The following is a 144,179-nucleotide window of genomic DNA, read 5'->3' on the forward strand; positions in this document are numbered from 1 at the left end:
TATATAGTATATATAATATACAAAAGAACGTGATATATACCGTCCTATCTAAGTTGTAAAGTTTTACACAGAAATGATTATTTATTATTCAAATAGGCTTGTTTAGTGTAACTGTTCAGCATATATGTAAAGTGAGGGTCATAAGTTGTTAATCATTATGTAAGTTCATGGAGATTGGATGCGATATGAATTAGTCTAATTTTATTTGAGGTTTTATGACGCATATCTTCTGTCCTGTCTAGCAACGACAGTATATAGTCGACTACTAGTGTTATCCGTCCAGCATATTTAAGATATTCATTTAAAATATATTTTATGATGATAACAGATTGAATATGGGCCCTTACTGAACCTAAATATTTCATATATGCAAAAGAACATCCCTGTTGTAAGCATGCAAATTATCACATATTGGACTGTATAATTATTGTTTGTTTATTTATTTTTAACTTTTCAATAGATTGCTAGTTAGTTTTCGGTCTGGAACCCATCTAGATATTATCTATATAGAACATTCATGTGGGGGTTGGGGCTTGTACGAAGTTGATAACGTTTGAAATGTGACAAAGATGGAGGTCAGTGAGTTTTCCTGACCATGGTTGTACATGGTTTTAAAATATCTTGCTTTTTTAATATTTATTTTTATTGAAATGCAATGTCAAGGACTGGCAGGGTTGCCAGCGTCAAGGAATTTTTTTTTCACGATCAGGGAAATTGCAAATGTCATCAAAGTCAGGGGGGGGGGGGGGGGGGGGTGAGTAATTTTGTGTCGAGTATCATCTATGAGGCTATGGCCATCTTTGAAGTTTTACTATATATTATAAGGAAATCAGAAGGCTGAAAGGGATTTGCAAATTATGTACTTTGATTATGGAAATAGTAAACTGGAAGGAAAAGACGGTATGGGAGGAAGGAGGCCGTCAGTGAAAAATGTAATTTTGTCGGGGGAAAAGTCGGGGAAGTTTATTTAACAAAAATGCTGGCAATCCTGACTGAATGTTTGGATCTTGTACATAATGCGGATGAAATGGCCCATCACCATTTCTAGTATGAACATTCCTGCATGCAAGGTTTTAACACATTAGATTTTATGATTGTAGTTTATTTATTTTACTTCTTTAAAATAAGTTGCTATTTAGTTTTCCGTCAGGGGCTCGTGTACAGTTAGTTGATCATAGCATTGCGATGCATTGTAGCTATTTTTCAGAACGCGTCGTAACTAAAACGAACTCGTTGATTCAGATAAAAATATGTATTTTTCAAAGCTTCTTCGTATTAAAAATAGAGCATATTTATTCATATTATCAATCAAATGTAATGGTATTCTTCTGTATTTATTAAATTGTTAAAGATATTTATTATTTTCCTTTCCAAGGGTGAACTTACGAATATGTGGTGTATTTCAGCCTTGCAAAATAGATCTGCCGGTTTCAATGGATGCAGAACAGTAAGGTCTCATAAGATTAAATTGGTGTATCTAAATACATCCATCGGGCTTTCTAATTAATTTATTGTGCCAAAAAATAATCGCGATTATTTAATTATGTAATTTAAGATAATAAAGAAAATAATTATATATTATATATTAATATCTGGCATTTACGGTTGATTTTCGTTCTGCTTGGTTCGTAGGTCCATTCTGCAATCTTAATGTGACAAGGGAAGCAATTCCTATTTAATTATACTGACCGCTGACGTTTGCAATCTGACTAAAGCTATCTTTAATCTCGCCGAGCTCGTAAAAGGATCTGAAGGTGTTGCATACAAGTGCATGTTCGGGACGTTAGGCACTTTCATCACTGAATAAATCAATGCATAACATAGTCAGTTATCAAAATATTAATAAAGAACTGTCGAATCTTCGATTATGTATGTATTAGTTTCGAAAAATCTGTTTTGAGAGAAATCGACAATAGGGGTAGTCAGTGTTAACAGTCGCTCCTCACGTCGTAGGCTTACAAAAATTATAATTTGTGTATGTATTTTATCGAATCCTTGATGGATTAGTTTTACGAGCTCGGCGAGATTAAAGGAGATGGCTTTAGTTAGATTGCTGACGTTTGCAACGTGAAACTGCAAAAATTGAAGATTAATGAAAGATAGTCTTTAGTTCTTATGTTTATTTATTTATATATTATTATTATTATTTGTTTCAAAACTTATCTGCATGTCCCTTGTCAAAACTGAATGACCGACTTAGGCGATTCGTTGCAGTTTGCTACAGATCGTCGTGTTGCAAGCGTTACGCTAAACCCATTATACGCACGGCAATCCATTTCGGGGGGGGGGTCCAGTTAATATGTGTTGGCGCCGCTTGCTTCGATCAGTGGACATAGCCCCTAAATAGCTTCATGACAACAAATAGTATTTGACATATCTTGAGGTTTTTTTTTAGCTAGGTGTTGCTATTGTAAATTCATAAGAGACAGTTATTCAATTTCTACCGAGTTTGTTGCAGAAACCTATCCAATAAGGGAGATCCGAGCTCTCTAGGTTTCCAGTTACGTTTAGCGTTATATTGTGACGTCAATCACAGAAATGTTAGGCAACGTCACATTGTCGGTAAAAACGTAAAAAAGCTGATCGCGGAAAGCTGATGTAGTTGTTTCAATAATCCACAGAGCTTTTTACTGACGTGTCAGATCGCCGACAATGTGACGTTGCCTAACATTTCTGAGATTGACGTCACAATATAGCGCTAAACGTAACTGGAAACCTAGAGAGCTCGGATCTCCCGTATTACCGATACCTAGATTACACTCAGTATAGTTACGACTAGTTTTTTATGTGTGTTTTTTTTTATAGTTGTAACACTTTGTCTATGAAGTAAGATTGCACCAGTTTGCTTGATCGTGTTTGTCTTACTTTTAATTGGTGGTATGACTGTAGTGATCATTGTGATAATAGACGTAATGCCAAATGATATATTCAAGAAAAACTGGGAACTCTGTGTTGTTATATAATAAATACGTTAATTTGTTGAATTCTTTTACTTTCTTTTTTCTCAAATAACCATTGTCCTTTTTGGTGGAGAAATGATCTTTCATCCGAATATTAAAATTGAACAATCAGTGTATGAACTTATTAAATACCTTTGATGTTATTCCACAATAAAAACAAATTCAGAAAGACCTGCCCTGTCGGACTACACATCTGCGGATGAGCTAAAAATATATACGCACGTAAGATAGCTTTGTAATATGGCCCGTATCCAACTAGTTCTCTTCATCAAAGTATTGACAATTCTACTTGGTACACATAACCGGTATTTGACAACTGCGGATTGGTATTTCAAAGAATTCATATCAAAGTGAAGAACTAACGAGCAATTTATTTGATATTAAGAATAATTAGAAACCACGTACCCTTTTAGGAAACGTGCACTCTTTCACATTGCGTATACTAGTAGCTCTTACATGAAAGATGGACCAGCTTTAACGGGTTCAACCATGAAAATCATTGCAGCATGGTCGATACGGCTTTGATTCTCCGAATATTACTTCACTGGCATTAACTTTTGTTTTTTAATAACAAAAAAATAATTTGCTAGCGGTAGACAAGCTTCATGGAAGAGCTAATACTTGTTATGTTTAAAAGGTCGCGCTGAAGATCAACCGGTGTTAACATGCCTCACCCGTTAACTTATAAATTGCCACTAATTTGGTTATTTGTATATATAGTATTCTAAGCAAAAACGACAATAACAGATTGATCACAGGCAAAATTCAAAACCTAACTACCGTTAATGTAATGTGATATTAATGTAATTGCCTGGTAAAAATAGATTGTATTGTGGCAAGGGGCCAGCACTTGGATTTACAAAATGACAAGATAAGGTATCAAAGGTGTTCCAGTTTGAAACCAGAGGGTGACCTTCACCAATTTTAGAAATGAAACCTGACATTTTATGGGATTTTCACGTCTTTATCGGCAGAAAAATCGAGTCGCTTTTTATGTAGTCTACAGAAATATGGATATAATTGGTGTACAATTAACGTTTACAGCAGGATAAATTACAAAAATGTACAGCATACTACATACAATTCAAAATACGGTTTCTCCGATTTCTAAAATAAAAATGCCGGCGTAGCCGATAAATGATTTGTGTTGCTTTCAATGCAAAATCACTACACGTCAACGAAATGTCGGCGTATTCTTTAAAAAAAAACCTTCAGTTTTAATAAAACCGAGTAGTCTTTAAAGTATGCAGTGATATCCTTTACAAGTAAAACATTGTGCATTGGAAAATATAAAGTAGAAAATGATTGAAACAACATAAAAAGATAAGCCAAAAAAAAGACTGAAATCAGCATAAAAAGCTAAGCAATTGGCATGGAAAGAGATTTAATTGCCACAATTTTATATTGAGGGGAAACTCATTGAAAATAATGTTGTCGTGAGAATATTTATCTGTGAATCCTATCCCTACATTACCACCCGCGAAACTTGCTTAAGCATGCTATAATAGCCCGGTCTGTATATAGTCATTTGACGTTAGCTGCAGGACGGTCCTGTATATAGCCATTTCAGATATCTTATCCACAGGACCGTCCTGTATATAGCCATTTCAGAGAGCTGTGTACAGGACGGTACTGTATATAGCCATTTGGCGTTGTGTACAGGACCGTCCTGTATATAGCCTCGGCCTGTAAATATAATAAGCCTCTGTCTAAAATGGACAACATTGTTAGGAGATTTAAACTATACAGCGGTTCTGCACTGCGGTCACTCCGCCGCCTCTCGAGTTTGTTTTTCAAATCAGCTGCTCTTCATTCCTGCTATATTTGACGAGTGATACAAATATGTTTTACCACAAGTTCTGACACTGTTGGACTCGGTTCTAGTTTGACATCTACCAGAAATAAAATGAAGTATACTTTTGCTGTGTAGGCTACTTGGTGAGTAATGTCAAAAGTCCCCTCCATAGGCTACATAATGCATGTTTTTCTGCTATCTTTGATGAATGATAAAAATATAATTTTACCATTAGTTCTTAATGAAATTGATACTGTTTGACTTTGTATTAGTTAGCCTACTACTTACAATACATTGATTTGAAGTACTTTTACTGTGTATTTTTTGAGAAATCCTCTGTCAAAGTCCCCTGCTGAGAACAAAATCAAGCCACTTCTGCTAAGTTTGATGAGGGAATTCTTTTTTATTGCCATTAGTTCTTCGTGAGATTGATCCTATTGGACTCAATAAGCTAGTAGTGAAACTATCCCCACAAGTATATGAAGTAGGCTACTTGTACTTTTCCAGTACTCCTCTGTCAATGTCCCCTCCTGAGAACAAGAATGCATGTTTCTCTGCTATTTTGAATAAACGTTAAAAAAAAAAACCTTTCTTCATGAGACTGAAATGGTTGGACAGAGTATTTTAAGAGGATATGGTGGACATGATATCAGCAATACTTCCAGTCAGTACTCCGGCAGCAGCATTGTCACCCCTTGGAAAGTCTATAGAAACTTGCCTGGATAGCTGACACACTCTGTCACTCTTGTTGCCTTCTTATGAAGCTGCTGTCTTTTAATATATGATTATTCCTCTGCTCCTGGTTCATTCCTCGCAAATTCTTCCATCAGTCCCAGTCATTGCATGTCAGTCAATAGAGCTTTGAAAAATGTATCCAATTCAACAAAATGTTTTTTTGTGAGTGAAGGCCATGCTAAATTATAGATTGTTTGATTGTGTAATTACAAGGTGAGAGAAAAATAAATCCACATCCTCCTATGAAACGTATTTTATTTCCTTTTCCATGTTATACAATACTTACTTGCATTAGAACATTTGCATGTTGAACTACATGATATCTTCCCCAGCCTCAAGGAAATACAATAAAAATAAATGGATTCATAATTATTATTAATAATAATTAATAATGTTGTGTGCAAACATTTCAAATTTAAATATAAAATGAAAAATAAGTTTACTTTTGAAATTATTTCTCACAAAAACCTTTCTAAATTATAGTAAACTATTAAAAAAGGTTTAGTGAATATACGTTTTTCTGCCTAAAATAGTTGAAATTGAACTATATCAAACACCACATGCATGGCAGTTAACCCATTTTTGCCCGCTATTTAAATTGACTGTGATTGAAGTTAATACAAAATATTGATGTTTGTTTAAATAACTACTGACATTTTAATAAATATTACAAAAAAGGGCTCCAAAAAAGGCATATATAACCTGGTGTTATAACCTGGCTTAACCAGTGTGTAATTCTTCAAGCACCACAAGATTCAGAGTTTATAAAGTACAATTCTGGGCCATTGATTGTGTCATTTCTCCAAACATATACAGTAAACATGCCTGTTTTGAAGCCTTCAAATGGTGCAGGAAAAGGACTTTACATTGTATTATACTTAAAGACAGGGCTATTCAGTTAAGAGAAGAGAAAAAGGAAAGCAAATTGTTATAATGGGTGATGTAACATTAATGACATACATAATATGAGGTCCTTGGCACTGTGTGATCATGGGGCATCGCCCTTACAGCATCAGGACAATATCATATGGAGTCAGACACTGGAAGTGTGCTGGAGGCTGATGCGTTGACTGGGACTGATGGAAGAATGAGGCTGATGAGACTGAAGAATCTGTGACGAACTAGCGGCTGAGAAATAATCATATATTAAAAGACAGCAGCATCATAAGAGGCCAACAAGAGTGACAGAGTGTGTCATTGTGCAGTCTACCATCCTCTTAAAATACTCTGTCCAACAATATCAGTCTCATGAAGAAAGGTTTTTTAACGCTGATTCAAAATAGCAGAGAAACATGCATTCTTGTTCTCAGGAGGGGACATTGACAGAGGATTGTTGGAAAAGTACACAGTAAGTACTTCATAGTACTTGTGGGGGTAGTTTCACTAGTACTGAGTCCAACAGGATCAATCTCACAAAGAACTAATGGCAATAAAAAAGAATTCCCTCATCAAACTTAGCAGAAGTGGCTTGATTTTGTTCTCAGCAGGGGACTTTGACAGAGTATTTCTCAAACAATACACAGTAAAAGTACTTCAATGTATTGTAAGTAGTAGGCTAATACAAAGTCAAACCGTATCAATTTCATTAAGAACTAATGGTAAAATTATATTTGTATCACTCAGAAAAACATGCATTATGTAAGGTGACTCTGACAGAGGATTACTCACAAAGTGCACAGCAAAAGTAGCCTACTTCATTTTATTTCTGGTAGAAGTCAAACTAGAATGGAGTCCAACAGTGTCCATTTCCTTAAGAACTTGTGGTAAAACATATTTGTATCACTCGTCAAATATAGCAGGAATAATGAAGAGCAGCTGATTTGAAAAAACAAACTCGAGAGGCGGCTGAGTTGACCGCAGTGCAGAACCGCTGTATAGTTTAAATCTCCTAACAATGTTGTCCATTTTAGACAGAGGCTTATTATATTTACAGCCTTAATAACATCAATTGTCTGGGCTCAATATGTGCCTTGGCCGTTTTCGTTGTGATCGCTAAATTCACCTCGTTTATAATAATCACCGGTCCTTCAGCAGGGGCCTGTACTACGAAGCTGGTTCAACCTAACCTGGATATGTTTGAGTTAGCCGGTTGGCCTAATCCAAAACATACGCACTCTCGCTAAACGGTACTACGACGCGGGTTATCAAGTGGATCGCTCAAGCCAGCCGTGTCCTATCTAGTTAGGTGCGTGATCACATGAAAGGGGTGGTATTTGGAGCATTCGACCAATCACAAACATGGAGAAGCATACTGACAGCGCAGCGTCATACTTCCTGAATGAAAAGTCAACTATAATATTAGACATATGAAGAAGTTAAACTTTAAACATCCATGACTTAAACACTTGATCCAGGATCAAAGCCACATAGCTGCACCTGCAAGGTGAATACAGCTGGTAAAAGAAAAAGTGTTTGAATGCGTACATTAACAGGTTTATGATATCACTGCCCCGTCTGTTGTGGAAATAATTATCATCATCAATTATCATGCCAATTTGTAACATACAGGACAAACCTCGATGTCTGTTTACCTTCTTTAAGGACACAGGCGGCTTAGCCAATAATGTTATTGTTCCCATTCTGTGACCGGTCAATACTGGGATACAGATGGTCTGTGTTGTGGGTACACTGGGACACTTCCTTCTCTGTATTTGTGGACTCCAAGGTAAAATCTTCGAGGTCATAAGTGTCCGAGGCAAGTAGCTCTGTGTTCCCACACTGTTTAGGCTATCTCCTCAAATATGTTGTTTACTCTCTGCGAAACCAGTTAGATGGGCTGGCAAGAGAGAGGCTCTCCAGAATTGACGTGGCAACTCTACCGTGAAGTCAGAACCTCTGACTCTTGGACTTGTGATGTGAATCCTCCGGCCGTTTAACTCCAAATAAACCATCATGTGTTTGACATCAAAGCTACTGCTCTTCCCGTGTCTCCTTCCTGAGTCGGTGACTCCCACTGCATAGCTACACAGAAGTTTCCATTACACCGTCTAAAACACGAGTGGATCTGACTTTAATTACATTTGTCTCGAGTGTTTCGTCAACTTAATGTGTTGCTTAAAATAATATTCTGCATACAGTATGTGACACTGTGAGTGTTGCACGGCCAGATACGGCTCAGCTGACTCAGATAAGGAAATATATGATATAGCCTATTATGATGTGATATGCCGGGGCGCGGACTGTACTTAATGTTACTTTGATCCGGTTACTTATGTTGTGGCAGATATTTAAGTAAGCTTTCTTAACGCTAATGTTATAATAGTCAGATTGCTCTGAAGATGGAGGTGATATTCTATTCATGTTCACGTTCACACAGTCGGTGATTTTTGCCGGCCGTCTTTCCTGCAACGGCAGCTTTTCTGTATTTCCTTTCTCCTGTAATATGACTTGATCGCTTTAAACTCCGCACACTGAGCTCTGATTGGTCAGCAGGCAGTGCTTTCACTGAGTTGAGCTCTTAGCCTGCAACCTAACCTGCTCCCGACCAGGTTAACCGCTAAGCATAAGTTACCATGGAGATCTAGCCTGCTAAAAAGAGAACCAGCTTCGTAGGACTGGAAAGCCGGAGTTTTCCCTGAATTTAGCCGGCTAAGCGAAAATCCTGCTTCGTAGTATACCCCCCTGGATACTGTAGTGTAGTGATTTAAAGTGTGATTTTAGCAAACGAGTGCTTTTGTTTTGAAATCACTTCCGTGAGTTTCGCCCCGCCCCTCGCTCCAAGGACCATTTAGTAAAATGGTCTAATGGTCCTTGGAGCGAGGGGCGGGGCGAAACTCACGGAAGTGATTTCAAAACAAAAGCGGTGATAATATTATAAACAAAGGGAAACAAGGTGAATTTAGCGATCACAACGAAAACGGCCAAGACACATATTGAGCCCAGAAAATTGATGTTATTAAGGGCTGTAGCCTACATATAATAAGCTTCTGTCTAAAATGGACAACATTGTTAGGAGATTTAAACTATACAGCGATTCTGCTGTCACTCCGCTGCCTCTCGCGTTTGTTTTTTCAAATCAGCTGCTCTTCATTCCTGGGGCCTATACTACGAAGCTGGTTCAACCTAACCTGGATATGTTTGAGTTAGCCGGTTGGCCTAATCCAAAACATACGCGCTCTCGCTAAACTGTACTACGACGCTGGTTATCAAGTGGATCGCCCAAGCCAGCCGTGTCCTATCTAGTTAGGTGCGCGTTCACATGAAAGGGGTGGTATTTGGAGCATTCGACCAATCACAAACATGGAGAAGCGCACTGACAGCGCAGCGTCATACTTCTTGAATGAAAAGTGAACTTTAATACTAGTCAAAAATGAAGAAGTTAAACTTTAAACATCCATGACTTAAACACTTTATCCAGGATACAAGCCACATAGTCTGCACCTGCAAGGTGAATACAGCTGGCAAAAGAAAAAGTGTTTGAATGCGTACATTAACAGGTTTATGATATCACTGCCCCGTCTAAAACACGATCTGACTTTAATTACATTTGTCTCGAGTGTTTCGTCAACTTAATGTGTTGCTTAAAATAATACTTATGCATACAGTATGTGACACTGTGAGTGTTGCACGGCCAGATACGGCTCAGCTGACTCAGATAAGAAAATATATGATACATTATGAAGTGATATGCCGCGGACTGTACTTAATGTTACTCTGATCCGGTTACTTATGTTGTGGCAGATATTTAAGTAAGCTTTCTTAACGCTAATGTTATAATAGTCAGATTGCTCTGAAGATGGGAGGTGATATTCTATTAATGTTCACGTTCACACAGTCGGTGATTTTTGCCGGCCGTCTTTCCTGCGACGGCAGCTTTTCTGTATTTCCTTTCTCCTGTAATATGACTTGATCGCTTTAAACTCCGCACACTGAGCGTTGAGCTCTTAGCCTGCAACCTAACCTGGTACGACCAGGTTAGCCGCTAAGCATAAGTTACCATGGAGATCTAGTATGCTAAAAAGAGAACCAGCTTCGTAGGACCGGAAAGCCGGAGTTTTCCCTGAATTTAGCCGGCTAAGCGAAAATCCTGCTTCGTAGTATACCCCCCTGCTATATTTGACGAGTGATACAAATATGTTTTACCACAAGTTCTTAAGACAACTGACCAGGGGCGTCGCCTGGACCTGGAAACATTCGGGGCTTAGCCCACAGTGGCGGCGCTACAGTCGAATTGTCTACATTTCTACAATTTCACATACACAATTGCGCCATCTGGTGTCACAAACGTGTGCCTGCATTAGCTTTGTTACGGCAATGCATTGTGGGAGATTCTCATAGCACCTGAGGATCACTTGAGGGTAAGGTGCCTGTATTATCTCGGTGGACAAAATGTATGTTTTTATTTTATAAGGACAATAACGTACTGTTGTGTTTGTTTAGTTTAATGTTAATTGTGTAATGCTCACAGTCACAGCAACATGTTTTTTGTGTGATTGGCTATTTGTTTTATATGATTTATCAACGTGATCATCAATAGCTAATCTGAGCTAATAAGCTCATGTGAGCAGCATGGTGCTATTTCTCCAACAGAACCCAGCTCACGTGTCCTTTTATGCTGTCCATTGAAATGCAGGTATGTGAGTTTTGTACACCAGTTTATTTATGTTTAATGTTTCACATTGCTCCACATGATGCCTCGACTACAAAGTCTTCCATGTTTCTACGCTTCTTCCTCTGTGTCACAGTTTCGGGAATATCAAGATCATTGCACAGGGCCTTGGTCTTGTCATAGACCTCATGTGCTTTCTCGTTACTTTGGTAACTTTTCAGTGTGTTCTCAACTGCTGTTTTGTAATCTACTGCCTGCACCAAGTCAATTGTTTCTTTCTGCAGGTATTTGTGCAGGCAGTGGTTGAGAGCAGTGTCTGGAACATGACAGCATGTAGATGGTACTGAATTTTCAAAGCTTGCTTTCCAGTCCCTTTGCTAGAGGGGCTAAAGGCTCCCTAAAGTCTTGATCAAAGCAGGGAGGTTTTTGACATGCCCAGCGAACAAGTTTAATGTTTCACATTGCTTGTGAAAAATATACTACCACTATACGATCACTGATGTTTTGTTGTTGACTGGACACTTATTTTGTAAAAGAGATAGCATGAGAGGATCTCTTAAGCAATGCAGCTCACGTGTCCTTTTTATATGCTGTCCATTGAAATGCAGGAAAGTAATCAGCTCTGAGTGATCTGTTGCCGAGGGGACACTACACCGGAGTTACCTAAGCAGAGATAAAGTGCTATTTTGGCGGGAACTCACCTCCTCTGGGGGGGCCCCCAGGAAGATTTTTTTTAAATATTGAAGTTAAAAGCATCAATCTTGTGCACTTTGAGAGCAACATTAAGAGATATGGATACATCTCTCAACACCCATATGTCAAAAATAAATCAAAGAATCAGAAACGGGTTTATTATTTAAAAACACTTCATTTTCCAATTAAATCATAAACTATGTCAAATTATTAGAAGTTGTTAGTAATCAGATTAAACAGAACAAAAGGATGGAAGGAGGAAATAATAATCCCTCATCTCTTGCTGTTTGCGGTTGAAATGATCTCTTTTGCTGGCCAAATGGAAAGCAGTGATGTCTCACTTGCCTTGACTTGTATCTGCAGTCCCTAAATCAGTTCCCCAGTTACCCATTGCCTCTCGTCTGTTCTGGTGTTCCTGTTCATTGTTGTCTCCATTGTTGTTCTTGTCTGTTGTATCTCCTTCTTGTGTGTCCCTTTCTCCTGTTCTCCTTTCTTCATCCTCTACTCTGTTTGGCTCATCTGTGATGACTGTGTAGGTAAACACAAACAAGTATGTAAGTCAATCAGTTTCCAGCTCTGTCAAATAAATGAATTTCAAGATACACACATTTGTCTTCATTAAAATGAGTGTCACCACACTCTCACACAATGTAATACTAACCAATTGAAAATAGTTACATTTACATTGGAAACCTCTTGTTAGATATCAGTGTTAAGAGTAGTTATCTGCCAATAGGACAGAATCATTCCTATACAAATGCAGTTTGAGTAATTCACTTAATATATTCACTTAACACTTTAATATAGTCATTTTCACTTAATACTCTAATATAGTCATCTTTCTGCATTCAACACTAAGGAAAGCTGTACAATTTGACATGATAATGAGGAAAAAAGGCCTCCGACAATGCAGATATTTTTGGATCATATCAATTTTAAGATGGGGGTCAAGGCTTAATATTTGGGAGCATAGTGTCCCTTCCCCCTTTCAGGAGCCCCACTGGATTGGCTTTGATCTGAAATATTTGTATAAAAAGCTTGTTAGCTGGCTGTCCATCTCATAATGTTCACATAGAAACTAGCTGTCAATAGGAAATATCAATCAGAAGAATTATAATTTCTTGCAAAAATCTGTCACAAAAGAGGTTGCACATTTAAATGCAGGTGTTGTTATGGCAACGTCAGTGGCCAAACAGCCACATTTACGGCTGCAAATACGTTCAAACATGCTGTCGACGTAAAGCAGTGGCAACTATGCCACCATTTCAGCTGACTTTTTCTCAGAAATACTGTCACATAATATCCATATATTTCAGTGCTAAGTTGATGCTTAGCTAAGCTAACTATGAAACACTTTAACTGACAGGACTCAGGATCAACTGTGTAATGTAAGGTAGCTTCTAGCTTCATGTCGAACACTGACAGTAAGTCAACATTTCCCAGAGAGCTTTCTTTGAAATCACCAGGTAACGCTAAAAAACACAACATTTAGATTGTATGACAAAGTGTTTATGTAATATATCTGGCTAGCTATAGCTACTTGCTAACGGTTTAGCTTACCCGCGCGATTCAAAGTAACGTCAACGTGGCTATAATGTATGCTTTGCTTACATGTTGACATAACTTGTAAGTTTACTGACATGTACATACCTTGTTCACCTGGCTCAGGTGGTGGCTCTGGGGTTGTTGTGTGAGCCACCATTTGAGAATTGCCGTCTTTTTTATTAAAAAAATGTCTAATGTCCATCTTCAGAAACTCCGCGTCCGCGGCTGAAAGTTTAAACACTGTCACAGAGGAGAGGTACGTACCTGTCACTGTCAGCCAATAAAACAAGTTTATTTCCATGCAACTCTCTGATTGGTCTGGTGGTGTCTTGCCTCTGTTGTATTCACTGAACACGGGAAATTACAATCCTGCCGTCCTCTAGGTAAAGTACGGTTAATGTATTATATTATTGAGGGAGAATTTGTCCGGGGCTAAAGAAAAAACATCCGGGGCTACGGATGCCTACCCCAGGCGACGCCCATGCAACTGACACTGTTGGACTCGGTTCTAGTTTGACTTCTACCAGAAATAAAATGAAGTACTTTTGCTACTTGGTGAGTAATCCCCTGTCAGAGTCCCCTCCTTAGTACATAATGCATGTTTTTCTGCTATATTTGATGAATGATAAAAATATAATTTTACCATTAGTTCTTAATGAAATTGATACTGTTTGACTTTGTATTAGTTAGCCTACTACTTACAATACATTGAAGTACTTTTACTGTGTATTTTTTGAGAAATACTCTGGCTTCAGCTGATATGTAAATGCATGTATCTTAACTATCCCCCTTATTTAAAGCAGTATTTTGTACCCTACTCGCCAAATCATCAAGTTAGGCATTCTGTTCAGATTTATTTCTCTGTCCCCTCTGCAAAAAAATTGATTGGCACAAGAGCGTTCATTTTCAAAGCCCCAACAGACTGGAATACTTGACCTGCTGCTATTAGATCTCTTGCATCATTGGGTATGTTTAAACATGCATTATCTACGGTGGCCCTGAAGTGCAAGACACCACAGCATTTCACAAAACACAACAGCATTTCATTAAACGCCACAGCATTTCACATTGGACGGAAAGGGTATTCCTTAGGGAGAACACTTCTTGTTTGTGATTGGACAGAGCCAGCCATAGAAGCACTGCTGTGATTGGTTGTTTTTGCTGCCAGTCAAGAAATTACGCTTCGTGATTGGCCCAACACATCAGCCGTCAGCTGTTAGCACACACTCGGAGATCACAGCTCCTCATATCTGTTCAGAAACTGGACAACATTTAAAGATATACAAAACACAGACTGTCTATGTCATGGCGAATACAGTCGCTGCTTTATTTATGTCTGTATGACGTTGTTGTGAGTGTGGACGGAGCAGCTACAGGTAGTTTAGCCTGATCGATCCGATTCCGATAGGATTTACATGGAGATACGGCCCGCCCCCTCTCCAGCGTCTTGTTTGAATGACAGGAGTAAACACAGAATTAATGCTTTATTCATTCATGGTTTTTAAGGGGCTTATCTCCATGTAAATACTATGGTAGACTACTCAATATTCGCATCGCTCTAATCGCTCGAGTTTCACCGCGGCTGTCAGCTGTGTTTGCTCCTGTCATTCAAACAAGAGGCGCTGAGAGGGGGCGGGGCGTATCTCCATGTAAATCCTATGGGAGATACCAACTACAACAAAATGAACATATTTGACCGTAATTTAATTGTAATACACGTTTCAAAGTGATGCCGAAGCAACTACATACTGATAACGGTTAGTAAAACCCATGAATTAACGCTTTAACAAGTCTGCAAACAAGACGGCAGACGAAAAGCTTTTAAAATGCGTGTTTTCTGAATGGAATCGGATCCATCAGGCTAAACTAACCTGTTGCTGCTCCGTCCACACTCACAACAACGCCATACAGACATAAATAAAGCAGCGACTGTATTCGCCATGACATAGACAGTCTGTGGTTTGTACATGTTTAACTTTTGTCCAGTTTCTGAACAGCTGTGAGCTCTGAGTGTGTGCTAACGGCTGATGTGTTGGGACATATTTCGCTGTCGGGTGTTGACCAATCACGAAGCGTCATTTCTTGACTGGCAGCAAAAACAACCAATCACAGCAGTGCTTCTCTGGCTGGCTCTGTCCAATCACAAACAAGAAGTGTTCTCCCTAAACGAATACCCTTTCCGTCCAATGTGAAATGCTGTGGTGTTTTGTGAAATGCTGTGGTGTTTTCTGAAATGCTGTCGTGTTTTCTGAAATGCTGTGGCGTTTTATGAAATGCTGTAGTGTTTTCTGAAATGCTGTGGTGTCTTGCACTTCAGGGCCACCATAATTATCCTCTCACTTTCAACTGGTCTGTACTTGTTATTAATTAAACTGACCATGTAGACCACTTAGTAAGGTAAAAAGCAAAAAGCAAAAACGCCTCTTAGACGCTCTTCCGTTTACGTGTTTAATAAAGAAAAACAATTGGACGGTATACACGGATTAATAAGACATTATAAATTATAATGTCTTATTCAGCTTTCCAGAAAGTAGCTTGGGTAACAATATGGGTACCCACCAAACAGAATAATTATAATTTATAATTATTCTGTTTGGTGGGTACCCATATTGTATTACATTTTGGAAAGACTTTCATGATAAGATTTTGTGCAAAACAACACAGAGAATCAACAATTATTTATCACTTATTTGGAATGTGATGATAACAGCTTTAGCTATCATTATCCTATAATGGACAATTCATAAAGACACATTTAGTTAAACTTTTTTTTAAAAGAATGACATGTTTATGTCATAGCCTGCCTGGTATTCAATTACATCAATATCTGTCAAAGCTTTAATTAGAACGTTGATATTTTATATAAATCTCATGTTGCCAAAACATAACAGGCCTAGGATTCTCTCTCTCCACACGGGTTATCTTCAGAATAAAATCAGTTGGACAGCGGGTTAAAGCAAAACATGTGTAATTGGATTAGCAGTGATAATCCAATCCACGGCTCTAATCTGACTCTGACCAGTAGCCTCACTGTGAAGTCTCGGCCGTGTTTTAGAGCTCTACTTGACATGATTTGGATGATTAGGATCCATCAGTCATTCATCCTGATGTAATATGTGCAGCTATACTAATCATTGGCAGACTCTAAACCTGGCATCGGACCAATCATTTGGAAGCAGCTATGATGCTCATTTTTACCTTGCTCTTTTTTCCATATGCCCCACTAAACATATCTTATTGTACATATTTGTTACAGTAGTTGTTATATTAGGCCACATATCTTTTTTATATTATTGTTGTAATTATTCCATTCTATTTTTATGTTGCAATGTATAGCCTGTATTATTTGTATTTCCTCCTATTATGTTCACTGTTTCCTTGTAAGGGAACATCTTCTTGGCATTAAACCCTGTTATGATTATAGAAGAAGAAGAAGAAGAAGAAGAAGAAGAAGAAGAAGAAAAAGACACTTTATTTATCCCTTACAGGGACATTTCTTTCCCCACTCTGTTGTGCTTACACACATTACACACACGACACAGGGGAGGATATACATGCACACACACCACATGCCGATAGGAGAGGTGGCAGAGCAGATAGGCTGCCAGGTACCCGGCACCAAGGGAGCAGTTTCAAGGTTAGGTACCTTGCTCAAGGGCACCTCGGCAGTGGCCTTGGTGGTGAACTGGCACCTCTCCAGCTACCAGCTTACTCCATCTATTTTTTTTGGTCCGGTCATGACGTGAACCGGCGACCCTTCGGTTCCAAGACCAAGTCCCCTACAGACTGAGCCACTGCCGCCTCAGTTATGTAAGATAAAGAGGCAGAGGATATGTCTGTGTGGTGTAAAGTTTCCAGAATTGAAACCTGACACCCAATATGTCGGGTATCAAAATAAAACAAGAATCTTAAACCTGGCTTGTCCAGATTTTTATTAAGATGTTTTTTATAAAGATATGTATTATTATATAATGCCTCCGTTGCACATATAAACACAGCAGAAAACTTGTAATACAAATAAATATAGTTTCATGGTGGTCTATAGTTAAATGTATAAATGTACTGTGTTGTTGCAGGCATTTTTAAACTGACCTTTACATGTACTCTCAGGTACCACAGGACGGACATATTTTACATTTAAAAGGTGTTTTTTTTTTTTAAAGGTGGAGGTGTTGCTAAAATGGCTAAAACTGAGTTCACGTTTCCATGCATCAACATATCCAGAGGCCACATCTTTTTTGAGTTTCAAGTTGTGCAGGCTGCAAGGGAGTCAGGGCAATAACAACTCTGCTGCACAAACTGTCCTTTACACATGAAAGTGTCAACATTGAGTCATTAAGTGTTTGCATTAGAGCTGGTATGGCACGATTGTGTTAGGGTGAAGTTTATGTCAACAAACTGGGGTCCTTGGTGTTTAAAAAGTCATGGATTAGTTGGCCTAATGCATTTACTATAAGAGAGGCTGGTAAAACAGTACAAAGAACTTGACTTTTGACGTTTTGTGAAAAGTCTCATATTTGTGTGTTTTCAAATTTAAATCATGTGCCCCTGATAACTCTTCATTCACAATCCTTAAATATCTTTCATATTCCTGATTGAAAATAAGATATTGAACACACAGTATATGATGTTCTGCCTTTAGGGGTCTCTATAAAATCAATAAAAGACCAAGAAGCGTGGGATCATGGGAGTTCTTCTCTTAACCACCAATCAAGATCGTTCAGGAGGTTTGTACCTGGAGCGGAGCCTGATGACAACTACTACAAATATATATGTGTAGTTGTTTTGACACAGTTTTAAGCTGAAAAGCAAAAGGCTTTTTATACTTGTACGTTTCCTATTCTGCTTCCCTATCTAGGAAACACTTATGCAGGTACACAACACACCCATTTGTTATGATAAGTCTCATGTACTGTTTACTAGTAACAAGTGTCCCGTCAAGATCTAATGCAAAAAGGATGAACCTTGACATTTAGAGTTATGCCAAACAATGCTGGAGATCTATTGAGTGTGTTTGTGTTGTGTTGATATGTGTGGATGTTGGGTTAGCCTACACTGTAAAAAAAAAAGAAGTTTTTTCACAGAAATGTACTGTATTATTTTACAGACCTTTCTTGTTTTTCTATATTACGTGTAAATATCATAAAAATACAGTAAATTACTTTTATTTAAAAATAAATAAAGGTTTTACTCTGTAAATTGGTTTGATGAGAAATTATCGTTTTTTTACAGGATAATTCCATTGTTTAATTGTCTTGAATGTTAAATTACATTGAATTCTATGTAAAAACACATAAAATACACATAATTTTACTGCATGTAAAATGAAGGCAACTTTCTTTTTTTTGTTGCAGTAAAACCTTAAATTTAATGTAACAAAATGTAAAAAAATAAAAAATAACTGTATTCTGTACTGTTGTAGAATAAAAAGAAATCTTATTATAAAACATCTCTAAAATGTTAAATAAATGTATACATCTTCACAAAAAATGTAATATATTGCAGAAATACCCAAAAATGATTTTGTGTAAATAAAGTAGTTTTCATAGTATACTAAAATAGTTAACTGTAAAAAAAAAGCGTCAAATAAAAAAAACGTAAAATGTATGTAAAAAGCTACGGCACTTGAAATGGAATCCAGCCATACAACGGCAGACAAGACAAGCAGGATTGGAATGAGTCCATAACACTCCTGATTGGTTGATATAAACGTAATCGAAAAAACCTGCCAATGAGCACTGTCCGTGCCTTTCAATCCAATTTGAAACTTCCACGTCAGTTTGAGCGGCTCTCCTGTGGAGCTACAGAGCTGTCTGTATGTCTGCTCACGAGTTTATGGACTAATATCGGGATAGTTTTACATCTACACGTTAAATATGAGCATCGGGACGTCAACAGAGAACAGAAGACTTGAGATCTGGTGAGTCCTGCAACTGTAATGTGGAGTTAAACATGTATTTAGATAATCCTTAGTTTGTGAATGTTTAATTGTGTATTTAAGGTTACGTTTCTTCTTCTAGTTCAGTGAGTTTTGAGTGATGAGACATATATTTTAAGGGAATCTGTGGAATCTCAGCTTTCATATGATACGTTTGTGCAGATAGCATGAAGTAAAAAAGATCGCTTTTGCCAGTTATGTGCTAAAGTAGCGTTAGCCCCGTTAGCTGTTAGGCTTGTGTTTCGTTTAGTTAAAAATGGTTAATATCGTCAGTTAGCTGAGTTTCTTCCCGTTAAGTGGGTAAGCATCATTAATAGGTTGTTCGTACATTTTAAGAAGTCCTGAGATGCTGTTTCTTGCAAGATGTCCCACCGGCGGGACAATCGGGCTATACAGGTTAACAAGGTGGCTGCTAACGTTAGCTTACAGCTTATTGCAGTGCTGCCACCATCCTCTCGTCTCCAAAGCGGGACGATTACACATAAACGTGCAGCAGGGTGTCACAGTGTTGTCGCCAATCTTATTGTAAAGTTTCACAGCTTTTTTTACTGCGGAATCCAGTTTGTTAATGTTCAGTAGCCAACAGCTATCATAGCATAAACTGCTAACCACTAACGTTTGGCTAACTTGCTAGTGAGCTCTTCTCTATATATTACAAGCTAACATGACTAGCTAATGTCACACTGTGTGAACTAAAAGAGTTGTTGTATTACTACATCATACATGCTTGGTCCAAATCTCTGCTAAAATTATTATTTTTAACAAAATTATCATTAAAGTATCTTTATTTTTTTGCATTTGTATCACACTTGGCATAAACTATTTTAGTTAATCAATTAGAACTGGAGAATTAAAATAATGATTTGTGGTACATCTTACTTCTTCCTTCTCTCTGTCTATATAATGTCTTTCATTTTTTGTAAAGCACTTTGAATTGCCTTGTGTTGAAAAGTGCTATATAAATAAACTTGCCTTGCCTTGCCTTATACCTGTGTACTCTCATGTTCCGATTAACCCAGCTTCCCCAAATGTCTTTCTTTTTGGTGTCTATATACAACGGGATCCGGAGTCATGGATGATTCTGCGCTCCTCTGTCCTGGATCGCGAGCCCTGGATCTTGAGTCGTGGCTGTGGTCCTGGATCATAGGTCCTGGATGGATATCCTCGTGGATTCATCTTCCTATTATACACACATGCATTTCCAAACATTTGGACTACCTATGTTGCAAATGTATTATCTTTTCAATTTACACACGGCATCTATTGCACGTCTGTCCGTCCTGGGAGAGGGATCCCTCCTCTGTTGCTCTCCCTGAGGTTTCTCCCATTTTTCCCTTTAAACTGTGGGTTTTCTTCGGAAGTTTTTCCTTGTACGATGTGAGGGTCTAAGGACAGAGGGTGTCGTATTGTCATACTGATATTTTGTACAAACTGTAAAGTCCACTGAGACAAATGTAACATTTGTGATATTGGGCTATATAAATAAACATTGATTGATTGATTGGCTAGAGCTTCTACTGTCAGATTTGCATAAACGGGTTTGATTGGCTGACGCTTCCAGCTCAGCTTCAAAAGTTGAACATTGCTCAGGAGTTTACGGAGCAGATGAAAAGACACAGAATGACAGAAGCACAATAAGTAGGCCTATAGGTGTTTTTTTGTAAATAACCGACGGTGTCAAGAGGAAGTAAATAATAGAACATAAATAATAAAAACGTAGGCCAACCTGGTTTAAAACACTTTTGTGGTCATGTGGAATGAGTTCACACTGAAACGAGTTATTCATTAAAAATGTCGCGGGCAATTACATAGGCTAAGAAGAAGAAGAAGTAAAATAAGTAGTAGAAGAAGAATGAAGCTGGTGTGTTTCCTGCAGCGAGACACTACAATACTAATTGTGGGCTTATCATGTTGATTCGACCACAACAGAAAGAGAAAAAAAACCTCTTGCTCTCTCCAGAGGGGCACGTCAGCCAAAAAGGTAAAACGGGCCGTTGCCCGGGCAACAATAGCCCGTACCTGTCCACGGCACTGTGAGTGCAGACGTCGATGTGTCCCATTATCATTCATATCACATCATTAATGTATCATTATATATTTCCTTATCTGAGTCAGCTGAGCCGTATCTGGCCGTGCAACACTCACAGTGTCACATAAGCCTACTGTATGCATAAGTATTATTTTAAGCAACACATTAAGTTGACGAAACACTCGAGTCAAATGTAATTAAAGTCAGATCCACTCGTGTCTTGGACGGGGCAGTGATATCATAAACCTGTTAATGTAGGCTACGCATTCAAACACTTTTTCTTTTACCAGCTGTATTCACCTTGCAGGTGCAGCTATGTGGCTTTTATCCTGGATAAATTGTTTAAGTCATGGATGTTTAAAGTTGAACTTCTTCATATTTGACTAATATTATAGTTGACTTTTCATTCAGGAAGTATGACGCTGCGCTGTCAGTGCGCTTCTCCATGTTTGTGATTGGTCGAATGCTCCAGATACCACCCCTTTTATGTGAACGTGCACCTAACTAGATAGGACACGGCTGGCTTGAGCGAACAAGTTGATAGCCAGCGTTGTAGGACAGTTTAGCGAGAGCGGCTTTGTTTTGCATTAAGTCAACTGGATAACTCAAAACATATCCAGGACATGTTAAACTAGATTCGTAGTATACCCCCCAGGTTAGGTTGCAGGCTAAGAGATCAACTCAGTGAAAGCACCACCTGCTGACCAATCAGAGCTCAGTGTGCAGAGTTTAAAGCGATCAAGTCATATTACAGGAGAAAGGAAATACAGAAAAACTGCCGTTGCAGGCAAAAATCACCGACTGTGTGAACGTGAAAATGAATAGAATATCACCTCCCATCTTCAGAGCAATCTGACTATTAGGCCTAACATTAGCGTTAAGAAAGCTTACTTAAATATCTGCCACAACATAAGTAACCGGATCAGAGTAACATTAAGTAGGCCTACAGTCCACGGCATATCACATCATAATGTATCATATATTTCCTTATCTGAGTCAGCTGAGCCGTATCTGGCCGTGCAACACTCACAGTGTCACATAGGCCTACTGTATGCAGAAGTATTATTTTAAGCAACACATTAAGTTGACGAAACACTCGAGACAAATGTAATTAAAGTCAGATCGTGTCTTAGACGGGGTGTTGCAGTATAACTTGAGTCATGACAACTGGCGACATTCTATTATTTTCGTCATAGGAATCCGGGGCGTGTACATTGAGGACCCATTGTTGACTTACCATGTCGATCGCCTTGTTTGTCGTTTACGTTAATCTTTTGCTATATCTGCCTTCCTAAGATGACTTTGATGCAGATTCAGTACTCGTATGTGAGGTTGTGGGTGAGAGGTGGATATCGTGACGCTTACAGGGAGGTATCGAACATTACAAAGTAGGTGACTGTGTGGATGCCTGTTCAAAATATTGCAAACTTGAATAAATCATTTAAATTATATATTTGTGTCCGACTTTCATTTGTACATCGTTCTTAATGTGATGTATAGTAGCTTTGATAGCTGTCCATACCTTCAGACAGCCTAAAAGTAAAACACAAGTCGTTTATTCACAGCCCGACCGCTCATCGAGAGACCTGGGGGGTATACTACGAAGCAGGATTTTCGCTTAGCCGGCTAAATTCAGGGAAAACTCCGGCTTTCCAGTCCTACGAAGCTGGTTCTCTTTTTAGCAGGCTAGATCTCCATGGTAACTTATGCTTAGCGGTTAACCTGGTCGGGAGCAGGTTAGGTTGCAGGCTAAGAGCTCAACTCAGTGAAAGCACTGCCTGCTGACCAATCAGAGCTCAGTGTGCGGAGTTTAAAGCGATCAAGTCATATTACATGAGAAAGGAAATACAGAAAAGCTGCCGTCGCAGGAAAGACGGCCGGCAAAAATCACCGACTGTGTGAACGTGAACATGAATAGAATATCACCTCCCATCTTCAGAGCAATCTGACTTTATAACATTAGCGTTAAGAAAGCTTACTTAAATATCTGCCACAACATAAGTAACCGGATCAGAGTAACATTAAGTACAGTCCGCCGCATATCACTTCATAATGTATCATATTTTCTTATCTGAGTCAGCTGAGCCGTATCTGGCCGTGCAACACTCACAGTGTCACATAGGCCTACTGTATGCAGAAGTATTATTTTAAGCAACACATTAAGTTGACGAAACACTCGAGACAAATGTAATTAAAGTCAAATCGTGTTTTAGACGGGGCAGTGATATCATAAACCTGTTAATGTACGCATTCAAACACTTTTTCTTTTGCCAGCTGTATTCACCTTGCAGGTGCAGCTATGTGGCTTTTATCCTCGACAAAGTGTTTAAGTCATGGATGTTTAAAGTTTAACTTCTTCATTTTTGACTAGTATTAAAGTTCACTTTTCATTCAGGAAGTATGACGCTGCGCTGTCAGTGCGCTTCTCCATGTTTGTGATTGGTCGAATGCTCCAAATACCACCCCTTTCACCCGCAACATAGAAAACACAGCAAACACGCAGCATTTAACGGTGTTCATTTATTGATACATCCGTACTTATATGGCCAACCGGCAAATAACAATCCACTGGAGGACAGGAAACAAACAAAAGGACAAAGGGGGCCTGGGCAAGCCACACCACGGGCCGTAGGACCCAGAGCTTCCCTCCGCTACCCAGAAACCTAACAAATCCCTGCGGGAGAAAACAAAGCCGCGAAAACCTAGACTACCTGTTCCTCCAGAGTACATAAAACACAAAACACTCGGAATCTACAGATCCTGAAGCAGAAGAAGGAGGAAGACCACGGACAACCTCCTCCGGCGTTAAGATTGGGGAAGAGAACTCTTCTCCTCCAGCTTCTGCTTTTCAAGTCCCCAGCTGAACGTAATTAGGACACCTGGGGGAGGCGGAGCCAGGGGCGGACCAGGTGTGTCTGTGCAGCAGGGAGACAGAGAGACAAACAGGAGAGGAGCACGTAACATCCCCACCATAAGTTAGTGATTTTTTAAAAATATTTATACAAAACAATCACAACAATCAACTAGTTAACAAACGTGCTCACGAATAAGTTTGTCTTTAGGGACCACTCAGTTCACATCCTGAACAGGCAGACCCCAGTCAAACACACAATAAACATCACACACACCGAACAGGCTACATATCATTCAATACACACACAAAAAAACACACTCTGTTTTAAGGTGGTTTAAAGCCAGAACCCTAGCCAGTGCTTCCCTTTCGATGGTGGAACACACCCGCTGGTGGCGATCAAGAGCGCTCCACCTTACGATCAGCTCCAGAACATCTGCACGCTGCGCGTCTGGCAAGTGTGCCAAATGAGACTCAACATTCACCAGAGTCTCCGCAGCGATCGGGGCCTCCGAGGTCACAGACGTGTCGTTTTCAGTGCCGGACAGTGCCACCACACAGAGCGCAACAGGTTTATTGAGAACAGCAATAAAGTCCTGTATGAAATGCAGTACAAATGTTCCCTAATAATACTGGATGGTAGTTTTAACCGTTTTAACCACATTTGTTTATGAAAGGTGGGTAGGTAATTTTGGAGAAACCAGCTCGAGTGCGCAAGAATTTGAAAATACACAACTGAAAAAAATCTGCCACTTCCTTACAGAGCCCCTCCTCCAACACACACGAACGCGCACATGACCAATGAGGGCACGAGATAAGTTTGTGCACAGATGGAACGCTGACAGGCAGGTAGGCCATCCCATAGATATATATATAAACACTAGATGACACCCGCGCTGCTGGCCAATGGAGACCGACGTTGCCACATGGCCGCCATCTTGCTACAGGTAGTGCTCTCATTCATAACATTATGGTTTACTATTTAAATAACCATAGCTTGCTCAATTTTCAAACGGTTTGGTTTTTTATAAACATCAAAGATGTAGTTATGATACTGTATACTTATAGTCATGGACTTTCTTATGAAAATAACATTAAGCAGATAAAGCAATAGCTATACACACACACAAGGTATTTATATTAAATATTTGCCGGTGTATATATTTCCATTTATTTTTATTATATTGTTAATATTTAAAATAAATTATAAAATAAAAATATATTTATATTTTATATATAAAAATCGCTCTCATGTTACCACTCTGTAAGCCAAGAGTTGTTAATTTAGCAATGCCTTAGCTTAAAGAATAGGGACACAACTAATGACAATAGCATATGGTGGTATATTATTTAGATATTCACACCTTTATCAGAAGAACCAAACCAACATAAAATGAGCTCACAGACAGGCCAGTTCCGTCTCATTTATCACAATTATACGAATATATAAATAATAGTAATATGGAAATTAATAAGTTACTTTTTTAACAATTCAATGTTCACTTATCAATACTGTGAGCCTGATTTTTTTTACATTCTCCAACAGAAAACACAACTCAGCGTACTTTTAAGAAATTGATCTTAATAGGCTTTTCCCCTTATAAGGCAAACATGTGTTTTGAGGCTCTGGACAAAAATGGCTATTTTGATTGTAAAGGTTGCCAATCCCTGGGTGTAGTCTCAATGTTTGCACATGTTTATTCAAGTGTATGAGTGACATAGAGCAAGTGAGATGGCCAGTGGTTCTCAAATCTTTTACACAGAGTACCACCTCAAATTATATTGGGCTCTCCTAGTAACACCATCATAGACCTTCCTGGGTACCACCGAGATAAAGGATTTAATATGACAAGCCATATGATGCTCTCATTTGTTAGTGACATTCCACATGCAAATAAAACAAGATAAGATGGTACTTTATTGATCCCAATTTGGGAAAACATTTTTAGTTACAGCAGCATAAGGGACAAAGCATTTTACAATGAATTAGAAATAAGCAAGAAAAATAAAGAAAATAAAGAAAGAGGAAAATATACATGTTGAGTTTGGCAGGATATTATATACATAAATATAAGGCATATGGAATATTAATGTTACATATTAAATAGATTATATATGTGTAAAATGTACAACGTGGTTATATTCAAGAGAAACTATGGAGCAGAGAGTTATCTTCCAGCCAGAGGTGATTTGTTGAGTTATGGCACTGCGGAGCTGCAGCAGTCTGTTGGAGAAGGAGCTCCGTTGACTGTCCAGCTGCAGGTGGAGAGGATGGGTGGGGTTATCCATGATGGACAACAGCCTGGTCAGTGTCCTCCTCTCCACCACAGCTTCAAAGGTGTCCAGCTTGATGCTGATGACAGACCCAGCTTTCCTAATCAGTTTATTGATCCTGCTGGTGTCACCGGCTCTGATGCTGCCCCCCCAGCAGACCGGAGCAAAGAAGAGTGCACTGGCCACAAGAGACCGGTAGAAGATCTCCAGCATCTTGCTGCACACGTGGAAGTATCTCAGCTTCCTCAGAAAATAGAGTCTGCTCATCCCCTTCTTGTGCACAGCATCAGTGTTGATCCTCCAGTTCAGTCCGTTGTCTAAGTGCACTCCCAGGTATTTGTAGTCCTCCACAACAGCCACATCCAGAATGCTCAGGGGTAGAAGAGACATCCTCACCCTCCTGAAATCAATGACCATCTCTCTGGTCTTGGCCACATTCAGAATACTCACAACATTAGGCTGAGGTTCATCTTCCGCTCTTCTTGAAGTGGTTGTGCTTCTTGTTGCTTCCGGCTAAAATAAACATAATTAAAGACATTTTGAGTGTTTAAAATGTGCTGTAATACACAACACATTATGTATTCCTAAACTTGCAGAAAGAAAAACTAAAGTGTGACATTTAATCACATATTTATCAATCAATCTTATACACCTTGAATTCTTGTTGGCCAATGATACACATACCCTTTGAAGATGAGCTGGGAAATTGAATACTGTTGGCACAACACCATCTTTAAGCCGGACAGTCTGCCCCGTCCTGTCAAAGTCCTCACTCCTGAAGTACTCACTGCAGAGCAGCGTCCTGCCAGAGGAAACAAAACCGTCCCTTCTTCAGGCAACTTCCCACTTCCTCCTCCTCTCTCCGGTTTTGGGAAACCTTAAAAACATGAGAAAGGTAGCCAGATATATAAATTATTGTCAACATTGTCCGCCCTTTTTTCCTTTAACATTAAGGGTAAGGACAAAAATACACACCGAAATTATCATATTTTTGGGGTAATTGTATGTATGTATATATGTATGTAATGTATGTATACTTTAAGAATAAGACAACCACACTAAGAGTAATAAAAAAGGTGTCTAAAAGAAACATTACATAATTGTGTAAAGAAATGGTAGCAACATATTCTAAAGAGGCTGGGTCAACATCAATCTTGCAATACTATTATCTCACATAGCCCCACTGATCCTGTGTAGCAGGACTTGTAATGTACATACATCCACTAAGTAATTAACGATTATCCTAATTATAATCATAATATTGTCATATCTTACACGTAAAAGGTGATTCCACGGGTTCTTGTTTGCAGACTGCGGCGATTAGAGCAGCCGTAGGCTGCACAAAAGTCAGGCATAGTCAGGTACTTCTGTAAACACAAAGTCAGCAATTTCCTGTATCTAAAATGTAAGATGTTTTTAACAAGCCCAACCACTTGGAAGAAATCATGTGTAACTTAAATTATGTTGAAAAGAAAGAGCAGTTCTGCCTCTCCCACTGGTGTAAAGTTGCTGGGTCAACTTTGTAATACTAGGTCTCACTCACAGCCTCTTGTTATTAGCCAGCTAATAAATACAACCACGTCATACACAAAGAAAAGCTGCAATTTCAACATGTCCAAGCATCCTGTATCATAGCCATGCTAATAACGTTTATAATAAACAAAACCGTTTGTAAATCAGTCAAGATTTCAGCGATTTAAGAGTATTTTTGTGCAGATCACTCACCTTACAACAGCTACCATAACGCGTACCAGAGTAGCTGTTGACTGTAGCAAGATGGCGGCCGGTGAGCTACGCTGGAAAATCTCCCATGAGCCATCTAGTGTTTATATTAGGGCCGGGACTCGATTAAAAAAATTAATCTAATTAATTAGAGGCTTTGTAATTAATTAATCGAAATTAATCGCATTTTTAATCACATATAAATATTTGACCTAAGAACAGTGAGAAGCAATTTTTTTCACATGGATTTTAGTATACCATTAGGCGCATTCACACCGCAGTACTTTTCCCACAAAGGTTCATGAGAATTTAGTTCATGAGAACTCTTTGAACCTGGGGGAGGATTAGGCAAATGAAGCCGCTGACGTCACTTCTTCTTCTTCTGCTTTGGGTTTACTGGCAGGCCGCAAACCACTTCACGGCGTATACTGCCGCCCAAAGTCCCCGGCCGGAAGTCCCCGGAGTTGGGGACTGGCTTCAGTAGAAGCTGCTGGGACTCCCAGCCAGGGCCGCCCCTCCCTACAGGCCAATCACGCAGGCTGCATGGGGCCCCGCCTTGCGCAGGGGGGCCCCGCCCAGAGGGCCTCAGCTGCTGTGCGCAGTTCTCCGCTCAGTTCTCCGGGCACCCCCCGCGAGAGTCAGAGTGCGGCACACGCCGCTGTGTGGACGAGCCGTGAGAGGTGACAGGAGGAGCACGTTTGTAACCCGACACCGTTGCAATGAATCGACATCTGACCAATCACGGCTTTGATACGGCCACTAGTGCAGGTGAAGAGATGTCGGTGAAAAGACAGTTTCAGTCCGGCGCAAAAAACAAAACATGAAGAAACTAGCGCATCACTCGAAGGTGGGTTATTGTATGAGTCAAATGTACAACTTACGAATGTTGTATAAGTCAAATTGCCAATTGCCATCTTAAAACATCAGCTGCAATTCACGACACGAAGAAGGCAGTCTCTGCATAGCATATAGGCTAATGGAGATGCAGTTATTTCCAGCATTCTTTATTTACCATTAATTCATTATGTTATGCCTTTTATCTGCTAATGTACAGGAGGAAGAGTGATACACTGTCTGTCTAGTTGGCTTACATAACAGTTAAAGTTTACAGCCTAAAAAACATGGAGCATTTTTTCCCCTTTTATTCATTTTTATGTCAATTTGCACATTTCATGGTGATGCTCAGCCTCTCCCCTTAACTCCTAACAGTCATCATCATGTCAACCACAACACAGAGAAATACTGATAGAAATGTGTGTGTAGTTGTTGATACATTGCTGACAGAGGGAACTAGAATACAGATTTAAGAAATATCAGTTTTTGAGCATGTCATAAGCATGTTTTGTCTTGACTATACAACTATATTATAATAAAACAATATAGTATTTTTATTATTGAATTGATTATGATTATCATTATTAGTAGAAGTAGTTTATTTGCATTAATTATGTTTTTATCTTTTTGAGGCTAGTATTTGGCAGGAAATGCAAAATTCACCTGTAAACCCATACTGAACGACATACATGCACATTTACCATTTACCTCACTGTATAAAAAAGTAACCGTTGATAATAATAATAAACAGGAATTATATTTGCAAAGTAGCCTACTTTGTTTCCAAAAAAAAAAGTTCACTCCTGTCGGTTGGGGGGGGGGGGGGGCCTCATCTCACAATGTCGCTTGGGGCCCCAAGTTGGCCAGGGGCGGCCCTGCTCTCAGCAGCTTCTACTGAAGCCTTCCGAGTAAATCGCCAGAACGCCGACACCTCCTCATCTCCACCGCTCCCATGTTTTATTTTGTGTTGCCATAAGTTAGTCTCTCTGCGTTTCTGCGCTGGGCTAATGCTAATAATGCTAATGCGAGGATAATAAAATGGCGGCTTCACAAAACTTTTTGGGAGTTTTACGGGGCGTGGTTTGCAATCCGCCCAGCCAATCAGAAATATAGCTATTTTCTCACAAGAGAGCCGCACGAAAGTCCCTGCTCTCTAGCAGCTCTCTGCTCTCTAGCAGGGACTTTCGTGGTGGTAAAAAGGTTCTCATGAACTAATTTTAGTACCGGCTCTTTATGGTGTGAACGCGATAAAAGAGGCTAACGTCCACGCTAGCTGCTATATGTTTTGCATTGAGGTGATACTTGAGGCTTGATGTGCTGCGGTGATATGCGAATTCCTTTTTGCATAATTTGCACACAACCGTGCTCTTATCGACGCTTCCATCCGTCCGTTTTTTAAAACAACATTTCCCACTGTTGTTCACTGGTTTGTTGTTGTCTGAAGTCATGAACGTTAGTTGGTGCTCCAGTATAATCGGTACGCCCAGGGGCGGACTGGGACTAAAATTCAGCCCTGGAATCTGACCCAGACCGGCCACATTCGGGGGGTGGGGGGCGGTGGCATCAGAACAAGAAATTACAATAGCCTACTATTTATGCAGTTCAAGGGATAATTCTCACCTAAAGAGGGCAGACACTCCTCAGATGTCTTAAACACATGGGACATCGTAAACACACAAACATACAGTACTATTTGTAATTAGCCTAGTTATTAGAAATCAGCTGTTTATTAGGATGCATTAATGCAGTTCAAGGGATACTTCTCACCCACCTCTTGCTCTTGCCCATGCTCTTGTATGTGCCAGTTGAGCTGGTTCTTCCACCAGCTCAACTCTCTGTCCCTCATCATGAACGCAGGAGGCTGGCTGTTCTGAACTTGCGCCCTCATCATCATTCTCTTCATCATCTTGCACTTGTTCTAAGCTGCTGATGATAGTGCTCGTAGCAGCGCTGCTGCCAAAAAGATCTGTCAATTTGCGACATTTATATGCTTCACCTGCGAGTGACTTCACCATTTTTCCTCTTGCCTTCTCGCCCATGGATGTATAATAAGAACCCCACCGTTTTCTTTGATTTGTATCCATGTTTTTTCAATCTCCCTGTCTGCCGCATGGGTCTGCCGCGGCGTCTAATCCCTTCTCTTCGTGTGGCCGGTCTTTTTTCTTCTTCGTGTGTGATTATTTGACAGATAATAACCACACAACTGCATTAGCGGTCGCTTTCGCCCTCTGTCGGCCGTCAGCGCAACTTAAAAGATGACGTTAAACACGTTTTTTTAAAGGGCCGGCCGGCCGTCAACAGCCCTTGACGACCGGCCGTTCTGTGGTTCTCCAGATTCTACAGATGGCCAGTCCGCCCCTGGGTACGCCTGAAACTCATCCAGTGAGAAACGTTCCGCGGTGCTAAAAATAAGTGCGATTAAAATGCGTGAATTTTTTTAACGCGTTAATTTTTGTGTAATTAATTAATCTTAATTAACGCGTTAAAGTCCCGGCCCTAGTTTATATATATATCTATGGGCCATCCAGTTATTTTAGCCGGGCCGGCTCAGCTGATTGGTCGTGGTACAGTACAACGGCTTCCACAGGTGACATTTTTTTAACGTATTTATTGTCAAAGCGCTTAAGATATTCATTGCTATCGGGATGTTAAGAGCATTCCATGGAATATAACAAAAAGTGTTTCTGAAATAAATTACATACCCCACCTTTAATGCTCACAGATGAACTCAGCAGCAGACATTTTCACTATGATCACAGTAGGGAAACCACAGGTGTACGTAATGAAAGTGTCTCAGTAAATAATGCATCTATCCTGAATCCAGCACACCTGAAAAGAATGACAAGTTGACAACATAAAGTTATTTATTGTATTGTGTTAGACATATAAAACAGTTTTCTGTCAGAAGAGTGATTGACATTTCAGATGCACCAGTCACACCACTAATTTATGAACAGTCTGGGCATTATATTCTGAACATGTTTTTGTTTTAAAAGCCTTCATTGACAGACCTCCCTTAATTTCTCTCAGCTGAACTCACTGCCCCTCTGTCTCTGCATGTTGTGAACATCCAACCACTAGATGGCAGCGCTGTTGTAACAATATGACCAAAGCATTGACAATGAAATGCACCTCATTTCATAAGTTCTAATTAAATCACAAATTCATTATTATAATAAAGCACAAGACTTATATCTACTGTACTTACTTACTTATTAATCACAATGATCGTAATTGCCATGATATGTGCCATTATGTATATCTTGCTTGGATTCCCACAAAAATAAGTATTTTTTTCAACAGTTTTTGACTCCCCTTAATAATTAATACAATTATTTGATGCCTTTGCTTTTGTCTGATATAGGTATCCACCTATTTATTTACCCATTTATTGTATTTCTCTGAATGTCACCTTTGTCAACAGTTGGTTTGAAATGTACTGTATGAAGTAAATTGTATTTGACTATTGAACACAAACATAATTTATGAAGGTCAACGTCTCTTTTTCAAAAAAAGACAATAACCAAAAGGGTACAAAAACACAAGTTACTTCAATAAATACCAACAACATAAACAAACGAAGACAACGGTCACCCACTCAAAATAGTGTGCACAATGTTTAGAGTGTAGACAAACTACACTTTTTTTTATTGTCAAAGTCACTGAGTCCCGTGATATACTTAATTAATTGTCAAGAAATAAATACTATTAATAGTAACAAGATGGTGAAGCTTTCAGTAGCCAGGGAAATTAAAGGAGGGGGAAATACAATGACCATTTGCAGAATGGGAAGAATTATGTTGGTATGGATGCCTCAACTTGATTCACAACCAGTTTTGTAGGTAGATGTATCTGATAGCTTCTCATATTAGGTTAGTATTATGATAGTAACATCTGGTTCTGTCTGCAGACAAATGTCACCAGTTAAGGCCTTAAGTTTAGACATGAGCAAAAGGTCTATTTTAGCTTTCCTTTTATCTCTTGTCTTTAGTACATGCACATTTCTAAACTCTGCATCAACATCCTGTGTGCACACTTCAGTAGAAGCTGAGGCTGCTGCGGGTGCCATGATCATGCATGGCCAGTCCACTTATATCAGAGACAGAGAGACAATGACAGAAGAGAAAGTAGTTGTATTAAACTCAGTGGGGGAATTCAATGAAACATCTGCCGAGGGTGGTGACCTTTTTGACCCTCCACCACCCCCCATGCTCCCTCAGCAATGCATTCAACCCACATTTCAACAGCTCCTCGGTTCAAACGCACCAGGAAAAGCTAGTGAGCAGCGACTTTAGTAAAAATTGGACATCCCTGCAGAGACACCCCCCCCCACATACACCACCACCTCGCTCTCTTTTTTTCCTCTTGGCCGTGCGCGCGCAGGAGCAGCTGTCATTGGGTCGAAGCGGGTGCCCGCTCTCTGCATATAGCGAGACTATCCTGTTCGAAGATTATGCTGCAGCTCTTGGCCATCTTGTATCAGACAGGATGAGACTTTGATTGAGACAATAACGCGCACAGGAGCACCTTTTGTTTTTTTCCAACTGAATACGGTCGCCAACAGCGAAAAAAAGCCACGAACATCACCGCGGTGTGCTGAAAACACCTCCGACGAGTTGTGGATTATTCCGAGGACACCGTACTGAAACCATGAGCTGGGGGGCAGAGCTATGGGTGAGTCTCTTCTGAACCGTTTGTGGTTCTTTTATACAGGCGTGTGGACCTAACGGTCTCTTAGATAACATAATATGAGGCTGACACAAGCCGCAGTGGCTCCATGTTTTTGTTTTAGCCGCTAAAACCATGTCTGCACGCGGCGCTTTGTGAGGGTTCTAGTCCTGTGTCGATAGCTAATTTGTAGCGCTAATCATTGGTGTTTGTTTGGGTTCAACCAGTGCAACATAAAGGCAAGCAGGGTATGCGTTTTATTTATTCCGAACCATCCATTTTAGTTTACATTTGGGAATTCAAACCACGCTCTGCACACACCCCCTCACAATTTAACATGTTGTTGTTGAGTCTGTATGTTCATGTTTCAGACACTTGTTTTTTTTTACACCGGTTTCATAACCTTTGTATGTAAATGTGATGCATACTTATGCTGTAGTATGCTATGATCACTGTCAGTAGAGGAAGTAGATTGATCTATCTGCTGCACACAATGGGGACTGGAGCACTGCTGGTTAATTCATTGGTAACATGTGAAACGCAACTGGTTAAATCCAGAGCTTGATGATAACTTAATACAAAAAAGCAATACCACACTTAAAGTCAGGCAATCAAAAATATACAAGTAAAACGTGTTGGCAAAATCAAAATACTCATTATGCAGAATGGCCAGTTTCAGAATAATGTGAATGCCTGTTATATAACTGGATTATAATTAGTGCAGGCTAATGTTGCAGCTGGTTAAGGTGGGACTCATCTACTTTATATACTATTGGTTGGCCTAATTTATAATTAATGTGTTCATATGTTGTATAAATAATCAGAATTTGTAAAGACGATAGTGACTGGTGAGGTTAGATACATGTACTGGAGGAATATTTGCTTCTAAAATGGGATGCAGTAAAGGAATACGAAGAATGAAACAGTGATAAGTATCTGGAAATGGTACTGTATGTATTCTTCATCTATAGTTACTTTCCACCACTGATTAACTCACTTCCAATTGATCTCATTTCACCATGACTGGAACTATAGCTTGCTGTTTTTATTCATGTATTTTCATACATATAACCAGGACGAGACACATCTGACAGTTGTATGGCAAACATCATGTAATATATAAACATAACATCTGTGGTTTGTAAACTATTTATAAAGCTACAAAGGGAAATGTCAGATAGGTTGGTCTTGGATTGAACACCACTTGCATTTCAATTCAATGAGTAACCTAAACCTGCACACAAAATCAAAGGGACCAGGAATGACCTGATATCTTATGAATGTTTTATTTGGTTGATCAGGCATTCTGTGAGCCCCGATAGAAACAAAGTAGAAGCCTGGTGACCTTACTACAACAAATTCCTGTGCAATCTAGACACTGTCAGTGGTATTTCACTTTATTCAGACACAAAGATACTCAGACGTTTACGGCATTGCATTGTAAACTACACCATGGGAATAATGAAGATTATAGGACTGTGTCGGACTCTTTTTACGGCTTGATAATAAGCAGCTGTCCGAGAGGAGTTCCTGTTGTTAGGGTTTGTTTCAGTAGCTCATTGTTGTTATTTGGTTGTGGCAATGATCCACTGTATAATAAAAGCTGTCATTCTGCAGGGGAGCTGGCATGTTGTTGCAGGATCATTGCACCTTGAGTTTGAATGATGGTGTGTTTAACGTGTTTGTGTGTCAGTGCAAACATGCATGTGTTTGCCTGCAGGTTACTACATGGAGTTTGCATTTGACCCAGCAGGAAGGGTCACATTTTATTGTCTTAAAGTCTCGATCTGTAGGTAAACAACAATGCTACATTTGATCTCCCTTCTGCAGTTTGCAGTGCGTTTTTCCCTTTCTACAAAACAGCAAAGGGGCCTGGAGATAGGTAAATCATGGGATGTGTTTTCCTTTCTAAGAAAAAAGGGAGGGGAATGCCCTCCCCTGAATTCTCCAGTAATTTACCTGGTCTAAAGTTCACAGCGAAAACAGCTAGTACTCCCACATTCTTGCGTTTTCCCACTCATGTCAGTGTATTTCTGTAATGCTTGACCGAAGAACACTGCGACCCAGGTACTGATGCAAAGCGACTGTAGCCTGGAGACATTCTGCAGGCTTTCATGTGTACCTTAAGTCTGGAAAACATTTGAACCTTTTTTAAATAGAGAGACTGAGCTTTTGCTGAGTAGTGTATCACAACCAGATGCTGGCTCTTTTCCTGTAGCGGGGCTGAATGAAATCCAGACACTTGTTCCTTTAATCTCAGGCCCTGCCACAAATGGGCAGTTGACAGAGCGGAGCAACACTCTACAGGTGGATTATGCAACTGGAGAATGCACACAGCTTGATTTCTTTTTACCCCGACCCAGATATTTCTGCAGAGCAAGGGCAGGATGTTGTGAGTTATACTACAAATACTTAGTAGATACATGTAGGACTTATAACGACAACTAATTGGCAGATAAATTGATTTGAAATGTTAAAACATTTTGAAATGTGTTGGACGATGTCTTCACATTGTTTGTTTTGTCATACTATGAGTCAAAACCCCCAAATAAATAGGTTACATTGGTATGAGAGAACATCCTCACATTTTTGGAGCTGAAATCAGCAAATGTTTGGTATTTGTGATAACAAATAAATAAATCCACTGTAATGATTCTGAGACCAATTTCTGGGTTAATTTTCTGCCGATCAACTAATTGATTTACTCCCTTGCACTGCAGAATCAGAAATCCTTTATTCGTCCCACTACGGGGATATTCATATTATTATAACAGCAGATACAATTAGGATTTTTTTTTTTTAAATGGCTAATGCACACGTTATTAATAACAAAATAAGTAAAAGCAAAATAGCAGATAATACACCATGGTAATAAGTGTGAAATTGCAGGAGGTTATATTGCATTTGCGTATGGCACAACATTTTATATAATCAGACTGTGTTATTTCACATCAGGGGTATTCCAGTCTATGTGGGGGTGGTCTACAAGGGGCCGTGGTGGTCTTATGGTGCGGTCACACCGGACGCGATGCGAATGTTCGCTTCGCTCTAATCGCATCGCTCTAAACGCTCGAGTTTCACCGCGGCTGTCAGCTGTGTTTACTGGCATCATTCAAACAAGACGCGCTGGCTAGGGGGCTACAACTACAACAAAATGAACATATTTGACCGTGATTTAATTGTAATACACGTTTCTAAATGATGCCGAAGTAACAACATACCGATACCGGTTAGTAAAAACCATGAATTAATGCTTTGACAAGTCTGCAGACAGACGGCAGGCGAAAAACCTTTTAAATTATATATTTATATTTTACATTCGCATCAACGCGTGCCGTCGGAGCTAATTCGCGTCTGTCCGCGTCTCTGCATTGACTTTAAAGGTCCCATGTCATGGCCATTTCCACTGATCATAATTCCATTGTTGAGTTCTACTAGAATAGATTTATACTGTGCAATTTTCCAAACTCACATTGGTTTCGCATACAGCATCTCTGTAAACTACGTGTATTCACTCTCTCCACTAAACGGCTCGTTGCAGCTCTTGCCCCCCCCCCCCCCCTCCCTGTGAGCCCAGTGTGCTCCGATTGGTCGGGACCAGTCGGGACGTTGTGAATCGCGCTGAGCTCCGTGGAGGTGTGATTTCCTTGTTTAGCGATACACAGCAAAACACAGCCAAACTCACCCTGAGCACACACAAAGTCACAGCCGAAGTAAAAACAATAAGTGTGGCTTGATATTGAGTAAGAAAAAGGTTGATAAACGCTGTGAGAATGGGTCTGCAGAGAGAATGGGTCTGCAGAGAGAATGGGTCTGCAGTGAGAATGGGTCTGCAGAGAGAACGGGTCTGCAGAGAGAATGGGTCTGCGGTGAGAATGGGTCTGCAGAGAGAACGGGTCTGCAGAGAGAACGGGTCTGCAGAGAGAACGGGTCTGCAGAGAGAACGGGTCTGTAGAGAGAATGGGTCTGCAGAGAGAATGGGTCTGCGGTGAGAATGGGTCTGCAGAGAGAACGGGTCTGCAGAGAGAATGGGTCTGCAGTGAGAATGGGTCTGCAGAGAGAATGGGTCTGCAGAGAGAATGGGTCTGCAGAGAGAACGGGTCTGCAGAGAGAACGGGTCTGCAGAGAGAATGGGTCTGCAGAGAGAACGGGTCTGCAGAGAGAATGGGTCTGCAGAGAGAATGGGTCTGCAGAGAGAATTTCGCCGCGATCCCAACTGTCTGTTATCAGCCTGCAGCCAGGGAGGAGAGATCAGCAGAGCTGCCTGCACTGAGTGTGTGAGGAAGTCCGTGGATTGGTCAATTTGGACCAATCAGCGGGGGCTTAACGTAACGGCTCCGCGGACGTAACGTAACGGCTCCACGGATTGGTCCATTTCGTTCCGGAGACGACATGACATCATGATGTCCCCGGAAGAATCAAATGGACAGTGACGTATCTCCAACGAGGCGTTTTGGGGAGGTATTTTCTGTGTTAGAGTTTTACTCCCTACATGGTGTACTTTGAGGGCTTTGACTCTGCACACCATTTACATTCATAAAAACCTTCATAACACACAAGGGGACGGGTAATAACCGGAAAAGCATGACATGTCACCTTTAAATGTAATTGCGCCTCCCCCAAAAAATCGCATGGCGTCCGGTGTGAACGCACCATTACAGCCTGACTGCTGCAGGAAGGAAGGACCCGTGATATCTTTCTGTGAGACACCGCTGAATATAATAATATAACAGAAAGTTCCTCTCCTAAATCATTCAGATGCAAAATTCTACTCAACATTAGCTATTCTGAACTCAGGCGTTTAAAGGGAAACTCGACAATCTCAACTTGCTTTTGTATTTTATATTTTAGTTTAGTTTTCTGATAAAGAAGAGATGAAGCGCCATGACAGATGTACGATTTGGCCCCTCACATTTTATCTTGCTCAATGTGGTTCCTCGCTGTTAACAGGAAACCAAATGATATGTCAGGAAGTAAAGTCACACTCGTTTCTCAACCTCTTACACACTCATCTTTTGCTCTGGTGAAGCAGTGCAAACCGGCCTTGCTGTGATATAGTACTGGTTTATGAAGTTAGAAGCATGGGATTTAAAGTTCATTTCAATAGAGACCTGTTATGGGAAGTCATGGCTGGAAGGGCTTTGTTTATGCTGTGTGTGTCAGCATGAGTAAAGCACCAGTCAGCTGATAGACTCCAAAATGCTGAATGCCTTCTGGGCAACATCACAGTAATGATTACAGTCTTCACCATCTACTTAAAGACAGACTGTGGGAATGTTAGCCGCCATTAAATGATGACCAACACTGAGCTGTCTATCTAACATTACAATCAAGGTGTCTTTTAGAAGTGTTGCAAAAGCATTGTTGGCTTAAAGAAACTCCAACTCTGAGCTGACCTTGAAAGAATGTTAAAGATCACGTGTATGCACAGTAAGGACCCCAAGCCCCTTAAAAAAAAACATGTAGAAATGCAACTAAGAAACAAGGAAGTAAAATGTGGTGAGACATGTGATTGTTTCTCAGCGGAACAGGGGTCCAAAAAAAACAACACAAAAAGGACTATTTTACAACTAACGACAGCGACATCACACCTAAAATAACCACTCTACATGTAGATCGAATTAGCTGAGCTTGTTTTAGACATTTAGAAGAAAGGGAGACCGCAACATGACGGAAGTATTTCCTCTTGAGGGCTCAGGTGTCAGGTCTAGCTGGCACTGTACGCAGCAGAGGGCCAACGTTATTTTGTGGCAGTGGCACACACATAGACTAAATATCAACCATCTATAGTAGCTTAGAATACAAAAAAGGAAGTTAAACCTTGGTTTTCAGGTTTTACGTCAAACAAAGGAACTCCTATACCTTTCCATTATGACACACCTCGAATGTTTCACTTCTCTTGTGTGGCTGATTTGGGAACTGGATGTGAGCTACTTTTCTGGCAGTTGCACACAGGAGCCCACTAAATGTTCTGTCTATAGGATGTAAAAGCATCTTGTCCTATCATACGACTTATTGATAAGGAAACATGGTTGAAACTGTTCTCAAAGAGCAGCAGCTTAAGGTAAGTTGAGATGCATCGGGGTCTTCGGCAGTAGCTTTAGGAAAGTAGGCAAATAGGTCGACATGTTGCCCTTAACTGAACCTTGCAGTGTTCCATTAGTGTGTTACGGTGTTTGTTCCGCTCTACAGTCACAATGATCAGTAGATCCATCTCAGCAAGTTGCTAGACAGAAAAGTATCACCGACAATCTTTTATAATCGGTTCACCGTTTAATTATTTTTTCATTCAAAAATGCCAGTGATCTTTGATTTTATTTCACATTAGACTGTCACAACTTTTAAAGACAACCTCTTTGACTTTATAAACCGGGCTGAACATTTCCCACCATTTTCTGACATGTTATAGATCAAACAATTAATTGAATAGCCTGAAGAATGAAAGGCAGATTAATTGGTATTGGAAATAATTGTTAATTGTAGTATTCAACACATTTTGAGTCGCCAATATCTGCCTTGCCTTTGGGGACAGCTTGAGAGATTTTCAATTGTAGGCACACTCTTCTCTGTTAACCATCGCTCTTTTGAGGAGGGAAAGTGCCATTGTCTGCAGAGGCTTTTTAAATGCCACTTGTTTCTCTCATGTCATTAACTGGGGCTCCAGACTTTGCCAGAGGGGAGCAGACAGAAGTCTAAACCTCATGGTGTTGTTGTGTGGGGATGCATTCACAGCAGATATCAGGGAGGGTCTCCTGGTGGTGTTCTTATGAAACAGCCAGTGTTGCACGGAGATTTCCTCTGTGTTGTACCTCGACCCCCCCCGGGGTCAGCCTCCCCCCTGCTGATCACTTGACATTCAGGCCACTTCCAGCACTGAAACCTGAGCTAGTTTGTTTCCCTCTGTCAGTGTGATGAAGTCAGGGGGGGGGGGTTCAGAGTCTGAAACCTTTAGCAGACTACAACAGACATCCCTTCACCCCCCATTACATCTTATACTCATCACCACCCACCTACTGGCTCAGTGAGCCCTTAGAGAGGCCTTTTTCTCCTCAGTCTTTGAACCTCCATCATGGTAAAGACTGCACCCCGGGGAGAGGAGCAGAAAGAGAGGAGGGGTATTTCAATTGACACATGTAATACATGCAGATACATGAAATAAAAAAAAGGGATTCTCTCTTGTCTAATAAGGCTATCCTTGTTTGTCGAGAAAATCCTCCTATTGAACAAGGTTAGGGTTCTCAAAATACAGTTTGAAAGTAGTGTTGTTTTTGTATGTTTTGTAAAATACTTTAGTAACAACATTTATATTTTGAAAGTCCTTTAAATGATAAGATAAGGAAAGACCTGTCGGTACCACTTTACAATAAGATTGCCCTTATAAAGGGTTAACGAATAGTTTGTAATTCATTTATTAATTAGGTTGTAAACACTATAAATCATGAATAAGCTTTTATAAGACATGAGATAAACAGGGCAACTGGGACCGGTTGCTTGCCAAATAGTGAGCCCACATGTATCTGTACTGCTAAGCCTTATATTGGCTACCTAGCATACTTCGTCTCCTTCATCAGCCAGCATCCTTGGTATCTGTTGCTCACTGAGTTGATTCTCGCTGAGTAGCCAATATAAGGCTTAGTCATCTTGCCAAATAGTGAGCCTGTGTTGATGTATGAAAACTATGTTAGAACTGGTTTATAAATGGTTCTTAATGATTAATAAAGTGTTTACAACCTAAACCCTTTATGAATCCTTTATAAGGGTAGTCTTATTGTAAAGTGGTACCGACCTTTCTTACCTAAGCTAATTGACTATCCTCTGATATTTATGGAGGTAGAAACTACAACATCAATCTGCCACTATATCTTAAAATGTAAGCAATATACAATTCTCATTGTCTCTTTAGTTGGCTGCCTCTGTTTTCTGGAACAAAACAAGATATTAAAGACATCTATTTTGACTGCAGGAAATATGACAGATTTGTGTTGCTTCTAAAATGTGATGGATTTTTGTAGATTCTTTGTACACCAGTTTGTATCTTACCATAATAGTGCTCTTGCATCCCGATAGCAGGGCTCTGGGCCATTTAGTTATTATATCCATGAAAAGGTGACTCAATCCTTTCAACCACATACCTACTGGTACAGGTACACTGTGGGTGTTTCTCAATGTCGAGTGCGCTTGCTTGGTAGCACATGTCTTCCGAGTCACTTGCTTCAGAAGCGAGGCAATAATGCTTCCTGGCATTCGGAAAACGAAGAGTGGAACAGGCGAGCAAGTGTGCAGGTGTGCGTCATATGAGAGGCCCTGTCTTACATTTTCCACCACAGATTTGGGGAAATTGGTCCGTGCGCAAAGCATTGTGGGGATTTTAAGGCCGCGGAGTCTACACATGTGCAGCCTTGAAATGTCTCCAAACGAAGTACGCCGGGCTCGGTAGAATTCCAAGTATGCTGGACATTGGAACGGTCCTTCGGCGGCACTCTATGGCGTAGTATGCTTGAAATAGTGGCTCTGGAGCAGCTTTACTCGACATTGAGAAACACCCTGTGTAGCCTTTCATCTGGAGTCATCATTGCCTCTTCTGGTATTTGTAAAGTCGCCCTCTAATCATTGCTGTGACATTGGATATTATACAGCTGCTGATCTCACACTCACTCTGACATTTTGTCCCCTGAGCCCCCTCCCCTTCCATGTTCTCCTAATGACTGTTATATTGTACTACATACTGTAGGTGTCATTTGTTCCTGAGGCTGTGTCAGCATTGAGTTCCCCTCCACAGAGTAATGGAGGAACATCAGCCCAGTGATTGTCTGCTCTGTTTTACGACTGTTCAAGGTGAAGGATGAACACAGGGCTACATCCTTTTTTCTCTGCAACATCTCCATTTCACCTGCTGATGCTTTCAGGCCTCAGTGCGCCTCATTGTGGAGGTCATTGTGTAGTAGTAGTGAAGTGATTGTGTTTGCATAGAATAAGAGAAGTAAGCAGTGAAAAAAGCCATAGAATTGGCACAATATAATATTTGTTCATGTATTTTTTGTTGAAGCAATTGTCCTTAGAGCTCAGGAATGCATGAAATATTGGCGCCCCATCAGTATCATCTGTATCGCTTTCTAGCAATAAGCATTTCCAGCAATATGACATAGCTACTGAGAACAATTTAAAAAAAACTAATTTGGAGGTTTTATTCATTGGTTAATCATGATAAAAATAGATAATAATATGTTTATTTCATTACAAAGGAGTCTTGATCTTCTCTGCAATTAGGTAGGTGCACCCAAAAAAGTCAATTCATGAAATAAGTATGAAAATATGGGCCGGAATTACATTTTGTGCATCTCTAGAAACAAGCTCATATCTTCCTGTACACAACAACTAATAAACATTTAGTGTGTGAAGTAAATGTTACATGTTTGGACTGAATGCAAAGATCGTTTTATTTGAATACCGATTTGACATCTGGAGTACTTGGTCAGTGTGTGTTTATTATCCCTAAAGAGCACATAGTGATAGCCCAGATGTACGCGTGGTGAAGAACTAAAGATACTGTTGCACATTTTATTAGCTCTGGTATCTCAATCCTCCATCTGTCCTCTATGGTGATCATCAAGCCAGGGAATGTTTGAGGCCAGACCGTGGGTTTGCTGCTTGTGGGACAGTGCTGGTCTGTTTTTCTTCTTCCTAAAATCTCAGGGAGGAGAAGATGTCATACCAGATGTGGTCAGTGGACATTGTGGGCACCATGTGAAGCATTTTATATGTAGCAGTTACTCTACGGAGCTGCTTGATGTGAAATGATTCAAAGCCATAAAGAAAACAGGCCCGTGCAGCCATGCAGTTACACACTTGTCTCCCACTGCTTAAGAATATTTGAACTGCTGGAGAAATTACCAGCTTTCACTGCAGCAGCCCACTCTTGCCTTCTTTCACATTTCCTCATTTGCTCCGTTTTTTTTTTCTCAATACAGCTTTCATCACTCTGACTCATTCCCCTCTCCTGTAATTGCCTCTGTGAAACCGATGGATACCGAGCTTGTCCTCAGTTAACTTTCTTCTTCTAGATTTCTCAGCTTTGTTCTCTCACAGTGGGAGAATCACATTGTTGTGATTATTGAGAGGCTGTGTGGGCTTGAGGAGGCTTCTTGGCATCATACTACATCATTGTGGTCTGTTAATGCTCTCCAATCTGCAGGACGTCAAAACCTATTTGCTTCAGCAGGATTATCCATCTTCATTTAGATGTTTTTTATGATACAGACTGTGGATATTTATCAATGTACATGATGGCTTGAGTTTTTGATTGTATTAGTGAATTATTTAGGCAGTTAAAGGCATTTGGTGTAATATCTATCACTTCCTTCCTCTAGTGGGGTTCTGGCTGTGTTCCCTCTCCCACACACACAGTAGAGACACTACAAATATTAACCTGAAAATGAGCATAATATGTCCTCTTTAACGGCCCGTCCACACAGCGGCGTGCGTTGACGCTTCACCATTCACTTTGAATGGGGTGACGTCACTTTTCGCCAAACTGCATTGCGGGAAGCGACGCGGAGCGTTGCTGGCGTGGCTCGCTGAAAAAGTTGAGCAATGTTCAACTTTTGACGCCTCGGCAGAAGCGTCAGCCAATCGAATCATATGCCAGTACAAGCTCTAGCCAATCAAACCGCTGCTTGTGTATCAGGGGTAGGGGTGGGCGATATGACGATATTAGGTCTCCACGATATGCCTTTTCAGAGATATCATATCTATCGTGATAGTGCACCAGGGTAGGATTTTCACGGCGGCCATGACGGCCGGTCTGGCCGTGAAGCCCCGAAAATAATTGTAGTCCTACGGCCACCGTGGCCTGCGTGCCTCTGATACCCTGATACTGATCGAAGTTGCTTTAAAAGCGTCAGAACAGTGGTTTCTGAACTGCGTTATGCTGCGTCAGTGCGTTCACAACGGACGCAATGCGAATATTCTCACCCTAACGGCCCGTCCACACAGCAGCTTTTGGCGATTTGTCCACCGCTTCCAGCGCGTCTCCGCCCATTGACTTTGAATGGGGATGACGTCACTTTCCCTCGCTTGTCGCCGAACTGCATTGTGGGGGGGCGAGGCGAAGATTTCCAGGATTTCCAGGATGTTCAGGATTCCAAAGTTGAACAATGTTCAACTTTTGAGGCTGAGCTGGAAGCGACAGCCAATCAGATCCGTTTATGCAAATCTGACAGTTCAAGTGCTAGCCAATCAAACCGCGTGCAAGCTGGGAGAACGAGACCCGCAGTTCATTTCTATATTCCACAAAAATGGAGGAGAACTTAGTTATTGCGGTAGCAAATCACCCGGTTCTTTATGACCAGTCCCTATTTACTTACCGGGATACAAACCGGAGGAACCAGGCATGGAGGGAGGTGGCAGAGGCAGTGGGTGAAACTGGTAGGTTTTCGCTTGTTTGGGGATTTTATATCCAGTTTACTTCGTTGCTAGTTTACTTCGTTGCTAGCAAGCATAGACAGTATCATTAGCCAGCATGGAATGTAGCATAAAATAGCACCATAAACATTAATCTCATAAATGTTCAAAATGTTAAAAAAATAAATGTTTATCATAGCCCTTCCTATTTGACAATAGTGTAGAAGAACCGGATTTTTTTGCTTTGTATGTCGGGGGCGGGATATTCATGTGATATTCATGTGATTGGTTGTTGGTCGCGAAATCCCCAAGCTGTCAGACACGCCCAGCTCCAGGATTTTCAAGATTTGGTCAAAGCTGCTGTGTGGACACACCGTAACCGCTGGAGTTTCACCGCGGCTGTCAGTGTTTACTCCTGTCATTCAAACAGGACGCGCTGGAGAGGGGGCGGGGCTTGTATCCATGTAAATACTGTGGTGGAAACCAACTACGACAAAATGAACCTATTTTACCGTGATTTAATTGTAATACACGTTTCAAAATGATGCCGAAGTAACTAAATACTGATAACGGTTAGTAAAACCCAAGCTGTCTAGTCAGGATTCAGACAGTATTGCACTTCATTTATTGTCTTGGTTGATTCTGTTGGCTTATATTTTATTTTATCAATAAGGTATTTATATTGTTTTTCCCTTTGGAAACAGATGTTCAGTTATGTTAAAGTCTTTGATTGCACTTCAAGTCTAAAGTTTACATTTTAATTGTTTGGCACTGACTTTTCCTCATTGATGTTTTATGTTTTACTTAGTTATGTTTTACTCTCCTTTTCATGTGTATTGATGTTACATCACTGCTAGTGCTGCCTAAAACAGAAAGTGCATTTTTATACTGAGAAACTGTGCCTTGAATATTTAATTTTATTTAGCAAGAGAGTGCACTTTACTTGGTGAATAAACCAGTGTTAACGTTTGTTGTAGGGTGTAGGCCTACCTACTTGAACACTGAGGAAGCCATATCAACATTCCTGATTCACTGCAGAATCAAAACCAGCTTGAAATGGTATTTTGGTCTGTTACTCCTTTTTATTTTAGTTTGTGTTACCTTGTAGGTGGTTGTACTGTTAAGTAACTTGAAAAATAACCATAATAACCGACATGAACAAATATCGTGATAAATATCGTCTATCGTGATACTGCTTGAAAAATATCGTGATATTATATTTTTCAATATCGCCCACCCCTAGTCAGGGGCGGGAGATTCATGTGATTGGTTGTTGGTCGAGCTTCAGACACGTCCGCCGGCAAGCTTCAACGCACGCCGCTGTGTGGACGGGCCGTAATACGTTTCCATGGTTTAAGAGTATGCTGTACATTGAAATAGAAAACACTGGGTGACACATGAAAATGCAAATCTGAGTTTCTCTAAGATGAGGTTCCTGCTTGAATCCTCTAAACTTACTCATATCATGAGATGAGACATGTCAGGGTGGAGTTAAAGCGCTGCCACCCAATTCAGAGAATTTGATAAACTGTTAGTGCTTCCAGGAAAACCCCACAGATATGTCAGCTTGTGGTGCAACAACTAATCGACTTAATCGATTAAAATCGATGACTGAATTAGTTGCCAACTAATTCAGTCGTCGATTCGTTGTTGACGTCATCACGTGTGTTTTACGCGCCGTTAAACTCCAACGTTATCGGTATTTTTATCGGTACTGGAGACATTTAAAAAATATGTCATGTGTTATTGCTACATAAACATTATATCGCAGTCTTAGTGTCGCCAACTTGTTTATAATATGCAAAAAGACAAACAAATGTGTCTATGGTGTATTTTCGATCTTTCCAATCGAGACGAGATCTCTCTCTCCCCCGTATGTGTGCGAGGGGGCGGGGCAGTTTACACACACGCGGCTGCTACATGCAGCAACACACACACGGCTGCTACATGCAGCAACACACACACGGCTGCTACATGCAGCAACACACACACGGCTGCTACATGCAGCAACACACACACGGCTGCTACATGCATGCAACATACGGAGGAGATGGCGGAGAGAAGCGCTCCAAGGTGGGGTTAAATGTTACCCGTCTTGAGGTGGACAATGCTCGTTGCCAATAGTGCAATAAGAGTTTGGCATGTAAGGGCGGTAACACGAGCAATTTCTCTAAACATTTAGCAAAAGTGCTCCACATTCAGACGGAGAAATGCACCGGGTTCGACTGTCTTGCTCTGTAGCCCCGTCCACGAGTAACTTTTCCACTATTCTGTTTACAATTATGTTATCACATTATTTAATACGATTTGTACGATTGTTGTTTCTTTTTATGTGAAATATTATTTATTTAATTTAAATACTAAGCAATGTTAGTTGTGTTCACAATTTGTTTAGTTAATTTAATAATATATGTATTTTTGAATCAAGTATTCATCTTTATTGTCTTCATTGTTAGTTTCCACATGCCTAAAACAATCTCAAGCTAAATCTAAAAGTTGATGGCTAAATAAGAGCGTTTGAGAAATTGTGCAAGGCATACAGTAATAGTCCGAATAGTCGATTAATCGTTTCATTAATCGATAGATTAATCGATTATCAAATTAGTCGTTTGTTGCAGCCCTAATGTCAGCTCATTTTGATGATTCGGTGAACAGACTTGCTTACCAAGTCATTTGAGATGTTTCCCCCCCAAAAAGGATCGTATATATTTATAGCATCAGCATAAAACTCTTTTGTTGTTAGCAAGAGAGAATAGCTACAGACTCAAAGTGCTTGTGGGCTTTTAGAAGGTCCATCTCTTGGCTTCTCTGACGGTAGAACAAAAGAAGCCAATAATCTAAAATAGCAGTGAGAGAAGATGAAGAAGATGATCAGACATTATGTCGTCCATCCCTAAAGCTTAACTCCATATATGTAAGTGTCTCATGGGCGTAGGAAGCATCCTGAATGTGGGGGGGACATTTTTAACGGGGGGTGTGGGGGTCGCCCCCCATGAAAAAAAATAGATTTCCTGTATTCTGGTGCATTTTAAGGTGGTTTGATACTTTTATGTGGCTATACTAGCATGAGGAAAATGATGGGTACACAGTAGTAAAGAAAGAAAACATATTTGATTATTAATTTAGAGCCTTCTTTGAATTAATAAAAAGCAGTTGAAATGCCAATTTTTTGTACATTTATATATAACAATAACAATATTGTGCATTGAGAGATATTGTTGTGGAGAGTCATTTATATATACATCGCAAAATACATTTGTGAATCCTTCTGTGAGCATTTATTAATATTGAGACTGATCTGACTCCATACAGATGTTAAGCTCACCTAGGAATGGTATCATTGACTTAAATGTTGCTCTTCTGTCTATATTGGTCACATGATGCCCCTTGACTGAAATGCTTCCTGTTCAATATCCCCACTGATTTCCTTAACATTCTAGGATGAGAGTCCACATCACAATTTACTCTAAACTGTCATTTTCCTTTCATCACTCACCTCAGCAACGAACCTCTCTCCACTGTCCCTGTGTTCTGCCTCTGACTCACTCTCAAGCGCCTAGATGTCAAGAGAGGTGGTGAAGTGATCATTATGTATTGAGCAGTATACTCTTTCACATTGAATCATAACAAGTCATACTGAATGTAAATACAACTGACTCTAAAGTAAGTCCCAGTCTGTGACATTGGACATTTTGAAGACTCAAAGTCCCAAGCAGTAGAATATTAGCTAGTCTATGTAATGTGCACAGAAAATAAATAGTTAACTGAATACTGGGATGGAAATTGCCTATAAGCACTCAGTAAAACATGAACACACACAAAAAGCTTCAGAATGATAAGAAGTATAATTAAAACATAATGCACATTACCATTTTGAGAGAGAGTACCTAAGTTAAAGAACTCAGAAAATAATCTCTTATCGAACTGAGGCAGTAAAACACACTGACTGCGTCTACATGGACATCATGGTGTTTACATGAGCACAGAGAGATCGGGTTATTCATGTTCCCTGTTTACATGATAAATACTAGTAACCTGGCATTTCGATGCCTTTTCTCATCTAAACTATTCAGTATTTGCATCTCTCTATCATGACATAAAGACGAAACTCCTCTCCAGAAGTGAGACGCCGCCGCCGCCATCACTGTTAACTGATTCTGCTACCAGCTGATGACTTACTTTCCTCTTCTTTGAAAAAAATGTCTTATGTCCATGTTGTCTGGGGGAGAAAACATATCAAACCAAGAGATCGTCAGCTTTGATTTTCGCTGTATCGCTTCATACAACAGGTCTGAGCTGTCCAACTATGGCAACACTCCTTGAACATGCGCGCTACGGGAGAATCTGCCTTGGTACAAAGCAGCAGTGAAAACATGGTACGGAGTTTCATTGATTTGGGCATTCTCTCAATAAGCAAGTGGAATGGATTTGAAAGTGAAGCACTGACACAGCGCTCTACAAAGTGCGGCGAGTGGATAGACCAATTCACGGACTTTCCACGTGGTAAAAGTGGGCGGGTCTAAACTAATCATTTGAAAAGGTGGGGGGGACTTGTCCCACCCTGATATAATGGCTGCGACGCCCATGAAGTGTCTTATTCCATAACAGGCGAAGGCAACCTTAGGCGTCATGCCAGCATTGTGGTAGCTAAATCAAGGGTAGTTAGTGTTCAAAAGAGCTTTTTGAGGAAAGTTTAAGTACACTCTCTTTCACATGCTAAATGAACTCTTTCACAGCCATTTCAGTTCCACAACCTGTCATTTAAGCTAGCTTGATTCATTCAAAAGAAGTGCATTTCCTATGAAAGAGATTGGTGGAAAATTGGGTTTATGATTTCAACTCTGATGTGGAAATGTCATAAAGATGGCAGCCTTCTTGTAAAGTGCTCTTATAATTAAAATGTCCTGATAATTGGCCAATTTTGATAAAAGGAATACAATTACAGATCTTTTAGATATTTAATTTGATGTTGTGTCAAAATGAAACCAAATTGTACCTTAATAGATATCACACTGACTCGCAAGAAAAAAATGGCACTTGATATGAAAAGGTTGCCTACCCCTGTTATTTAAGGCCATTTAGTTTAAAGTCAAATATTCCTCACCTAATTTGAGATGGGGAGAGTTCTCTTCATCATAGATTTAGCCATGCTAGTGGCCATGCGAGTTAACATCAGCAGAACTTTCCAGCGAAATACAATGCTCTGGTTAAAAATAGCAAACCCCACTCATTGGCTGCACTTGGCGGCATGGCTTTAATCTTATTTTATGACGCCTTTCTGCAGTATCTAAATTGAATAAGAAGTGTACGAGAAGGGGTAACACTGCACCAGGAACCCAGAAAAGTAGTACTACACTCCTGTATTCCTAGAGAGGAAAAAAGAGAAGAGAAATGCAATACATTGTTGGCACAAAGCCAGATGAGCTAATCCTCAAGGGAGAGATTTGACTCTGGTCATCTGAAGCGGAGTTATTAAACTGTGGAGGCAGAGAGTAGAGAGCCAAGGCAAGAAGAGAAGCCTTGCATCAGGCGGACAGAAACAGGCAGCGCCGCGTCACTCAGATCTATTTATGAACTGAAACCATGAGCAACACACACAGTTGAGTCTGAGTGCAAAACACATTTTAATCTCTCATTTACCACCATCATGTTGGCCTGCAGGCTTAATTATATGCTAGTGCTGTTTGTTTGTATGTTTTTTCCCATCAAGTTCAGCTCTGTGATTAAAAGACTGACAGCTATTAACAAGGAAGTATAGTAATCACAAAGGTAGTATTTTGAGAGAACCTGCAGTTATTACGTTATTCAGCGGAAAAAGGTCTGCCGGAGACATGTCATGGCAGCACATAGCTTGAGTGCCATGGCAATAGACTCACCTGAACCATGAGGGGACAGATGAGCAGGGAAACACTGAACACAGTGTTGACTCGCCCCTCAAGCGTTCATTCCTTCCCAGAATGACCACTTGTATTCAATAATTCACCCTGTGTTTTTTACATATTGAAATAAATGTTGTGAACCAAGAATCCAAACAAGGAGAATATTCTTGATGGATTCAAGTAAAAAGAGTCTGCGTTTAACCAGATTTTTTTTTGTTGAAAACATCCATTTACAAATCACACAACACTTCAGTCTAGTTGTGTGCTCAGGAATTCCCAAACACAAGATTTTTTCCCAAACCTTCAAGACTTAGGAATGTTTTGATATATTTTCGATATCATGTGTGTCCCATTGACTTCAATTCACCAAGAAAGATTTTGGGTTCTTTGTTCACCATAAATGCACATTAAAACAATTCTTTGCAAATTCAAGGTAACACGCGGACAATAACTCATTGATATAGAAAGGATCTTTTAGGGGTAAAGTGATCTTTAAAGGTCCCATGTCATGGCCATTTCTACTGATCATAATTCCATTGTTGAGGTCGACTAACAATAAAATAGATTTATATGGGGCAATGTTCCAAACTCACATTGGTTTCTCATACAGCATCTCTGTATAGTATGTGTATTCACTCTCTGTCCTACACGGCTTGTTGGAGCTCCTGCCCCCCCCCCCAGGGAGGAGAAATCTGCGGAGCTGCAGCTGAGAAAAGTTTGAGTGTGTGTGTGTGTGAGGAAGGTAAACGTAACGGCTCCGCGGACGTAGCATAACGGCTCCACGGATTGGTCCATCTTGACCAATCCACGGAGGGGTCGTCGTTACGTCACTTGGTTCCCGGAAGAAAATATTGAAAAAGAAAATGTCCAACGAGGCGTTCTGGGGCAGCACAGACAGGTCTTCTCTGTGTTAGAGTTTTACTCGCTACAGGGTGTACTTTGAGGGTTTGTGACTCTGCAGACCGTTTACATGCAGAAAAACCTTCATAACACAAGGGGACGGGTAATAACTGGAAAAGCATGACATGGGACCTTTAACATGTTTTATGCCATAACTTAATATTTACCCGCTTGATATTGGAGTCTGATACTGCTGTCTAGGAGTTGGGAAAATCGGATATCAATATTTTAGCTTCCAATATTTTTTGATTACGTTATCACATAACAGACAAGTTAGCAGGTTGAAATATGAAGTCCACTGAAGTCTGGTAACTTTGATTTATTTAGCCAAAGCTTTGATTCAGCCAGACAGTGTTGTTGTACTGATACAGATTAACTTCTCCATAAATAACCCCCTTTTTTAACCCCTTCATAAACCTTCAAAGTGTTATCAAGCTTATGGGCTATCTCAGTCAAATCTGGATTACTTTATCTATCACTGAATGAACTACCCAATATCTTGCCAAGTTGTAGCAGTTTACTTTATAAAGACTCATTGCGGTTCTCTCATATTAAGTTCAATACCTTTAGTTTAATTCCAGAGAATGTGTTGTATAAGATTTAAAGAGCTTTATCCCCCCCAAAAGGACAAAAACAGCTCAACAAGAACAATGGCTAAAGTGTGTTTTCTGGCCTGGCAGGATTAATCCACAGAGCCACGGCGTCCTATTGGGTGGCTCAAGTAGTAAGGAGGGAGGTGTAGTAATCAGATTAATGGTCATTTTATCAAGCTCTACTGGAACTCGCAACATTTGTGGTGGTCGCTCTCATTGTACCTTTAGTTCTGTGCTCTATTGGTGAATTTGTTCTTCAAATACCAGGACATTTGAAATATTTGTCTCCAATATTTGCATTACTATGTCCAGGATCTTAAATCTTTGAACACTGCTTTGCTAAATCAAGACTTCTTCTCTCGTGTTGTACTCCTCGAGATGGATTAACTTGGTCCGGAGCTCGTTTTTTCCACTTTGTTGTTGCGTGAAAACGGTCACAATGTTGCGCAGAAAAAGCGAGTTTTTCATTTTCCTGGACAATGTTCGTTCTGGGAAATCTGAAACGGAGGAGCAAAAGGAAGAGCAGCAGCTGAGTCCTTATGAAGAATATCTGCAGGTGCTACTGCAAATGAAGATGACTAGTGATGTAAGTGAGCAGAGACATTGTTGATTTTTGAAAATGTACTCCTGTAATTTAAATTAGCATTATTAGTCAGGCAATAAAGGCTGTGGTAGTCGTTGTACCAAATTACAAGAAGCACTTGTTAGATGGCAGCTTTTTAAACTTGTACAAGGGTGGAGAAGAATGCTGCAGTAAAAGTTTCTTTTTGAGACCATGAATGAGTTGACCACCCTTCCCGTTACTATGACTCACAACTGAGAGGCGGCAATTTCCTGTTGTTTAGAAGGGCTGGTCTTTCTAATCGAGTGAAGCAATTACTCATACATGAAGCTGCTCTGGACCAATATGCTTAGAGGTAGTGGGATTAAATGGTACAGGGGTCTTGCACAGGGAAGACATGTTTTATGGACAGGGAAGCGTGATACACGTGTGCATACGCCAACACACACTCTTAGATTTCAGACTGGCAGAGGAGTTGTTTCTATAAATATCTGCATGGCATGCAAACAAGCGCTCTTACACATAAGGTCACCCACTGCCCAAAACAGCTGCTCATATCTTGCAGAGCGTTGGTGTGTGTACATACATGTGTGCGTTTCACAGTGGGCATGTGTTTGTTTTGTACATTCAGAGGAGTATTTTTGCATGAATATCATTACCTAACATCAGGCAGTTGGTAACTGATCCTTGTCAGTGGGAGTGTCTATGAAAATGTAAGCCTACTTGTTAGTGATGGGTCAGTATTGAGGTAAAATACAGTAATCCAGCCTCAAATGAGTGTATGGTGCACCAAAGATACTAAAACCAAACATGTAATAAACTGACCCTGCAGTTTGATATTTGTATGGTCCCATCCCATTGGCTTATTTTCATGGTGATAATTGCCTGCTGATTTTTTTTTTCGAAGTCAAAGATGATGTCACTGATGTCTTGTTTTGCCATTGAAAACCCAAAAGTATTCATTTGGAAATCCATATTCAAGAAGCTGAAAATAGAATTTCCTGCCATTTTTGCACGGAAAATCACATGATCATCAAGATAGTTGTCGTTATTATTTCCATCAATTGTCTACTTGATTGGCCCTCTTATAATTCTAGCTCTTGTTGCCTCTTTTGCTTTCATGTGTGAAATTGCCACTCACGGTGGCTGAGAAACACTTCTTGCCCTTTAATAGGCCAAAGAGAAATATAGCTTAGGGCAGCATTAAGCAGCCATGCCTGTGTGTGAGGCTACTGTCCTATTTCCTGGTACTCCTCTCTGACACATGGGTTAATACACCAGGCTGTGGAGCCATTGTTCCGCCCCGCTGTCTTATACAAAGCGCAGTGTGTGTTCCAGAGAGGGTTTGGCATCTCCCCCAAATATTTGTTCTCCCTGCAGGACGCCCACCGTCCTGAGCCACAGTGGAGCGTGCATTGACCCACTCATGGAGGACAGTAGATGTCAGAGTCATCTCTCTGGTGTCTGCCATGGTCTGCAAGAATCATGGATCATTAATTAGAACAACTCCATAGCATTAGACATTTATTTTCTGCCGCCATGCTTTAATCACAGACTGGGCTAGTTTTGAGAACAATTGGGCTACTTGTTTATGATTTTATTTTGCAGGACACTCACAGCCTAATGACCACGTTTGGATGAATGCTCTCTCCTCCTCACCCCCCTCATCTCACTGCAGTTTGGGCTTTGTTAGCTAACAAGTATCCTGCAATAACTCCTTCATGTTTACCGTAATAGTTCCAATAGACAAGCGCATCAAAACTTTGCAGTGTAGTAAGTCACTGAATTCAAATGACATGGCCATTTTTGTAATTCGAAACGTTATCAAGTGGTAAAAACAAAGTTATCTTATCTGAATACTTTAGGAATTGTAAACCTCAGGGAAGTACTTAAACAACATTTTCAATGGAATTAGAAATAACATATTAAGCAACCAATTTTTTGTAATGTCTTTACATAATCCTGATACTATGTGATCTCTTACGACACAAATCTGATACAAAAAACACTTACAACTTCTATTATAACTCTTTAAACTAAGTAGGTATAGGTTTCACATTCATTCCTTCCACTATAGTTTCTGTCACACCATTTTTCTTTCTTAAATCTTAATCAACAAATGAGTATGGACTCCAGGTCATTATGCTCGCCTTGGAACAGTAAAGTTTCAGTCTGTCCTACCTACTTTCCTACTCCACACACTTAACCATTCAACACAGACAAAGGGATCTGAAGGCCTCTTGTCCTATTGTCCTGCCTCCAGAACATCTGTCCCCTCAGCCTCTGTCTCATTTCCTTTGTCTCCTCAGGTTTCCTGTCAGACGTCATATAGATACCCCTGACACAACCTGAAAGCTTGAAGTGAAGTTAGGGGAGTTTGACATTTAGTTGTGAGAGCTTGAAGACCACTTTTGGGAAGTTAAATATTTGTAGTTTTTAGTCTGTGAAGCAATGACTGCAACAGAGCAACACTGAGGAAAGGCTGAAACACATACGTTTCCTAATGTCCTCAGCAGTATGCATTATTTAATGTATGTGGAAGAATGAATAATTGTCTTAATTTACATATTTGTACCTTATTAGTCAGTGGTGTCCTGTTCATCCCCCCCACCCCACCAATGAAACGGCTCACTTTCTCCTCTTCTCTTGTGTTTTAATGGCACATTGATGTTGTGATCGTCAGAGCAGCGCACTGACCTCTGCATAGGTGGCAGAGCTGCAATAAAGAAAGCAGTGGGCCCCGGAGCGATTTTGAAGAGGTTTTAAAAGCATTGTTATTGAAAGTGTTCAGTTCACACTGCTCCTTACTTTCTTTCTGTTGATGTGTCTTTATCCACGTTTACAATATCTTGCCTTTAATCCACACTAAAAGAACAAGGACCGTTAATAGCTCTTGAAGGCAATGACAAGTAGAATAAGACTTGGTCAGATCATGCCTGAAAATGTTCTTGCATAGCAGCTTTTTTTGCAACAGCAACAAAGACAACACATTGAAAGGTGCAGTATTATGTAAGACCCAGCGGTCCTCGGGACATTTGTGGTCAGGTCAGAGAACACTTCTTCTACATGCTCCATTTATTTCAGACTGTCTTTAAAACCCGCTGAGGATTTAAAAAAAGCATCAGCAGTGGAGTTAGTATTAGTAGTGCTATTACTCTCTACTGCCTTCTCTGGTGGATGGCAGGAGGAACAGGAAGACATTAGAGCTGAACGATTCATCCATTTTAAATCGAAATCGCGATTTTAAATGATGGGATTATCAAAGTCTTGTGTGTCAGTCATCCACACCAATCAGAAGTGCTGTGCTCCACATGTACCAGCCATTGTTAACCAATCAGAAGTGGCCCATGATAGAAGGTGATAGACAGATTGATCCAATCACCTGCCAAGTGTTTTTGAAAGTGCCTGCCCTTTCCAAATGGCTTCCAATGGAGCTTTCCTCGATGGTTTGGTGAAACGTCTGGGTCAGGTTAGTAATGCTCCATCACATGTTTCTATTACAGGGTGAATCTTAAACTGAAGCTTGACTTTAAAGCAACCCAACGGAAGTTTCATGTAAGTTTAGTTCTTTCACTCGTAGCTCGGGCTTCGGTGTGCTAGAGACGGGAACACGTTGATGCGACCTTCCTAGCCGGAGATATGGCCGCATTTTACAATAAACTTCCGTTGGGTCGCTTAAAAACAAATATCGCAAATCAAATCGCAATATCTGTCAGAAAAATCGCAATTAGATTATTTCCCCAAATCGTGCAGCCCTAGAAGACATACAAATAACCTAGCTGCTGTTATGGTTACATCACTGCCTTCTGGACAATAAAGAACACACAGACAGGTACAGATGCTGGTGTCGTGTTTAAGGAAGAGGAGTTATCAGTTCAGATCAAAGTCAAATGTTACAGTACAATACATTTCGTAGTTAGATTACAACATTCTACTCAGCAGTAGTTACATTTCAATATCAGATATCCAGTTGCTGTAAGGTTTACACTTTTTACAGTTGCAGTCCTAAATGGTACACAAACAAATACATAAAAGCATTTAAGGGACATGCAAAGTTGGTAGAAGAGTCAGAAGGTAGGACAAAATATATAATAATACAAAAAAGAGATGAAGAGCTTCATGGCAAAAACAAATTAAAAAAAACAGTATAAGATTAAATCATTTAATTAAGATCCAGTCAGAATAAAATGGAGCAGCAGTAGCATGAATAAACTAGTGAAACAATGTGGTAAAAGTGTGTTTGTTGCTATATTCTGCTACATGAGAACAGAGGACTCCTCTATGTTGTAGGGATGAAGGTCAAAGGGCCGTCAGTGTGGATGGAAAGAAGAGATTTGATCTGGATTGGTAAATAACGTGCATTAGTTCAGATTAACTTGCAGTCTAATACATTAAACTGCAGCATAATCGGCATCAGCAGTTGGGAAAGGTGGGGGTCTTTTCCTACTGAACATATGGACAGACGACATATATTTAGTAACTCCTAAGTGTCTGCTTTGTTCTCCGTTTGAACCTGTTCCCAATTTCCTGGATAATAAAAAATATTTAGCTGCACGGTTCTATTTATTTTCCTCCATGTACTACCACAACACTACATGCATCAGAGTGAGTGGGATCGTCCTGAAATAACAAGCAGAGAGGGGCGGGTTGGTTTCCTGCAGGACCCCCAGCCCCCTCCTGCAGGAGCGAGGTCAGGTGTCAGAGGCCGCACATGACAGAAGGGAAGTTTGAAGCTGGAGTTATTAGTCTTCAGTACGGGGGGCCATAGGAGGGGGTTTACAGGATTCCTTTGCATGTTTGACTATGACGGCCCGTCCACACAGCGGCGTGCGTTGAAGCTTCCAACGCTTCTGCCCATTCACTTTGAATGGGGTGACGTCACTTTTAGCCGAACTGCATTTTGGGAAGCGACGTGGAGCGTTGCTGGCGTTGCTCGCTGCAAAGGTTGAGCAATGTTCAACTTTTGACGCCTCGACAGAAGCGCCAGCCAATCGAATCATATGCCAGTACAAGCTCTAGCCAATCAAACCGCATGCTTGTGTGTCAGGGGCGGGAGATTCATGTGATTGGTTGTTGGTCGAGTGTCAGACACGCGCGCCGGCAAGCGTCAACGCACGCCGCTGTGTGGCCGGGCCGTGAGTGTACTGTGGCAGAACACCTGACACTATCATTTGCATGCAGTGCAGACTGAAGTTACTGAATTCATTCGACATGTTTTGGAAATTCATATATTCCTACTGACATTATTTTCCTATTGCTTTACAGAGGAGGGGGGCGGGGGGAGTCATTTAGTCTTTACCTCTGTCTTTAGTTTTGAAATATTTGTATTCATAGTAAAGATCATAGCCTGAAATATAGCTCAATTGGAATGGATTTATATCAAATGTGTGGTTTTCTTCAGGGTATGGTTACTTATTGTTTCCAATGGGAGAAAGTTGTCTTGCGTCAATACCAAACATCACAATATAACAGAGTAAATAGGAAAACACATGCAAACATTAGCCTTAGATAAAACTATCAAACTGTCCCAGGTAATGAAAGAAACTCACATCATCACTTCAGCATCATTCTAAAGGCCCGGACACACCGGTAAGGAGAGTTGTTGCCACTCACGCATGCGCAGTTCGTACGTGCTACTTGGCCGTCGGCTGAAGTGTTTGCGGTGTGTTCCAGTGCGACACATGGCCGAGACGCAGAGAAGCGAGGCGACGCAACAGTCGGGGGTCCGGCCGTGTCAGTTCTTTGGTGTCAGCTTGGTGTGTCCGGGCCTTTACTCAACATTTCAATTCATTCTCATCTCTCATTCTCAATGAACTATTATTGTCTGTTCAATAAAACGTAAACAAATAAACTGAACATTTCAATTGACTAGTTTGTATTGATTGACCAAAAATGGAAAACCCAACAATATGTACAAAAAAGTAAAAAAGTACTCGCATATGTGAATTTCTGCTCGGGGCGTGATTAAACAATGACCAAAATAGTATGGATTGACTGTTCCTCCCCCACTTCACATGCTTTTCTGCTTTTCTTTGCTCACAGATTTCTCTCATTGGATCTGTTTTCCGTTGCTAGGGCCAAATCACTTGCAGAATGCACAATAATCTGTACAGAGCTAGTCATTGTTGAAGGCAGGAGGTTAATGTAATACAGCAGGCAGACTATGTATGCTCTCATCTGACACACTTTCACATAATGTGTTGTTGTCTTTGATACTCGCCCCACTCAGACTCATCATTTATTAATCAGCTCTTTCCCTTGGAGGTGGAGAAAAGCTTTGTTGATGACTTTTCCATTTTTTCCTCGAGCAACTTCTATCCCATCTGATGTTAGCGATGATGAGCTTGGAATGACTCGTCGTGTCTCGGTTCATAAAGTGTATTTCATATAGGCTATACTTTATATGAAATATGGTAAAGTGAAGGGTTTATGAGACCCCAGCAGCAGTATGACACCCCCCCTTCCATTATATGTAATCCCCTCCCATATAATCCCACCTCTTCTGTCATTTCTGCTCCTCTCAACACCCCTCCCTCTGCTTTTCCCCTCTCTCTCTCCCCATCCCACTTCCTCCACCTTACGCCTGATGGAGCATTCAGCCTGAATGCTGTGTGCAGCCGTGGCCTCATATCAGTGTGTTATGTGTGTGTGAGGGATCCAGAGCTACATCGCTTCCTCTCCTGCTTTCTGGAATTGTTCTCCTCAAAGACAATCTGGAATGACTTGCTACCACTGTGCAGTTTCTTTGTTAGCGCGTGGGGTCAGCGGACATTGTTCCACACTCTAATCTCCCTTTCTAATCTGAAGCTGTGGATGTAGCCTAACCTCAGCCGATTGTGCTGCTTTGGAGTTGCTGTTGGATGGACGTTTTTTGGATTAAGATATTTTAAAGGGGTATACATTCCACACTGGATAAAATGGTGCCCCAAAAAAAGGTAATGTGATTTTGTGAAAGAGGAGGGTTTCATGTGCATGGTGTAGCAGCAGTGATGTTTGTTGATTTCCAAGAAGGGTTGTTACCTATGTGATAATGAAGCAAATGCTGTTTTAATTGGCACACAGATCTGAGAGTGAGCATGCTTTTGGGAATTAAAGGGAAGGGAAGGGGAGCTATTTTGCAGAATCAACAAATAGGAGTCTTGGGGGTAGAGAAACTGAGAAAATAAAAACATGTGACTAGACTGAGAAGTTATCAAAATAAAGGTTCTTATTGTTAGGTTTCATCTTGTCATTCTTATAATGAATAGTTGGTTGATTGACTAACAATAGGAAGTCCCTCTCATTGGAAGTTCTCCATTGTTGTCTTTGTGTGCTTCAATTGGGAGACGTTTAGTCTGACTGCAGCTTTAAAGGTGTTTGAACGATGTCATCACACTTAGGACATGTGACTCAATACAAATAGAATAGTATATTAACATGTTGTATATTCAGCATGCCTTAATTCTAATAAAAAGTCAGTTAAAGAAGTGCTGCACAGAGGCCTAAACGTAACGCTCACACTTTTCATCACCACAACCGCTTCCTGTGTCTTTGATATGAAAATGCTCTTTGTGCAGAGAGGCTCCGAGCAGTCGTAGAGTTCATTCTCAGAGAATCAGACAAACCTTTTTAGAGCTGGTGCTTCACTTGCTTAGTGTGCAGTGCTAGAGGGACTGTTAGCTGGAAGACTTCAGACATGGTGGAGGAGAGGATGGGGGACTGTTGGAGCTACACCAAGGTTGTTTTTTATGTTTATCTTCAAAACCAACGCTATGGTCATTTGGAAGAAGCCGTATGGTTGTCAGTGGAGATTAGCTGTAGCATGTGTGTGTGTTGATTAAATGCTTTTTTCTGAACTGATGGATTTCTAGACGTGACCTCGGCCAACTAGAGGCTCATTTTTTTCCTCACAAGTCAGGAAGAAATCGTGATTAATGAGTTCAGCTGCCCCAACAGCTGTATTTGGTTATCAACTACACTCAGTCCTCCAACTCCACTTTGAGATGGGATTAGGGGAACCAATGGAAACTCACTTCTACGACTTCCAATGCTGGGCCGCTGTAGGCCAGGGAATGCCCCCTTGAAGGGGTTGGATGTTTGAACTGTTGCCATGAGGGCAGGTCAGCTGCACGTTGACAACACATTGACTGACACACATAGCATGGTTGCTTTGGCTGAAAGAAAGCCAATGGAGAATATTTACACAACATGAGGATAGCTTCAATCTTTAGAAGATTGGTAACGATGTGTCATTAGGGTCTTATGTCTTAAATGACATGATGAATTGGAAATGGGGGACCCTGATGTAAACAAGACGAAAGCCTTTCTCTGGTCTGCATCCCCTTAACAATTGTATGTTTTGAGCTGTACTGTACTGTACCCAATATACAAGCTGTTCATAAACTTTTCAATCAATCAATCAATCAATCAGGGTCAGGCAATATATCAATATTGTATTGTTATACAGTATGACACTTGACTTGACACAGTCTTAGATTTGAATATCGTTAGATGGCATAATTGTTGTCTTTACCTGGTGTTATAGACTGAGATACAGCAAAGTGATGTCATTTTCTATTTTTTATTATTGGGTTTAACCCAATTATACATTGTATTTTAATTACTGATCATTATACTCCATTTGGCCAAGCCCTATGTGTAAAGGCTATTTCGAAAATGCTAATGCTAATACTCTGGGATATTGGAACTTGATTCAGAGCGGTGTGGTACTTGACTTCAGCTTTAGTTTCCAAAGTATAGACAATAGAAAGTCGTCATCAGGTTGATTATGCTTTATTCTTCTTTTGTTTTCTGTCTGCTTGTGATGATAGATTGACGTCTCTTGTATTTCAGTGATTTAATCATCACGTCTTCTTCTTTTCTGCAGGATCAGTTTGACAACTTGGAGAAGCATACGCAGTGGGGGATCGAATTTGTGGAGAAGTACACCAAATTCGTCAAGGAGAGGTCGGAGATTGAAACCAGCTATGCAAAACAAATTAGGTGAGCTGACTTTTGAACTACATTCAGGGTTGAATGTTCTCCATCCAGGTGGCTTTGATAGAGACCCCCCCTCCTTTAAAGCAGGATTTGACCTACTGAAGTGTCCTTGAAACTGGAGACTGCATCTTCCCCAGCTCATTATGTAGCTGACCGTGATCTCTGACCTCCCTCTGGGGGGGGAAACTGAAACGTGAATTCCCTTATGGGAAGCAGTACATTATCGCTGATATATTTTTAAGTATTATTTATTTCCACAACTGTAGATCAAAGTAAACCGCTGTGCAGAGGATGTCTGCTCCCTCCATCTTCCTCTCTTTTTCTGTGTCTCTGTCTGCCTCGCTGTCTGTTGTTGCCTCTGCTTCAGGCGAGAGGAAGTCAGGTTGCGGAGGGATTGGGCGAAGCTTGTGTTTCCATAGAGACTGCTAGGTATCAGCATTATCCAGCCCAGGTCTGACCCAGATTTTTTTGTTCTTTTTCCTCCAACCACGCGTATTGGCCCCGCCCCCTCACAGTGCAGTCACTGATCCTCAGAGGCAGGGATGGTAGCATGAGCAGCCCCCCTCTTAAGTCCTCATGTATTCCAACACAGTGGGAGATAGCCCCACAAATCCACAATCCTCATCTTTAAAGAGGCCTGGCAATATGGCTAATGCTCCAAGTATCAACCCCAAACCCCCCCCCCTCCCCCGCTTCAGATTGACAAGCCAATTCCAATCCAGCATTCAGATAGTAACCCTGTGTAACAGATCCTCCACAGCTTACTACTCAACATAAGTCTGCTTGAGATAATAGGACTAGCTGTCTGTGTTTACCTGCATGCAGTAAAGCAGAGCCCTACACCCATTAATTGTTAACACTTGAAGAAAGATCAAACTGAATATATATGTATATATATATAACAGAATTGGTGTTTTTTTTTTTACTGTTTGGTTATCTCTCGTACTTTTGTTTCATTCTTTTCTTTCTATGCATTTACTGAATTAAAAGAAACACTGTCAAACGTATGCAAAGCAAATGATTATTGACAGAAAGTATAATTATCCAATGTCTCAATATCTGAGAGGCTAAACAATATTTGGTTAGATAGAGTAGTTGGATTTCTTTGTCCCGTTGACTTAATCAGAATCAGGATATCTTTATTGTCATCATACTCGGGTAAAACACAATTTTTTAGGTTTCTCTTAATAGTAAAAGACATAGGAAGAATGAATAACAGTGATAAAATAAGTAGTAACAGCAAATAGAAGGCACTAGTTAGATTAAATTAAATGTACAAATTGTACAAAGCAAATGTACATATATAAATAACTAGATGGAACGATTAGTGAAATTACTAATCAAATGAATGATTGATTCAAAATCAAATCCTTGCTGCTCTAACAGAAAATATTCAGGTGCATTCATATCTTGTTTACAGTGGCGGTTGAATTACCTTCTGATAGTGTGTACAACTTCTGGAAAGTGTCCAAAGTAAATCAGTTTAGAGCACTGTGATGTAACCCCCAAACATACGCACAGACAGATTTGCCCTTGCATTTGAACTCAAACAGATATCCCATAATTCAATTAGTCAGCATCTGTGCACAGTGTGTTGGACAAAGGGTCGGGGGCTGGACTCCTCTCCTTGGCAGGTCGGCTGTTATTAAACTTCAGGCTCCACAGATGGTGCGGATGTTTTCAGTCGCTGTGCTTACACAGACGACCTGCTGTCAAGCTGGGTCTGTTATCAAGCACACACACAAACACACACTTGCACGTGCACATTTGCACACTTGTCAGTAAAAGGCTAAAATTAGGAAATTAGGATGTACTGACAGGAGAGCTTGAGTCATAGGGTTTCCTGTGTTTTCAACACACTGAGCCTCTTTGTTGTGGAGCCACTTGGCCTTACCTCAGGACTAATTATCCCTCTTAATGAAATTAGGCTTAATCTAACGGGCGCTCAAACAAACAGAAATGCAAGGCTGTTAGATCTAATGCAGTAATGGAAATAGCTGCTTGATCTTCTCTTCTTTTGTCTAAGCGCTGTTGTTGGGGGGGATTTCTTTCCTTCTGCGCTACCCTTAGCATGCGCTTGAGGCCCCATTTACACGGGAACGCAAACGAAAATGAACCAAATTCGATATCAAAATATTCCGTTCACACGCAATCGGCTCAATAAACGTGTCCGTTCACACGAGACCGCTCGACCCACTAAAGACACTGTAGTACATATGCCGGGCCTGTAAGTGGCGCTGTACTTCCGCCACAAAATACACCAAAAGCAGCAAAGAAGACCCCCGAGCATGGTTGCCATGTTTGCCATGGTTGCCTGGTTGCCCTTCTGTTTATTCTCCGCGTGGATTTAGCAACATGTAGTTGATGTAGTTCTCCATGTCCACTTGTTGCTGATGGTTGTGGTAGAGGAGCTGTAGATTGTGCACTAACATCTGTAGCATGGTCAGTAGCAGTAGCGGTAGCTACTGACCACGCTACCCCCAGAGTGTTCCGTCCGCAGATCTATCCACCTTGGGACCCGTTATCGTTTGAGGGGTCCGTTTCCGCGGTTCCGTTACAACCTCGTGTCAACGAACGGGCTATACAAAAGAGAAAAGTAGCGGATAAAACCCGAACCGTATTCATGTAAACGGGGCCTGAGAATCCCCCAAAAATAGTGAAAAAGGCCCCAAAAAAGAAGAAAAATCTTTATATTTGAGAGGCATTTTTGAAGGAAAAGTGACTCAAAAATAGTTGAGTGTTTCTTTTCTGTCAATCTACTAATGGACTAGAAATCCTCTGATTGCAGCTTCTTAAATGTCGTATTCGGCTTTGAGAAAACGTGATCGTCATTTGTCATTATGTTATGACATTCACAGTCCAAAAACTAATAAATAAAGCAAAATGAAAATAATTGTACTTTGTCTCCAATTGAACGCCATCAATGCCTACCACACTACTTTGTACCATTTCTATCACCCCAGCAACCACACACTGCAGTAAGCCATGAATAATCCTCTTCCAAGGCAATGGTGTAAACATGCACAATGCTTCAGTCTAGTTAATGCAGGGCAATGCATTCATGCCTCCTCCCCCTCCTCTAAATTCCTGTCTGGCATAATCCATATCACAGTGGGAATAAAGTCCTGCTCACAAAGAGACTGGGTGAGGTTAAATAAAAGAGTCCGTCTTGGCTGGGTTTATATTGAAAACCAGTGTATAGCAGCCATGATGTATCACCTTTCAGACAAATACACTCAGAGATAATAAGGCAATACACAAACATGTATTTGTGCAACAGTGCTTGTTAAATCCTAATTATGAGCTAACTGCTGGACTCATTTTGACATGTTTGTTATATGTTGTTGAGGTGAGCAGGTACACAATCTGACACATGACATCTGGCTGTGAATGAGAGAGTGAGTGAGAAGCAGCTCTAATTAGAGATGGGGTTAGAAGGACATGGAGAGAGAGATAGACGGATAGATCTGCCTAGCAACAGTGCAAACACCACCAGGGAGGAGAGGCGTGGGGGGTGTGAGCCGAGCGAGACAGCATTACATGTCGGTTTTTTTCTTTAGAACATGCATTATTTATTTAAGCAGGAATTTTGAATGACCTTTTTACAACATGTTCATGCTGAGGCATTCAGATTCCAGCAGTGCTATAATCTCACAACAAGGGCAACTACCACTGCTGTTAACAGCTCTATAAAAGCACATTATCTTTTTGATTCTCATATGAGAAGTGGATAGACTTTTTGAGCTTCTGACCTTGTACTAATAATTGTGATCTGTTTATACATTTTATAACTTTTTTGCAAACATTTATCTCTTTTTATACATTTGTACAACATGGATGCAATATGAAATCCACAGAACAGACACATACAAGTATAAACGTCTCAACAATAGAATCAAACCAAGAGAACAGCAGCTCAGAATCATACGTGGAGCACAAAGGGTTAAACTGACAACGCAAATAAGAGAATAATCAAGAAATTCCCTGCAGCATTAAAGCAGATACGCCACACTCTTTGATATAACAGTTTTTTTATGTTTAACACATGTAATGTGATATAATGGCACTTCATCAAACAGCTTTTTCTGCCAGCCTTTAATTGTTCGTACTTTTCCATTAAACTCAACAATATCATGTATTCTGTTGCGGCATACAAAGAAAAACATTCAATATCTTCCTGTTCTCTTATCTGCTAATGAAGCCCTGTCCGTCTCCAGTTACTGAACCGGCATTTTTTCCTTTTCAATTATCACATTAGACGAATATCTGCTGAGGCGGGAAATAAATCAATCTTAATTGAATAGTATCCGATCTAAACGAATCTGTGCAGCCATTCAACAAAACATCCTAATAAGCTGTGGCTTGACTTGTAGGACGTAACATATGGTTGGATAATGTGTCTCCCTCATTTGTATTTGTTATATTCAGATTTGCTTTGTCTGAGTGAAAATGAATGGCTGTGGTTGTTTGTGTACATGCTTCACTTGTTGGCTCATCTTTTCAAATAGAGAACAGTGCTCTTTAATTATGATTGAACAAAGCATCCTGAAGGCCTGAGCACACAATGACCCAAATCCATCAGAGCATGGTGCACGTTATTATGTTTTGTTGACAGGGCAGCCATCAAACAGAGCATTGGGTGTTGCAGTGTGTTGCAACGTCATGATTTCTTATTCTAACCTTTTATGCTCTTAACCTTTTTTATATTACCATATTTTAATCAATATGCTCCTTAGATCATTTTTTACTTAGTTTTTCTCTTTATAGCATTGTGAAGCACCTTGAGATGACGTCGATTTTAAAGTGTGCTATATCAATGAAATGTATTATTACTATGATGGAACAAGGGCTGACATGATGTACTGTAACATGTCAAAAAAACACAAAACGCTTGCTAGGTTGAAAACAGGACATTGAAGGATGGTCAGAACCATCCAAAGGTTATTGTCCGCAGTCTTATCCCTACTGTCACCTTCATTTTATTTTCTTTCATCTTTACACACCGTCACATTTTTCCTTCTCCCCTCACGCTGCACTTATCTCGTGCCACTTACATACAGCCAGAGTCAACACAAGGGCCATGGCCGCATAAGAAAAGCAGGCCTGTTTCTGGTGACTGGCTCTGCATGCATGCTTCTCCTGGAGGGCATGATTTATGAGCAGAAGAGAGCAAAGGGGATGTTGTGGAAGAAGGCACTCTGCTGGATTGAATGGTGTTCTGGATGATCCTTTGGCAGGTTCCATAAAGGCGCTGTCAGGGAAATGTAATGGGAAGGGTGCACTACCCGTCTGCAGAATGAGCTTTTAGGAAAGAAATGTCTGACAAGGCTGCATTCTTTGTCCTTACAGGAATTTATCAAAGAAGTATCAACCCAAGAAGAACTCACGAGAGGAGGATGAGAGCAAGTAAGTGAAAGGATGTCGCTCTTACAATAAATCAAAGGAATATCCAATTGTTTCCTGGGGGGAAATACGTTTATGTTATAGTTTATCTATATATTTTTTTAAAACATTTTTTTTTAATGTTTTTGAAGATATTACATTCTTACAAGATATACTATCCAAAAATCGTATCAATATTGCACCATTACAAATAAAAAAAAGTATATCAAATTCATAGAAGAAATGAATTAGTAAAATGTGTGCATTGTACTTCAATATATAACAGGGAATAGAACAAAAAATAGAAATATGGAATGTGCAAAATATGTATTTTACAATATAACATTGTGTGATTGAAAAAGCGATTACCAAAACAGTGTTTAAGTGTTAAAGGTGAAGGAATAGAATACATAAAATGATATTTTAGCAATGTACAGGATTGAAACGGTTATATTTCGATATTTAAAAAGTAAAACAAATGCTTACCTGTGTTCATTTCTTAGGAAGAGTTATATGAGTGAAAACAAAATTATGTTTGTAATGTTTGATACATTACACCATGTGAAAATGTATATTTGTGTTTTTAAATGCTACATATGTTGGATTGAATGTGTTTCCTTCATTTCCAGTCCTTATGCTAAGCTAACCCGATGCTACCTGTAGCAAAAAAATAAATCATTTAACATGATCCTGCAAGCATCACAAATCCAAGCTCCAAATGACTTTATCTGAACATATTAATTGTGTTTGCCTCCGTTTGCAACCCTGTCACTTCCTGTCTCTCCAGGTTCACCTTCTGTCGAGCCTTCCTGACATCACTTAATGAGCTCAATGACTACGCGGGTCAACACGAGGTCATAGCGGAGAACCTGACGTCTCAAATCATCGCCGAGCTGTCACGCTACCTGCAGGAGCTCAAAGCAGAGAGAAAAACCGTGAGACACACTTTTATAGCCGCACTTATTTCTGTCTCTCCATATCCAATGTTTTATTTATACGTCTATATCTTATTGCCCATTCTCACATGCCAGTGCTTTAAATCAAACATTCATTCTGGAGTGTGTGAAATGGATTCTATAAAAGAAAAGAAGACACACAGGCATACAAGAAATGAAGAAGTTCTTTGCCTCGCTGCATGAACTGAGGTCATCGCTGAGTAAATATAGATGCACCCTGAGGCTCGCTAGAAGTGCAGAACGTGACTAACTGAGTCATCGTCTCCCTATCATTACAGGCTTATTTCTCTCTTTTATAAACCATTCTACAACCACACTATTTTTACCGTTAAAGTCACTTTGGTCCTCGCCATTATGAAGTGATTTGGTAGAGCGGTGAACCTGCAGTTTGTGATTCACAGATAACAGTGTGGAGCCCATTGCATCTATGGAGTTGTTAGGTGGAGCAGAGAGAAAGCTGCTCAGCTGGAAAAAAAGTAATACTGAACAGATATTTCATGCACTCTTGAGTCACGGACGTCCAGCTGAGGGAACTGGAGTGGAAAACCATAAGCAGAGGGTTGCTCAAAGGCACAGTGACCCTTTTTTGGGAGTAAATGTTCAAAGTACATGATGGTGACATCCATGTTGCTGCAGCTGCTTCTTACACTAAATACTGGAAGCCCTCGGTTGCATTGTTAGAGATCAGTTGTGATTTCTGTCTCAGTTTTAGCTGCAGAAAATGCATCAGAAATGGGAATTTCCAGCACATCTCAAGGGGAATCATCCACCGCCCCCAGGCCATTTGCTCTTTGTTTTAGCGTGGCCTGGGTTGGCTTGGCACATCATCTGTATCACTAGTGTCCAGAATAGAGAGTCCATGAACAGACCCCTGCTGTCCCGAGCCTGCAGGATGTCACTCTGACTCCTCTCTTCCTCCTCACTTCCCTGCAGTTTCCCTCTATTTAATTTGTACATGATATCCCCGTTTCTCTCTTTCGTTCCCCCTCTGTCTTCCTAGTTAGTCATGTGTCTGCCTCTCGTGAATTGAAAAAGCTTCCAGTTAGCCAGTGCTGGGGAGTTTCCCTTCATAGCATAACTGTGTGTCTTTTCTGAACAGAAGCTTGTTTCATCTCAAAGGGCATTGAGCAAATAGTTTCTCAGTCATATGCAGAATAGTGTCCTTGTAGGGTAAATGTAGTGTATTAGCTTTTCTTTTCTTTTTTGAGTGTTCATTGAAAGACATCAGTGCCCTTAACACACTCATGAATGATGGAGATTTAAACTATTGTACATGTTCCAAGTGTCTGAAAGGCAACCAAGCCAAAAGAACCTAGCTACTCTGTACCCGGACAACAATAAGCTTTTCATATTTTTGTTCATAACGTTATTAGACAAAGCAATATTGTGAAAGTTGTCTGTAAATCAATCCTTACCCAAGACTTCCTCAGCTTCCCGTCATTCTTTTCTCTGGTTTCAATCACATGTATTTTTAAGCAGCACTTGCTGTTGAGGTTTTTTTTATATATATTTGCGTGTATGTCAGACAAATCCGTGCAGGCAGACTCAGACAGTGGGATTAGAGGAGGGTCCGCCAGTTTATTGGACAGGTAAAATCCACGCTACAGACCAGAAGGAGAAAGAGAAATAATACCTCATTAGTTTCTCCTGTGGGGTTGTTTGGTAACTCCCTGAGTGGACCTCTTGCTAAGCTCAGCTTGGGGTGGCACAGGAGGCCAAGAATGTTCTTAAAGGAATTTATAAGAGAGCAGATAAACAGTACTTGTTTTTGCAAAAGTTGAACCTTGTTGTTTTAAACTTTTGGATTTAGTTTGTTGTTAAAATATATGTACTTCTTTAGATTTAAACATATCATTTCTAACATTATGCATTTAAAAAGTATAAAAACAACTTCATCTATGTTAAATCTTTTTCCATAAAAAGGTGTTTGGTCAGAATACTGGCCTCTGATTGGACTCCTTTGTTTACTTTTATAATATAATGACATCACTATGTAACACTCGCACTTCTATTGGCTAGCGCTCCAACACATTGTACGTGATATGCAAAGGGGCGGGACATCTCTAAGTGGTGGACCAATCACAACGAGAAGGCCAGCTAACCAATCAGTGCAGACTGGGCTCTGGTTTCAGACAGAGGGTGAAAAGAGGTGCTGCAGCACAGGCAGTATGAGAAGAATAAAGAGCTTTCTGAACATTAAAGCATGGAGACATTAGTAGAGGCAATACATACAAATATGAATCTGAAAATCTGAATAAAATGTCCTCAGGAGAAATATACTTCACTGCGTATTTCGACATGTGTCCAGATGAGGGTTAGGTTCAGTTTGTGCTCTTTTGGATCCACTTGCACCGACAGCACAAATGATATCTTTGGGTTTTTGGGGTTGGTTCCATCGGTCTTAATCCTGCTGAGATGTGACATGTTCAACCAGCAAGAAAGATTGAAAATATGTCTTATTTAGCTGGCAGGGTCTGGAAAGTAAGCAAGAGGTCAGCTGAAAACTACAAGGTGCTATAAAACATCTTTAGGTGGGTTTGGCAGGGCATACTGTCCTCATTTATCTCTTCAGAGGCAGAGACCAAAGCCTCTGTTACTGTGGACAAGCCTCACAGCAGAAAGACAAAAAGAAAGAAGGGAAGGAGAATTGATCGTTAGATATTTCCATAGTAGCTGCACTCACATCTGCATCCTGAATACTTTAGTATAAATGACCTCAGCAATGCTCCGAACCACTGCCTAATGGTCTAAACATGAGGAGTCTCTCCTGAGGTGCAACCATCTCTATACATCATGTATGACTTGTGGCTATTTCTAGTACCTTATGATTATATGTATGTTGACAACTGTAGAGGACTGCAGGTGCACATTCCTCTGAGCCAAGTCAAGTGAATGAGTGAAGAGTGTGTAAGAGAGTGTGTGTGCACACAGATGTCCACGAGCACCTCTTCACAAACGCAACACTGAAATGAAATCCTGGACAAAGTTTTCGTTCCTCTATTTCGTGTGGAAAATAGAGAATGGAATTTCTCAAATCCTTTTATTGGTTTTACAATAGTATTGAGAACATTGACTGATTAAACACTAACCATCCCTCACATCTATCAACTCCTACCCAACCTTCACTTACCTAGTATCCCACATTCCTCCCTCTGGCGAAAATAAATCGTAATGTAACTCAGAGGAAAATACTGTAGGTTAATTGATCCGACAGTGGTGGAGGATGTTTGTTAAATGTCCCGTCCTTCTTCTCCTGTCATGTTTTGCTCAAACATATTACACAGTTAATAAATGAGTGTATATGTGGAGGGGACAGCCTGTGAGGCACACAGCCCCATCAGAGCATGTCTGGTGCAAAGATGGTACAAAAAAGTAGTCAGACATTGGACACTTCATTTCATGGTTAAGACATCATCATACACACAATAAGAATAGACTACTTTTTGGAGGAAGTGGTTTACAGTTTTACAACCAAACAAAGTAAAAGTTTTTACGAAATGAATAACCTTTACAAAGTATATAATTATATCATTAATTTGTGGATACATGCAGAACTGAAAACAGCCCTAAAATACTGTCAAGAATTCAGGGTATTTGGTAGCAATCTCAGATCTCTGTAGAGGGTTTCTGCCTTCTAAAATCACTACACTTAAAGTATATTCATATTTGAGGTATTGTAAGACTGCAGAGGGAACAACATTTTATAAAATGTTGACATTTTAACCACGCAGTGATAATACTGATTATTGTGAGAACTTGAAAACATTAATAACCAGTCATCTCTTAACTTTCTCTGTTGGAATTCAATCTATTAAATCTAAAAACAAAAGTCCATAGAAACACATTGATCTATATCTTTGTTCATAACTACGTCTGTGTATCTTCATTCTTACCTGCCTTTGTGTTTTGTTACCTGAAGACAGTCTTGTGCTGGGAGGTGCGAAGGAGCAGGGGCTAGCGTGAAGAATGACTTTATTTTGTTCAATGTAGTCATAGCACAGAGCAGCGCTGCTTAGCATCATTTAGTAAATATTAAATCAGGCTGACCTAACGTCTCTGGATGAATAATGATCATATTTTCCAGTCCTGCTTTGATCACAGTGCAGTTAAGTTTGTAACTGTTACTCAGATGTGTTTTTGTGTTGGTAACTGGAGCTGTTCCTCTCTTGTCACTGTGTAAGTGAGAGTGGCAGCTTCAGGTCCTGTTAGTTCCCCAGATGTCTTTAACAGTCACATGCTGTTACTGAGACGGACAAAGAGACACTGGGTGCATCTAATCTTTCTTGTGCTGAACAGAATAGCTGTATGGATCCCTGCAGTGTATTGGTTTAAACAGAGAGGCCAACACTGCAGAACATCTGCCTAAAAGCCTGCAGCATTTCATACCTGCCTCCCAGATGGCTGTTTGTCACAGACATACATCGGTTTTTCTTTTATCTCGTTTGATAGCGAATGAGCTCATGTTCCTCTGTTGTGGTCTGTACATCTTCATCCTGCAGCAGTAACATCCGATCACGCTGTTTGGGGAAAGTTTGTATATCTTTGTACAGATGGAGGATTTGTTGATGCAGGCAGCATGATGTTGTTGTTATGGAGACACATATTTGGTTGATTCAAACAGTAACAATGATATCACCCAATCTGCTGCTGCGTGTCCTAAAAAAGCTTCATAGTATCTTCAGCGTATCGGCATATCTTCATCGCTGAATAAGACTCTTCTTATCAAACAGGAATTTGAAGGTCAAGCAGTGTATAACATCTTTATTACACACCAGTTCTACTTTAGAGGCTCCACAATGTCCCATTTTCAGTTGAAATACTTCCTCTGAAACACTGAAGCACTTCCCCTTTTTACCCAGCTTCCCTTGTAACTTTGGGAAGTGCTTCTACCTGAGGTAAACCAGGGCACGTTCTGACTAACACATCCCATGAAGTGTTCAGGATGGATTCATCTGTATGCCTCTGCTTCATTTCACATCTCTTGCTAAGTGTGTTTGAGTTAGTACACAGAATACTAAGGTGCTGAATGCAAGAGAAGAAAAAGCCAAAGCCCTCTGTGCTCGTTTTACTGGCCTGGTTTCGTTATTGAATTGCAGCATCGATATTCAGCTCAGCTACTGACCCTGGCTTCCGCAGTCAGCGAAACCTCATTGATAGTCAGGTCTCTGTAACATTTTCATTTGGTTCCTTTTGGATATTTTTTGCATATTAACACACCACAGACTTTGAGGACTTTTTTTATATGCTTTATGAGTAATCACAATCTATTTCAAACAGGTTTAAAGTTGCTATTATGTGTGCAGGAGGTCTGGCTCTGGTCCATTCACAGAGCTGTAGAGAGCGTGCTCTGCCTCCGGGCCAAGTGCTCTGCTCTCCTGGAGAGAGACAGGCCAAGTGAGGTCTTTTACAAAATCACATATATGCTGTGTAAGTCTAATAGGCCACATTTTGCAGTGCACAAATCAATCCTTACATTACTGTGGCGCAGCTATCGTCAGAAGCTCATTCAGCTCATTAGGAAGAAGCCTGAGAAACAGTTCTCAATCACTTACATTTTTTTAATATTTACATTTTTGACAAGTGCCTTCATAATGACAGACTGCCTCTTCAATTATAATACAATGCCTCTTTTGAAAGAAACAAATGCCTCTCACTACAAAAATAATCCTCCTGAATTATAAGGAAATGTGGATGAAGAGGTTTCGATAACAGTGAACCAACAATATGTATCTAGAATTTACATATTCTTTGTTGAACAGCAGATAGCATTCAGGTTTGAACTAGTAATTTCGTGAAATTATTATATAATACACTATGTTTGACCTTCTTTTATTCATCTCTAGCCTTCATTCAGTTGGGTGTTAGTTTTGGTGCTATGTTGAAATCGTAAGAGTATGTCCTTTTTTGCACTCGTGTTGAACTGTTGGGTTATAATATGGCTGCTCTTCAATCAAATCAACATATAGCCATATGCTTGGTCTTGTGCAAATCTCTGAGAGTAAAGCTTGTAGGTTATGCGGCCATCATTTCTAATGTAGCCACAGTATAATGTCTATTTGCCCTACTTTCTCAGCTTACATGAATGCTTCTCTGTCACAGTGTGAGTAATATGCATAGTGTTTAATGCTATGGTTGAGAATCCCACTCCACCGTTTCTAATTTATTACCCTTACTATGTGAGGGTCACTTGCTTTTAAATCCCTTACGCTTGTGAATGGTATGATAATATAATTTGTTCTCATCTCTTCTGACAGTCCTTCCATGATGGGCGCAAGGCACAGCAGCACATCGAGAGCTCGTGGAAACAGCTGGAATCGGTGAGTGACCCAATTAATGTGCAGTACAGTTCTTCACTAGAAGCAGTGGCCATTGATCACAGTAGAGTCAAAGGAGACACAACTCGAGTAAAGTAATGCAACCCTTGCCTTGTGACTTACTTTTGCAGTTATATATATCACTGAAGCACCTGGGCAATTTGGTTTTCCAATACGACTATTTCAAACGCCATCAAGTTATTATTTTATACGGAGAAAGCGACAGTCAGTGCTGGCTAAAGATGATAAGCTTGTTAACGTTAGAGAACGTTGAGAAGTAAAACGTTTAATATGAAAATACAGCATTCATGAGCTTGAATTATAAAAAAAGAAAATAAATTGGTGTAATTTTTCCAAAGATAAAACCAGTTATCAATCGTATCATAACTTTAATTATGACTTAAAATTACGTATTTTATAGGTCACTTTCTGATTATGAACAGCACACACACACTTTTCATAGAATTTTAGCTATGTGCTTTTAGTTGCTTCTGCTATTTATCAAATCATACAAAATATGCATCGGTCTACTATTGCAGAAAATGAATAAAAACCATATCAAATAGTTTATAAATGTTCTGTTGATATTGACAGTCTTATGATCAATCAGCATCAATGTCACATGATACCACAACACATTTCATGAGGAGCTTAGTTATTATAAAGTACATTATCATCATCAAAAGCTTATTGTCAGTGGGTGGCAAACATTCATTTCTGAAAATCAGCAGAGGGCCGTGCACAGAGCCCTGAGGGACAACTTGTTCCATCTTCACAAAAAAACGCTTACAATATGCTATTTATTTGAATCAAAATGTTGATATTAATAATACACAGGACAGTGTTACATAAGGATTGAATTATGGTACATAACTAATGTTGGTTCAAGACTTGTGTGTTTAAGTGCACCATTTAAGTCTTTTAGGGTAGAAGACTGATCTACCACAAATTGGTCGGTTCAAAATCAGACGCATTGTGAAAAATACTGAAGTAGAAACTGAATTGTAAGTTTCACTTGTGTGGCCTAGTAGTGATCAGTAGACCAGACTAAAACACATGACGTTATAATTCCTATCTTTGCCAAAGACCTAGACCTAGATTGTCCGTTTTACTTGTTTTATTGAAGCAGCTGAAAGAGAGATTGCACAGAACACCTCTTCTTATCTCTGCCTGGCCACTTTGACAGGGTACAGACAGAAAGAGTGTGAGAGAGAAGCAGAACTGCCTTGTCCTCCTCAAACTTTTCTCTCTTCAATGATGCCTTTGTGAGCGAGGCAGATAGGCATAGTTCAGAGTGCACACTGACCCAACAAACACTGATTGTTCAGATGGAGGGGTCGAAAGAGGGTTGAATGAATGCTTGTTTTCCGTACACAAATGACCACTATGAACATTTATTTAATCTGCAGGCTGCACACTTTGACAGACCCCACCGCTGTGTCAATGGCATAAACTGACCTCTGTCACAGACAATGCTGTGTGTGAGATCTATATGACGCATATGAAACATGTTAAGATGTCATTACTATGCTTATTAAAAGGTCAGGTTATAAAGTGTTTCCTCCTACAGCTCAAAGCAGGAAATGAATGACTCACAGGTATTATATGGAACATTTCCGCTATAAAATGTCTAAAAAGACTAGACCTATATTATATAGCTTGTTGAGTTGTTTCTGACAATTCTCAAAAAATCTCCAGATTTAATTAGGGTCATTTTCCTTTGGTCGCATGTGATGGCTGCATATCCCCTTTGCACAGTGTTGTGATTGTCTTAGCTGTCATGAATCGACTTTGTATCAAGTTCAAGCCTTATTTTTACATTTTCTGGATTAGAACATTACTTATTTTACGTTTAATGTCTGTGTTCTATTACATTGTGCCTTTCTTATGCTCTATTTCAGTGTAAAAGAAGGTTTGAGAGGGACTGTAAAGAGGCGGACAGAGCACAGCAATACTTTGAGAAGATGGATGCTGACATTAACGTGACTAAGGCTGACGTGGAAAAGGTATGTGTCATCTCTCACTCCTGTTCTACAGCCACCAATCACGCAAGCCTGTCATTTTATCATCATGCTCACCATGATTGCCTGGCCCCCCCCCACCCAGCATCCTCCCCCTTTCTCTCGCCATGTTTTTTTTACATTTTGTGCCCCCTTCCATGCATCCCAAGCCGTGACTCGCTCTTGGAAAGACAGAAAGATTGAGTGACCGTGTGTTTGATGCCAGGGTCTGTGTGTAAAGGCTGGCATTGTCTCAGCAGCACAGTGATGTCCTGCAAAACAAAGCTGATAGCAGTCCTCATTATCACTGGAGAGCAGAAACCAAGCCAAAGCAACAGAGAGGACTTTGTGTCCATGCTTGTGCTTGTTTGTGTTATTGTGTTTTTATGGCTGCAACTAACAGAAAAAGACATGACACATACACTATGTACAGTATATCGCCTAAAGAAGAATAATAATAGGATAAATACACAGAAAATACATTTTAAATAAAGAACATACTGTACAGAAATATACAGATATTAGTAGTACATTCATATTCTAAAGAGAGATAATTTAAATCAACATAAATGATAAACTATTTAAATGGACATATGACATTTCCAAAAGGTTTTGACAATAAATTGGTCCAATTATATCTCACATACTAATTAGACAAGGTCATATCTCGTTCCTTTCCAAAATAAATTAGGAATTTCGCCCATATTTTATAGGAGGTATAAGGCTTTCCCTTTAAATCATCGTTTAAAAAAAAAAAATATATATATTAACAGTCTTTTAGAACAGTTGTGGGTTATATTCCTTTGATAGGCTTATTAGTTAATGAACTACTCATTGCAGCTCTAATGTGTGTGTGGATTACACACATTTTATTTGGCTTTTTTACAGTGAATAATCTGAATATATAGTTTTGTTTTTCTGTGATTACACACACTCACATGATGCAGCAATGATCCGATTCAGAACTTGTGGACGCAGAGCCCCCTGGGCCTGTAGCTGATTCCATTTCCTGTTGTCATAACCAATTAAAAGAGCCCTGTCAAATCTCAGCCTTTAACCCACACGGCTCCCACGCCCGCAAGGCATCATGGGTCATCAGCGCGTGCTCCTGCCGCTTCATCAGCTGTTGGAGCAGAGCCCCGACTCAGAGTTGACACAGTTCAGACCCGATTATTATGCAAATATAGGCTGGAATAAAGAGCCTTTCTGCTCTCCGGACATACAGCCAAGAAGCTACAAAAGGCTCCAGCCACTGAACACTGAACTCAACTGGAAAGAGCCGGCACAGCAGCTCCAGAAACCAGCGCTAAAACAAGAGAGGAGCTGTGTCTGATTACAGTTATTTCATTTATTGAAGCGTGAAAGACTCACAGCAGTCAGTACTGTATTATTGCTCTCAGTTAGTATCACTGTTTGTGTAATGTGATCATGTAAACAGCTCTTTAATATGCTGGAGTCAAATCATCATGCAGGATCATAGCTTCAGTGTTGCCTGTGCTAATGCTAAACTTTGAAACTTTTTAATTGGCTTTAAGTTATTTTTCATACCACTTAAAATGTAAAGATGCTTCATTTAATACAAAACAAGTATTTATTATTTAGCAGAAGCACCAAATTGAACATGTGTGCATATTTTTTTATTCATTAATGTTTTGTTTAAAGGAAAGAAGTGTATGTGTCAATCAAGCTCTAATTCTCACCATTGTTGACATTCTAACTCAAGGGTCTTAAACTCAAATCCGGCCCGCGACTTCATTTTATGTGGCCCCGCAAGAGCTTGCAAAGAATATAATAAGTTTATTATACGGTTACATGCCACTTGACAGAAGCAGGTTGCCCATAAACTACATGTTCCACAATGCATCTCGTTTTGTGACATGAAGAGACTTGCAATTATTTGCCCTGGACTTCTGCTTTCAGACGTAGTTAATTACTAAGTTATTATCCTATCCGATAATAATCCAATTCAGAGGCAATAATGTAATATAATACATTATTTTATATATATTTATATAGTTACAACCGGCCCTTTGAGTGCAACCTTTATGCGAATGTGACCCGTGATGAAATTGAGTTAGACACCCCTGTTCTAACTACTGGTCAGAATAACCTTGCACTGGAAAAATAACTCAAATTGCAATTGTTTATATCAAATGTAAGTGTATTTCTCTCTATAACTGTATCTGAAGGTGGTAGAGTAACCATGAAAGTAGGAAATACATCTAAACCCTTTTTAATATGCATCAGAAAACAGTAGGCAGCAATGGAAACTATATGAGAAATGTATTTAATGGGCTCAAACACAATGCTTTTTAGCAGACCTAAAACCCCTTTAAACCTCCTGAATCATGTAATTAAGAAGCTGTGGCAAACGATCCCACATACCTCAAAAGATAAAACAAACATGCCGTTTTGTATATCGTCTTGCTTACCATTGTGTAGATCCTTGCAACAAATAATCGCTTTCTCATTTGCTTTTCCTTTCTGTGTGGGTCGTTTGACCCAAGTCAGTTTTTCACCTACTCCCATTTCCATTCTCCAGAAATGTCAAATGAATACAAAAGACTGTCACATCTGTCAGCGTGGAAGATCTTTCTCCCACGTGTTCCTTTTCAATTCTTCTCTCATGTCCTTTATTGGTGTATTGTATCTGTGGGATTATTTTTAATACCTGTGATCTTTCTAACTAGAGTCTAGAAAGGGCGAGAGAATATGCGGATGTTTGAAAAAAAGAGAAAGGAAGTTTGTGTTTTGGGTCAGTCTGTGGTTTAGACACTCAAGTGACGCCTCGTGACTTCTCCACATCCTTAGTGGTAAAGGTTATTTAGCTCAATTGCAAATAGCATATAAAAGCAGCACTACTATTCTATCGTTACGCTGCATCTGCTATGTTAGGGTGACAGTGAAGTTATGTTTTGGTGAGAGCCAATCATGTGTCTCAGTGTTATTTTCTGTGGCATTTTCCCTTCAATATTTAGAGGATCTCTGAGTATTTATCCCCCGAAGGAATGACATGTCACAACCCCAGCCTTATTTGTGTTTGTGTCATAGTTGGAGTCTTGTGGTGAAAGTAGGTTTGGGTCAGACAAAAAATATGCATGATAGGCGAGGAAGAAAATAAATAACAGGCATAGTTTGTTTTAGTTATGTGTGTATTTATGTCTGTTAACATTGGTCTTCTGCGTCTTAAGGCCACTTTCAGATCCCTTTGATACTAGTGAGGACTAGGCTAAGTTACTTGTCAGAAACAATATAAATATATTTGACTCCAGGAGTTGCTTTTGTCTGTGCGATGTCTCCCCATTAGTTTGTTGAGCTGAGGTCTTGTGGTTTTCCCGCAGCTGGAGCAAACCTCGAACTGTTCCCACTCCTCCTCTGGCAAACAAACCCCTCAATTTGGGGTTTTGGATTTGAAGCCCAGATACCCACACACTGTTAACAGTTATTTGAGGGACCCCCCCCACCCCCGCCCTCACACACACTCGCAGACTTGGAGATCCTGAGTCATATTATAGCATCGCAAACAATACAACTTCTGCACTCCTCTTCAACTTGTTTGTACCAACTTCCCATTTTGAGTGATGACACGCCAGGAAGTGCATCTATGGCAACCTGTTGTTTAGCTGGAAACGGCTAACAATCCTTCTTTTTTGTTTTGTTTGTGTGTTTTTGCTTATCTATTTTATGCAATGCCTTGAAGCGAAGTTCCCACAAGGTAGGTTCAGCGTTTGGAGAGCCTGTTATATCTGTGGGAACACACACTGTCTCGACTATTGTCTCGACACACACACATGCCTTCCCTTGGAGTTTGACACGATGACCTGGTCCGGGTCGCTGTGACCTCGCTCCGTCCTGTCTGACTGTGATCGGCTCCATGTTCTGTACAGTGGCTTGTCTCGTTGTCTGCTGCTGAACACGTTCTAACCCTGAGGTTTATATGTGTGGACGGTGCAAGGAGAAAAGAGAGAAGGCTTTTACAAAAACATTAATTTCAAATATTCTCAGAAAGGTAGACCAGGGCTCCATCATATATAGTTTTTATCCTCCCGTTGCGCGATAAACATATTAGAGAGACTGCGATACCGTTCTCAACAATCTTTCTTTTGTTAAAGAGGCCCTATTAGGCTTTTTGGGGTTTTCCCTTTCCTGTAGTTGTAGTATAGGTGTTTGTGCATGTATGGTCTGCAAAGGCTAAAATCCCTGTGTTCCCTCCAGAGGGGGGTTCTCTCCCTTACTGAAACACCTCCATTGGACTCCTTTGTTTACTTCTCTAACATAATGACATCACTATGGAAAACTCACACTTTGTATTGGCTAGCGCTCCAACATGTTGTACCTGATCTCTAAGCAGTTGACCAATCACAACAGAGCCGGCCAGCTAACCAATCAGAGCAGACTGGGCTCTGGTTTCAGACAGAGGGTGAAAAGAGGTGCTGCAGCACAGGCAGTATGAGAAAAATAAAGAGCTTTTTGAACATTAAAGCATGGAAACATGTCCCAGTAGAGACACTACATACTGATATATATATACACCTGAACATCAGCAGGAGAGGACTCTTTAAAGTAGAGACACTACATACTGATATACACCTGAACATCAGCAGGAGAGGACTCTTTAAAGTAGAGACACTACATACTGATATACACCTGAACATCAGCAGGAGAGGACTCTTTAAAGTAGAGACACTACATACTGATATACACCTGAACATCAGCAGGAGAGGACTCTTTAAAGTAGAGACACTACATACTGATATACACCTGAACATCAGCAGGAGAGGACTCTTTAAAGTAGAGACACTACATACTGATATACACCTGAACATCAGCAGGAGAGGACTCTTTAAAGTAGAGACACTACATATTGATATACACCTGAACATCAGCAGGAGAGGACTCTTTAAAGTAGAGACACTACATACTGATATACACCTGAACATCAGCAGGAGAGGACTCTTTAAAGTAGAGACACTACATACTGATATACACCTGAACATCAGCAGAATAAAGCCCCTTTAAAAGTCCCCTAATATACTGTTTTTCATCAATATATTATAGGTCTCAGATATACACAAACATGTCTCTGAAATGTTTGGCTCCAAATACCAAACAGATCATTGCAGCATCCCATAATCCCCTCTGTTTCAGCCCTGTTTCAAAAGTGCTGATTCTCTGTCTGTTACTTTAGATGAAAATAAGGAGCCCCTCCCCACGCCCCTCTGAGAGACATTTGGTTAAAAAGAACTCAATGGTGCTCTAGGAGGCGATTCAGGGGATAAGGTGTGTGTGGGGGGGGGGGGGGGTTACTTTGGTTGCTGATTGGCTAATGGTTACACAAGCCAAATAAATCGTTATGACATCATAAAGTGGCCAAAATCTGATCAGCTCATTTTCAGACAGGTTTTTATAGAAATGGATCAAAAAGAGAGAGAATCATTGTTCCTGAAACTTTCAGAGTATCTTTCCACAGAGGGGACACATGTTGATGTAGAAGAGACATGAAGAAGAGGGGACACATGTTGATGTAGAAGAGACATGAAGAAGAGGGGACACATGTTGATGTAAAAGAGACATGAAGAAGAGGGGACACATGTTGATGTAGAAGAGACATGAAGAAGAGGGGACACATGTTGATGTAAAAGAGACATGAAGAAGAGGGGACACATGTTGATGTAGAAGAGACATGAAGAAGAGGGGACACATGTTGATGTAAAAGAGACATGAAGAAGAGGGGACACATGTTGATGTAGAAGAGACATGAAGAAGAGGGGACACATGTTGATGTAAAAGAGACATGAAGAAGAGGGGACACATGTTGATGTAGAAGAGACATGAAGAAGAGGGGACACATGTTGATGTAAAAGAGGACATGAAGAAGAGGGGACACATGTTGATGTAGAAGAGACATGAAGAAGAGGGGACACATGTTGATGTAAAAGAGACATGAAGAAGAGGGGACACATATTGATGTAGAAGAGACATGAAGAAGAGGGGACACATGTTGATGTAAAAGAGATATGAAGAAGAGGGGACACATATTGATGTAGAAGAGACATGAAGAAGAGGGGACATATGTTGATGTAGAAGAGATATGAAGAAGAGGGGACACATGTTGATGTAAAAGAGATATGAAGAAGAGGGGACACATATTGATGTAGAAGAGACATGAAGAAGAGGGGACACATGTTGATGTAGAAGAGACATGAAGAAGAGGGGACACATGTTGATGTAGAAGAGACATGAAGAAGAGGGGACACATGTTGATGTAGAAGAGACATGAAGAAGAGGGGACACATGTTGATGTAGAAGAGACATGAAGAAGAGGGGACACATGTTGATGTAGAAGAGACATGACGAAGTGCATTTTGCATAATAGGTGACCTTTAAAGGGAGTTTAGTTTTGTTGGTACCCTTAGTGTTCAGTGCAATGTTACATTTGTTCAACAAGAGGAATCCCTCAAGTGTTTTTCTATTTAAAAAGCAATTTGTTTAATTTGAGTCGTAACATGAAAGCAGCAGAAAGGCAGGTAGTATCAGAATTGAGGTTTTAAACAGCCCATATTTTCCTGATATCATAATATTTACCTTAGGTTTAAAGATAAATACTGGTGATAAATATGTGCGAAGGTGGACATGTACACGGATTCACACATGCACATGTGTGTGAGTAACAAAAGGGTAATTTCCAGAGACTGACAACAGGATGTGATGTTGCTGCAGAGACAGCAGTTACGAAGTTTGCCATGTTGCTATGGTGATTGTGTTTACCCACATCATTTCTCAACACATTGGGCACCACTTTGCATGCACCTAAAGCAGCACTACACACATCCCACAATGCATGCACACTTAAACAGCTGGACTTTCACATGTGCTTTTTAGCTTTTCTCTGGGTTTCACATTCCTTTTTTTGTTTCTTAAGACTGAATATCATTTTCCACCCGAGGTATTAACTGTCACCCCTCCTGCGCCGGAAAATAATGTACCATTGTGTCTGACGAGTGTCTCCACTCTGATGTCCTCCTTTTCTTTTAGTATGTCGTCTGTTACTAACCCATATGTGTGAGTGTGAGAGTCTTTACTCTCGTCTCAGATCAGTGCGTGGGTAAAAACTGGATCCTTGTAATATTTCCCTCAGGAGTTTGACATAACAGGGTTATAGTGACTCTTTGTTATAGATGACCCAATGACACCACTGATGGAAAGAGGAAACAGAGTACTTAGCTACACACACACACACACACACACACACACACACACACACACACACACACACACACACACACACACACACACACACACACACACACACACACACACACACACACACACACACACACACACACACACACACACACACACACACACACACACATGCTGTCTAGCTGAGATAATCTCATCTCCATCTGCTTGCATTGGATCTGTAATAGGCTGCTCCTGCTGCGTTTCTGACTGCCTGCCTGAGACTGAACTAGCTTAAAATAATCAACATTATCGACAGTAGAGATACGCCAGACTGGGCGGGCAATCAAAATCCAAATCCCCTCATTCTGCAGCCTGTGCAGGGCTGTTGCAGTTCTTTTTGTGTATGTGGTCAAACACTGACTGAAAACAAATGCTAATGGCTGTTGATTTCGAATTGCACCTGTGACCTTGTGTCCACGAGCTTTATGTTTATACGTATACACGTACATGCATGAACACTCCCATGCACAAATGTGTCAAATAATGTGGTTCGTGTGTGTGTGTGTGTGTGTGTGTGTGTGTGTGTGTGTGTGTGTGTGTGTGTGTGTGTGTGTGTGTGTGTGTGTGTGTGGTGTGTGTGTGTGTGTGTGTGTGTGTGTGTGTGTTGTGTGTGTGTGTGTGTGTGTCATATGTCCGTGTTGATCAGGGGACACTGAGGTTTGCCGTGTTTCTGATGAGCATGTTTCTGTGTTTGTTTTTTTCCTCAGGCACGACAGCAAGCTCAGATGAGGCACCAGATGGCTTCTGACAGTAAGAGCGATTACTCCGCCTACCTGCAGAAGTTCAATCAGGAGCAGAATGAACATTACTTCACAGTTATCCCCAACATATTCCAGGTAAATGTGACAGCACTACATTTCATCTGATTTGTTGTTGACTGAAAAATCTGAACATTGGGTAAAGTTAGGTTCAAAAACTCTTGCATCCAATCCACTTTATTCATATAGCACATTTTAAAAACAGAGGGTTTGCCAAAGTGCTTCACAATGAACATAACATTATAAGAATAGATAAAAGGCACACATAAGAATAAATACAAGGCACATAAAGGCTATGGACAGACAATAAAAGCATAAAATAGGTAGAGCATACAGTAGCTCAGACTGACTCGAAAGCGAGGGAAAAGAGGTGGGTCTATAGGCGGGCCTTAAAAGTTTGGAGAGTGGGCGACAATTTGACATGGGGGGGCAGGTCGTTCCAGAGCCTGGGGGCTACCGCTGAGAAGGCTCGCTCTCCCCTGGTCTTTTTCCTTTTTTAGGGATTACCAGCCGCAGCTGATCAGCCGACATCAAAGCCCTTGAGGCGGTGTACACCTGTAGGAGGTCAGAGATGTACTGAGGGGCCAGCCCATTAAGTGATTCAAAAACAAACAATACAATCTTAAAATTAATTCTAAAATGGACAGGAAGTCAGTGGAGGGAAGCCAGAATTGGTGTGATGTGGTCATACTTGCGGGTTCCTGTAAGCAGACGAGCCGCAGCGTTTTGTACCAGCTGCAGGCGGGCCAGCAAAGTCTGGTTTAGGCCGGGATAAAGTGCATTACAGTAATCTAAACGAATAGAAACAAAGGCATGAATTACACGCTCAAAGTCTAAAAAGGATAAAACCAGTTTAATTTTGGACAGGAACCTCAAGTGATGAAAACTGGACTCAACCACAGAGTGCATCTGTTTATCTATCATGTTTTATAAATCAGGCTGTGAATGATATATGATAATAAAAACCCTATATTAAATAGATGGGAATGTATTTGGGTGAATAATTATATAAAAACAAAACAAAAAAGCTCAAATACATTAATTGTAAAATTCTAATTACTTTGCAATAAACTACAGGTGAATGGCGTAAATAATTTGTATCACTATGATATTCATATTTTCTGAAATTAAATGTTTAAATAAGCAAATTAATCATTATATAATAGTACATTTCAGTGAACTTAGAAGAAATCTGCAGGCTCAAAAACTCAAAGTTAGTAGCATTAGAACCTAAATGTGTGTTTTGGATGTTGCTTCGTTACAATAGTCTGAAATACATGTTATGAGAGCGCATTAGCACAAAACTCTTTTAAAATTCTGTATGAAAATGCATTTGAAAGTGCAGAGTACTCACATTAAAAAGACTGCATTCATGTGCGATCATTAGTGAGCTTATGAATCCAATTATGTTTGCAGCCCACCACCCCCCCCTCCCCTCTGGGTCGACTACTAAAAATACATTCCAAACATGTGGGAAACACACATCATGATGACGAGTGCAGTAAAAGCTATTTTGTGTGCTAATTTGTTTGTTTAAAATCTTTTTTCACTTCTCTGATGCTTCATTTTCAAAATAGGGTCAAACATTTAGAAAAATGAAAGTGCATCAGAGATTTCCCAGATGTCAAATCTTTGATGCTCAATGTCAAAAGGCAGCCCAGTTTAAATCCAAACTGGCTGTGTTTCATTTTGAAGCTCTTCCCATCTCTCAATCATTTTATAACCCAAGCTAATACATCTTGTATTTATGTATTAAAATGCCTGCTTTTTATCATACAGAAACTTCAAGACATGGAGGAGAAACGAATTGACAGGGTAGCAGTGTGCATGAAGACGTTTGCAGACGTGGACCGCCAAGTGCTGCCCATCGTGGGGAAATGTTTAGACGGCATGACGAAAGCCGCCGAGTCCATCGAGCCCAAGACTGTGAGTACACAGTGATGAAATATATGTACACACACACACACACACACACACACATACACACACACCACCATCTGGGACGTATTACTCACTCAGCCTGTGTGTCAGTCACAGCCCACACACGGCCGATTAGGCTGTCATTTAAGCAACAAATGCGGGAGGGTTGGTACTCTTTGGGGGCCTTTTTAAAAAATACAAACAGCCCACCTGTGAACAACAAAGTGCTTACAGAGTGGTGGCAGAGGAGGCAGGGTTACGGTCCATTGCATTTAAAGTAATAGTTTGATTTGTTATGGGGGGACAGAGTTTGATGAGAAGATTGATGTTGTGTCTGCCTCATAATATGAAGCTACTGCCAGCTGCAGGTTAGCTTAGCATAGTCACTGATATTAAGGGGAAACAGTTAGCCTGGCTCTGCCAAAAATTAACAAAATTCTTTATGTAGCCTTGTATTTATTGAACAGAGATGAGAACAGTATTAGTCTTCTCATCTTAATATGTTCCAGAATAATTAGTTATTTCTCCAAAAGATGAACTGTTTATTTTTACCTGCTCTATAAATAGAAGACAGTAAACTTTCTTTGCTTCTTATAGACTCCAACTTTTTGTTTTAGACAATTTTAAACAAAACTAGGCCAAAGGGTTAGGGTTAAGGTTATATGCTGCATTTCTTACTGGAATAACGTTCATAAGGACTTCCTGAGAGAGAAAAAGCATAATTTCTCTAATATATTTTTAGAAAACTGAACTTGTTCATGCATCATACTGTAGCTTTTTTAGTATTGCATATTAAGTGGATATGGAGTGCCACAGTGACGCGTCCTAAAACCCGGAAGTGAGTTAGCATTTTACCACTACCTGTTCCCTGGTCTCAGAGCCAATGGGATTTCTCCATAGGGTTTGGGAAAATATCTGGAAATAAGGTCTGTGGTTGAGACACATTGAAGAGACGGATTACGTTTTGTTCTACGACATTAAATCCATCAGCAGTGACCCCACTGGTGATTTCTGAAGAGTTGACGTGTCTGAAAAACGATGGTCCTATACAAGTGGCTGAATAGGACTACAGAAGTTGTCCAGGCCGTTGTACGTCATTACGCCGAACACGTAAACACTCCCGCTAAGTTTGTTTGCCCTGTTCTGCTTGAAAGCAAGTACCTGCCTCCTGCAAACTGTTCAAACAAACGCTTCAACTTGTACAATTTTGAATCTGTATTTTTGAATATGGATCTGAAGTTGGCGTGACGTTGAAGCAGCGACCCTGCTGTAGTTCCTTTATAGCATAACGTTAGCATTTTGCTTCTGGCGACTAGATTTATGATTATAAAAGTATAAAATCCGTCTCTTAAATGTGTTTCAACCACAGACCTTATTTCCAGCTATTTTCAAAAATCCTATGGAGAGATTGCATTGCGTTTTTGTCGAAGGAACTTCCGGGTTTTAGGACGCGTCACTGTGGCACTCTATTGTGCTCACTGTAGTGTGAGACAGTTGCATTTGCAGATCACACTTTGGAAAACGTTGCAGCTAATAAGCCGTTTTGGCTGACACTGTCCCATGGCTAATTATTGTTTATTTGGAAATTGAAATTGAAGGCAGTGTTTGTCTGCGTTAAAGACTAAATCCCTCGAGGGAAGTGGTGTGTGTGTGTGTGTGTGTGTGTGTGTGTGTGTGTGTGTGTGTGTGTGTGTGTGTTGTGGTGTGTGTGTGTGTGTGTGTGTGTGTGTGTGTGTGTGTGTGTGTGTGTGTGTGTGTGTGTGTGTGTGTGTGTGTGTGTGTGTGTGTGTGTGTGTGTGTGTGTGTGTGTGTGTGTGTGTGTGTGTGTGTGTGTGTGTGTGTGTGTGTGTGTGTGTGTGTGAGAGAGATGACTCCAGTCTGCAACACATCACATGTTCTCTCCCTGTCTCTGTCTCTCTTCCTCTCGTAGTCTTCTCTCATGGCCATAGTGCACAATCTCTGACCCCTGACCTCACTCCAAACCAGACCCTCAGTGTGTTATCGGTTCATCGAGGCTGATGCACACTGCACTTGATTAATGTCCTTCTTCCTGTGTGAGAGGAGCCTGGCTGTGTCCCGACCTCAGTGTTTCTGTCATAACTCCTGCCTGACAGATTTAGGTCTTTCCCTCTTTCTTCTGTGGCCCAACAACTGGATATCAGCAGTCTCCTTCTCTCCCTCTGCTTTTATGACACATTCATGAACTGTTTTCAGAGAAATGAAAAACATATAAACAGGAGGATCACCATTGTGCTGCAGACCTGCTGATAAGCTGGACAATCTGTACAAACAGAGACCCTGCTTTGTTGGTCATGGCTTTGAATGTTGTGATTGTTCCATTGATGTTTAAAATTAAAGGCCCTACATTTTCATGTCCTTTTTGAAATTATCAAAACACTCAATCCACTGGGAACTGTAAAAGTCCGTACTCGAAAAAATGTGCCTTTACACATGCCATCAGGACTTAAATTCACAACTTTGTTACACAGTTTAGTAAATAGGTCAAAAGTGACACTACTGTCCTGTTACAGTAATTCTGCAATGATGATGCACAGACACAGAGAGAGCAGACATGGAAACCCGGAAAAAGATAGTATGACAACAAACAATGGGATTTATGAACATGTAAGCATGTTCACATTTTATATTAGAAACCCCAAATACACAGATCCCAACAATTCTAGCACCCTGAAAATGAGCACCATATGTCTCCTTTAAAGGTCACCTATTATGCAAAATCCACCTTTTCATATCTTTTATACGTAAACATGTGTCCCCTCTGTGTAAAGAGAGTCTGAAAGTTTCAGGACAAAAGATTCGATCACTTTTTGTCCTGATCCATTTTTATAAAAACCTGTCAACCTGCCACTTTATGATGTCATAACGATTTTTTTGGCTTGTGTAACCATTAGCCAATCACCAACCAAGGTAACCCCCCCCACCTTATCACCTGAATCTCCTCCAAGAGCACCATTGTGTTATTTTTAACCAAATATCTCTCAGATGCCCCTTTCACACCAACGCGGTTCCAGGGCCGGTTCGGAGCTGGAGTTTGAAAAGCACCGGTTCTTCCTGTTCACACCGCAGCGGAGCCGCCTCTAAGCTCCGGATTCCGGTTTGTTTCAAGCACCAAAAAGTTGTCGGTCTAGAAAGCAAGCACCGCATACGTCACGCTTACGTCGGGGGCAGGGGCGGGATCAACCTCTAACAACAACAAAAAGCCCGCGTTGTATCCAGTTTGTACACAACAATGGAAAACCTAAAACTTAACAAGCAGCAGTGGTCCACTGAAGAGACCAGCTACCTACTGGGAATCTGGTCTTCCGAAGAGGTACAGAGGAAGCTGGAGGGGAGCACGCGGTCCAAAGCAATTCTACAACAATTGCAGTAAGAGATGGCAACCGCTGGTTTTGACCGTACCGTTGAACAGATTGGCAACAAATTGAAAAAAGTCAAGAAGGATTATCGGGACCAAAAGCGAGACCTCGGACGGAGTGGCGGTTTGGCTTTATGAAGCAGGCACGCAAACGGTTACGTCATGACGCAAACGATAATGCAATGACGCAGCACAAGTCGGGCTCTGAGTGGTGTGAACAGAGCAGAAGCTGAACCGAAGAACCCGTTCCGAACCAGAAAAGCTCTAGCACGGAGCTAGAACGGGAAAAGCCTTGGTGTGAAAGGGTCAAAAGGGGCGTGGGGAGTGGCTCCTTATTTTCATCTAAAGTAACAGACTGAGAATCAGCACTTTTGAAACAGGGCTGAAACAGAGGGGATTATGGGTAATGCTGCAATGCATGATCTGTTTGGTATTTCGAGCCAAACACTTCAGAGACATGTTTTGTATCTGAGACCTATAATATATTGATGAAAAACAGTATAATAGGGGATCTTGAAAGTGAATACAACTGTATAAAGGGAAAGGCCGTCACTGATTGGTGCATCCTCTCTCCCCCATCAGGACTCGCAGCAGGTGGTGGAGTCCTACAAGTCAGGGTTTGAGGCTCCGGGCGATGTGGAGTTTGAGGACTACGGCCAGGCCATGAAGAGGACGGTGTCCGAGACCAGCCTGTCCAATTCCAAAGAGGTCAAGGAGAGGACCGGGGGCAAGAGCAAGGGCAAACTGTGGCCTTTCATTAAGAACAAGAACAAGGTAACACATGAATGCACACTCAACACCAACTTACATCTACACACACCTTACAGCAGAGCATCGCTGGTTTTTAGTGCATACTTTCCTCATCTGGAGGTCACGATGGAGAGATATCTGTTGGGTGGGGGGCTATGTTGTATTATGTTATATTGTTTCTGTCTCGTAAAGTGTTTAATGTGACATTTGTATTATCTGTAAAATCTTTACTTATTTTATTTAGTTTCATTGTGGAGTAGATTCTTTCATTTTTGTAAAGCTCAACAATTATGTTGCTAGCTCTTGTTAGCATTAGCATTTGCCTTGTTATTATTTGCCACCCGTTTCCCCCTCCCTGGCAACCACCCACCCTCCCTGATTTATTGGAAACTTCCTTCTGTAACACACACTAATGCATTTCTACTGTCACCCTGCGGTCGGACTCAACTGGCAGTTGATAGCTCGATCTGAAATAACACAGTTTTTCTCTTGACTGGAGACCATGTCTATAGCCTTCCTTCAGTTTCCTGCTGCAGAACAGCAAAACTGATCTCTGACTGTCTTATGGGCTGGTGGCAATGTCAGTATTGAATTAGATCAGACCATAAGTGAGTGATTGTGTGTGTGTGTGTGTGTGTGTGTGTGTGTGTGTGTGTGTGTGTGGTGTGTGTGTGTGTGTGTGTGTGTGTGTGTGTGTGTGTGTGTGTGTGTGTGTGTGTGTGTGTGTGTGTGTGTGTGTGTGTGTGTGTGTGTGTGTGTGTGTGTGTGTGTGTGTGGTGTGTGTGTGTGTGTGTGTGTGTGTGTGTGTGTGTGTGTGTGTGTGTGTGTGTGTGTGTGCGTCTGTGGGAGAGAAAGGCTGGGAGCAAGTGTGTCATTCTAGATGAGAAACTACAGCAAACTGCCTGTATGTGTGCAGAAAAGGGTGTCTTAAAAACACTGCTCATGGGTGCTTGATATACTTGGGAATCATTTTCTACTCAAGGTTTTTAGGAGCACAGATAGCTATGAGAGGTTCCTACTGTTTGTGCAAACTTGCATGGCATAACAGAAACACTTGCAAAAATATAACATCATAGAGGTATTTCTATACAAAGCACCATTTCTGCTGTACAGAATCAGGGTTTGTTCAGGCTACTTTCTTCGTAGCAGGGTTCCTGACTCACTTGCATGTGCATCGATTGGTGTCTCCTCTCTGCTTCTTGTGACACTCCACTACTTGATGAATCATGCAGTCAGATGCTTTAGGACAGCGATAAGCAATTGGATTTCTCTGATGATAACCTCAAATTCATATCTTTGGGGATGTGGTGAATTTCTCTGCTGGCATGTGATGAGGTCGGGAAAGGATTTCGAAAATGGAAGCCTGCATGCGCTTTGACTGAAGCTCTGTGCTTTGTTGCAGCCGCCCGCTTTAACACATTTGGCGCTTCCTTAACCCCCTCTGGTGGTTTTTCTCTTTTTTAACTGTTTTATATATGTTTGACATTTTGTTCCATGACATAACAACTGATACACTGGGTTTGACGTACCTTCGGTTGTCATTTAATTTCTGTTTGAGTTTTCTATTATGTGTTTATTTTTTAATATTTGTAGGAGGCTTATTTATTTCGTTTTGTGTTCCCTCCTCCTTTTCCTCTTTTGTCTTTTTTCCATTGAAATCTTGCCCCCTTCTTCTTCTTCTTCTTCTATGTTTTTCCTCCTCTCCCCCGTCACCGCTCCTTCTCTTACTGGTAGCTTATGTCCCTGTTAACATCCCCCCACCAGCCCCCACCTGCCCCCCCAGCCTCATCCCCGCCCTCACCCTCTGCTGTTCCCAACGACCCCCAGTCTCCCAAGCAGCAAAAGGAGCCCCTCTCCCACCGCCTCAACGACTTCATGAACTCCAAACCTAAAATGCACTGCCTCCGGAGCCTGAGGCGAGGGGTAAGTGTGTGTGTGTGCGTGTGTCTGGCAAGCTTTGTGCATGCGTGTGTATCTGAGCTCTGAACCTGCTACACTGTATGGGTGTAGTCAAACAAAGGCATAAATAAAAGTATAAAAAACATCCTTTAGATTTGAAGGCCATAAATGCCTACCGTCAGAAAGCAGGGGATACAACTCTATTAGGAGTTACTGAATATATAAAAATGTTGTCATTGTGACCTCAATTTGAAAAAAATACTTACATAGGCCAATTATAACTTTATTTTAGAAACATTTGATACACATTAGGCCTTTCAACTTCGCCCATACAGTGCTCAGCCTATTTGCTTCTTTAGCATGCTTCTGTAGCACATAACTATGAATCCACAGTTCCTGTCTCTCCATCTTGTCCCTCTTCATATTAACTCACATCAGTCCCCCTCTCACCCCCCTCCCCCCTCTGACAGATGTAAGCGAGACACCTAAAGCAGTGTTGGCAGTAGCATGGAAACTGCAGTAGCTCCCTGCGCACTTCCCTGCAATCTATGCTGGAGGCAGATTGTCGTTTTCTTTGCACGTGATGTAAGGAGTAGAATGGAAAGACGAGGGTTAAAGGGACAGTTCTCCCCAAATTGAAATATATGTATTTTTCCTTCTTACCTGTAGTGCTATATCTCATCACAGATTGTTTGAGTGTGAGTTGCTGAGTGTTATTGGAGAAGTTGGGACATATAAATATCTGCCTTCTCTCTAATATAATGGAACTAGATGGTGAGCCCAACAATACATTTGAAACTCAACAGAAATGTCTCTTTCCAGAGAAAATGACCTGGTTAGTCGAGATAATCCACATACCTTGTTTTGAGCACTTTCATGTAGGAAACATTTTTTTTTACTGAACATCACCGACTCACAAGCGCAGACTAGGCTCTTATCCATAAGTAGATGCAGGTATAGTTTGGTAGAAAGAAAATAGTTCCTGCAGGTAACTTCTGACAACAAGGTTTGAGGATTATTTTGAGTAACCGGATTATGATTATTGAAAAAAATACATTGTTGTTAAGTTTTTACAATTCATAGTTTGGCTGCTTTTAGCACTATACCAATATATCCAACACTCTGCAGCTACACTAAACACATCTGCATTGATAAATAAATAGCACTAGGGATAAAGGGAAAATACATATTTTACATTTTAGGGTTGACTGTCCCTTTAAGGCTCACACTATGAACACAGTGATGGTTAGTGGGAATGGCAGCAGGCTGACTGAGTCACCCACCCCACAAGGAGTGAGAAGGTCGGAGTAATTTTAGAAGGCTTCCCGGAGGGTGGCTTTATCGCCCGGTGGGTCCTGGAGGGTGTCAGCACCAGCTCCTGTTGTAAACTCCAGTGTGCGTTTGTAATGGAATTGCTTAGCCTGGGCAGGTCATATCACGCTTTCCCATAACACACTTCACCCCCCAGCTCTCCCTGACCTCAGGAATGGGCGGCGACTCACGTGTTCCTTCCGGACCGTTCGAATATAGTTTTTGTTTACCCTCATATTCTGAAAGGGCAGCAGTTGTTCAAAGTGAAAACATTTGTATGAATCGGGCTGACATGACTTCTGAAAAGAACAATACGTGTGTGTTAGCATATCGTGGAGGAAATGATTGAAGGTCGGCAGAAAAAAGGGAAGTGTGTGTATTTTTTCTAGCAGTGCACAGATCTAACAGGAAGTGCACGTTTCTGAAAGCGGAAGTACTGAAACAGCTCTCGAGAAGAGCAATAAAAAGAGTTGAATCAGATGCATTGTTTGTCGACTATACACAGATTAAAAAGATAAAAGTTTGACATTACTGTAACATTTCACAACACAGGAAAAGGTTGAAGGACTTTTTTGTATCGGTGAGAGGTTATATACTGTATCATTAGCCCATTAGAGAGTCAAAGAGTTCAATATAATCTCTACTCTTTCCCATAACTCATGACAACACATTTATACAAGTCCCCGTTTCATGTCTCATGGCAGTAAGCTTTTTGTGTGTTTTCATGTATATAGATGTTGAGTACTTTTATACAATGTGATATTTTTCTTTTTTGAATACATTTGACCACATGTCAGAGATAACTAAAGCAACAGAAGGTGCATGGTTAATCCAGTGAAATAACAACAAGTCTTTTAGGGACACCAGCCTCACAGACAGACATCTTGGGGTAATGCCTCTGAACAGCTGCTGCTGGAGATATTCAGATCTCTCAACCAGGCCTACATCTATCTGTGAAAGCAAGCTAACTAGTTCCTACTAATTTTTATATTTTATAATGGGGAGTTATTAATATTTCCTCCCGGGAATTGAGAAAGTTATATAATAATAAATTACTAACTTACAAACATACTTACAGTCCTATATGTTGGCCTGTATGGTAGTGAAATAGGCATTACATTGCATTCTTGTGCTATTAAATGGGGCTCAACTTCCTGCCAAAACCCTTTTTTAATAATTGAAAAAGCAAAATGAGATATTAACCGACTTTTTAATATTTGTTGTGTTTATGCTGCAGCTAAATCAAGAAAAAAATCGATTGTATTCCTCTCCCACCTCCTGCAGGGGAACATACTGCAGAATCGCATTAGGGGATTAGAGTAGTTGTGCAGGTGGAGGTGGCGTCTCTGCACGGTGGAGGGATGTTTACCCCCCCAGGAGAGCCTTCATGTGGCTGTCTAATCACCCCCAGTATCTGTGTATGTGCGCGTCTATGTGTTCTGTTTGAGAGGAAAAAGAGAAAGCATATAGTTTGTGCTTTTGCAGTTAAATAACACCGTATACAGTATAAGATCTTTAAGACAATATTGACAAAGCTGTGTTTTCTCCGACGACCACCACAGCAGCAATCCCCCCGCGCGCTCATTTGTCACAAAGAGCTTATGAAGAGGACTCTGGGGCGACCCACGTATGCTTTCGAAGCCAGGAAATATGTTGTAAGTGTGTGTAAGATAGGCATCAGTGAGTACCAGCAGTGAGTGTGTGATCCGGGTGGTTGGGAGAAAGTGTGAATGAATATTGAATGTGTGTGATTAGTAGAAGCCATGCACTTTCAGCAGCCTCCTTAAAGGAACATCTTGTATATCCGTTACTCATCTGGTGTTACCTTGAATTCTTGAAGAGAGGTTTATTTTTCTCGCATACCCCCACGGGGAAAGAAGAATCAAAGAAAGGGAATTATTGAGGAATTGAAGCAGATGGGGGCCGCATTAAAAATCAGCAAAGTGATGTTATATTTACAAACTCCCTCACAACTCGTGCTTAATGTCTACATTTCATTAAAGAGCCCTATTATGCTTGTTAGGGTTTTTCCTTTCCTGTCATTTGTTAAAAAGGTTTTTGTGCATTACACGCTCTGCAAAGGCTAAAATCCCTGTGTTCCCTCCAGAGGGAGTTTCTCTCCCACACACTCCCCCCCTGATTGAAATACCTCCATTGAACTCTTTTGTTTACTTTCGTAAAATAATTACATTTTATTTATACACTTTATAAGACTTGCGCTCCTATTGGCTAGCACTCCAACACATTGAACGTGATGGGTGGGACATCTCTAAGTGGTTGACCAATTACAACAGAGCCGGCCAGCTAACCAATCAGAGCAGACTGGGCTCTGGTTTCAGACAGAGGGTGAAAAGAGGTGCTGCAGCACAGGCAGTATGAGAAGAATAAAGAGCTTTTTAAAGCATGGAGACATGTCACAGTAGAGGCACTAAATACAAATACTGTAAGCACCTGAAAATGAGCAGAATAATGCCCCTTTGAAATCATCAAAAAGTTCTCCTTTTTTTACATTCTTTGTTCAGTTTGAAGGCATGCGAGAAAAACAAAGATTCCTTCACTAATTCAGGGTTACAAAGGGTGAGTAAATGATACCAAATGGTCATTTGTTCCTCTATGACACATTCAGTCCTCACAATTTACAAGGCCAACTTTCCCCACAAAGGAAGCTGCTGTTTGTGCCTGGCTCAGTATTGATCACATGGCTCTCAGGCGTGAAAAAAGAGACAGACGAATGATCAGAGAGATGACTTCATCATCACATGGCTCAGCTTGCGGTTTACTTGTTGCTGGCTGTTGCTGTTGCCCCCCCCCCCCCCCACTGAGCGTCTGCACGGGGTTCATTCACAAAGTGTCACCAGCACCTGAGGATGTGAGAGATTACAGGCGGGAGGATGCTCTTCCTCCCTCCTTGCTATTTCAATATCACTGTCAGGTGCATGTGACATTAGGTGAGGTGTTTGTCACACCTTGGATCTGGTATCAGCCTACAGTACCCAGAATTCACCCCTCCAGGGCTTTCTTTGTGCTGGTGTGCCATTCTGCAGCTCTGTTATCTGTGTGTAAGGACCATAGTTGTCCTGTTTATCCGTGTCTGTCTGGGGGTTGGAAAGAGTCCAGGTGGATCTGTGGAGCCACAATATACAGTTTCTGCTGTAAACACATTTATTATGTGATGTGCTCCTACTTACTATAAAGTGCAGCTCTCCAGTGATCACATGATTTATCACATGCATGCTCACAGCAGGGTAAGCCCAACTGGGTCCAAATATTCACCCTGTATCTGCCCCGTTGTTCATTCTTTAAAAACAACTTTTAGTATTTGTAAAATGCAAAGAAATGGAGCAAAGAAGAAACCCTCTTAAGCCAAGTAAAATACTATTTCTTATACATCAAAAGTGAGAACTTGGGAACTCTCTTCAATCAAAGATATCTTTGTAAGTTGTTAGAAACACATAACAATACATTAGAAGCCATCATTTCTCATATACACAGGTTAATAAGAATATAATCCACATCTGATCAAATAAAAACAGAAACAAGACCCAAACTAGATCCTTCCCCAGAGTTTATGAATGTTGTCTGCCCCCTCAGTGATATCATGATATACTTCTGATTTGAATATGATTTCATATTCTGTAAAGTGAGCCTCTCACAAAAACCTACTTACAAAATGTTCTTTCATACAGACCTTTGGTCAGCCTAAGTTGCATTTCAATGTGATCCCATAATAAACGTAACTTAGTGAGGAGATATAACAGTAATGTAGCAGCGTGGAGGTTGGAGTCAGGATTAGAGGCGTGATAGTAAAGACCGTAACACTCCAGTTCAGGTGGATGAGGTGATTAGTAGAGTAAAGTGTGTGGAGCGGCTCAGTGCAGCAGCCTGTGAGCCTCTAACAGGATTACAGGTCATCTGCTGCAGCTCTACAGCCAGGGGGGCTCCACTCTGCTCTGTGCTCAAACATTACACAGCAGAAAAATACAACCATTTATTTTGTTGTTTGTAACCTACTTACCAATTTGTTTTCATGGGAAATTCATGTGCAATATACAAAAACCTGGATATGTGCAGATTTCTTCCTCATAACAGGCGATAGTTTCCCCAGCTTGTGTGTGTTGGGTATCTGCCTCCATCATGTCAACGTCTGGATCAGCTGATGTGTTTATGCTTGTGGCGCCCTCTGCTGTCAGTGTACTGGCAGCAGAGAGATGAAGAAATAAAGTGTTCATCCGCCCCTGTCGAGTCACCATCCCTCTACTTCTTTCTTTACATTTATATTCATCTGTCTTCCTTCATTTTTACCCTCATAACTTCATGCTTGTGCAGTAGGTTGGCACTTTTTAGCCGACGTGTTTCTCGTTTTTCATTAATCCATCATATCAGAAATGTTAAACTTCACCCACATTGGAAAAGAGTGGTGGGTTTATAGCAGAAACGGTGTGTTTTACACCGATAGCCTATAAACCCAAAGTGCTACCACCTCTTTTCTTTCAATGGTGAAGTTTGGCAAATCATCATTATAAAATACAATTAAAGTATTTAAAGGAAAATGGGAAAAAATGGCCGTGAATATTCATCTGATGTTGACTGTTGTTTCTTTCTCTCTCCTGCTCCTCGCCATTTTTTCTCTCCTCTCCCCCATGAAGCTTTCTCTCAAGCTGGTAAGCATGACCGTATAACCTCACGTCCGTAGCGGCATGACCATAGCACGCATGTCACCTCCTCCCAGTAACACACTGTTAATAACGTTGTGTTCGCCATAACGTTTTTGTTCTCCTTTTTTTAATCATTTTTGTATTTAAGTTCATATTTATTTTTGCAGTGACTCAACAATGGACCTCAGACTCATGTCCTTGTCTCATTTGTGTGTTGTTTTGTTTGTTTTTGTGTTGTGGTTGTGTTCATGTCTCTCCCAAACTGTGTCGTGGTCTCTGTGGTGCAGATCACACTCAATTCCCACGTCCGGAATCTCATTGAGGTGATCAGATTTACTCTATGTTTGACTTCTCTACCTGTCCGTCTCTTAGTCCGTCTGGTAGTCCTCCCTCCATGTCTCGACAGATCGTATGTCCTCGTAACAAACATTAACTTGTTCTATGTAGTGTCTCACTCACGTCCTTACACTGCATGCCGATGTCTTTTAAAGAATGCTGTTCTGTGAAGCTCACAAAATGTACTAGATGTGTATGATGGCAGGCCTCCACAGAAAATGGATCAATGAAATTATGATGCAATTTTGTTAAAATGGTAGTGTTTTCTCCAAATTGTCACTGGTGTTACTCTTCTTCCTGGTAACACGTAACACCAGTGACATTCCTATATAAATAAGCTTTGTATAAAGTATACAAATAATACAAATACTTTAAGCTCTACTTGTTGTGGATTCATCAAGTTAAGAGTTAGTTATTGCTATTTAACAGGTTTTAGATGTTTTTAGAAGGAATATATTTCAGCAGATTTGTATCACCCAGATTACACCTTTTCTGTAGAATGACTCCTATATTTTCTTTTGAAAAAGACGCACTTTGATTATTAAAGGAATAGCTTCACATTTTAGAATCCAAACATATTCATTTTCTTGCAAAGACTTAAATAAATAGGGTAAATATCTCCCTCATATCTGTGCACTAAACATAAAGCGACAGCCAGCAGATGCTTAGTTTAGCATCAAGAATGCAAACGGGGGGGAACAGCTAACCCGTCTCACTCCAAGATATAAGAATGTACCGATCAGAATCTGTTAAATTAAAAGAAAATAGTAGCTTCCAAATCATTCCTATTTCTTTCTGTGTCGCCTTATTAAGCAAAGGTACTATGTTCACAAGAATTGGACTTCCTGATACAGAACAGTAAAGTAATACAGTAAAAAGGTTAAAAAAAAGTAAGTACTACTAAAGAATCAGGAGCTCTTAAACATCTTGGGTGTTTCTCAATGTTGAGTGCGCTTGCTTGGTAGCACATGACATGTCTTCCGAGTCACTTGCTTCAGAAGCGAGGCAAGAATACTTCCTGGCATTCGGAAAACGAAGAGTGGAACAGGTGAGCAAGTGTGCGTCATATGAGAGGCCCCGCCTTACATTTTCCGCCACAGATTTGGGGAAATTGGTCCGTGCGCAAAGCATTGTGGGGATTTTAAGACCGCGGAGTCTACACATGTGCAGCCTCGAAATGTCTCCAAACGAAGTACGCCGGGCTCGGTAGAATTCCAAGTATGCTGGACATTGGAACAGTCCTTTGACGGCACTCGATGGCGTAGTATGCTTGAAATAGTGGCTCTGAAGCAGCTTTACTCGACATTGAGAAACACCCCTTGTCTGCCAACTACAGTTTATTTATTAGAACAAATGCACATTCCATAATACATCTGCTACTGTATGAGCTGAGCAATTTGTGCAACATTAAGCAATATTTTGAGCATATTTATTATTCTCAAATGTCCTACAATGCCAAACAGTACAACTAGCATAACTTAGCATATTTATGCTAGCTATGCTAAGTTTCATATGTTCAATATATGGATATTTAGTGTATAACATGAGAGTGTATCTCTGCAATAAAGCAAATAAGCATGTAAAACTAAGCTGATTGTTGAAGAAATTAGGCCCCATAATGATTTTTATATCAAAAAATGCTCTACCGAATGTGTTTTATAAATCCATACATGATTCTGTATGGACAAATCATTGAGTAAATTCTGATCCATCCCATATTCATCATACTAGAATCAACACATGACCTGATGTCTGCCCATAGTTGTAGTTGCTGTTTCCTAGATGATAGTGTTTGGAGTGTCTTGCAGTACATAGAGAATGTGAACACTAATATATCTGACTGCTGTACTGTAGCTCATCCCAGAGATGAGCATGTCTCTGCATGATGACTGACACCATCTCTGTTATGTTGCATGCCCCGTGGTGTGTGCTGATGCAGGGAGAAGGGGTAAGGTTGCCATGGTAGCCTAGCTGCATGTGTTGTTGACCTGACTGCAGTGTAGTCTGTAGCTCCAGCTGTTATATGTCCTTGTGGTGGTCCCGTTGTAACCCGTACCAATAAGACCTATTTAGTCAATGCCAGTTTCCCCTCATTGATAGGACCAAAGCAACAGTGCAAAATGATCACAATGTTCTTTCTTTTTGATACATTTAAAAAATAAATCATATGGAGAGTTATATGTTTAAATTGATCAAAAGTACTTGATGTTTCATAATATCTTAATATGAGACAAATAATAAAAACAAAGCTCTTTATTATGGTGATAGTCAAAATAATTAACTTTTGTATACAGTGACTTACAGGCAGTGTAGTTCACAGTGCTTTACAACACAGTGAAGAAGAATACATGTATAAAGACAGGCTGCAGATGCAATACAAAATCAAATGAACAACAGATATAAAAGACATGCTAATAACTATAGAAGGATAACAATAAAACAAAGTAAGGCATGATACAAATTACATTTAGAATAGAAGTGGTGATAAGGTAAAGAACATAGATTCTACATGAAACTGTCTGTATGTTATCGACTAAAGATTTCTAAATAAAAATCACTACAGGAAAAACATATCTGTAAAATCCCTGCTAAAATACGTATTCTCTAATGAAAGGGGAAATGTCCCTTTTAATATAATAAAATAAAGGGGAAAAAGCATGATAAACCATACAAGAATAAAATAATAAAATAATAAAAATAAACTGTTACTGTAAGAAAATAAGATTGAACATATTAGCAGATCTTTTATAGAATATTTGAAGTTACCTATTATTTCATATTAATGTATAGATTTGATGTTGACTCCATACAGGCCAGCTAGCACTTAGTACAGGAAGCTTCCGGAAGATTCACTGATGCATTACGTGTGCTGCCGAGCAGTATGACTCATCAGCTCACTGATACAGACTGGAAATATGACCCACAGCCAGCCAAAAAACCTCTCACTCACTCAGTCTCAGTCTCAGGAACACACCGTGCTCTCAGAGAATTATCCTGCTCACTCTGAAACACTATATGAACTAAGATGTAGCTAATACTTTATTACGTTTCAAGGAAGCAGTAGATTAGATGTGGCGGCTGAATAGATGGGAGGCTTTCAGTCTGTACTCAAACATCCCAACTTTTAGTGAGTGTCATAGAGTTGCTGCAGTATCTCCCACAGGTTCATAAAGATAGAAAATAGCAAAGAACTCCATTTGTGTAGCTGTTATCCATTTTAGTTGTGGTTTACAGGAAAGGGATATAGGGCACCTAGCTAGATAATACATCCCTGTTAAATCAGCAACACAACAACATATCTCTGTCTCCTCACTTCTCTTTTTGTTTCTTTTTTCTTCCTCCCTCTTGTTTATCAGGGTTCTGGACCAGAGGACTTCAGCCACCTGCCGCCAGAACAGAGGAGGAAGAAGCTGCAGGGAAAGATTGACGACCTGAATAAGGACATCCAGAAAGAGATGGACCAGAGGTAGCTTTACGTGTGTTATTAAGACGTTTCCCACCTTGTGGAACCCCATCCCACACACAGACACACCCCTGGATACCCTTTTCCTGATTTTGCATTTTATTTATTAAACTGTCCAAACAACTATAGCAAACTCACATGTATTCATATTATTGTTTAGTGTCCATCACTGTCTATATTGTATTCATATTTATTATGTCTATAGTGTCTGTATTATGCTATCTTTATTCCTACCAGCTCTGTAGTATTATAATATTAATAATAATATTTATAACTTTATTTGTATAACACTTGTAATGCTTGAATGCAGCCCAAGTACTCAACAGAACTAATGAGATGAAAAAAAACATAATAATGAAATACAAATTAATTAAAACTAGGTACAAAAACAATACAGTTTTATTTTATTCACCAGTTAAATGAACCCACATTAAAAGCCATACGTAACAATTAAAGTGTTTATACAGTGTGTTTATAGTGATATACTCATAAATACTGATCATACTGTTGTATATATACTTAATTTTTTTTTAATATCTATCATATTTATATACTTACACTGCACTTTACTGCTTCTTTCGCACTTCTGGTTGGATGCTAACTTGGTTGCCTTTGTAGTACTCAAAAAAATGCAATGACTTTAAAAGTGAATATGCAACAAGGACTTGGATTAACTTTCGTTTTCTTCCCAGGGACGCGCTCACTAAGATGAAAGACGTGTACGTGAAGAACCCTCAGATGGGGGACCCGGCCAGCGTGGACCCCCGGCTGTCAGAAATAGGCCAGAACATCGAGAAGTTCCAGTACGAGGCGCAGAAGTTTGAGGTGCGTTCAGTGCCAGCCTGAGATCTCCTCTCCTCTTGAGTGTTAGTGTTGGCGAAGCTTTCTTGTTTGGTTTATTCACCACAGCAAATAATGAGGAGTTCAAACACACGTCTCGATCTGGGGTTGATCCAATAAAGTCTGCCGCACGTCCATATTAGGAGAAGATGTGATGCAGCTGGAGCTTCATGTGGGGGGGAGGAGGCCCAGAACAGTGTCCTGCTTTAACCTTAGACATGGGAAAGAGAGTGGAGTGTAAGGCAGTGCTGTTTAGGAATAGGACCATATCAGAATGTTTAGGTTAGTATATAATAAATGTCACAATTCTCTAAAAAAAAAAAAAAGGTGGTTTACTTTATTCTTCAAATAATCCCAAAAGTCATCCAAATCAACAACAACAAGCACACTCGTTACCCAATGTCATTAGTATGTTTTCGTACGTAATGTGGATGTTTTTGTCTTAATTGACATGTTATTTTTAATATTGTAATTTGTATTTAGCGTGACTTTTAAACATATGTCCAGGGACAATATATGAGAAATAGCCTGGCGCATTTGCAGCAGTGATTATTAATGTGCTCTTTTCCCCTTGAATCAGCAAATAAATACAAATTAAAAATGTATGAACATTTCCATAAAACTCTCAACATGGCACTAAAACAAGCTGTTCTCACTTTAGCCAAACTTTTATTAAGAAACTAATATTTGTGTTGCATCACAGAGATAACCCACATATCCCTCATATCTTCCTGTGTAAAATAAGGCTACATTACATCATCTAATCCGTAGTGTTGCTCCTCCATTGAAAGTTCTTGCCATATAAAAGGCCATCTGATTTTAAGATAAAAAAGATTTCGACTCAGCTTAAAATATATCTCAAGTTGTCAGGTTTAAAACCAATAATAATATAATAATAATGACTGTGTGTTTCAGGGCTGGTTAGCGGAGGTGGAGGAAAGGATGCCATCTAAGAGCGATTCGAACCGGAGGAGTGGGCTCTATGAGACCCAGAACAACTCCACTCAACTCGTGAGCAACAACTGTGCGCAGGACAGAGAGAGGTATGGTATACCCTGACGAAACATCCATCACTCACATAAAACATCCCAGAGTGGTTACACACCTTTAAAAACTATGTATGTTTTCAAAGTATATTTACTGTGTGTGTGTTGGCCCTTGAGCAGCCCGGATGGCAGCTACACAGAGGAGCAGAACTCAGAGACGCAGGTCAAAGCCACCGTCAACCCCCCCGTCAACCCCCCCGTCAACCCCACCGTCAACCCCACCGTCAACCCCACCGTCAACCCCGCCCTCCCCACCTCCTCCACGCCGGAGTTCGACGACGAGTTTGATGACGACGAGACCCTGCCCACCATCGGCACCTGCAAGGCCTTGTACCCGTTTGAAGGTAACAGGAGATGCCTCACAGCTGAAGAGATACTCCGCTCAATTTAAACATTCCATAGCACATGTGCCCTTTATCTGTACAGACGCAGGGTGGAGGTGTTTGATTACTTTGAATGTGGAGGAGTAGTGTTTAATCTTATGAAAAAATATGTGTGGAGGAGGACAGTGGAAAGCCTTTTCAAAATCATATTTGGCCAATTCTCAAACACTTTGACTACAGCGCTGTGAAGAAAGGTGAAAAGAGCCCTGATCGATCGGAGGGATGATAAAAGCTGTTGTCCTCCCCTCAGAGATAAATGAATCTGTTCTCTTTAAACAGGACATTCATTTATTACTATGAGGAAACAAAGACGTCATTATGATAAACTTCCATAACAAACGTTAAATATCTGAAGAAGCAGGTCATTTGTGAACTTAAAACATTGTTCAATGTGCATCTTAGCAAATACGGTCTGTATGTAGAACAATTCAGACGCCAACATTGGGCTCTTAATGTGCAAAACGCAGATTTGCCATTTTAAGAACATGGCAGGTCTACTAGAGTCAGTGCAGGCAGGAAAGAGGTTTTTCGTGGGTTTTAAAGATAGCATCTACATGGGAGGATCTAAAGGACGTATGTGTAGTGATACTTATCTTGTGGGTATCAGCCTATTGACTTTAGACTAAAAATATCACTAGTGTTTCCTGTTTTCACAACATCATATTTCCAGGGGAATCATTTAGATAAGTATTCCCAGGAATCAAGAACCGTGAAGTCCGGCTTGTTTACTCAACATTTTAAATATCCACAATAGTAATAATTGTTAGCTGGTGTTGTAGATAACACCATAATAACTGTAGTTGTCATACATGTGTTTTATTATAGAAGTATCTTTAGGTTATAAGACTGCCTGACTAATATTCTACTCTGATATACATCCAAAGTACCGTGTATGTCAGGGTTGCCAACTCTCACGCATCTGGCATGTGACACACGCTTTCACTCAATCTCACGCTCTCACGCTGCCCAAACTATTCTCACGCCAAAAACAAGAATACCGAAGACTAGAAACGGTTTTGAAAACTTTTGTCACGTAGTGATCGTCTTCTCAATAGAACATCTTTGATAATGTTTTCTGGCCAATCAGAATCAAGATAACGGCGTGGTGTTGTTGCAGGAAGTCCCGACGGAGAATACCTTTGCTGTAGTACATCTCTATATACATCGATACAACATTACGTGTTGATAGAAATCAACACGTAATGAAATAAGACCCCACGGTTTGATGATTGATAGGTGTGTGGGCTGTCTTTCATTTTGACACACAGAACAATGGGGGCTATCCACCCTTATCCACAATGTAAAGTCATTACTAAAAACTAAAATGGCATTAATTTTTTTAAATATGTCGTGTAGTAATAGATTTATTTATTTGTATTCTCAAGAGAGTACCAGAATGTGTATTTTATGTTAGTATTTCAAAAAATCTCCTGGGGGAGAATCCCCCCCAGACCCCCCTGCAGGAGTTGGGTTTTCAGCATGTCAACTCTTTCACCTGTGGGTAAATTGAAGGATTGGCTCCAGGGGCCTCATTTATAAAGGGATATACGCTCAAAAAATGGCGTACGCCAGTTTCTACGCAATGTTTGCGATTTATAAAATACTAACTTGACGGGAAAACGTGCGGTCCTCCACGCAAACTCTAATCCATGCGTACGCACTAAGCACACAAACGGGAGAGACGAGAAACTGCGACACCGTTGGCAGAAGGAAGAATGGAGAGAAATATGTGGAAATAATACCATAAATAAAATGTTACCTCTCATTTATCATATATGAAGAATTCATTTTCAAACATTGATTAAAGCCAATCTTAAAATGATTAAACAAAAGCCTGTTTGAGACTCCTCAGTGCACACAAAAACATAACTTGGAGAAATAAATAAATACGGATATGTTATTTAAAACCACCTCGATATGTTGTGTTAATGTTATGAAATGTTTTCTCATAACTTATGCGGTTTTGCATTTCTATATCTGAGATTAAAGTCAGAATTCTGAGATTAAAGTCAGAATTCTGACTTTTTTCTCAGAACAAAAAAAAAACGTTTTTTTTCCAAATCCTCACAAAAAAAAAATGTATGTGGCCCTAATCCTCTTCCGTAGTACGAGCATGGTTATATACTACCATGTTTAATCATGTTTTATGCCGTTTGCTAAGACTTGATAAATCGCTCATAAAACACAGGAGGTATGGAAACTAAGAACACCATATATGGTAAATTGTACAGCTAATATAACACAACACATTAGTTGTATTTCCTCTAACTGGTGGATATAGAGTTGCTGCAGTGGAGACGCTGCGCACAGCTGATCGACAGCTGGAACACAAACCACCAAATACGAAAACATAATTCAGATCCAGTCGTCATGACTCCACTCCGGAGGGATTCCCCGATCACTTCTTACAGTCTCTCATCAAGGGGGGTCTGCTGTCCCCGGTACAAACACACTGCCTGAGGAAGGCTATGTGTATTTTTTTTGTCATTAACCTTTTTCGGACCACTTATTTATTTATTTTGGTGACGATCCGACCTCCATGCTGCTACTCTGGTTCAAACTGCATCCACCAGACAATATGATTTATCTCCTCCTCCCCAAAATAACCAAAATCTGACACGGTGTGAGATGTCTTTTTTAGCTGTTCTGTCGTCATTTCCTGCTATCTTCTTCATAAAGTCAGTCAAAATGAATGAAGGAATGAATGGGCGTTTCTTTGACTATTTATAGGCAAATATGGGCGTTACGTGAACCCCGCAAAAGCTGCACCGCATTTCGAGTCGATTGTGATTTATAAAGGGAAACCGGCGTAGGAAGTGCTGTACGCACTTTCCTCGCCGGTACGCAATGTTTGGTGAATCGGAAAATTTCTGTACCTATTTTTTGGATTTCTACTACGTAAGCAACCTTCCCACGTGAATCCTACGCACGGCGTTATAAATGAGGCCCCTGGTCACGCTTTTTATTTACTACAAGACACATGTGACTTTTTATTTCATACAGTTTAATTTGGATTGAGACAGGGAAATAATCTAAACCTCACGCGTGGCGTTTCACTGTCAAGAGGAGCGTGTATGTAATTACATCGCAAATACTGACTTGAGCCCCACCACTGTATGGGTTAGCCCTACCATAGATTACCCAACACAAATACTCTGGAGCCGCAACTGCCGTATTGCGCATGCGCAGATCTAAGATCCAGTAGAAATGATAAAAAGTAAAAGTCTGCTGCTTATTGTTCTACTAGGCCAAAATATAGTCAAAGAGTGTATGAGAGTGAGAGTGTGTTAATTAATATATTTGGCAGTTTGGAGTAAGTCTGTAGATTTGTTTGTGTGTGTGTTTCATGTATTGGCCTCTCACGATAATTAATTTTGTTGGATACATTTTCCCGGAAATTATTGCGATTAAACGATGATATTGTCGGCACCGTTGTATGGTCATTTAGACCACTGACATAATGATAATACATAATAATAATTCAAGTACATCCTTTCAAACTGCTAGTCACATCCTCATGTAAATGGCAATTTATCGAGTTCATTTTTATTTATCGTACGATAAGTCAATTAATTGCTTATCGCGACAGGCACACAATAAAACAGTGGAAACAAACATGTGTTTGACTTTCATTAGTGAATGAAACTGTGTGCCCTTTGTAGTCTGTGTCCAATATTGTGTATTTGTATATATTGTATATATATCCTATATATATGCTAAGGTCCCGCTGCTAACACGATAGCAGTCATTTCGTGCACATGTGTGTAATTAAACACATGATATCAAATATCACTCCAGCCAGGTACCCAAAGTTGGCAACCCTGTGTATGTACAGGTGAGTCTACTCACTCTGTATGCTCATGCAGGTTTAGGAGAAGCATAATAAGTAAAAGAATACTATTCGCAATTTCCTACCACACATCATCTACTGTAGCCTTGCCTTCTCTCCGTATTCAGGAAATCTGATTTAGATATTAAACTCGAGAAGTGACTTCAAAGCAGTGTGTAAGGTGGACATTTGTAATCCTTTCCTTCTCATTTCTCTTTTTGTTTCCCTTGCAGGTCACAATGAGGGCACCATCGCCGTGGCAGAGGGCGAGCTGTTGTATGTTATAGAAGAGGACAAAGGGGACGGATGGACACGAGTGCGCAGGAACGAGGACGAGGAGGGATACGTCCCCACGTCCTACGTCGAGGTCTTTTTGGAAACAAATGCCAAAGGTGCTATGACATACATTTAACTCAGCAAGTGTGTTTTTGTTACTGTGAGTTTCCATTCACTGCTGAGATTAAAGGTTGTTACTGGTAGCTCAGATAAGAAACACACACTTCCTGTCTCTCTCGAAAGGAAGGACCAATCAGATGTGTCCATTGTGCCTCATGACAGTAGTGGCTGATAGTGTGTAGAAAGAGTGTGTGTCAATCTGAGCAAAACATTTGGTAATGTTTCAGAAATGACACAGAGCTGAGCAAGGGGGATGTTGTGTAAAGAAGCTTCTAGAGAAAGTTCCTCACCTCCCATTTACTGCAGTGCCACCTAGTGGTGATACAAAATAAAACCTGACTCCCAGTCAAAGCTAAGCATTATGGGAAGAATCACCCACTGACAGTGATCATGTGTACATTTAAAACACACAGTACTTGATTTTACAATATCTTTTTTGTCAAGATTTTTAATGAAAGTATTTCCTTAAATTATAATACTTTTAATCATGAGTCTGATTCGCAAAATCGAATATTTGAGCCAGTTTGGTAGTAAATCACTGAACTCTTAAATGAATGTACGCACCGTCTGAAGTGACGTTAGTGTGTTTTGGTCACTCCTTGTAACCTAAAAGGAAAGCATGCTCCATGTGCAATCATGCTGATGTAATTGTAATCTGCTGTAAAATATGGATACATATTAAAAGATATTTTTGTAAGCTAAACTGAAAAAAAGACAATAAAAATCAAATGTTGCATGCGTGTAGATTAATCATAGTGCTGTTACCAGATAGACCTTGTGAATGTAATGAATCTTCCCTCGTAAGGGGTCGTTTTATATAACTATTGATCAGATTAGTAACCAATAGCCCCACTTTCCTTTTTAATCCACCTTTTTTATTTGATAGTGTTGGGCTGCTCTGGTCCTGTTCCCCAGGCCAGACTGAGATTTAGCTGTTCTGAGCTCTTTGGTGAGCTGGGCTGAAGGAGCTGGTTGTGACTTTAACGCTTTGTGGTTTCCTGCACGTACCTCTGTTAAATCGGGCGTTTACTGTAAAGCATGGTGTGTCATTCCACCTCACTGCTGCAAAAAGACATTCTGTGCTACTTTCCAAGATCGGCAATCATCTCTTTCATAAAGTGTTCAACTCCCTTTCAAACATTTCTACTGAGCTTCGATGGCACAGCATGGGGTTCTTATGTGCAGATCTGGGGGAAGAATTCAAGTCTCTATAGTTTTGATCAAGGAGCATATGAAATGTGTGGCATGCTGCAGGATTGTTGTCGTTGTCATGAGGTGATTTCAGCATGTTGTGACAAAGGGGCCGGGTTCTAACATGCATTCAAGCCAAAGGACATTGAACGATGTAAAGACAGATCAAGATGCATCTTTGGGTAAATGCGGTCATGCCTACACCACAGTATTTTATGTCAGTTTAAAGTGCTTTCATAAATGCAATGACTTCTTTACCCACCTCTCTAAGTCTGAATAGATGGGTTGCCTTGATTTGCCGTTAAAACCATCTAACTTATTTTTTGTCATTTTTTTTTTTTGTTTGTTCGTATTTCTTTTTTTTTTTATTGCAGATTCCTAAAAGTGTGAGGCTGGATGAGGAATGGCAGGGCAAGCAGTCTGGGAGAAACCACCATGTTCCTCGCGCGCTCACAGAGTCAGAGAGAGAAAGTGAAAGACGACCTCAATCTAAAAAGAGAGGGGCGCCCGATTAGTATGCATCTCAATTTCCCAAAAACCTTTACGAAACAAACCATGCTTCCTCTGCGAAGAGAAGCCACGATAAGAGAAGTCCATCTAAATTTTAGAGCTCATAACCCTTTCCACTGTTAACAGCCATGCAGCAGTCACAACCACAGTATTCAATCTGCCTTTTTCAGCTTGCTTTAATGTAACTAACTCGCTTGCACCACACGCGGTCATCAACGTGGCTGTTGGCTTCCTCACTCTGAACGCCCCCCCCCCCCCCCCCCCCCCCCCCCCCGGTTCTGACACCTCTCCTCTTCCTTACCTAACACTGTACACATACATACATACACACACACACACACACACACACACACACACACACACACACACACACACACACACACACACACACACACACACACACACACACACACACACACACACACACACACACACACACACACAAGGGAGGTTGTGGTCAGAGACAGGACGGGGACCAGCTGGAGCCTTGTGGACAAAACACCTTCATCCTGCGGTGTGTGTGTGTGTGAGCCATGACCTCCTCACTCCTTCACTCAGGGGAGCGTCACCCCGACGCCATCTACATACAGGCAGTGGTGGAAAAAGTACTAAGATCATTTACTTAAGTAAAAGTACTAATACCACAGTCTAAACATACTCCATTACCAGTAAAGGTCCTGAGTTAAAAATGTCACTAACATAAAAGTATTATCAGCTAAATGTACTCAAGTATAAGAAGTACTCATTGTGGAGAATGCCTGTTATACATTTGTTGTATTATTATAGAATATTATATGTTTCTGTTTGAATCATTAGAAACATATGGAGCGCATTTTGGAAAATACTTAGTAAATGATTGGTAAATATAGATCATATAAACATGTATTTATTTTTTTAAAGTAACTACAAATAAATGTAGTGCAGTAAAAGTAAAACATTTACATCTGAAATGTAGAAAGTAGCAGAAAATGAAAATAGTCAAAAGTAAAAGCACCCCAAAATGATACTCAGGTACATTACTTGAGTAAATGTACTCAGTTACATTCCACCACTGCATCTAGGGCTTAAAACACTCATGTTCACCCTCTCACTAAATCATATTTGCAGGTTTCAGAAGGATCATGTATCTGTGTGTTCTCTCTTCTGTTGTGTGCTTGAACGCCTTATTTTGAAGGCCTTGTGTCCCATTTCCTCCACACCACGATCACCCCCACACATCCAGGAGAGGAAAGGAGACGGAAGGTCATTCTCCATTTTCCTCATCCTCACTGTCCCTCTCTCTGAGCACACCCTCCCTCCCCCTGACGCGGCTCAGGCTAACCCCTTGCTGCTTCGAGCACCCTTGTTTTGCTGCAGCGGGGGGGCCTCTCAGCGTTGTGGTGTGCTGCATGCTTGCCCTGTCTTCCTCCTCGCCCCTCTGCTGGCACCCTGGAGCAGGCGATGGGGTGGGGGTAAGGTTAGCTTACGCCCCCCCGCCTCCAGCCTTTCTGTTCAGTTAACCCTCATTGCCTGGTCGTACTGAATTAACCTGAATGCTACTGTTTAGGTTCGGTGCCTGTGGTTCTTTTTTTTTATAATACCTTGTTTTTTTTAGTTCATAAAGCATGTTTTCCTGTTTTTAACAACGAGTGATCTCCTCCTCCCAGTGTTCACCAGTTTAATCTCAGTAAAGGACGATAGGGACCCGAATATGTTGTTTTCTGAATGATTTTATGCATAGGTAGGTCTGTAAGTACACAGTACAGTATGTATGTCAAAATGTTATTATGGTATGTTTTGATCACACACGTTGTTGTTAGTTTACAGTTAATCAGCCTTGTGGAAATGTCTCCACTCGGTCCAGGCAACCCAAAAATGAAGATATGATTTACACCTGATATTAGGATGATCCACTTAAACTGTCTACTGTATATGGAAATATACTGTGATCCTTTTCCTGTGAGTCTGTGACTGACCCAGAATCTCCTGCTTTTTTTGGGCCTTAACTTTGGTTTTCTGAGAGAAAGGATGATGCTGATAGCTGTGGTTTGCTGAAAGGATTAAGATGTGATTATCTCAAGAAGTTTGGGGGCAAAATTAAGAGTTTTTATAATCATACAGAGAAAGTATTTCCACTGATTCCCCGGCACATAATGTACGTGATTTTAACATTTTCTGGTTTATATATTTGATGATGTTAAGTTGAGATTCAGCTTTTCTTTTTTTGTTTTCTAAAGCTGGAAGTCTATGTTGTATTTTCTGCCTGAATGGGACTGAAATCCCTTAACTGCAAATATTAGTAACAATGAAATTGTTCTGTATGAAGCCATTCTTAAATATTGATCTGATTCAGCATGTTACAACCACTTTTCAACCGGAGGAGTGACGGACATATTGACCATTTGGATTCTTACATGGAAGAAATGATCAAATCTCTGCTGAAGTTCATGTTTTCTTTTCAACATGTCATGATTTCAAAAACCTTATTATGTTTTTAACGATAAATCTGAAGAGGCACAGATCATTGTAGCTCAATAGCATCCATCTCTGCCAGTGCTCTGCAAAGACACCACAAAACTTTGAGTCCCTGCCCCGGAATAACCTGCCTGTACAGAGGAAACGGCACGTTGGAATTAGAGAGAATATATATGAATATATAAATAAAGTTTAAAAAGGAAAACATCTATTTTAACTATTGAGAGTCTTACCATTACTTTATCTGCTTTGCAAAGTAAGACTTCCTTTCCTTTCTAAGGTCTACCAAATGGTGTGTTTTTGCACTTTTTCGTTTGTGTTCCATTTGGTAGCCCATGCTTGTGTTTTGGAGCACTGAATACTTTGTATTGTGTTTACCGTGCCAATTAAATATGCCTGGAAAGTTAATGATGTTGAGTCCTGTCTTTGTTTTCTTCCCTTTGGAATTGAGACACAATCAATAGCTAACCTTTTCAAACAAACAGCAACTATGAGCTGATTAACTCGCTGCTAATGAGAGCAAACAGGATACATGTGTGATGTCATTTAAAGGTCCCAGTCATGCTTTTCCGGTTATTACCCGTCCCCTTGTGTGTTATGAAGGTTTTTCTGCATGTAAACGGTCTGCAGAGTCACAAACCCTCAAAGTACACCCTGTAGCGAGTACAACTCTAACACAGAAAATACCTGTCTATGCTGCCCCAGAACGCCTCGTTGGACATTTCTCTTTTTCCATTGTTTTCTTCTTGGGTATAGTGGCGTATTTCGGGTATAGTGACGTTACGTCCGCGGAGCCGTTACGTTTGGACCAATCCGCGTACTTCCTCACACACACATACTCTGCGGGACGTTGGAGGCTCGCTGCTGCGAGGAGCGGACAGTGTGAGCTGGCTCACCGGTGTGGGGTCGGCGAGACACAGCGGAACTCAGCCTGAGCACACACGCAAACTCCCAGCCAGGCTGCGGGTGTGTCTGTGTGTGTTTCGGGCTGGGTTTCACTGTGTCTCGCTGTCTTGCAGACGGCCACTGGGCTCACGAGGGGGGGGGGGCAGGAGCTCCAACAAGCCGTTTAGGACAGAGAGTGAATACACATACTGTTAGAGCCAGTAATTTGATTTGATAAGAAAGGCCACCTAATTGTGACGTCTGTAGTCAACGCACTATAAAGGACTACAATTCCCACTGCGCCTGTGCTAACGCCACAGTGATGGGCAACCTGTTGAGAGACTCCGTCGAGGAACAGACCGTACAAGTACCCTTTAAGTTGTGAAGATAAGCATTATCAAGAAAGAAAGAATACCTAAGTTGTGTTGTTTTATTTGAGTTTTGCCTATTTCTTTTGAATATTGTAAAGGCCTATTTTTCTTTGTTGCATGTGCAAAAGTTTGTTATTTTATTTTGAGCAAATACATCGCAACATCTTCTAAACCATCGGAGGCCAAGCAACACTTCAAACTGTGAGTAATTTAAGGAGAGAAACGAGTTAGAACTGTCTGTTTAACCCTTAAGAGTCCCTTTAAAAAAAAAAAACGTATTTGTTCCTAAGGCCATAAAATGCCACCTTCACAAAAACTGCTATAAAAATATGATATATTAATATTTATTTCCACTTTTAAAGAGTTAGTCTTTTAAAACTACTCCAGCCTGACATACACATATGAAATATGAATTATATTTTGGGGATTTTAACCCTTTAAATGCCAGTTTGTTGAAAAAACTCCACAGTTTTTTTATTGAAAAGAACAAAAAACTAGAATAATTTTCAAAAAATAAATTTCAAGGAATATTTGATTATTGTTATTATTAGGTCCCTATATTGGTCAATGATTGGCAGCAAAATAAATTTGAATGCATTGTTATTTTTTTTGCAGTGTTAGATTTAAACAAAAACTCACACTCGTGTTCCTAAGGCCAGAAAATGCCACCTTCACAAAAGTTGCTATAAAAATATGATATATTCATATTTGTTCCCACTTTCAAAGAGTCAGTCTTTTAAAACTACTCCAGCCTGACTAAAATGAATAATACAAGATCATTTTGAACCAGAAAAACATTTATTTTACAAAGATGAACATTGAATGAACACTGTGAGAGTCCAGCTCAGGTGGAGCAGGGGCTGCAAATGGACAGACTGTGGTCCTTGCATATGAATTTCCCACATTTGCAGCAGGTGCTGCAAACTCTTCTGTCCATGCAAAAGTGGCACTGCCTCCCGCTCTTCCGTTCACTGATGAGAGAGGGGCCTGCAGCAGCACCCTGCAGATCTGACACCATTGTTGCAGCGGCTGATGAGCGGGGAAGGCGCCCTCTCTTCTTGATGTGTGGGGTCACCAGCATTTCTCCCACCTCTTCAATGAAGAGCCTCCTCCTGTATGGTTTTTGCTGCTGCCAGGATGGCTCGATTGATGTCCACAGGACGTAGGCGTTGTAATGGGAAATGTCAACCAGGTTGTGGAAGAGGGCAAGTGGCCAGCGATTTGTTCTCCTCCTGCAGGAGTAGGTGGCAACAACCTAACAAAAACAATTTGAATAAATGATTCCAAGCATTTTCTCTCATGATGCAAATATTAATTATTTTATAGGAAAATGCTCATTTGAAAAAAACCTACATATATTTCAGACAAGAATATAAGAGTAAGAATACATGTGTGCCTACCTTATCAAGGTTGTCGACACCTCCTTTGCATCGGTTGTAGTCTTTGATTATGACTGGCTTTCTCTTCATTTTGTCGCTTACGTCTGGACTGCGGTGTTTCGTGCTTAGAAGCAGCACATTCCTGCCACGTCGAGGGATGTAAGAGACCAGTGTGTGGGTCTTCGTAAAGGCAAAGGTGGAGGAGAGGATCGCCTGGGGGAAGCTCAGGCTTGTTTCGGCGAATTGTGCAAACCAGGGCCAGTTTTCTCCTGAGCAGCTCCTCAGCCAGTGTGAAGGACGTGAACAAATTGTCACAGGTAATGATGTGTCCCTGGAGCCCCTCTGTCATCTCCAGGACCACCCTCATCCCCTGGTTGACTTCAGAAGGACTGCCAGCTGCTTTGCCTGTATACACCTGCAGTCTCCAGGGGTATGATGATTTTACATCACAGTTTGCCCAAATCTTTATACCGTATTTGGCCGGCTTTTTTGGCATATACTGCTTGAAGCTTCACCTGCCTCTGAATGGGACGAGCTGTTCATCCACGCAGACGTCGCTGAATGGGCTGAACAGCATCGGTAGGCGGTGCGTCCACATATCCCAGACTTTGCGGAAAGCAGCCAGCTTGTCATCACGGCACCGCAATCGGGATAGCTTGTCGTCGAACCGCAGTGTTCGGCTGATTTGGTGAAACCTCCTGTGGGACATCGTGGCTCGGAAAATGCTCCGTCCCGATTTCTCACTCCAGAGGCTTAGGGTCGATTCATTTTTTGATCTGTAAACACCGGCCAAAATGAGCAGCCCCACGTAAGCCTGCAGTTCCTCTGTGTCCATATCTCGCCACTCTGCAATTGACCGTCTCCCATGCAGGTTTGTCATGGACACAATATGCTGCAGGATGTCATCTGTCATCAGCAGTGCAAAGCTGGATGCCGGGTCACTGATTCGGGCGACAGCATAGTGTGTTGGTCCCGGGGTCAAACTTCTGGCTGCTGGGACGTAGCGGAGCGTCTCAGTGTTTGTGGGAGACCAAAACACTTTACCATTTTTTTAAGTCCATCCGTCCAGCTGCTTCCTCCATCTCCCCTCCGCTCTCAGTTTCAGATGAGTCTGAGTTGGACTCTAGCTGGTCTGTTCCCACCTCTGAGGCGTCCTCCATGGACTCTGAGGCCTCTTCTGTGTCAGCCTCAGAGTCCACGGAGGAGGATGAGGAGCCATCCTCGCAATCAGAGTGCATGATGATGTCCAGAGCTTCCTGTGTGCTGTAATGCCTTGCCATCTCCAAAAAGACTACTCCTGCACTGATAGTAATACTTATAACCATGGCTGCAGTGCACCTGTATAAACAACCTGAGCGAGAACCAAAACTTTGTTTTTGCAACTCATTGTTTTTATTATTGAATTAGATTATTACGCAGTGTGGCCTTCTAAGAGAAAAGTATTTTGAAGTTGGACACGCACACACACGCACACGCACGCACACGCACACGCACACACACACCATTATCCAACATCAAAAGTGACACACACATATCATTTCAGTAGCAAGTGACCCTTGCAGAAAACAGTAAAAAGTGTGACATTTTGCTGCAGGCTTCAAAGGGTTAAAATTATCGCCATCTTGTAGACAAATGTAAAAATTGAAAATTGAAAGCTAGAAGTTCAAAATGAAATCTTAACATAAAGGAAATCAAGAGTTTATGATAAGATAAATGTGGGGTCAAAAAAAGCATTTTCAATGGTTTTCAATGGGGCATTTTTTGCCGCGAACTAATGTGTCGGTTTTTGTGTAGCTTAGCCATTTTAGGCTAATTTAAAAAACTGATACGACAATTCAATATACAACTAAAAAAGAATATCCTCTGGCAAGTTTGAGCAATATTCATTCAACACAGCCAAAATGGCATGAACATGAAAACCTGAATGGCTGAAAAATGGCCCCAGGGACTCTTAAGGGGCGTCTAGTGGCTTGGTGGAAAAACAAGGAAGGAAGCCACGACATTGTTAAAAACTCTCGTGATGGACAAATCCGTGTGGAATTAAATGGTTGCCACCATATTATTATAATGAATGAAATACTCTTGGAAATGAATGGATACGAGCGGATGTGAATCGTGAGTTTACAAATCACGGACTTCATAGTGAACAAGGAAGGACTGCATTGACTTCCTGGATTGTGACAACGTGGATTTCTGTGGAAAAAGGCTTGTGCCGCATGTTGTGGATGTTGCAATACAGTATAATCTAATGCTGGAAGTGGAATAAATTCGCTTATGAATAAAGTGTGGAACGTAACTCAAGGAGCGCAACTCAAGGAGCGCATCTTGAAAAGCGTTTAATAAGTTTGTCTATCTGGCGTACTGCCGCGGATCCAAGCCGCACAATAACAAAGCGCAACATTAAAATAAGGACAGCTGTTTACAAGTGGATGTTTAATGACAATAAAGCATAACAATGGCTGAAAAGGAAAATGTGGAAACAAATGAAAGTCCTATGGACCCAAACGGGAATGAACGTGAAGTGCCCGTGGAAAATGCTGACGTCAGACCAAAAAGAACAATAAGACCTACAGAAAAGGCTTTAGAAGATAGGCTGGCGCAGTTAATTAAAAAAAAGGAGAACGAAATTGGGCCAAGTCTCAAGGAAAAAAAATGAGATTGATTCACTCATGATTGATTATGGGAATATCATTGAGATGCAAGGTTGTCGTGGGGTTTTTCAAATACTCTCCAAAGAGTTTTCAAACTCACATTACTCAGTGCAGGAAATGCTGTCGGAGCAAGAACAAGAAAGTGATCATGTTGACTGGTATCTCCCAAAAATTGCATATTTCAATGAGTTTCAAGATGTGATGAAGAAATGGTTAGCTAGAGCTGCCTCCTTTGAGCATGTGCCTTCTTCTGACCATGGCTCATATACTGCACCAACACATCCTCACTCCCAGGTCGGCCTATGTTGACGTTATGTCAAGTCCCCTGTGTCGGCTTTTTCCAACGCAAGGGGGAGGCCCTTAGCGTCCATTTTCAACGCAAGGGGGGGCCCTTAGCGTCCATTTTCAGCTTTCCGGTGTCAGTACCAGATATGTTCGGGTGTATTTCCGTCGCATCCGTCATATTCGTCATATTTTACGGCAACTCAAGAGGGCCATCACGGTCAAATTCCGAACATTTAAACATAGCCGACACTTCATTCTTTACTTTGTCCGTTATTATATGTAGAAGATTATACTTTTTCTCCGTCATGTTGTTTCCTTAGCAACAACTTCAAACAGGTATAGCCTACACTTAATTATTTACTTTGTCCGTTATTATATGTAGAAGATATTAATTTGTTCTCCGTTATGTTGTTTCCATAGCAACAACTTCAAACAATAACAACTAACCGCTAGCCGCAAAGCTAGCAACACAGCCACTGCTCCGTTTTCGGAGACTTTGCACACGTTTTTCACAAACATTTTCACACGCTAGGAGTACTTCCAATAGCTTCGTCTTGATCTGTAGATGTGATTTGATGTGTCGTGTGTCCCCCAACTCCTCTCCAAAATTCAGATATTTAATAAAATACTCAGGGGAGTTTCCTGAATTTTCATGCCCAAAGCCAAGCACTAGGCCCTGTGTAAATTAAGAGGCTGATCTCGGGCACTTTTGTCCACTTTCCCTGGTGGCCGAAACTCAAGCCAGACATCCATGGAATCGTCTCAGAGAGTAGATGATCAGTGGGGCCTTGTTTTTACTGAATGATGTGTTTTTTTATGGGGAATTCAAATATGAGCTTATTTTTAGGATTTTCGGAGACTTTGCACACGTTTTCACAAACATTTTCACGCTAGGAGTATGGGAGTACATCCATTCGCTTCGCCTTGATCTGTAGATGTGATTTGATGTGTCGTGTGTCTCCCAACTCCTTTCCAAAGTTCAGATACTATATAAAAATACTAAAAGGTAAATAAAACATTAAACATAATGACAAAAATAACAACCTGAAATATATGTATTCTATCTACACATTTCGTAATTATCTAATCTAGTGGCCTTATAAAAGTGTTGGCTAAAGTAATGCAGAATATATATATTTTTTAATTGTAAATAATTAGAAACATTATTTATGTGCACATGTACATGGGACCCCACCCCACACATAACAAGCTGTCCCGAGTTCCTCCGGCTGCAGTTCCGCAGACGGCCGGTGTGTGGCAGCAGAGCGCTGGGAGCAGAGGGAGGTGAGTATATGACGGATATGACGGATGACGGATGCGACGGAAATACACCCGAACATATCTGGTAGCCCGAACATATCTGGTGACACCGGGATGTCCATATGCTTCTATGGACGCTCATGGAAGCACGGCATTCGTTTGTGTCGGCTGCCCTTAAAGGCAATGTGAGCGTCCATTCTCATTGAATAACTGAGAATTGTACACCCGGAAGTAAGTATTCCCCTTACTGTCGATTGATTTTACAGTGATATCTGCACTACTCATCTACTAAAAAACACCAGATTATCCTTGTTAATTACACAACATTGATGGGTTTAAATTGTGTGCAATGCTTTTGTATTTTTCCCCTTCGATTCGGAGAAACAAATATTTTTTCGGAGTAAAGGATGGCAGAATGTCTTCTGCCATCCTTTACTCCGAAAAAATATTTGTACACTACCCAGAATCCCCAGCTATCGTTTGGACTACACCATGTGCTCTGTTTGACGTCACGTGATCTTCAAATTTCTCCCTGCAGAAAAAAAAAACATGGCCGAACTTCGTTTTATTCTCGGTGGAAAATGCCTATTTTAAAGTTAGTTTGGCCATTAAAATGCGTTTTGATGTCATTTGATGCGAGAAATATGAGTTGTTATTTCAGATGATGTGTGCAGTGGATGTACATGATCTTTAGTTTGCTAGTTATTACGAAGATTACTTCAGGAAATTGCGTCCATAACGTTTTCATTGTTACCAAGGTGGTTGCTAGGGACGCTGCTATCGATATTATTTCTGTTATGTTGTGTAACTGTTTAATGGTGTTATCTTTATTGCTACCCCCTTCCCCGTCAATGTATAGTGTTGGTCCACAGCGCAAACATATTAGTTTAACAAAATCCGCATCTAAAGATAGCCTACGTCAGGGGTGCCCAACCTTTTTTGAACCGAGAGCTACTTTTAAAGTTGCCAGTCTGCCGAGATCTACCAGTCCAAATAGAGAGGCGTAGCCATTACTGACAGCCTACTACCAGGTAAATACACACTTCTACTTGTATAAAACTGACCTTTGTACGATTAATACTTCATAAAATACTGCAGATCCTTTATCTTACCTCTTTCTAATCTACACACATACAAGTATTTAACTGAAGTTACACAACAGTGCTGTTGATACAGAGTTGGAGTTTATTCACACGTCACATACTACAGTGGGTAATGTTTTCAAGAAACATTGAACAGTGCTGCCACATATGACACAGAGAAAAAAGAAAAGACTCTGAACCCTTTCTTTGCCATTATATACAAATAGTGTTGCTACAAAAGTATAAATTACGCTTACTAATAAGACAACTCAGATCTGAAGCTACACAGGAATCTGCTGCCAAAGTGCAATAAAAAAGACAAAATTAATTTAATCAAACCCTTTTTTTGTTGCATTTTAGTAGAGTATACAAATAAATGCCTTTTTAAAAATAGGATGCAAGCAACACTAGTTTCTTAACCTGAATTGATAATAGACTATAATCAATTTAAACAGAACAGATCTTAATGTTTGCATTCTTATACCATTTTGTACAATAATTATAATGAATAAGTTCAAACAAACTAAAACTTACAGCTGATTAATAACGGTATCTAACTTGAGTTTTTATTATGTCAAAAACCTGTTGAAATGCTTCTGTTATTTTTACTGTCCCCCAAAAGCCCGTCGGCAGCCTCCAGGAAAGCTTCTAACACAACTTCGCCGTCTTTGAAAGACTTCATGTGTTTTGCAAGAACGTGACTGACACGATAAGATGCTCTGGTAGCAGCCTTGCTCTTGTTGTTGGGCCTGGTGAAAATGGACTGCTGTGCGTTTAGCTGTCCTTTCAGGCCCCTCCCCTTTTGGAGCGTAGGGCAGAATTAGGAGGGAATTCCGTCTCGCAGCGTTTGTGCACTGTTTTGAAATGCCGCTCCTAAATTACCCTTCTTCGATAAAGCCATGCTCGCATTGCAGATGAGAGACAGATGGACTTTGAATTGGCATAGATACAAAAATAATCATCCTCCCACTCGGAGTGAAAATTATATATTTTGGGCTTTTTTGCTTCTGCCATAATTGCGGTCTTGTGTGTGTGCGGACTGTCACTCCTGTTGACACGGACAACATCAGCGAACTAGTGCACTGCCCACCAGCCACGCCCCGACACACTCTAAAAAGTGTACTTGATAGTAGTTGAAGTAACTTAATACATTTAATAAATCTGATTCAGATTTCTGCTTTAGAGATTCCAATGTACTTTTGTGGGTTGTATTCATGTGATTTTTTTGTTCGTTGACTTGACTTGCTATTTTGTTATCAGTGAAAGCAAATCAATCAAGTTTCTCTCATCTAACGTGCGTGTGACGTCATGACGTCAACGTCAACGTCTTTGCCAGATCATTCCACCGTCACATTGCCGCCTTTTTCTCTTGAGACGTGACTTCGACATACGGTAAGTGTGATTCAGACAAGTTATATTTCTTATATAAAAATAATGTACAATGTCAGATATAACATGTTCCACCTAAATTGTTTAAATGTTGTTGCAAATATTTAGCCTTAACGTTTGAAAACTGAAGGAACCAAGCTATGATGCACTGTCTCCACTGTTAGCTAAACCGCTAGCTTTAGCTCAAACATGACGATAGTTGGTTACTTGCGGGTAGAAGCCTACTCTCTTGGTTTAATATTGTCACTGAAATGTGTTAAAGTATTCCTATTGTGTACTGGCGTAGCTGCTTATTACCAAATTAGCGCAAACTAATGCGCAAACTGGGTCATGTTAAGGCTAGGCTAACTATCGTTATTAGTACATTAGCTTGTCACCAAACAGCACACGTTTTTTTTGTACTATGTTGGCGTGTTTGTGTGAACGGTTTAATGTGGTGTCGCCGCCGTTGCGTCGAGTGTAATTATAAAGACGATCACCGAGCAGTGATGGGGCATGTTGCGCTGGTGAAAGCCCGGTGATGCATCCGGCTGACGAACATATCATTTAACCTCGGTGTGTGGGAGATGCAGTACTAATTTGTTGTGCTGGTCGCCTCGATGGCGGGACTGCCTTCTTGTTTATGCTGGAAGTGGTTGATGCGGCGTTGATAAAGCCTCACATTTATAGTAGCTCGGTGGTTAAAGCGTTATCCAGCTCTGTGTTGCTGTGCTAATGTGCTAATAAGAAGCCCTGTAGTGTAATTTGCTGTTGCTGATAAGACCATTACTATGTTTGGGGTGATAATAGGTGACTGTGAAAGCTTAACAACGAATAGAAATGTCCCCCCTAATATAAATGTATTTATTTGTCTTCTCATGATTTCTCATGCCTGACTGGTGGTGGTTTCTTCAGGCTTTGACACATCGTATTGGACTACTACCTAAGGTACGTGAAGCTACACTACTGTGAGTGATATAGAGAGTACTTTAATGTGACTGTGTGTTCTGAAAGTAATTTCAACGTAAACGCAAAGTGCAGGTGATTATAGGACAAAATCCACTGTTTTGTTTTCTGTGGAGTTATTAATTTTAGAGTTCAGCCAAAGCTAATATACAAATTATTTGTTACCTATAAAGATACTCTCAGTAAAGCCCACCTTTTTCGTTTTTTCAGTGTCATGCTTCATGTGGAGATGCAAAGACTGTGGGAGGGTGTTTACAAGAAGATCTGAGCTGCTCAAGCACTACAAACTGAGTCATGGGAGCTACGGACGGGGTCATTCATATCCATGTACTTATTTAAATTGTACATGTAGATTCAAGACCTGGAATTCTCTAATAAGCCATTCATCAAGAAATCACGCTGCCCAACAAACAGCCACCAAAGCTGTGTCCACGTTCACATGCCATATTTGTGGTCATAATCAACTCTCCACAGAAAGACACTATTTTCAACACATCTTCCAGCATCTTAAAAATAATGAGACTGTAACATGCGTGTTCCGAGAGTGTGAATATAAAACCAACGTCTATGAGAACTTTAAAAGTCATAAATTCAGGAAACATTCTGGCCCAGGAAATGCCTTTAAGCCTGGCATAACTTCTGTTAAAAAATCTTCTGCCATTGTTGGTGATGATTTTTCAGATGGGGAAAGTATAGAGAGCAATGTAAATTTGAATTGTTCTTTGGACAACGGACATACTGAGAACTTGGAGAAGGATATTGAGCTTAAAATAGCTTTAGTCCTCCTTAAATTGGAAAATGTATTTCTTGTGTCTAGTGCAGCTGTAGATGAGCTTTTGCAGGAGTTACATTATCTGATAGGTTCTCTTTCTCTGCCAATCACTCGGACGACTATTAGCAAGGTATTACAAGATAACGGATGCCAGTTTGACCAGTCAGTGGTTAAAAAACTAGCGAGTGTACTCTGTGATACAAACCCTGTTAAACAAGCAATTGAACATAAAGGTCCACTTTGCAGTGCTTGGAGGCGAAAGGCTTACTATAAGAAACACTTTAACGTAGTTGAACCAGTGGAATATATACTTGACAGAAAGAATAGAAAGTCGTTCCAATATATTTCAATATTAAAGTCTTTGCAGCAAATTCTTGACTGCCAGACTATCTTAGACCAGGCTAGTAATTTGAATACTTTAGATAAACAGCCACCAAGAACTTGTGTACACACATACAGATCTTTTTTTGATGGTGCCTTCTTCAAACAAAATGAACTGTTGCCTAAACAAGAAAGCATTTCATTGATATTATATATTGATGATTTTGAGATATGTAATCCTCTTGGTACATCAAGGAGGAAGCATAACATTTGTGGTTTGTATTGGATTTTGGGTAATTTGCCACCAGGTTGTAACTCTGTTTTGTCCTCCATCTATTTGGCTGCTTTAATCAAAACTGATGATCTGAAGTGCTATGGCTATGAGAAAGTTTTAGAACCTGTAATTAAGGATCTTGTAATTTTGGAACAGAGTGGGATATTTCTAACAAAGTTGGCAAGAACAGTAAAAGGCACAGTTCAGTGTGTGGTCGCTGACAACCTAGGCGCACACGGTATTGCTGGATTTGTTGAAAATTTCACAGGGTCATACGTATGCAGATTTTGCACTGCAGAAAAATCTGACTTACAGACAAAAGAAGTTAGAAGTGGAGTCTTTACTCTGAGAACCAAAGACATTCATGCAGATCATTTAAGAATCCTTGAGGAAAATGGATTGCCCAGCTACTATGGTGTGAAATCAAAGTGTCAGAGCACCTTTCATATTTTGTCAGAGCACCTTTCATATTTTGATGTTACAACTGGGTTTCCTCCAGATATTGTGCACGATCTTTTTGAAGGAATTGTTCCTTTTGAACTTGCACTTTGTCTCAATATATTCATTAAAAAAAAGTATTTCACATTATTTACATTGAACAAGGCAATATCATCTTTCAACTTTAAGTGGACTGACAAAACCAATCAACCTCATCCTGTGCCTCTTAGTTTTGGGTCCAGAAAAACTGTTGGGGGAAATGCGCATGAGAACTGGAGTCTAATCAGGTTTTTGCCTTTTTTGATTGGACATAATGTTCCCAGTGAGGAACCAGCTTGGCAGATCTTAACAGATCTGAAGGACATTGTTGATCTTGTGGTCTGTCCCGTTCATACTGAGGACTCCATTGCATATCTTGATTTCAAGATCTCTGAGCACAGAATCAGATTTCAAGAGGTTTTCCCAGACGTTAAGCTTAAACCAAAACACCATTTTTTGGAGCATTATCCATACTTGATCCATCAGTTTGGTCCACTAGTTCACCTATGGACTATGCGTTTTGAAGCAAAGCATACCTTTTTTAAAAGAGTAGCAAGGAATATCAGGTGCTTCAAAAATGTGCTCCTTTTCCTTTCAGAGAAACATCAGTTTCAGATGGCATATCATTTGCACTCGTGTAGCTTTGCCAGACCTCCATTGGAAGTGACAAATATATCCACTGTACACATCGATGTACTGAACAAGGACATTTCAAATGCCCTGAGACAGAAGTCTTCAAATATAGATACAGTGAGCTTTGCCAAAACTGTGACATATGATGGACTAAACTACAAGTGTGGCATGATCTTGATCTATGGGTCTCTGGGAGGACTTGCAGAGTTTAGTGAAATCCTCCAAATGGTGATACTGCAGGACAAGTTGATCTTCATTGTGAAAAAGCTCAGTGGATGGTACATTGAACATTATAGAGCTTATGATCTCAAAACGTCACCAGGCAAGGAAGTGGAACTTCTTGAGCCACAAGATCTACATGATTCCTACCCACTGGTAGACTACACAATCCGAGGGATGCGTCTTGTCACATTGAAAAGATATGTCCATGTTTAAAGGGTGAGGAAGCTAAAAGTGATATTTCATTAGCTGGAAAAAGAAATAATTCATAACTATTGTGTTCTCAAAACAGATTTATTTCATACCAGTGTTTTTTTTTGTTTTCAAAGGTTTTATTTATCATTTCACCAACAAATAATTACACTAGGTAAATATCAGAAAATATATAAATGTGTGGGCTTTTTTTGTGTGGTCAGAGTTTTAATGCTTCACCTGCAAAACAACAATATATTTGTTTTTGTATGACTTCCTATACATATTTGTTATTGGTGCAAGACTAACTATCAACTCTTTGAAGATTTCAAATGATAACATTCAATTTGTTTGCACATACAAGTTGTCAACTGCAGATGGAACCTAACATTGAGGATAAGGGTGGGCATTATGTCATTTTTTAAAGATGTGCTGATTGAGTCCAGTCAGCAAATGCCGCCAGTGGAAAAGGGATTTACACAAAGTTGTAGTCCTTTTACTGAAAACTGATAACACATCTATAAGATGATACATTAACAGTGTGAATAATAAGGAATTATGTTTAATGTGCCTTTCTTAAAACGTATTGTGCTTGTGTTGTCTTCTCAGACTGCCATGGCTGATTCGACGCCTGCAAGACTGAAAGTGATTTTGGGGGAGAACAACATTGAAAAACTGTCTCTTCCAAATGGCATACCGGAATCATTGGATGACCTTCTCAGCAAGTTAAAGACTTTCTTTGGGTTAAAGGGCGACGTCAGACTGCAGTACATGGACCAAGACTTTGGCAACGACTTCTTCAATCTGAATTCCACCACTCAACTTCAGGATTTGGGAACAATCAAAGTGATCCACCAGCAAACAAATACACCTTTGAACATTGCCACTGATACCACATCATCGTCTTCACTTGAGTGTGATGGCAATGTTTCGTTGGCATCAGATGACACAATAATCCTCTCATCCCCCGAATCTGTGTCCTCTCGAGCCAAACAGTGGCCAGCGGACTTTCCGATTCCTCAATTTTCATATGACACGGAGCTGCAGCTAGTGAAGGGGAATTCTGAGTTTAATGGAAGCCACAAAATGTTGACTGTCAGCTCCCGAAGCAAGTCTGATATTCTGAATAGACTTGCAGAAACAATTTACGGGTACAAGGCCTATCCAGATGATTCACATTTCTGCACAGTAGCAGAGGCTCTTATCAAAAAGCATCCTTGTTTGAAAGAACCTGGCTCATTCAATGGCTGCAATGGATGGAAACAGCGCCTGAAATATAAGATGGGAAACTACAGGACTCAGCTCAAATTGCAGGGGTGCCCAGAGCTGGTGGTAAATTCCCTGAAATCTAAAGCTGCTACAGATGCTTTCCCTGCTAAAAAAGTCAAGAGGCCAAAGTGAGCTGAGGCTAACTTTTATCCATCCTTCCCCACTGGTGCCAATCTGGAAAGCCTGGAAAAAGAAAGACTAGAACTTCTGACAGACATCAGGATAAGGAACAATAATAGGGTCATCGCAGACAAAATGGCTCACACGTTCGCCTACAGACGACAGGAGGTGGTAAACCAAGAGCCAAGAATCAAGGACTTCAAAGACAGGTGGCCGGCACTGTTCCAACACAAAGAGGTAATAACCTAGTCTGTATACATTTTTTAGTAAGCTTTTATCCATTCATCATAATATGGTGTGGTAAAGATTATGTTTAACAGTGTTTACTGACAGAATTTACATTTTTAGTTTGTTATACTTTTTGCCAGTATGCTTAGTTTATTTTTTTTTCTTCGAGCGTGTAAAACCAAAGAAAAATACAAATGAAACAAGAGGTGATACAGTATTATACAAATGAATGCAATAACAAAACAAAACATTTAATTAATAATTGAATAATCTGTAGTATCATTGTTTGGTATCAATAAACAACAAAGCTTTAGCTAATTACACGTCCGAAAAGGGGTCGGAAGAAGTTTACACTTGCTTCAATGGTTATTTTTTTAAATGTTAATTGCATACAGACTGAGTCCAATTGAATTTACTCATTTTTGTATTATTCTTTCATAGATCAATGCAGAGTTCCAGAGGATAATGACCATTCCTCTTGAGGAGAAGTTCATGGCCCAGTTGGACATTCACTCAAGTCAGCTAATCACAGTCATCCGTGCCAAAGGAGGATCAACACGTCAAAAGACTGCTGACATCATGGACATTTTTGACCAGGTAAATCTGCATTGTCAAATGAGTCCTTGCTAGCTAAAAGGGATACCTTTTGTGTATCCTTTTATAGATACATGGGGAGGGCAACCGTTGTTTTATGAAACTCAGTAACTAGGAGTGTCCATTTGTTTCTAAATAAAGTGAAGGATTTTAGCTGTAAGAGTAAGGAAATCTGTCAATAGACATTTTGAAAAATAAAATTAACCGAAATAATGTTGTCCTAGACTGAAGACATTCATCTTCGGAGGGAGTGTGTCCTGAGAGCCCTCATTATCTTCCTGGGAGAAGATCCAGATGAGCTGATCAAGGAATATCTGGTAAGTTTTAACTGCAATTTGTATGTCAGCACAGCTTGTCAAAGGCACACGTGCTTTGATATTAATGCTGTAAAAGGAACATTTCTCTACTAAAATAACACCTGTCGGGTTTGATTATATTCATAATCTTGGACATTTGACATCATGTAAGTTTAAAGCACCTTTGTGGTTTTCCAACTCCTCATAGCACTTGTGCACGTTCACATTCACCCATTCATACACTGATGGACCATGCCACCTAAGTATGTAGCTTGTAAATATGTTGTATGATATCCTCTATTGTTTTATGTTGTTTTATGTTTCATGTGGAACCTATATGCTGCAGGTCTCCCTTGAAAAAGAGATCTATGATCTCAATGGGACCAATCTGAATAAATAAAGTTACAAACAAACAAACCTGCTCATCAGGGATAACTAAAGCATAGCATCGGAATTTGGGTTTTTAGTAATTTTCCCAAGTATACTGCGAAACACAACATGTATATGTAAAAAGTAGTCCTAGCATGTTTTTAAAAAAAAAATACTCTTGATTGAATTTTACACATTTTAACACAGAACAATGCACGGCAACCCCCCCCCCACACACACACACACACACACACACACACACACACACACACACACACACACACACACACACACACACACACACACACACACACACACAGCACACACACACACACACAGCACATCCACAATTTGACAACAATTGAATGATATTAATATTAATCCTTCTCAACATAAATCCATCCATCCATCCATCTTCTCCCGCTTATCCGTGGTCGGGTCGCGGGGGTAGCAGTTCCAGCAGAGAGCCCCAAACTTTCTTTTCCCTGGCGACATCAACCAGCTCTGACTGGGGGATCCCAAGGCGCTCCCAGGCCAGCGAAGAGATATAATCCCTCCACCTGGTCCTAGGTCTACCCCTTGGTCTCTTCCCAGCTGGACGTGCCTGGAAACACCTCCCTAGGAAGGCGCCCAGGTGGCATCCTAACTAGGTGCCCGAACCACCTCAACTGGCTCCTTTCGACGCGAAGGAGGAGCGGCTCAACTCCGAGTCCCTCCCTGATGACCGAACTTCTCACCTTATCCCTAAGGGAGACACCAGCCACCCTGCGGAGAAAACCCATCTCGGCCGCTTGTATCCGCGATCTCGTTCTTTCGGTCATGACCCATCCTTCATGACCATAGGTGAGGGTAGGAACGAAAATGGCCCGGTAGACAGAGAGCTTTGCCTTCTGGCTCAGCTCCCTTTTCGTCACAACGGTGCGGTAAAGCGACTGCAGTACCGCTCCCGCTGCTCCGATTCTCCGGCCCATCTCACGCTCCATTGTTCCCTCACTCGAGAACAAGACCCCGAGATACTTGAACTCCTTCACTTGGGGTAAGGACTCATTCCCTACTTGAAGTGGACAGTCCATCGGTTTCCTGCTGAGAACCATGGCCTCAGATTTGGAGGTGCTGATCCTCATCCCAGCCGCTTCACACTCGGTTGCGAACCGATCCAGTGAGTGCTGAAGGTCGCAGACCGATGAAGCCATCAGAACCACATCATCTGCAAAAAGCAGTGGTGCAATGCTTAGTCCACCGAACTGCAGACCCCCTCCCCCATGACTACGCCTCGAAATCCGATCCATGTATATTACAAACAGGATTGGTGACAAAGCGCAGCCCTGGCGGAGGCCAACCCTCACCGGAAATGGGTCCGACTTACTGCCGAGGACCCGGACACAGCTCTCGCTTTGGGAGTACAGAGATTGGATGGCCCTGAGTAGAGACCCCCTCACCCCATACTCCCGCAGCACCTCCCACAGTAACTCCCTGGGAACTCGGTCATACGCCTTCTCCAAGTCTACAAAACACATGTAGACCGGATAAGCGTATTCCCAGGCCCCCTCCAGGATCCTTGCGAGAGTAAAAAGCTGATCCGTCGTTCCACGACCAGGACGGAATCCGCATTGTTCCTCCTCAATCTGAGGTTCGACAATCGGCCTGACCCTCCTTTCGAGTACCTTAGAGTAAACTTTCCCGGGGAGGCTGAGTAGTGTGATGCCTCTGTAATTGGCACACACCCTCTGATCCCCCTTTTTAAAAAGGGGGACCACCACCCCGGTCTGCCACTCCTTCGGTACTGTTTCCGACTTCCACGCAACGTTGATGAGACGTGTCAACCATGACAGTCCCTCAACACCCAGAGCCTTCAGCATTTCCGGGCGGATCTCATCCACCCCCGGGGCTTTGCCACTGTGGAGTTGTTTGACGACCTCAGTGACCTCCCCCCCGGGAGATTGGTGTTGATCCCCCGTCATACTCCAGCTCTGCCTCTAACATAGAGGGCGGAGTTGTCGGGTTCAGGAGTTCCTCAAAGTGTTCCTTCCAACGCCCTAACACTCCATCAGTTGAGGTCAACAACGTCCCATCCTTACTGTACACAGCTTGGATGGTTCCCTGCTTCCCCCTCCTGAGGTGTCGGACAGTTTTCCAGAACAACTTTGGTGCCGCCCGAAAGTCCTTCTCCATGTCTTCTCCGAACTTCTCCCACACCCGCTGCTTTGCCTCGGCCACGGATGAGGCTGCTGCCCTTCGGGCCTGTCGGTACCTTGCAACTGCCTCGGGAGTCCCCCGGGATAACAAATCCCTGAAGGCCTCCTTCTTCAGTCGGACGGCTTCCCTGACCACCGGTGTCCACCAGGAGGTTCGAGGGTTACCGCCCCTTGAGGCACCTAGGACCTTGAGACCACAGCTCCCCGCCGCGGCTTCGGCAATAGAGGCTTTGAACACCGACCACTCTGGTTCAATGTCCCCAACCTCCACAGGAATGCCCGAAAAGCTCCGCCGGAGGTGTGAGTTGAAGGCCTCCTGAACTTGGGCCTCCTCCAGACGTTCCCAGTTCACCCGAACTACACGTTTGGGCTTACCAGGTCTATCCAGAGGCTTCCCCCGCCACTCGACCCAACTCACCACCAGATGGTGATCAGTTGACAACTCCGCCCCTCTCTTTACCCGAGTGTCCAAAACATACGGCCTCAGGTCCGATGATACGATAACGAAATCGATCATGGACCTTCTGCCTAGGGTGCTCTGGTACCACGTACACTTATGAGCATCCTTATGTTCGAACATGGTGTTTGTTATGGCCAATCCATGACTAGCACAGAAGTCCAGTAACAAACCACCACTCCGGTTCAGATCAGGGGGGCCGTTCCTCCCAATCACGCCCCTCCAAGTGTCTCCATCATTGCCCACATGTGCGTTGAAGTCTCCCAGCAAGATTAAAGAGTCCCCTTCAGGAGCCCCATACAGGACTCTTTCCAGGGTCTCCAAGAAGGCCGTATACTCTGAACTGCTGTTGGGTGCATAAGCACACACAACAGTCAGAGTTTTCCCCCCCATAACCCGCAGGCGTAGGGAGGCGACCCTCTCGTCCAGTGGGGTAAACTCCAACAACGAAGCACCTAACCGGGGACTTGTGAGTATCCCCACACCCGCCCGGCGCCTCACACCTTGAGCAACTCCGGAGAAGAATAGAGTCCAACCCCTATCCAGAAGTAAGGTTCCAGAGCCGACGCTGTGCGTAGAGGTGAGCCCAACCAGATCCAACTGGTAACGCTCCACCTCCCGCACAAGCTCCGGCTCCTTCCCCCCCAGAGAGGTGACGTTCCACGTCCCCAAAGCCAGCTTCTGTCGCCCGGGTCTGGTCCGTCGAGACCCTCCGCTTTCACTGCCACCCTTCTGGCAGCGCACCCGACCCCATCGGTGTTTCCCGTAGGTGGTGGGACGGAGAAGCGGAGGTGTTGCCCACGTTGCCTTTTCGGGCTGGGCCCGGCCGGGCTCCGTGGCAAGCCCGGCCACCAGACGCTCGCCGACGAGTCCTCCTTCTGGGCCTGGCTCCAGAAGGGGACCCCGGGCTTCCTCCGGGCCGGGTATCCTCACTTCTTAGTTTTTCTTTCATGAGGTCTTTTGAACCAATCTTAGTCTGGCCCCTTGCCTGAGACCAATTTGCCATGGGAGACCCTACCAGGAACACAAGGTTCCAGACAACACAGCCCCCAGGTTCATCAGGGCACACAAACCTCTCTACCACGGTAAGGTGCTGGTTCTTCAGAGAGGTTCTCAACATAAAAGAAATTATTTATTTATTTTTTTTTTTTTTTCTCAACATAAATGAAAAATATATATACATAGTAGATCAAGCTGGAATAACAATTAAACATAGAAGTAAGAGGGATATTAAAAAAAATGCACTTGAACGCATCAAAGCTTTGCGATTGGCCGGCGTGACCCCATAATCGTGGTTCTAGGTACACCATTCATGTACAGGTCTTCCTACTCGCCTCCCGAAATCAATTGCACGAGTAAAGGGATCGTCTCCAGCAAGATCACCGTGCTGTTCATCCTCATCGTCACTGTCCCTGGATTCCTGACGGTTCTGATTACTTGGCTCGAACCTGTATGGCTGAATTCCCCCATCCAATCTCTTCATATTGCTCAAAACTTCTTCCTCGGCTGACGAGTCCGAACTCAAATACTCCGCCATGTTTTCGTGTGTTTACAAAGTGAACGCATGGAGACGTCACGACCATCACGTGACTACTGAAAATGGCCAAAATGGCAGCGGCCTGACGGAATATACAGGTTTTGATAAATAAGAGCTATAAAATCATTATTTACTGGGGAATATCGCTGATTTCTTCAGGGTATGGTTTAAACATAATGTTTCACTAAATACTGAAGTTTTGATTAATTATCTAATGAGTGGAGCATTCCTTTAACAACAGGGGTCACAAACATAAGACCAGCTGTTAAATAAAGCTCTTCTGACCTTAGCTGGCATGTGTGTATATATATATATATTAATGCTGCCCATTATGGGCACAAGCAATTTTCACCCATTTATTAATTATATGTTTTAATGTGAGTGTTTCCTATCCCCTAAACCTCCAGGGATGTACACAGTTTAATACTGGCAACTTCTTATTATGGGAAATACGAAAACGTCTTTTAAAACTACAACTCCCAGTAGAGACGTGCCATAGATAGAGAACATGTTGCGAAACAGAATAGCCAGCATGTGTAGTTCTGGGGACGGGGTGGGGGACGGGGTGGGGGAGGGGTGGACCCGTTCAAATCCAGTTTTGGACAGTCTGCCGTGGTTCCATCCCATTTCAAGTGCTGTTCGAGGCTCGGTGTAACCCTCGGAGCACACTCTCCAATCACAGAGCTTGAGGACTATCACGGGGTTTGTCAAACAGAGCACATGGTGTAGTCCAAACGATAGCTGGGGATTCTGGGTAGTGTAGTGTCTTCTGCCATCCTTTATTCTGAAAAAATATTTGTTTCTCCGAATCGAAGGGGAAAAATACAAAAGCATTGCACACAATTTAAACCAATCAATGTTGTGTAATTAACAAGGATAATCTGGTGTTTTTTAGTCGATGAGTAGTGCAGATATCACTGTAAAATCAATCGACAGTAAGGGGAATACTTACTTCCGGGTGTACAATTCTCCGTTATCCAATGAGAATGGACGCTCACATTGCCTTTAAGGGCAGTCGACACAAACGAATTCCGTGCTTCCATGAGCGTCCATAGAAGCATATGGACATCCCGGAAAGCTGAAAATGGACGCTAAGGGCCCCCCCCTTGCGTTGAAAATGGACGCTAAGGCCCCCCCCCTTGCGTTGGAAAAAGCCGACACAGGGGACTTGACATAACGTCAACATAGGCCGACCTGGGAGTGAGGATGTGTTGACTGCACATACGTCAAGTCCACATAAAGCAATATCAGTGGGCATAAGCAAAAAAGGTAAAAGTTCTAGTGGCAGCAATAAACTTCAACAGCTTCATCAGTAAGAAGAAAGGCAGAGGCAGAGAGAGCTGCGCTCAGATCACGCCCTGCTGCCTTATCACAGAAACACTCACTTGAAAAACAAGAAGCTGACCTGGAAGCAATGAAAGCCAATATCAGAGCTGAAATGGAAAAGCTTGAGCTTCAAACTGATATTGATGCTGCAACAGCCAAAATTAAAACATTGGAAGCTTCTGAGGATGATGACTCTGATCCTGACGCTTGTGTGGGAGAGGAGCAGTATGACACGGGTCAGCCAGATGAAAATGATGATTTCCAGAATGAAGAGAACCAAGGAAAACCTGTGGAGAAGGACAATAAAAAGAGTTTCATATACTCAAATTCAATGAACTCAAATCATGCAGCCCCTAGTGGTCCTGTCCAAGTATTACAACCAGGGCCCACAACAAGGACAGCAGCATCAGCACAGCAGCATCACTCCATCCAAGTCAGACAAAGCTCTCGTACAGAAAGCAATGACTTTATTCAAGTAATGCAGCGGCAAAACGAAATCACTGAAATGCTAATGAAGGAGCAACGCTTAACATTACTCCCATCCAGAGAAATACCCATCTTTAAAGGAGACCCATTACAGTACCTTTCATTCATCAGAATGTTCGAGCATACAATAGAAGATAAAACTGACAATTACAAAGACAGGCTGTTCTTTTTAGAGCAGTATACAGAAGGCCAAGCTAAAGACTTGGTCAAAAGTTGCCAATACATGGATTCTAAAAAGGGCTTTTTGGAAGCCAAAAGACTGCTCCAAGAGAACTATGGACATCAACTCTTAATCGCAGCAGCTTGTTTGGACAAAATGTTGAACTGGAATGCCATCAAGAGTGAAGATAGAAAATCACTGCATTCTTATGCTATCTTTCTTCGTGGATGTTGCAACACAATGGAAGATGTTGAGTTTTAGGATGAAATGAATAGCACATCAAACATGAGAAATGTGATCATGAAACTCCCATTTAAACTTAGGGAAAAGTGGAGAACAACTGCATATGCATATTATGAACACAATAAGACAAGAGCAACGTTTCCAATATTGGTCGACTTCATTGAAAAGCATGCAGGCATTGTATCAGACCCCATGTTTGGAGACATACAGGATGTCATGCCAAAAAGGGATATTAAAGTGTACAAATCACCCAGCAATAAGCCTGCTCATGGTTATAAAGGAAGTAGTTTTGTTACTGTAACAAGCCCAGGAGTTAATGAAGAGCAAAAACCTTTCCAAAACATCAAATCAGACCATAAAGGCATTACTGTTCAGAAGCGCTGTGTACTTTGTGCAGGAGAACACACCTCTGAAACATGTCAGATGAACAAAACATCTCACAATGAAAAAATCGACTGCTTAAAAGCACAAGGAATTTGCTTTGGCTGTCTAACGAAAGGACATCTAAGCAAAGACTGTCAGAAAAGAATTAAATGTGAAGTTTGTTCAATGAAACATCCAACAATATTGCACATCTACAAGAAAAGGATTGAACAAAAAGACAACTCTGATAAATACACACAAGCAGCTTCTGTAAGCAGCAGAGGTGGGACCAAGTCATTGTTTTGCAAGTCCGAGTCAAGTCTCAAGTCTTTGCGCTCAAGTCCGAGTCAAGTCTCAAGTCATTGTTTTGCAAGTCCAAGTCAAGTCTCAAGTCAGGATGGGCCAGTTCAAGTCAAGTCAAGTCCTAAACTTTGACAAAACGAGTCATAAACAAGTCATTATGTGTTTTTCACCAAATGTAATGACATCGATCAACAGAATAATACTTAATAATCAAATTGCTCTTTATTAGTCACATTAATAATTTAATAATCCATTTTCTCTCTGCTGGTAAAGTAACGTGTGTTTTTCTAATTTAAGAGGGATCAGTAAGGTAAGGCTACCGTGACGGTTTGATTCAGAAGGAGTTTAATGGATAAGATCCCTGATGTTGAGGTAACCAGAATGTTTATTTCTACTGTGTACAACATGTTATAAGGGACCCACAATCTATCTTTATGCAAGGGATAATGTGCAGCGAGGCGGTCTCTATGGGGAAAAGAACACCTGAATCTAGATCCCTCTGCAGGTGGTACTTTAAGTATATTTTGATGCTAATACTTTTGTACTTTTACTTGTAACATTTTGAATGCAGGACTTTTTATTGTACAGGGTTCCTGCAGGTTTCGCCAACTCAAATTTTAGACTTTGTAACACCTTTTTAAGACCACTTTGAATAGAATTTAAGACCTATTTCACGGCAATAAAGTATGAAGGAAAATGTATATAAAGAAGAAATACGTCCCATAATCACTTACAAAGTAAATGTATTCATGTTCAACATAAGAACAGTGACTGAACACAACAGCGTAACAGTACAGAACTGTGTTAGCGTGTTAGACAAAAAGTGTGTGTATGTGTGTGCGTCTGTGTGTGCTTGAGTGTGTGTGTGTGTGTGTGTGTGTGTGTGTTAGGGCTGTGCAATTAATCATATTTTAATCGCAATAACGATTTTGGCCTGCCACAATTACAAAAACAACATAATCGTAAAAAACGATTATTTTGCTTTGCTAGGTTGTGACAGTGCACTACAACATATTTGATCTAATTAATTTTTTAGTAATGTATCATTTATTTAATTAATTTTTGTATTGGTTTTTCAGTTGAATTATACGTTCAGGGTAATCAACAGTTAAAAATATACTGTTCAAATTATTATTTGTTTTAAAGTTCAATAAATGGATGTTTTCAAAGTCAATGAATAATCATATTTAATAATCGTGATATTAATTATTGACCAACATAATCTTGATTATTGCCATAATCGAGCAGCCCTAGTGTGTGTGTGTGTGTGTGTGTGTGTGTGTGTGTGTGTGTGTGTGTGTGTGTGTGTGTGTGTGTGTGTGTGTGTGTGTGTGTGTGTGTGTGTGTGTGTGTGTGTGTGTGTGTGTGTGTGTGTGTGTGTGTGTGTGTGTGTGTGTGTGTGTGTGTGTGTGTGTGTGTGTGAGAGAGTGACAAGAGCTATATTCAGAGCTCTGCTGCCTTGGCTACACTATTTCATCGTTGCTGTTGTATGATTGGTGTTTAGCTGCGGTATTTAGCGTCTACAGCACCTCCGCTTTTAGGGTTGACGTAGACCCAAACTTAGCCCGGAGGTCCCCCGGTGTTGTTGCGGGAGCTGCTGCATTAGCTGCTGCTGCACTAGCTAACGCTGCATTAGCTGCTGCTGCACTAGCTAACGCTGCACTAGCTAACGCTCCACTAGCAAAACAAACACTAATTTATTTTGCAAAAGGTGCAGCGGGCTTCAAACACGTTCCCTCCACTGGTTTCAACCAAGCACTAAATTAGATGTTTTCCAACCAAATACGGTTGAACTTACACTTCCCCATATTTATTTGTAAGTAGATTCGAAGATAGGCTACATGAGCTGAAGCTTGGTTGCTAGGTTACTAGCTGGGTGTTCTCCAACAAGGGGCCGGGGGGAAACAAAGTTTAGTGATTACTGGTTCCATGTTGATTTAATTCAATACAAATTGTTGGGGGGAACTGAAAGGCTATTACCATACTGGTTACTTTGCAGCCCGGACATTTCCCCCAAAACACATTTAGACGCTATCGCAACATAGAAGTACCTTTCAAATCCGATAATTTTTAAGACCTTCTGAATCATATTTAAGACCTTTTTAAGGCCTTAAATTCTGATTATCAAATGTAAGACTTTTTAAGACTTGTTAAGACCCCGCGGGAACCCTGATTGTAACTTTTTTTAATTGTCTGAACTTCTCCCACCTCTGACAATAAATCCTGAGTGTTTACCCTGCTCTGAAGGTTATTTTCATTTTACAAATCCTGCACTCAGCTTTGCTTTCTCCAATATCATTGAAAAGCAGCCAGATGCTGCTTCTTTTTTCGGTTTTCGCTCATTTCTTGACTTTTTCCGACGCGCTTGCATTTAAATCCGGCTCCCCGTCTCCCCGTCGCTCTGCACATGCTGTGCCCCCACCCTTCTTTCACATAATGGTATGATCCTAGTGTGTCCTCGCATATGATTGGCCGCATGGTGGCCCAGCTAAATAAAGACCCGCCCCTGCCTGCAAGGATTCTCAGCAAGAGTAGGAGCGGCTGAAGATTCTGCTTTCCCCGACGGGAGTCTGCTCTTCTAGCGGTAGCTCGCGATCGGCGTGTTGGAGACCTCTGAATTAAATTAGCAAGTCACCTCAAGTCAGAAGGCTCAAGTCCAAGTCAAGTCCCGAGTCATTGGTGTTCAAGTCCAAGTCGAGTCACAAGTCTTTTGTGATGTTGTCAAGTCGAGTCTCAAGTCATAAAATGTGTGACTCGAGTCTGACTCGAGTCCAAGTCATGTGATTCGAGTCCACACCTCTGGTAAGCAGTGCATTAGTCTCTTTAAATGGCAGAAACCACACTGGGGCCGGTGGTCAACAAACCCTACCAATTATCCCAGTTCAAATCAAGTTTTCAAACTCAAACCAGACTGTGCAGACTTACACATTTATGGATCAGGGAAGCACTGCAAGTTTCTGTACTGAAGCCCTTCAACAAGATTTGCATGCCAAAGCCAAGAAAACAAAAATCCTCTTAAAAACAATGGGTCAGGAGAAAATGATTGACACTTCCTTTGTCAAAGGTCTTGAAGTGAGTTGCATCGAAGGCAATGATTTTTATCAGCTGCCTAAAGTCTACACACAAGAGGAAATTCCTGCTGGAAAAGAGCACATTCCCATTCAAGAGACCATACATAAATGGAAATATCTAAGAGAGATTAAGTTGCCTGAATTGGATTGTGAAATCGGGTTGCTTATAGGAACAAATGCACCAAAGCTAATGGAGCCGTGGAAAATAATAAACAGTCAAAATGGAGACCCTTTGCTGTTAAGACAAGGTTGGGTTGTAAATGGACTGAATCAGGAAACCACTGAATCTGAGAATACTTCATGTGATGTTGTTAATCGGATATCAGTGACAGATTTAGGTGAGCTGCTGGTGCAGCAATACAATCATGACTTTCCAGAGAAAGGTTGTGATGAGAAGAAAGAGATGTCAGTGACAAGCAATTTTTAAAGATCATGTCAGATTCAGCTCAAATCAAAGATGGACATTATCAGCTTGAACTTCCATTCAAACAGAAGAATATCATGATGCCAAACAATCGCAAACTTGCAGAGCAGAGAGCAGAATCATTAAAAAGGAAATTCAAAAGGAACAAAGTTTTCCATGATGAATATAAAACATTCTTGGAGGCTGTGATAGCTAAAGGTCACGCTCAGCTACTGCCCCAAGAGCAGCTCAAACCTGAGAGTGGAAAGGTGTGGTACATACCACATCATGGGGTTCATCACCCAAAGAAGGGCAAGATTCGTGTAGTGTTCGATTGTTCCGCATCTTATCAAGGATATTCATTAAATGACAAGCTTATTCAGGGTCCCAATCTTACCAACACGCTACTTGGTGTGCTCATTCGATTCAGACAAGAACAGATAGCTTTCATGGCTGATGTCGAGGGGATGTACCATCAGGTCAAGGTGGCTCCTGCCGATCAAGATTATCTTCGCTTTCTTTGGTTGCCAGGAGGAGATGTCAGTTTACCTCTCGCTGAGTACAGGATGACAGTACATCTATTTGGTGCCACTTCATCAGCAAGTTGTGCAACCTATGCTCTCACTAAAACCGCTGAAGACAACAAAGATGATTTCTCTGCAGAAGCTGTTGACACTGTCGGAAGAAATGTCTATGTTGATGACTGCTTAAAATCTGTCGCTTCTGCTGATCAAGCTGTGAAGTTATGTGAAGAACTCAAGGATCTTTGTGCAAAGGGAGGATTTAATCTGACAAAGTGGACAAGCAACAGTAAAACTGTGCTGGCATCCATCCTAAGGAGTGAAAAACCCAAAGAGGTAAAAAACCTGCACTTAGAGACCCAAGACAATCTTCCAATAGAAAGAGCCCTAGTGATACAGTGGCATGTGGAGGAAGATGTTTTCAAGTTTCAAGTCTGCTTAAAATCTCAACCAGCCACAAGGAGAGGCATCCTTTCAACAGTCTGCTCTGTGTATGACCCACTTTGATTTCTTTCACCATTTATCTTCACTGCAAAGCATGTCTTACAAGAGTTGTGCAAACTCAATTGTGGGTAGGGTTGGGAACCGAAACTCGGTTCCAGATGAGAACCGATAAGAAAATGCCGGGTACCGGGTACCCGTACAAAATACACCTTTTCGGTTCTGCTTAACGGTTCCTAAACGCGGTAGACCCTGTATTCCAGCGGGTCCGTCTGTACCGCGGCGACCCGGTGGAATACAGGGCGGACCTGGAGAATCACAGAACGGCCGGTCGTCAGCGGGCCGTTGACGGCCGGCTCGGTACGCTGATGGCCGGCACCGCCCTTAATTTTTTTAAACGGCATCATGTAAATTGCGCTGACAGGCGACAGAGGTCCACAGTTGCCCCGCAGCGAGGCTACCCCCGCCCTCCCGTAGACAGTTCACGAGCTCAGGTCACTTCATAACACCAAAGATGGGTCGCGGTAAACGCTCTGAAGTGAGGCTCCACTACACTAAAAAATAAAAAGACAATTGGGCACAGTGTTAATAGCTTGCCACAGGCATAGCTCAGTTAAAATAAAGCACAGCTATTGTGCAATACATTTGTATTGCATGTATATTTTTTATTTGTAACAATTTCAGTTAAAGCTGAAAAGAATAAAGATATTTTTGTTATCTAAACGTTTTGACCTCTTTCTTTACAATTTTGGAATCGAAACGGGGAATCGATAAGAACCGGAATTGATAAGCAGAACCGGAATCGGAATCGGAATCGATAAATTTCAAACGATACCCATCCCTAATTGTGGGTGGGACGAAGAAATCCCGGAGGCTCTCAAGAAACAGTGGCAAAGATGGCTCATGGGATTAAAGCAGATAGAAAGCTTCAAGATTGATCGATGTATCAAACCAAAGAATTATGGACAAATTAAATCTGCACAATTGCACAATTTCAGTGATGCAAGCGAGATTGGATACGGTGTTGTCACCTACCTTAAGATGACAAATTAAGATGAAGACGTTCACATATCCTTCATGTCAGGAAAGCCACGTGTCGTGCCTCTGAAAAAAGTCACTGTCCCAAGATTGGAGCTCACAGCAGCAGTACTGGCAGTACGCATGGACAAGATGATCAGAACCGAGCTGCAAATCCCATTATGCAAATCTGTCTTCTGGACTGACAGTACATCTGTTCTGAGATACATCATGAATGAAACGCTAAGGTTTCAGACATTTGTAGCCAACAGAATAAGTCTGATCAGAGAAGCAACAGCAACATCACAGTGGAAATACATCAACACTAAACTGAATCCAGCAGATGATGCATCTCGGGGATTGGCAGCAGAATCATTCTTGAAATGTGAGACTTGGATAAATGGTCCATTGTTTCTGAAAAAACCTGAGGACAAATGGCCTGAGTTTCCGGACGCTCTTAAAATAGTCAATGACAGCTATCCTGATGATCCAGAGGTGAAGAAGGACAAATTCAACGTGAACCCAACCATTGCAACTGACCTAAATGCCACAAGCAAGCTAGTGAATTATGAACCATCCAGATCTCTCAGGTCTTCAGGGACTGGTCAGCTTTCTGTCCCCAGAGTCAGAACTAAACATGGTAAAGCAGCGTTCAGTTATTATGCTCCAAATATCTGGAACAAACTCCCAGAAACCTGCAGGTCCGCTGCAACTCTGACTACTTTTAAATCCAGGCTGAAGACTTTTCTTTTTGTCGCTGCTTTTAATTGAACTATTCATATCTTAGACTGCACTGTAACTTTTATCCATGTATTTTTTCTTTTAATGTTTATTTTATTAGTTTTTCTTTTTAATGACTGATTTTAAATGCCATTTCTTAATCTCTTTCATTTTTTGTAAAGCACTTTGAATTGCCTTGTGTTGAAAAGTGCTATATAAATAAACTTGCCTTGCCTTGCCTAGTGCATCACTACTCTGATTGGAGAAAACTGAAAAGAGCAGTTGCATGGTTCCTTCAAGTAAAACATCTCTTGCTGCTTTCAAGTAAGAAGAGGAAGGAAGTTACTTCTACTCGAGCAAAAGAACCAAATCGAATAAAGCTGATTGAGAAGGAGATGAGAGTGTTTAAAGACTCTATGAGAGGTCTCACACTCTCTAAGGATAACTTGGATAAGGCTGAAGCAGCATTGTTGTGTTTCTGTCAAAAACAGTCTTTTCCAGAGGAAGTGGAAACTTTGAGAAGGGGAAAACCTATCAAAGGAAGTAGCACACTGTTTAAATTGGATCCAGTGTACGAGAATGAACTGATAAAGGTTGGAGGAAGGCTAAATAAAATGGCAATGCCGGAGGAAGCAAAGCACCCAACCATTCTTGGAAAACACCACCATGTCTCTAAAACCATACTCCGAGATATTCATCAACAAGTTGGTCACAGTGGAAGGAATCATATGTTATCCAGGTTAAGACAAAAATACTGGATACCATGTGCCAATGCATTAGCCAGAAAAATAATATCTGAATGTACCGTGTGCAGACAAAAAAATGTCAGATCTGCCAAAAGACAGAATTACACCAGACCTACCACCATTCACATATGTTGGAGTGGATTACTTTGGCCCACTGGAAGTGAAAAGAGGACGAAGCATTGTGAAACTATATGGAGTTATCTTTACCTGTCTAACAACCAGAGCGGTGCACTTGGAAGTAGCTCATTCGTTAGATACAGATTCATGCATTAATGCCTGCAGACGTTCCATCAGCAGAAGAGGACAAGTATTGGAGATGAGGTCAAACAATGGGACTCATTTCGTTGCCACTGAAAGAGAGCTGAAGGAATCTATAAAAGAGTGGAATCTGAGCAAAATAGAACAAGCCCTCCAGCAAAAGGATGTGAAATGGACCTTCAATCCTCCTTCCGGAGCACATCATGGCGGAGTATGGGAAAGACTAATCCGGCTTGTAAAGAAAATTCTGCTATCCATCACAAAGCAACAAACACTTGATGATGAAAGCCTTTCAACAGTTCTGTGTGAAGTTGAAGGAATTCTCAACAGCCGACCAATAACTACAGTGTCAAATGATCCAAATGACTTGGAACCTCTCACACCAAACCATTTGCTGCAGCTCAAGGTCAAACCTTCGTTGCCCCCAGGCTTATTCCATCAGCAAGATACATACTCAAGACGCCGCTGGCGACAAGTGCAGTATATAGCTAATTTGTTTTGGACCAGATGGATCAAAGAATATCTACCACTTTTGCAAGAAAGACAGCAATGGAATCGCATTAAAAGGAACTTCATACCTGGAGACATCGTATTAATCATGGATTCAAATGCACCTCGTGGATCCTGGTTAATGGCAAGTCTAGAAAAGGCCCCAAAGTTATAGTTATTGATATATATTTTATTATACAGAGTTGATACCTGTTAAGTTGTGCCTTCATAGTGGGGAGGGGCTAACCCACGTGTTTTGGGTGACGTCACACATCAGAGGGTAATGTGCGTCAGTAGTTGCAGGAAAGTTATGCCGTCTTAAGCTTCGTATTGTGTGCGTAAATGAACGTGAGTGTTTGTCCACAGTGGTGCCTGTTATGTTGTTCTACACTTCATTATTATTGTGATAACTTCTGCCCCGATGGGGCTTAATGCAGAGTCTCCGTGCTCATGTGATCGGTGCATGCTGCGTGCATGTTTATTATGGCTGCTCATTAAGTCACTCGTCAAGTG

General features: G+C 40.9%; 1 protein-coding gene and 1 pseudogene across 36 annotated transcripts; one reads left to right on the forward strand and one right to left on the reverse strand.

The window, feature by feature from the left end:
- Positions 1–33,216: 33,216 nt before the first annotated feature.
- On the forward strand, positions 33,217–113,327 carry LOC117561387 (formin-binding protein 1). Of its 36 annotated transcripts, none has more exons than XM_034238724.1 (20): positions 33,217–33,598; positions 61,793–61,908; positions 67,255–67,311; positions 68,075–68,222; positions 74,498–74,560; positions 76,459–76,563; positions 80,258–80,272; positions 84,510–84,638; positions 86,340–86,486; positions 90,439–90,630; positions 92,341–92,529; positions 95,379–95,471; positions 98,463–98,477; positions 98,759–98,794; positions 102,164–102,273; positions 102,963–103,095; positions 104,026–104,153; positions 104,265–104,500; positions 108,602–108,760; positions 109,651–110,310. In XM_034238724.1, exons 1-20 carry the CDS (start codon positions 33,575–33,577, stop codon positions 109,725–109,727), a joined length of 2,172 nt encoding a protein of 723 aa, XP_034094615.1. In that variant the 5' UTR covers positions 33,217–33,574; the 3' UTR covers positions 109,728–110,310. The 36 variants fall into 36 exon arrangements, with proteins under 36 accessions (XP_034094615.1, XP_034094616.1, XP_034094620.1 ...); XM_034238725.1 differs by lacking the exon at positions 33,217–33,598 and adding an exon at positions 59,480–59,861; XM_034238729.1 differs by lacking the exons at positions 33,217–33,598; positions 109,651–110,310 and adding exons at positions 60,587–60,643; positions 110,330–113,327.
- Positions 113,328–114,954: 1,627 nt separating this feature from the next.
- LOC117561529 lies at positions 114,955–116,834 on the reverse strand (annotated as a pseudogene).
- Between the last annotated feature and the right edge of the window lie 27,345 nt (positions 116,835–144,179).

Source organism: Gymnodraco acuticeps, unplaced genomic scaffold (genome assembly GCF_902827175.1).
Source record: "Gymnodraco acuticeps unplaced genomic scaffold, fGymAcu1.1, whole genome shotgun sequence".
In the NCBI taxonomy this organism is placed as follows: Eukaryota; Metazoa; Chordata; class Actinopteri; order Perciformes; family Bathydraconidae; genus Gymnodraco; species Gymnodraco acuticeps.

Bases quoted from the DNA above. Each gene is read 5' to 3' on its own strand.
- LOC117561387 (XM_034238720.1), top strand. From the start codon at position 60,602: ATGGTGGAGGAGAGGATGGGGGACTGTTGGAGCTACACCAAG. The intron at 68,223-74,497 runs GTGAGACACACT...CTCTTCTGACAG, and splicing joins TCAAAGCAGAGAGAAAAACC to TCCTTCCATGATGGGCGCAA. The intron at 84,639-86,339 runs GTAAATGTGACA...TTTATCATACAG, and splicing joins TTATCCCCAACATATTCCAG to AAACTTCAAGACATGGAGGA.